The 129,089-nt window shown below is 43.0% G+C and overlaps 7 protein-coding genes and 2 pseudogenes across 13 annotated transcripts; 6 read left to right on the forward strand and 3 right to left on the reverse strand.

Moving 5' to 3' along the window:
- Nucleotides 1-36,339: 36,339 nt before the first annotated feature.
- On the forward strand, nt 36,340-48,007 carry LOC311013975 (uncharacterized protein). 2 transcript variants are annotated; one of them, XM_084010303.1, is made up of 8 exons: nt 36,340-36,851; nt 43,174-43,273; nt 45,158-45,196; nt 45,386-45,559; nt 45,926-45,960; nt 46,081-46,132; nt 46,504-46,628; nt 46,919-48,007. In XM_084010303.1, the coding sequence occupies exons 1-8, from the start codon at nt 36,528-36,530 to the stop codon at nt 47,177-47,179; spliced, it is 1,110 nt and encodes a 369-aa protein (XP_083866429.1). In that variant the 5' UTR covers nt 36,340-36,527; the 3' UTR covers nt 47,180-48,007. The 2 variants fall into 2 exon arrangements, with proteins under 2 accessions (XP_083866429.1, XP_083866428.1); XM_084010302.1 differs by having other exon boundaries at nt 36,348-36,851; nt 46,504-46,634.
- Nucleotides 48,008-48,327: 320 nt separating this feature from the next.
- Nucleotides 48,328-50,322, forward strand: LOC311013280 (tumor necrosis factor ligand superfamily member 13B-like). 2 transcript variants are annotated; one of them, XM_084009325.1, is made up of 6 exons: nt 48,328-48,558; nt 48,684-48,771; nt 48,901-48,957; nt 49,042-49,154; nt 49,246-49,417; nt 50,185-50,322. In XM_084009325.1, the coding sequence occupies exons 1-6, from the start codon at nt 48,373-48,375 to the stop codon at nt 50,298-50,300; spliced, it is 732 nt and encodes a 243-aa protein (XP_083865451.1). In that variant the 5' UTR covers nt 48,328-48,372; the 3' UTR covers nt 50,301-50,322. The 2 variants fall into 2 exon arrangements, with proteins under 2 accessions (XP_083865451.1, XP_083865452.1); XM_084009326.1 differs by having other exon boundaries at nt 49,246-49,387; nt 50,185-50,321.
- An 823-nt stretch (nt 50,323-51,145) lies between these two features.
- LOC311013279 (transforming growth factor beta activator LRRC33-like) lies at nt 51,146-53,883 on the forward strand. The gene is made up of 2 exons (XM_084009324.1): nt 51,146-51,279; nt 51,391-53,883. The coding sequence occupies exons 1-2, from the start codon at nt 51,190-51,192 to the stop codon at nt 53,242-53,244; spliced, it is 1,944 nt and encodes a 647-aa protein (XP_083865450.1). The 5' UTR covers nt 51,146-51,189; the 3' UTR covers nt 53,245-53,883.
- Nucleotides 53,884-55,718: 1,835 nt separating this feature from the next.
- On the forward strand, nt 55,719-61,132 carry LOC311013531 (uncharacterized protein). Of its 3 annotated transcripts, none has more exons than XM_084009630.1 (8): nt 55,719-56,280; nt 56,715-56,853; nt 57,706-58,858; nt 59,163-59,296; nt 59,468-59,631; nt 60,232-60,386; nt 60,565-60,650; nt 60,762-61,132. In XM_084009630.1, the coding sequence occupies exons 1-8, from the start codon at nt 56,140-56,142 to the stop codon at nt 60,866-60,868; spliced, it is 2,079 nt and encodes a 692-aa protein (XP_083865756.1). In that variant the 5' UTR covers nt 55,719-56,139; the 3' UTR covers nt 60,869-61,132. The 3 variants fall into 3 exon arrangements, with proteins under 3 accessions (XP_083865756.1, XP_083865757.1, XP_083865758.1); XM_084009631.1 differs by having other exon boundaries at nt 60,768-61,132; XM_084009632.1 differs by lacking the exons at nt 60,232-60,386; nt 60,762-61,132.
- Nucleotides 61,133-63,146: 2,014 nt separating this feature from the next.
- Nucleotides 63,147-65,690, forward strand: LOC311014044 (gap junction beta-1 protein pseudogene; annotated as a pseudogene). Its single transcript, XR_014599455.1, has 2 exons — nt 63,147-63,425; nt 63,606-65,690. The product of XR_014599455.1 is annotated as a gap junction beta-1 protein pseudogene (transcript).
- Nucleotides 65,691-67,029: 1,339 nt separating this feature from the next.
- LOC311014043 (gap junction alpha-3 protein pseudogene) lies at nt 67,030-70,124 on the forward strand (annotated as a pseudogene). Its single transcript, XR_014599456.1, has 2 exons — nt 67,030-67,322; nt 68,218-70,124. The product of XR_014599456.1 is annotated as a gap junction alpha-3 protein pseudogene (transcript).
- A 6,669-nt stretch (nt 70,125-76,793) lies between these two features.
- vma21 (vacuolar ATPase assembly factor VMA21) lies at nt 76,794-80,643 on the reverse strand. Its single transcript, XM_084010411.1, has 3 exons — nt 80,460-80,643; nt 80,004-80,113; nt 76,794-77,922 (listed from the first exon to the last, which is right to left on the reverse strand). Exons 1-3 carry the CDS (start codon nt 80,513-80,515, stop codon nt 77,783-77,785), a joined length of 306 nt encoding a protein of 101 aa, XP_083866537.1. The 5' UTR covers nt 80,516-80,643; the 3' UTR covers nt 76,794-77,782.
- Nucleotides 80,644-85,873: 5,230 nt separating this feature from the next.
- Nucleotides 85,874-95,982, reverse strand: mtnr1c (melatonin receptor 1C). Its single transcript, XM_084009134.1, has 2 exons — nt 95,724-95,982; nt 85,874-87,228 (listed from the first exon to the last, which is right to left on the reverse strand). Exons 1-2 carry the CDS (start codon nt 95,935-95,937, stop codon nt 86,363-86,365), a joined length of 1,080 nt encoding a protein of 359 aa, XP_083865260.1. The 5' UTR covers nt 95,938-95,982; the 3' UTR covers nt 85,874-86,362.
- A 7,579-nt stretch (nt 95,983-103,561) lies between these two features.
- neurl1b (neuralized E3 ubiquitin protein ligase 1B) lies at nt 103,562-112,523 on the reverse strand. Its single transcript, XM_084009006.1, has 6 exons — nt 112,270-112,523; nt 108,393-108,637; nt 107,975-108,308; nt 106,055-106,795; nt 105,011-105,136; nt 103,562-104,468 (listed from the first exon to the last, which is right to left on the reverse strand). Exons 1-6 carry the CDS (start codon nt 112,298-112,300, stop codon nt 104,221-104,223), a joined length of 1,725 nt encoding a protein of 574 aa, XP_083865132.1. The 5' UTR covers nt 112,301-112,523; the 3' UTR covers nt 103,562-104,220.
- Nucleotides 112,524-129,089: the final 16,566 nt, after the last annotated feature.

Consider the following 129,089-nt stretch of genomic DNA (forward strand, 5'->3'; position numbering starts at 1 on the left):
TCTTCATCCTTCTGCTGCCAGATTTTCACTGGTTACATGTGTTGAAATCATTTCATTAGATCTACTCAGTGCACTGTAAGACACTGGTTATTAGACGATAGCTTTTATACTGCTGTGAGTCACTTATAGTGACCTTGTACTTGTTTGAAAAGACAGATTGATCTTATTCCAGCGAGATGCCATTTAGCCCGAAACGATTACGAGTGTGTTGTTTGTACTCGAGACTCTGGCGCCGCCGCCGCCGCCGTCTTCTGAGCGTTTGATTGGGACTCACGAAGAGGATGAGAAGATGATCTGGTTTGGCTTTTGTGCACTACGGAGCCAGGTCATAATTCGCACTTCCAATACTGCCAAGAGTGTGTTTTGTATGACGAAGAGTGTGTAAAAGCAAAAGTATTCATGCTTGAGTTAAAAAAAAAAACAAGGAGGAAGAAAAGAAGAAAAAATCTGTTTGTGATCTACAGTTTGTAAAATATTAAAGGAGCACTGACTCGCTCAGGTCCGTCGCTCCACACAGTATTTCCCTGCAGTCTCGAGTCATTCAAGTCTCCTGTACATGAAAGTAAAACCAAACAAGAAGGGTAATTCAATTGTAGATTAACTGCAATCCAATTAAAGGATAACAGTAATGGCTTTTCAACTGTAGTATTTTTTGGATTACCTTACCATTTTCTTCAACAATTGCACATTTTACAATGAGCTGTAGTTTGCTATTCATTTGATTTTTTTTCTTTTCATGAGCATTACAGTGTTTGGTGAACTTCACTTAGTAAATGAAAAAACATACGAATACAACGGAAAATAGATTTATACAAGGTTATACCAGGGAGAGCCCTGAAGCTTAGCACATTTCCATGTTGCTGTAATTTCCTTTTCTTTCAAAAAAAAAGAGACTGTGATTCCATAGGATTTAGAAAGATTGTTATCTAATCACCTGAAACTATGGGGCGGATAGTTTTATACATATATGAATGAATATATATATATATATATATATATATATATATATATTCAAAAAAGAAACTAATAATGTGAAGAAAAATAAAGACTGAATTGAGCTGTGTACATTTAGATAAATGAGAATTATTTATATTACATGACGAGAGAACAGTTTCCCTTTTTTTGTTGTTTTTTTTAATCGAAGACGTTGCATGTGACTTCAGTCTGGACTTCAGTGATGCTTGACGAGCTCTGCTACTCACAAACCGACCTTAGGTTAACGTCCGGGCCCTGGTTATTCTTTTGTAATTCAGTTTCACCCTTTGATTTCTTTATTTCTTTTCTATACGTCTCACCTTCGGCAACAAGAAACAAAACAAAAAAAAAACATCGCCAGGCATAGTAGTGGGTACAAAAAGAGCAAGAGATGCATGCATAATTTGCTGAACCTCATTAGTGAGGCGCTGTACAGAGAATTTTAATACATTTTGTAAATAAAAATGTACAGAAAGGATCCGGTGTGTGTGTTGTCCTTTCACGACCCCCGGTTGAACCCTCTGAATAAAAACACCGTGATGCTTTTTGTGGCCTCTAAGGGTTTTACGGGAACGACTCAGGTTAAACACGCAGCAAGGTGGAGTATCGGTGACCCCCCCCCCCTGCAGACAAACACACAAAGTAATGGGCCCCAATATTGAGCCGTTAGTCTGTGGAAGTGTGTGTGCATGTTTTGGATCGATAGTAAGCGCCATCTGCTTCACTCTCGCTCTCCTGCCTTGCATCCACTGATTGAGGGCTCCATTGACAGCTTCATCTGGCATGTGATCTTTCTCTTTCTCCCTCTGTCTCTATAAGATGTGACACAATCAATAATGCATTATTATAACCACCAACTGCTTACAAAACATGCTGCACACCAGAACGCCAGGTCGCTTGTAATTCCGGCGCGAGTTGTAAGCTTTAAAAGCGATATTTTTAGGGAGGAGGTTTTCATTTGGATTTACTTAAGCAAATACAGACGAGAGGACAGTTAATCATTTAAAGCCTGCTTATTCCCGCTCAGTGTAAAGTCTCCCATATAGGCCTGCAGTAAATCTGCACAATGCTCGATAGATTGCCCAGACACTCAGTGTCATTTTACTGGTCTCTGGGTCTGCATTGTGTGGTAAAAATGAATTCCTCCTTCCAGAGATCCAGGCTGCCACAGCTCAAATAACAAATCCAACAAACATGGCAAAAGACCAGTGGTTTTTCTTCTTCTTTTCTTTCATTTTTTTGCGGATGCAGACAGTATGATTCAGGATGTATTCACTGCACCAGTCCTGTGGAACAGACTCGGGCTGTATGAAACGCTACCGTACGATCCAAACAACCCATTTCTGACAATGCATGAAAAGGATATTGCTTTTTTTGTTCTTCCTTTTTTGCTTCACTGCCTTTTCCTTCTGTGTGTGTGTGTGTTTTTTCTTTGTTATGCCTGGACTGATTTAAAAAAAAAAACGAGACAACGTGGGGGAGCGGTGAGCAAGGATGGCACCGCACTGCAGTACACGATGCTCATGAGACTATTGTCTGGAATTAGTTAACTCGGCTTTTTTACAAAAGGGTGACACGCTGGAGGTGTTTGTCCTGGAAGAGAGAGGGAAACGAGGCGGCGGGCAATTAAGGCCTTTCATTCACAAAAGTGAAAGGAGGGAAAAAGGATCTGTTAATGTAATCACAGGAGCAGCAGGAGAGCTCACCTCCTTCCACCGGCCGACGACCCATCATCCTCCTCGTGTGACTGTAGACCGGCTTGTCGTGCTCGCTGCCTCTTCCGGCCTGTGGCTGTGAAAGCTAATCTGATCTAACATGGGCTCCGTCACTAAGGGGACGATGGTTGTGTGTGTGTGTGTGTGTGTGTGTGTGTGTGTGTGTGTGTGTGTGTGTGTGTGTGTGTGTGTGTGTGTGTGTGTGTGTGTGTGTGTGTGTGTGTGTGTGTGTGTGTGTGTGCGCACATGAGAGAAGAAGACAAAGAGTGTGTGCATGGCTCAAAACGCTGAAGGAGGGCATGTCATGGGTAGGATACTGTGATTACACAGAGGAGAAAAAAAGCTTTCTGGTTCACAAGCTCCCTCGGTTTACAGCGTACTGCAGTCTTTCGCCCTCTCTCTGTCTCTCTCTCTCTCTCTCTCTGTCTCTCTCTCTGTCTCTCTCTCTCTGTCTCTCTCCAAGGACACAATGAATAAATCAGATTCCAGCTCACTTGTTTCATTTCCCTCTTCTTCTCCACTTTAGCTCTCCAGCTATCTTCGAGTGCACCTGAAGAGACCTGCACTTGACATTCAACCTCAGCTGGCATTGATCAGCTTCCCAAACATGTACCCGATTTGTGTAAAAGTGTAGTGCAGAGGCATCGAACTATAAAGCAAGGAATCTGTGTGTGTGTGTGTGTGTGTGTGTGAGTGTGTGTGTGAACTTTCCATATCTGAAGAACCATTCATTTTTATCTACTTGGTGCCTTTTTTTGCCACTGGGGATGACGTTGGTGCAATGTGGCCACATGACAACAGACTTTACATGTTGAACCACAAAATCTCAGAATCAAAAATCCAGTACAGATGAATCTCTCTATACCAGCCACGCCCCATTTGTGTCTAGATTTAATTTATACCATTTTGAATTGTGTCCAAATATTGAAGACCAAGCTGGGAAAAGTTTCAGATTTTTGATGTTCCAGTTGGACAGATTTGCCCTCGAAGCGCTTTGGGAAGCTTTGTGCCATGTGGACCTGACAAATTTGGTGCCATTTGGCCAATAGGTGGTGCTGTAATAGCATCATCTACATATAAATCAAGGAATCTGTGTCTGTCTGCCTGTCTGTCTGTCTGGGTGTCGTTCACATATCTCGAGAACGTCCATCCGATCGCCTTCACACTTGTAGAAGTTGGTGCAATTTGCACATGCAACATGTTAAATATTAAACGTTGACTAAACAAGCAACCGGCACTCTGTGCAGCAGCGGCGGTCACGGAGTCGTCTGCAGCGGCGCTTGGACAGGACGTGGCTCATTGGCTGCGGCTCACTTTTGCTGCTGGACGCGAGTGAAAGCCTAATGGCCAAGCAGCTTCAAAATGGGAACTCTAGCTATCGTAGCGCAGAGCCATTAGCATTCTGCACGTATATTCATCATAGCCGTCACGTAGAAGATGTACATTTGCCGTGTTTTGTAGGCATGTCTCCCATTTATGCAAATCCCACAGTTCTTCAGACTGTGACTAATGCAGGTGTGACTCAGAAACGGTGCAGACAGCGAGAGGAGATCCTGTTACGGTTTGACTAAACCTGAACGGGCAGGACTTTATGATTCGCCTTTGAACGCGCCGTGATTGCCGGTGATAGATGTGCCAGATCCAGCATCTGCAGAGACAGCTGTCCTTGTGGGAGCTGTTGGTGCGTCACAGATTCAGGGTCGAGAGCCAATATGGAATTCATGTTGCAAATACACAAAACGCGCCTGCTGCTTGCAACAAGAGAAACCCAAGAGAGGGCGGGTGAGAATGCGAGGTCGCTCACGCTGATATTTCCATCAGATAAGTATCAGCTCAGATCATAAAAACCTGCGTACACTTTAACATCCCTTATGATCAAACGCTCTACGGAGCGTCATCGCTTAGAGCTTGGGAGCGGTCATCACTCCGAGTGAGAAGTTTGAATCCTTCAACGAAAAAGTAGAGAAAGGTCAAAAAAGAGCTTGAGAGCAATGCACCAATCAGAAACAGGCAGAGGCTGAGAGATCAGCTGATCACAATCACCTGCGTGTTTCTGGCTGAGAGTGCTGAGTCATTGTTGGACAGACAAAGAAAAAGACGCCTGCAGGTAAAAACTTTGAGTTGTGTCCCTGAAATCTCTTGACTTTGAGCACCCAGAGACTTTGATGGAGAGGCAGACGTGTCAGTTGTGTGGATTAAGTTAAAAATGACTGACAACATCAGCACCTTTGTGTTTTTGTTCAAGGCCTTCAGAGGTGAAATGACACGACAGCGGATGAGACAGCTGAAGGATCTTTGTGCTGACTGTAAGTGCTTTTCCTTAAATGGACACCGAATCTAAAATAATGCTTTGGTGTCTCAGTTGTGAATGAGAAGTAAAAGTTCTGTTCAAGTCAGAAAGGCAGGAAGGGTTCTATATATAAACTGTGAAACATCTGAATGTAAGTTTAATAATTCACAGACTTGTAACTTGTTTAAATATTGTCTGTAGCTCAAAGTATGTGGAAGGCGTTTGAGTTTTGAAGATTCTCTCCACTGAGTTGCATCGGGGAAAAAAAAGTCAAAAGTTTAATATTTCAAAAAGTCTGAAAGTTAGAGGAAAAGTTTAATGTAAGCATGAAAGTTCTTCGATGAATATTTTCATATTTAAAAGGATTCTGTAGCTGAAAGTTTGCAGAAGTTAAGAGTCCAATAAACGTACGGAAGAAATAGTTCGGATCTCGATACTGAATCAGCATTCATATTAATTACTGCAATAATTCATCATCACACTTCTGAGCCTGGAACCATTAAATGCTTTTGCATAAATACCGACTTAAACGATGATCAAAATAGTTGCCAATTAATTTTCCATCAACTATCTGATTAAATGTTTCAACTGTGTTTTCATTTTTAACATGGAAACAAGCAGTGGATTAAAAAGATGAGACACTCGAGCTCCAGAACATAATGTGAGAGTTGTTTTCACTTTCACCTGCATCAGTTTTACCCCTCAGGTCATCAGTTTCTGCCTTTCTCTCATTTCCATCCTGGGAAAAAAATAAAAGTTGCACTCGGGGAGGCTTTATACGAGATGTGGAAGCCCTCGTTCAAAAACACAAAATATCTTGTGGCTGCATTCCATTATTGATTGTTGAGTCTCTGTGGAGGAGTTGGTGTGTTGTCTTCCTCTGCAGCGATGATTCCTCTCAGGATTCATCTGCTCTTTGATTCAAACAGTTAAAAACCTGGTTGTTTAACATTGCTGTCTGATTAAAGACCAATGGATTATTTTCATTTGCCTCCAAAATAAGAAAACATCCATTTTTCTTTCTGACTAAAGAGTGCGATATGGTGACATCCTCGTTGTCAGATATAAGTGGGATTGTTTTACAAAAATAAGTCCATCATCCGGGGAGCTTTACTAGTGGCCACGTTGGGGATGGCAGCTAAAATCTCTCCATGTGAAAATGTGTCTTTCAAGGTTTTCTCTGCCTTCAGTGGTGGATTGAGGAGGCACATTAAATTTAACTGAAAAATATTTCAGTGTTATATCTTGAGGAGACCTTAACACTCCACCACTCTCCGGTTTAATAGATTTAATTTAAGACGAGAGGTCCTCGCCTTTTGGAGCCCATCGGCCAGCAGTATTTCCATTTACAGTTATTTTATTGCGGCCACTGGTATTTACATATTTCTCTCGTGAAATCTATTACTTATAAGTATTTATCCTTTTGGTTTATGACTATAGAACATAAAATTTTTTTCCCATTTCCTGTTCCTGGGATTAAACCTGAGTGGGTAACACTGATATACTGTATATGAAGTGTACAGAAGCCTCAAGTTCAGGACTTTTAGTCGTCACCATCTTGGCTTTTTGCAACAAATAGACGGGATAATGATGAGTAAAATCGACCACTGAATAAGACATTTTTATGGAACCAAAATTCTTCCGATATAACTTTCCAAGACAAAAACAAGAACGACTCCCAGACGAGCGACGCGATCAATCACGAAGCCACGCCCTAAAAGCAATACCCTACTTTAATCATCTATTTGGCTCTAAATGGGACCATAATTTACTAAATGAACATCATGCTGTATTAACTTGAAACTACAGATTGGGACCATGAATTTGTGTTTGCAATTTTTTACTGATGCAATAAATCAAGTGCTGGCTATTAGAAAGCATGCAAATGTGAAGGTTGCTGCCTGGTTACATTAGCATAAGCTAACCGGCTGCTGACTGTGGCCTCATGTTGAATGGACGGATGTGAGAGCGGCCAGAATATAAAAACATTACAGCAGTCCTAACGCAGTTAAGGTGGATCCTTGGATCCCAGATCTTAACCACGTGGAGCACCTTGTGGATGAAATGTAAGAATCTGCAGCTACTGCAGAATGACAAAACCCTGCGGAGCGCCTCGACTCAAGCATAGCTTCATTCATTAAAATGAAGAAGCACCAGCCTTGTGTCAGTGAGCCAATGAGTGTATTTAACTGAGTCACAGCAGCTTTGATGGTCGGCGTGTCGTTTTTTTTTTTTTGTACTTTCACAAACAGGAGGAGGACAGACGGGAGGGTTTTGCGGTGTTGGATCAGAAAGAAATGAACAAAAAGTAGCGGGGGTTGGAGTCCCGCAGAGCTTCATTAATACGCCCCATTAGAAGTGACAAGCGGCTCAGTGTGACTTCACATCTGGACATTGCACTTCTTCATTATAGCTCCGGGCAGACGGCTTTTATTCAGCCATAGATTTAACACACCTGACTGCAAAATGTCAAACTGGAATAAATCACAGTTCTGAATGCATTAAATGAAGAGAAGTGATGATCGGTTGTTTCTCACATAAGGGAAGCGGCTCTGGTCACTGTCTGTTTGTTTGGCTGGTACTGGTCTGCAGACTAATGTGTAATATAAACATCATAACAGATTTTCTGTGCTGTTATAATTGCTCTCCGCAATAACAAAAGGGAATACGAGTGCGCTGTGGTCCGTCCCCGGAGAGGCCGCCGGTTGGCTTTTGATGAAAGTTCAAGTGCACGTTGTAACTCAACTGCAGCGTTTCTTTCCTGGGGAGGCAAAAATGCAATCATTTTTGTTTACTAAATTGGAGTGATGCACGCTCACGTTGTAAATAAACAGATCAGCCCGTAGAAAAGGTCACTAGGTAATTTGTTGACTCCGTCGTGAGTCACATGAAATGATGGCTGAGACCGATCACGTTTTCCCGAAAGCATCGTGGAGCTAAGACGACTTAGAATCACAGATGATCTTAGCCATGAATGAACGGTTTGACATTTATGGGAGATGCGTGTCTTCGCTTTTCTTGCCGAGAGCCCTTTTTTTTACACAGAACAAGATCTTTAGGGCGAATGAATCAGAATATATATATATATATAAAAAAATGAATTCTCTCCACGATTGATTTTCTCCTGTTTTCCCCTTCAATAAGGCAGGTTCAGCATAACAACACAATACAGTGTTGTTATGCAGCTACATGGGCAGCTCACACACCTGGATAAAGTCTCACACAGAAAATAAGGATCCTACATACATGTACCGTCTACGTATATGGAGACCAGCTTTATGTATCTATAGAAAAGTAGTAAAAACAACAAGCATATTGATCGTGAAGCATGTTTACTATCAGTGTAATGGACAGCGCTGTTTGTTGTGTTTGTGCTTGTTTTTCTGAGCTCTAGGTTGACGTGTATCTGAGATTGATGGACAGACAGACAGTTTCTTGCCTTTCGTGGTTGTAAATAGAACTTTTGGTCCTTTTTATTCCGTTTTCCACATTGTAGAAAACCACAGACAGAAGGGATATGATAGTGAGGCGAAGGGACCGGCGATGGCTGAATTTAGAGAATTGTTCATGAAGCCAACATATAGCACATATGTATGACGTTTATAGGCATATGGGGTCATCATAGGAATACACTGATTTTACCTGTGTGTTTCTAGCGACGTGTTTCGGTGTAATCAGGGCCTAATTCATGACTTCCTTCATGTTGTATCTTATCTGCATCCGGGCTTGTTGGAGGAGCTAACGTGTGTTTTTTTTACTTTAGACAGGGCAAGTCAGCTTTTTTGTGGCCATGCTAAGCTAGCTTCATATTTAGCGTACAGACATGAGAGTGGGATCGCTCGTCTAATCTCAAGTCTTAAAGGTTGCATCGGCGATTCTGGTTGCCCTCACTTCCGTTGCGAGATCCAAAACAAACAGAGCCAGCTAGCCCCTCCCTCCCGTGTTTTGAAAATGATCCCCTTGTCTGTGATTGGTTGGAACACTGTTTATTTTGCTTTTGAGGTGTTGGTAGTACCATTTGTTTTTGTGTGCGATCTCGGAGCCTAGGCTGCCTAGAGAGACGTGTTTTTTTGGCGGCCTGCTTACGGGGCGGGCAGCTAGCGGATCGTGAGGTAAAAACAGATGAATGTGATCATTTATGTTTCGGCCCAGAATCGCTGATACAACCTTTAACAGTAAAGCAAATAAACCCAACTCAACAAAATGTCAAACTTTGCTTTGAAGATGCTCAACTGATAACTGGGTTGATTTAATCATGGCACGTTGTGGGGTTTAATACTGCAGAAGCACATTCAACTTTTCCCAACTTTTCACCAAGATAGGAACAATAGTCTCTTGCTTTCTCATATTTAATGCATTACATTCATTGTATAATTAACAATGCATTCTCAGAGACCTTTTGATCACAACATTACTGCAGGAGAAAGTTAGCTACCAATACGTTATTGAGATGAGTTAGTCAGAACTCCCATTTCCACCCTTCATCGTTACTGTCGGGCAGTCCAGCTCAATGGATCAAAAGCAAAATAGCTTCAGTCAGTCCCCGGTAGTGCATGAAGTCCCTTCTCTGTTTTTAAAACACCTCTTCAACTCTTGCAACAATGTTAAACACGAAGCCGGTCCCGGCACGAATAACAGAGAAGCAATTTCGTTCATTCGCTGAAGCATCAGAAGAGAAAAAAATCTGGAGTGGGACTGTGAGGGGGTGTGAGAGGTAGAAGAAAGGATGTTGGTAACGCTCGATGTTTCTATTCATAATTGACAGTAGTTACAAGATAATAGCAGCGCTTCTTAAATTTGACAAGCCCTTGAGCAAATAAATAAGATGTACCGTCTGAAGGTGAGGATGTAATAAACAAAACCCGCGCGAGGCAAGCGGAGAGAATGTGCCCGGCTCATTACTGCCAGAAAAAGAGAGGGAAAAAAAATAAAAAAGGGGGCTCATGTACGGCAGATGAGCGACACAGTCCGTTTCTTTGAACAGGAAGTGATGTTCCCGTCACAGCCGCTCGGCGAGAACCTAATTAGAGCTCTAAAGGCGGAGCGGCTCTTTCTTGTCCGCCAGGTACGTGGATGCACTTCAACACACCTTTTTTTTTTTGAGCAATCATCAAAAGTTCAATCAAAGCGCCGGTTTAAATTGCTTTCCTACGCTCCCTTTTAATGACACGCGCTAGGTTACAGTCGATGAGATGCAGAGTGCAAAAGCCATCTGCGCTTTGTGTTTGGCATGCAAAACAAGGTGGGAATGAATCTCATTGCAACTCCTGCTACGAGGAATTTCCGACGTGCGTGTGCTTTTAAAAGTCTGTTTAAAATTACTGGCTGTGCAGACGCTGGTAGTCTGTTAATGAGTTATTTCAGCCTCTGCAGCAGTGTTGCTTAATGCCTTCTGGTTTTGAACGGGAAATTAATGACGTGCTGCTTTAATTCTCCCACATTTTTTTTTTTTGCCAAGTGAAAGGTGTTAAGTGGCTTTTTAACCCTCCTCCTAATAGAAGCTTCCATATCTGAAAAGCCCTCCATAAGATCGGCGTTAAGAGAGTTTCGCCAGGAAATGTGCATGACTTGACTTTCTCTCAACCTCGAGATTGATTCAATCTGTACAAATCACGTTGCGGACACACAAAAAAAAAAGAACCGTATGTTGCTCTATAAAATGTTTACATCCAGATGTTTATGTGTTCCTGTGTTGTGCCAAGGACTGCCTGGAAACACACAAAAAAAGAAACACAGAAGAAACTGAAAATGTCATCTCAGACCCGTAGCACGGGCAAATACAATTCACATCATCTCCAAGGTGAAAGCCCTGCCAACAACTTGGGAAAACGTGTGTGTGTGTGTGTGTGTGTGTGTGTGTGTGTGTGTGTGTGTGTGTGTGTGTGTGTGTGTGTGTGTGTGTGTGTGTGTGTGTGTGTGTGTGTGTGTGTGTGTGTGTGTTCGCTCGGGGGGGGGATGGAAACACTGAATTGCTGTTTCAAGTAGAGTCATCAGCATATTTTCAAATTCACTGTCATTTCCTTCATTGAACATAACAGCAAAAACACTTCATCTGCTCCGCCGCTTGATGGGCACTATTCAACGGGGACCGGCTGAATAGAAGCGCCGAGCCTGCAGGAAGGCCTCGTCCAATCACGGTGCGCGGACAGGCGTACCAGCCCGAGGAAAAAAAGGAGGGAGTGAGCCGGAGCAGCGGGGAGAGAGATACTGTTCAGAAATTGCATTACGGGACTGCCGTGTAACAATAGGAAACGGGTCTGGCTGATGTGTTCTCTCTAAATGTCAGAAAGGCATTCTTGGTTCATGCAACGTTTAAAGTTTTAGGGAAATCAGGTGGTACACACCGAACAGCTCCAGCCAACCTCACATACTATATAGTTGCAATCTTTTTTTTCCTTAACTCCAAACATTCTCTGCACTCGGGGAAAAAAAGGTAATCAAAAAATACTTCAAAGAAAGAATCCTCCAGGGGGGAAATGTTTTACAGTGGCAAAATTCCTGGGATTTTTCAATTGCCTGGTGCATAACACCCATGTCTTATGTGGAAGGCTATATTTGAGCCATCTCCCACAGCAATAGCTCAATTTAATAGAACGGTAACGGGATACTAGCCTAGAACACTGTTCAATTTGATTACGCAGTTCATGGGGACTGCGGACTTTGATAACGGATTGATTTATTTTGCAGGGAGCTTGAAATAATAATCCTCCGCTAAACCTTCGTGGCCTCCAGGCTCAAACTTTTAATAACGTTATGAGAGAGATGAGAATAGTGCATCACTCCAGGCCTGGTGCCGCTCTGCTCACCGCCGTCCTGTACAATAGGCTCCTCTCGTAGCTGCCGGGGCCTCCGCATGATGGGTTGTTTGTTTTGTGTTCCAAGCCGTCCAGGAATTTGCCCTTGGGTTTATCTTAAAAGTCATACGTGCACTTGAATAACCTGTGTTATGAATCATAGCGGTGTAGTGTTTACAAAGACAGTTCTTTGTAAAGGATGCTACGCAGTCCCTGTAATAGTCGTGTAGTTTTCTTATTAAAAACCAGAAGGTTAAAGGCTTTGCGGGCTGCAACCAAATGTAAAATTAAGAAAGGCCGGGCTGAGGGCACATAAGGGAGATAGTGATATAAACAGGCTGGAACTGCCTTGAACTGCCACTGGGGGCTCATAAAAACTGAATGGAGACTGCGCTTTGTGTGAATAATTTAAATGTGTAGAGCAAAAGACTATACAGATGCTGCATTCGCAATGAGTACGTGTGGATGTGAACATCACTGCTGACCTGACGAGCAACCCGCATCCACGGAGACGATCAGTAGGAACAGGGTTGCTGGCGGTGTTTAGTTTCTGCAGCTGCTTTATTTGAGTACTTTTTATTTTTTTAGAAGACTAACTGACTAATCAAATTCCCAGCACACAAAAACATTTTTGGGGAAACGCTCTAATTTGCTTTCTTGCTGGGAGTTAGATGAGTAACGCTCTCAAACTGCAGCCAGTCAACGGTTAGTTTCGCTTCGCTTCACATAAAAAGTGAATTGTTCCTGTAAATGTTGGAACAACAATGTAGAACCAAAACAACGAGCCGGGAGACGCTGACGCTTGTCCCCTTCCTCGTTACACCTCGTCATCTGATCCATTATTCAACGCCGCCATATTGATTGCAGCCGCTCTAATGAAATGAACTCACACATGATTTCAAAAGAGAGGGACTGTCACATGAAATCTATATCTCAATTCAGAAAGGCATCAGCGTGCTGACGTTTCCATCGCGCCGAGCTATGAAATAGTGCACGGCCATACTTCCTCCCACACATCATATCATTAGAGATGGATGCCTGGCCGCACTCCCCGCTATCATCAGACCCAAGATGTTATTATTTCACCGGCCGGGGCGCCCGTCTCCCACGACCACAAAAGCTCATTACGATTGATAGCTGATAGCATCGCTTAATCACGACTGGACAAAGGCCACGGCCATCCAAACAAGTCCCCCGATTGAATTAATGGTATTCATTAAGCCCCAATGAGAGCCTTTACAGATGCCTCGACCTTATCCTGCCACTTCATCTTCACGGGGATTGACTAAGGTAAAAAAAAAAGCTCTGGGAGGGAGAGGAGGTGGGATGAAAGAAAGAAAGGGAGATTGAGATTAGGGGGAAGATGAGAGAATGGGCCCCCCGGTGATGGGAGACAGTGAGGAGCGTGAAGTATGAGAGGTGTTCATTTCCCCGCCGCTGGATTGACACATTACCACTGGGGGAATGGTTCCAGTACAGTCCCAGAGCAGATTACCATCAGCATTACAGTGACTTGAGCATGCCTGGACTAATGGCCCTCCGATGCCACATTTCATCAAAAGTCTGGTGAAACATATGTGAACAGCATTACAGACATTCCTCATTAATAGGACTATCCTGAGGCGTAATACCCACTCGGGGACCCCAGACCTTGAGTTAGAGGACATCATTCAGCTGCTGCTTTAAAAAATTCCACACTAGCATGAGCAAGACCGCCTGTGAAACATGAATTATTTACCGCCGCGCGCCCCCCCGATCACGCTGCTGTGCTCTCGGACTCCCCCAAGACCAGCGGCTCAGAAATACACAATGATTTTGACCCCCGAGGTCCGCGCATGGAAGCGATGTCGTGTAGTCAAAGCAGCATTGCAAACCGTCCGTCCCATCGGTGGGGCGTTAGGTCGGGGGGGCGACTGCACTCGTCTTCTGCTGATGGACCCGTTCAGGCTCAGCTGGTCGGGACAGACGACAGCAAGTTCAACGCAGCGATGGCTGCAAGATCACGGAAACAAATAGTGTTTCATTCTTTTTAGTCAATAACGAGCTTCAGAATTTTATGTAATTTGTGCAAACTCATCCCAACATGTATGTGAGACGGTCCCTCAGGGTTTGTATCCCCCCCCCCCCCTCCCCACGCACCAGATGGGTAATCTGCGGATATGAGAGTTGAATGTCAGTTGATTTTATCTTCCTCTGAGAAACACTGTTGACAATATTTGCAAGTATATTGGAAGAACAAGAAAGTGATGACACAAATGGAAACACCAATCTGTCTCTGTGTCTTCTTGTGACCTCTCCTTCTTGTGAATTATGGATAAAAAAGAGTAGCAGAGTGGACACTTTCACCGATGTGCTGGCCAGCAGCAGCAGCAGCGGGGCTGTGAGCCGGCTAACGGTAGCTATGGGCAATGAGCTAACGCTGTTAGCATTCGATTGACAGCCGACACGCTACTTTAAATTAAGCAAAGCTAGGTTACATATAAAGTGCACTTTGTCAGTTGAGTTTTTGCATTATTCAAATGTTAACCGAATGAAAATAAAGTGACTCCTTCTGTAAAGATTGGCGTCGGCATGGTGTGCTGCAGTCGTCAGAACCCCGCCCACTTTTTTAAGAATTCCCCAAAAAGCATTAAACCTTGCAAAAAATTTTTAAGAATAAATGTTTTTTTTAAGAATAAATGTTTTTTTTCACACCAACATGAAATCTTCCAATGAAAACAACGTTATTAGGTTACAAGGAATGTGACGGTGCTGGTCGGATAGTCAGATTTCAGACATTCCATATTTTGAAATACGTGATTTGAGGTATTAAGTTATTGTTGTGGAGATTTCATTTGTTTCCGAGGATTTATATTAATTAAAAAAGGATGATATTCAGACTTAATCTGGGCCTCACTCATAATTAATTCAAACTCACCCTCATAATGTGGCTTTGGCACTGATGCTGCTCCATTAGCGATGAGGTTAGCTAGCTTTCACAGCTGCACCGTTCATCTTTTGGTTGTGACTAAAAACTGAATACGGTTTCCTCAATCCTGCCAACACTTCATTTATCTTCTCTGTTCTTGTCCTGGCAAGTATTTTTCACCATGATGAGTGTGATGGTGACACTGAATATTAGATTCCCTGCACACTGAAAGGTAACACTGGCTTCACCGTTTACGTCTGTGAAGAAATAGAAACTTGTCCAGTTTCCTAGAACAGTCAGAAAATTACACTTTTTTACCGTAATGCAGCTTTTGAAACCAGGAAAAGAGTGATGCCATATTACGATATCCAAAGCCCAAGATGATATCTAGTCATCTATATAATATTGATTTATTGCCCAGCCTCGATCTGTAGTCTGTAGTTTCTATCTTTATCTCATTGACTTGTTTTCAGTGCTGAATCAGTTTGAAATCCTGCATCTTCAGACATATTTTAGAACCAGTTTCTCCCTGAAATTGCTTTCGTTTTTTGCAAAAAAAAGAAAATAGATGGGATTTCTTCAGTGATTGCAGTTAGTGACAGTGTGGGCTCCACTGCAGCTCTGACAGTTTGATGGCAGAGCAGCAGGGGAGGCGGAGGGGGGGCTTTGGCGAAGGGTCAAATTGAGACGGGCATTTGTGCAGGGTGTTAACTAAAAAAGAAGGCTTTGAATCTGACAGGATGAAGCGGATTGCTTTTAAAACATGCATGACACTCTGTAATATACATAGGAAAATGAATGAATTAGTAGCCGTATGTCAGGTGAGCAAAAAAAAACCCCACAAAGCCCTGAACGAAGGCGCTACCATCACCCGCCACTGCAGAGACGCACGTGTCTCACAGCGAGGTGAAATCGAAGACATCTGCATTTGCACTGTTGCACATTACGTGCACGCTGCGACTTTACGCCGGATAAACTGGGTTAATCAAACGAGTGTGAAGCACTTTGCGCCGCACATTTGGAGGAGCCTCTCGCTGCTGTATGGCGCCCTCTGCTAAAACAGTGTCTCCCCCGCTGCTGGCTTTGTTTAAACACTACATTCTTTGAAGTGAATACATTCCTCTTTTTTTTTTTATTATGCACTTTATGTACAGAGCTTCACACATGAAAACAGACAGGGAGCATGTGTGTGTGTGTGATAAACAAGTGTGTGTGTAGGCTGACACTTAAATTCCAGATTTAAAGTTCGGGGACAAATTGCCCAAACTGCTATACACTGTAGTCATTCATCATTGTCAGCAGTCAAGTCTGTGCAGAAAATAATCCCCCCTCCCCTCCCGGAGAAACATATTGTTGACTAATGCATGTGTGGTAAACACACAATTTCTTTCATTTAGTCACAGCTCAGTCTGTAATTACACAGAGGGATAGCTATCAGAGTAGCACTCATTGTGTAAAGCTTTAGTGGGTCATCTGCAGTGAGACAGAAAAGGGGGGGAGAGGGAGGGACAAAGTCCTGCATAAACCTTTCAGGCGATCAGATGTGCAAGTGGCGGCGGGGAGACGAAAAAGTGCGTAAGCCCTGTGAGAGCTGCTAAATGTGTTTGTAATTATCGACTGAGTGGTCAAAATGCTGTCATTAATAAACAAACATGCTCGGAGAAAAAAAAAGCTGCAGTCATCTGTGGGGTGCAATTTTGTGGCATTTTATGGCTTAATCTCTTTTTCGTGCACATCAAAGTTAATGAGTGAACCTAAGTTTTTTTTTAAGACGCTCTGAAGTTCCCGGGTCAAGCTCCTTTATTTTTTTGTCCTCTCTTTTTTCCTTTCTCCTCTCTCTCCTTCACAGTGGCTGGGTGAGGCAGCGGCGAATCATCTGTGAGCCTATTAATTAGTCCAATCACCGACAAACAGGCCTGTGTTATCACTGCAGCACGACAGTCTTTCAGAGCTGAAATTAAACCATGCACACTACTGTTCCAGTGCCAAGGGGAGTAGAGATTTAGCTCCACTGGCACCGCGCACGGATAAATCACCACCGCTAAACAGCCTATAGCACTGTCATGGCAACAAAAAAAAAAAAGAAGACAAAAAGGAGGAGAGGCCAAATAAAATGTGCTGCTGTTTATGACAAAAAGACAATTATGTATGGTGACAAACTCGTGATGAGCACTTGTGTTCAAACAGAAATGGCTCTGCAGCTTCAAAAGTAGGGAATGTCTGTCAGAATAAAAAAGACAAAAGGGGAAGAAAAGACTGAAGAGCGAGTAACTGAGAAGAAGAGAGGAGAGATGCCAAAAAGATCTTTGCAAAAAACAACCCAAGGTCTCCTTTTATTGAAGGAGAACAATGAATAGCATGTCAGAATAAAGTGACGGAGAGAATGAAGGAGAGGGGAATGCGGGGAAAGGCGGTGATTGGAAGTGTGCATCGATGTGTGTGTATAATAGGCATGTTAGCGTATCCGTGTGTATGTGCACGGCTTGCCAAATGTCTCTGGGCCCAGACTTCTCGGTTGTGGGAGTATCGCGAAACCGTGTTTCCCAGCTTAGGCCCCTGTTTACTCCCCTTAAAATGCAGATGTTGGTAATAAATCCTGCGTTCGCTCATTTATTTGGGGGGGACTGCACCTTGCTTTATTAAACCCATCTATCACTCAGGGCTCCTGAATCAATGAGATGCAGGAGGAAAGCAGTGTCAGCACGGAGGCACGCAGGGAGAATACCAGCAGGCTGTAGTCGGAGGAGAGAGGAGCGTTGAAGCAGGAATAGATCAAAGCATCTGTCGCACGTCGGGAATGTGTGGTGACAGAGGTCAGTCTCTTCTGGGCATTAATTAAAACAAAAAAAAAAAAGAAATACTCCAACTGATGCACTAGCATAGAAGTGAAATGTAGTTTAAGTACCACAAACTAAAAAAAAAAAACAGTATCAGGTGCAGTATGTAAATAAAGACCCAAATCCAACCGGGTAATTAATTTCACTCAATATGCATTTAGTATTCAGATATGCGGCGTTATCCCGCGTGGGTCTCGTCGAGGGGAACCAGGGGTGAACTGCTTCAAACCGAGCCCATCTGGAGGCTCCCTCCCTGGGATTCACTCTCCTGTGGTAGAGAGAGGGAGAGAGAGGGCCACATCAACCTTTTTTTTTTTTTTTTTTTTTTTTTTCCACAGCTGCCACATCGAGCGCCCGGCCCTGCCAGGCACTCGTTAAACAAGTCAGTCTCAGCCCGCGGACCTGAGCAAAAGGAATATGGAAGAGATCTCGCTCGGCAGAGGAAGATGAGAGAAAGTTGGGGAGAGCAAAGTGAGAGTGGGAGAAAATGGGGGGGGGTGGAGGGTATGGTCTGTGGTGAGAGAGGCGAGAGAAAGAGTTGCTATGCAAAGGGGACATCAAAGGCTCCAGATTGGTTTGTACTTTTTTTGGGGGGGGTGTTGCTGCTGATCGGCTAGCAGAGCAACATGGCCTCCTCTTCCACCTGAGAGGAAAAACCTCTCCCGCCATCATTCATCCCGGGCCGGGGGCGAGCTCTCAGTCTCTCTCGTCAACGGTCAGTAACGCGTCGGTGATTAATGAGTCTGTCCACCTGAGGAGGCTTGTTTATTCATCCTCAGAGTACAGACGGAAACAAAGAGGCGCTCGCTTTCACCGGATGGAAACCGGAGACGTAGACATCCTAGATATGCATCCATCAATGAGATTTTTTTTCTTGTGTGCTCATTTTGAGGACGCAAACAAGCTGTAAACAGAAAGTTGTCATATTTACACCTTCTAATTCTGATATGATGAACGTGTTTGCAAACAACCGTCATGTTCACCAGCTAATCGCTGACTTTGACTGTCATTTGGTGCCGAGCAGGTAGCGAACGTTCACAGTCACTGCTCAAACCAATAAACCCGTCTCCTCATCATTACGTTTCCAAGGAAATTGCGTCGTGAATTCCTTTTTTTTCATATTTCGGATACACATTTTGTGATGGACTGTGTTTGCTTTTGACGCGTCATAAGATTCATTTGAAATCAGTCAGCATAAGTTGGTGAAGCATTTAAAGAAAACACAGGGCTTTCACCCGAGGGTAATGTAATGTTTGGGATTCTGTTTCTATTTCTTAGTGCATTTTCGGCCAAATGATGTTTGTTTTCTGGCTATTTTTGCAGTTGAGTGAGTTGTTTTGTAGGAGACAGGGTTGCTAGGCTGCAGTGAAGGGCAGGAGTTGACCAAAACACTGATTTTAAAGATGCTAGAAGCTTCACAGAGGGTGGGAACTGGGTGGGAACAGAGTTGAGCTATGGTTTAGATAAAAATATTGATTAGTGCAGCTTTAAGTCACAAACTGCGTCCTTGACTGTTGAGAGACTTCACCTACTTTTGACTTCTCCTCCCAGAGATATAGCCTTATAAGAATGCTATGCACAGCCATATAACTTATTAGGTGTATGGCTTTTGAAAGGACAAGGTCTCAGTAATGTAAAAACACAGCTTTTAAAGGGAATTGTTCAAAAGCCATTTAAATGGCCATCATGACCTGCCATTTGCTCATGAAGTCTTTCTTCAAATATGTGAAGAAAGCCTCCCTCCGTCATCCATCCTCGTCAGCGGTCAGCAATCTGTCCGTGACTTATGAGTCACCCAGTGGTTTGAAATAACCGAGTGAAAAAGGAAAGGAAAGTTTTAGATGCAAAAAAAATGGAGGTACTTTATGTTCAAAGATTGTTATGGATTGAACGACAAAAATGTACAAAGTAAAAATTACCTCCACCATAAAGAGCTAGAACAATCAAATCCTGCATCTTGCAAACGTTTACCTTTTGGTAGTTTAGTCCATTTTATCTGCTCACACACCAGAGTCAGGTGGTTGTTGATAAAAAGGCAGCAACTGTGGAGGAAACTTGGCTGGAGGAGCGAGCAGACCAGCGCATCATCATCTATCAGCGCTAACGGGGAAAACCCCCGGGGCGCTGGTGTGGTCTCGGAGGGTCTTGTCTGTGTTTATCGAGGGGTCAACACCCTCGTGAAATGAGCTCACTGGAAGGTTAGCGCACACATCACTCCTCGAGCTCTCATACAACCATCAATCACGGAGCTAATTCGAGGCTATCGCTGACAAGCCGGGCAATTAAGAGGAGTCTAATTGCAGGTAAAAGCCCAAAGTCAAACAAAGACATGGAGCAAACTGAATGTCATCTGAAAGCAACAGTTTACAGCATGTTTCCTAATAGCTTTGTACAAGCACTTGGTAAATATTCAAACAAACAAGCCGCTCTTATCTTAAACTTCCACGCTAAGCGCTCATTCAGCGGCGTTCCGACGCGTTCGAGAAACGGCCCAGCGAGAGATGCAGTCGAGTGCCTAAAACAAACACAACGCCGACAAAAGCTCTAATTTTCAGAATTTGGAGGGCTTCTATTGGGCGGGGATGGTCTTAAGGTGCCATGACGCTCATGCATAAATCATGCAATCATCATCAATGCATATTCAGAGAGGCTGCATCGCTCGGCGTCTCTATGGGAGATTAGAAGGAGCCCGGACTGTGACAAAACCCAGCTGATTGTAATGAGCTTCTTTTTTTTTTTTTTTGGTGGCTTCCTGCGCCGACAAAACAAGCGTAAATTAATCACGATACCACTCTCCTACTGCGGCGAGGAAGCCTCCAGCTTCCATCGGCGGTCCCCGTCGCAAATTGGACCCTGAGACAGAAAATTTTCTGCGATGCAAAGTGAATTAGGCTCCGAACCGCTTTAATTTAAGTCATTCATTGCAAATCGGCGAAAGAATATGTTTTCAATAATTGGCTAGCTTTTTATGAAACATGACTCAAACGGTTGCAGTTTGTTTGTTGCACCATCTGCAGTGAAAGGAGTTAAGTGAGAGGGATGAGGGAATAAACAGAAGCCGAAATACACACTGAGACCAACAGCTGGCGTCACAGGAAGCAAAGTGTGTGTGTGTGTGAGTGTGAGTTTTTGTTAATTCTAGATTTATGATTTTTGCACACTGACTTTCCATCTCCTGATGACTTCATCCATCCATCTCTTCAGCCTGCGTGTTGGATATCAGCTAATAACCAAAGTCAAGGAAATCTCACTCCTCAGCTCGAACTTATCATCCGTTTGTCACCTTGAATATTCGTTTGTGTCTCGAACAAATTCACTGTTCGTTAGGCCCCATCCTCCTTGGATACGGTTGCTACGCCTGTCAAGCGACATGCGGTTTACCATGATAATGGAGGGTGATTTACTGCTCTGAAATTCTCCGTCATTTTTGAAACAATGGCTCCTTGATTTCAGACGGAGGAAGACAAAAGCAGGGGAGCGTAGATGTTGCCCAGCTAGCTAATTAAGCTAACGTTAGCTCCATGAGCTCTCCTGCTGCCTTTCCAGTGTTTCCTTGAATCCCCAGAGTCCTTTAGGTGCAGAGTATCACTCTCACCACACCGCTCCAACATGTGGAGAATCCAGAGACCAGACAGACCTGCCTTGACTACACATGGTTGCTAAGCTGTGACTGCCATGACGATCGCCGCTTCGGTGGAAGGAGGGGGTTTTAGTGAGCGGTCAATTCACCGTCGGTCTGACTCGACGCCAGTGTTGCCCAGCTGTGCGACAGAAGAATCTCATCCAAAATAAGCACCGACCACCTTTTAGGCTGCCAATAACAGCATTCAAATGCAAACACGACTGCATTCCCTTGACAGTATTTTTAATTGCGCTGTTAAATCACCTACTAATTGTACTGCGGCGCTGAGCACGGACAGTCCAAAAGGAAAAAAGAAAAAAGAAAAGCCAAGCAGCTGCTTTAAATTAGTAAAAGATGTGTTACTTCTGTCGGAGCATCATCAGATAGGTAATGACATTACCTTATCTGGCTGATTCGCCCGGCTGGAGGTGTCCGCCTGGTCAGGGACGATGACCCTGCGGGGGTTCGGATTTTGACAGGAAGCCGGCGACGCATCTCATCATACTTACACTTTAATCACACCGAGAAGAAGCGCCTCACATCCTCTATGTCTAACTGATACTCGCCTCGTGATTCCATTACCTGGAGTGCCAGAGGGCCCCGTGGGACAGAAGCCCATCCACACAGGAAGCCAAGAAGCAAAAGGGGCGAAGATGAAGGCAGGTGCTCAGTGGACGAGTGGAACATGAATATCCCAAAATAAAAAATACTTGAATGTCTCTTTCCCTGGCAAACAGATTGCCTGGGTTGGGTGGATTTCATTCCAGCCATGTGCCTCGAGGATATACTGGGGCTTCTCATTTTAAGGCTCATCTTCCCATTTTTTGCATGTTCAACATTTTGTGATAATAGAGAAACTGGGTCAAACTAGCACTCTCACATTCCAGTCACATAATTTGAATGGAGAGAGAACTTTTTGAACATTTGCATTGTACTCCGGGGGTGATGGGAAGAGGCGAGCAAGTTTTAATTCAGCCAGTGAACTTTGGTGACTGCTGTTTTCCAGCGGGATACGGAAGGATTTAAGTGTATCACCACTTACACAACCGCTATGGGAACAGAATAAAGGGGGGGTAGTTGTAAGGATTACTTCTGCCCCAAGACCCATTGCCTGGAGGACAGGTTATCTAATCCAAAATCTCACAATTGCAGCAAAACATTGTGTAGAGAATGAAATAAGAGAAAACATACTCGTCCTGTGGGTTCGATATGAGAACAGGGATGCTCCAAAGTAATTTACCCAGAATGACCTGTACCGTAGCACATGAATAATGTACATTTAAAAAAAAAACTTTAATGGTTTTACCTCGCCTTTTATATAAACTATCCCGAGTGTGCACACTACAAAAAAAAAAAAAATCATATGGAAGCAGCAGCTACCAAAGCAATATAAGCCATAATAAACCTGCTGACTGCAGTAAATATGATTCCCATCTCAGCATACAGTTTAACTGGTGCTGAAAAGGCATTGAACTGTAGACTATACAGGCTGAAGTGACTTTGTCCAGCAACTCAGTATCCATGGTTATCAATGCAGAATAGTCGTTTAAAGAAGGCTTTAATAAAGATTTCCCGGGCAAGGGAAGCAGGCGAAGGGAAAATGAGTGGATGTGCAAAAAGGGGAGTGGGAGTGAGAATGAAAGGGGAGAGGGGGGGGCAGTCAAAACATGCGCTCGGACTGAGACATTCTAACAGAGGGAAAACTATAGGCAGCTATTTGGACGGCATCCAGACACCTGGAGCCGTTATCAGGTTGCGGTGAGTGGGGCTTTCAGAGGGCTGTGAATGGGAAGCCGGAGCTCAGCACTAACGGGCATTTCAAGGCTCTTTTTCTCTGATGATGGTGGCGTTTTAAAGCGGGTCAAGCTGACGTGGGCAGCAGCGGGGACCCCTGAGCCCCACTCTACTTCAAGGAAATCTGACAGAAGGAGGGGGCGACGGGACCGTCTGAACGCAAGGGCAGATCCCAGAGCCGCACACACACACACACACACACACACACACACACACACACACACACACACACACACATTGGGGAACAGCTTGTTCCAGTCAGTGATACATCTGCAAGCATGCGCATCAAGAATAAACTGCACAGAGATGTAAACACCTGCAGTAAATAGCTGCACAAACAAACAGAGACATTCTTTCCAGGGTTTGACATTAACCAACAAACATCCGTTCCTCAAAACGTTACTGTGGGCAACAAATATGCACATCTTTTTTTTTTTTTTCAACATTCTACGAAAACAACAACAGCACTCGTCGCTGGGTAGCTACCTATATGTTGGGCGACTGAAGTGCGGGTTTACTAAAGCTGCTCAAACTCAATCACGATCCCGAGAGAAGCATAAACACAGAAGGCTGACTGAAATGACAAGAATACGACCCGTCGAAGGACAAGTTTCCTCAACTGGTCAAGAAGCCTAAAATTGACTTTGGCCACCAAATTCGGGGGCCTTGGTGGCTCATGTGGACAATGCTTAAAAATATTAGCATCCATCCCTGATTTCTCTGGTATGTTTTTGTTGGTGTGCAAGTTATAGCATTTATGAGGAACAAATTATATGGAATATACTGTACTTGACTTGCTGTACAGCGGTGTAGTGGTTAGCACCGTCACCTCACTGGAACTCGGGTTTGAATATGGGTTGGAATCCGGGTTGGAATCTGGGTTTGAAGCTGGGTTGGAATCCAGGTTGGAATTGGAATCCGAGTTGGAATCCGGTTTGGAATCCAGGTTGGAATCCGGGTTGGAATCTGAGTTGGAATCCGGTTTGGAATCCAGGTTGGAATCCAGGTTGGAATCCGGTTTGGAATCCAGGTTGGAATCTGGGTTGGAATCTGAGTTGGAATCCGGTTTGGAATCCAGGTTGGAATCCAGGTTGGAATCCGGGTTTGAATCTGGGTTGGAATCCAGGTTGGAATCCGGTTTGGAATCCAGGTTGGAATCCAGGTTGGAATCCGGGTTTGAATCTGGGTTGGAATCCAGGTTGGAGTCCGGGTTTGAATCCAGGTTGGAATCCAGGTTGGAATCCGGTTTGGAATCCAGGTTGGAATCCAGGTTGGAATCCGGTTTGGAATCCGGTTTGGAATCCAGGTTGGAATCCGGTTTGGAATCCAGGTTGGAATCCAGGTTGGAATCCGGGTTTGAATCTGGGTTGGAATCCAGGTTGGAGTCCGGGTTTGAATCCGGGGTTTGGGCGCCCTCATGTGTGCTGTTTGCATGTTCTCCCCGTGTCTGTGTGAGTTCTCTCCGGCTTCCTCCCTCCTTCCAAAGACATGCAGGTGAAGTGAATTGAATTAGTGTGAATGGTTGTCATAGCGATAGAGGGTACACTGCCCTTATCCCAATATCAGCTGGGATCGTCTCCGCCCCCCGTGACCCTTAATAGGACACACGGTTACACATAATGGAATAAAATTACAAAAATACTAACAAGATGTTCTTAAAAAAGCAGTCAGATTCACCCCTTTTCAGGGTTATATGATGATGAATTATAATAACGATAATTAGTCATGACCACGAAGGGCATGTATTTTTTTTTTCCTTACAATATTAATGTGTTTGGACCAACCGTGTTTCCAATGAAAGCCTGACAGTCATTCATCTTTAGCTGATGTTCTGGCTGAGCGCAGCTGGAGGGAAACGCAGACACAGGAAGAGGAGAAGGAGGAGTTTTTTATTTATTTTTTTCACTGAACATTAGTCCTTGGTTCTGTCAGTCAGTGCTGATCCAGCCTTTTTGTTTCCTAGCTCGTTCCTCTACTATTCCCTCTGAAATGCTAATACGGCAACTTAGTGCGCCCGCGTCAGCCTTTCCCAGCCGTCGCCTCACATTTATATCTTCTGGATGAAACCACTCTCTCTCTCTCTCTCTCTCTCTCTCTCTCTCTCTCTCACTCTCTCACTCTCTCACTCTCTCACTCTCTCTCTCCCTCTCTCTCTCTCTCTCTCTCTCTCTCTCTCTCTCTCTCTATCCCTTGTCTCATCTCCTTCACCAAGAAGTTCAGTTCCGGCTTATTTAAAATATCTACAAACTTATGAGAAGGTCAACGGTCATGTAAACGTTGCATCCTCATAGACAAGAGAAGGGGGGGGGGGGGGACAGCCACATCCTGTTAAACACCGCTCCTCGTCACATTTCGCCAATGCAGTGACCTTTCTTTGTACGCTTCTGAAAGGAACCAATTTCAGGGCACCTTCATCCGCTTTGCGTGCGGATGAAAGCTATAATTTCGTCTGTTTCTCAAAAACTCCTTTGACAGTTCTTTCGGCGGGTACCTGAATCCCCCCCCCGACGTGCTCGCCGGAATATGAGAGAGACGAGAGACGTTCACACGTTGAACTCCACCCGGCGCATGAATCCACACGGTTTCTCAAGTCTTCCCCGACATAAACAACATATCATTCACCCATGGAAAATGATGATGAAAAAACAACAACAAAAAATGCAAAAAAAAGAGTCAAAACCAATATGCAGGAGGAGGGGGTGTAATCAAAGATCTGCCGGCGGCGCCGCTGCAGCCTATCTAAACCTCAGATCTGACTGGTCGAGGAACTCTCAAAATTACACTCCACGTTATGATTACACTGTGCCACGTCTGCACTCTATCGGATCTGCTCTTTGGTCGGCTGAGTCCTTTTCCCAGTATCTATTCTAATAAGCGGCAGAGTTAATCGAGAGCGTAGACCAACACACCCCCCCCTCCCCCCCCTGGGAGCACCCAGGCGGTGCTGCTGACTGTGGCGCTGACAGCCAGAGAGCATTAAGCACGGGGGTACTGCCGCCCAGTGCAGGCGCTCACTGAACCATGACGGTGTCATTTCTTTTAATAGGGCTTCTTTCATTCTCTTTCCCCTCTTTCTCTCTCCCATAGTTTCCTCCTTTCTCCTTCGACCCCTGCCACACTTCCCTCCTCTCCCCTTTCCCCGGCCTCCTATACGCTTCCTCGTTCCTAGCCCTCACTTCCTTTTTTTTTTTTTTTCTTTTAATCCCCGGACCTCGTCTTTGCCTGTTTAGGATGCAAGACGTGGGGATGCAGTTGTTGCCGAGAACCCCAACGGCGTGTGGGGAACTCTAATTGGTTTGCTTAACCTTCAGAGCACAATGAGCAGGCTGTAATGAAGGCTCATGATTCATGGCCAGGTAATAAAGCTGAAGAGGGCCGTTTACCCAACACAACACACACACACATACCTCAAGACGCTCTGAGTAACACACAGCTGCATATGGGATTTAACACAACATCAGGAGTGTGTTGTCAGACAGGCGTATGGTCCCTAATAAAGCCCTAAGCTATTCTTCTGAGGGACCATTGAAAAGCATTCCTTCTTGGCAAGTGATTTTCATCAAAAACATGCAACCAACATGGCAACCAGGTGTGGGGTAATTTGAACACTGGATGCCAGAAGGAAAATTATCAGGGTATACGTGACAGTTGATGACATAATTTTAAAAGTTTTTTTTTTGTTTTTTAAAGGGGGTCAGCTCTGCTGGTGACAGACCAAAGCTACACAGGTTGCTCGCAGGTTTGCAGACGGCGCACTCTTTCCACATGTACAGCGAATGTCTGGCTTTGTTCGCGGTGGGAACGCTCAGACAAAGGCCTTTCAACATCCCGATCTTGCACCCCGATAAGACACAATATGCGAGAGCTAGAGGAAACTTGTTAGCACCACGGGGCAAAGCGTCCCAGAAAGCTGAATTAGCTGGTGTGCACGCGCGTGTGTGTCGGTGTGTGTGTGTTTGTGTTGCGCATGTTTGATGAGGTTTTTTAATGAACTGGCGGACTCCTGGTGGATATTGCTGTGTCAGGGTATAGTCTGCCTTTTAAGGGCCTCTGAATAAGTTATGATATTTGAAGAGATAATGAGATGGAGGGAAGGAGATAGAGGGCGCGAAGGAGCTGAGATCATCAGCAGAAAAGTCTCCACGCAAACTGACAGTTGGAGGTTCGAGGCACTTTTTTCAAGGTCAAACTGAGATATCCGGAGAAAAAAAAACACCAAGATTCTATTTTTATGTCAACTCTCACAATTCTAACAGGCTTCAAAAGGCACTGTTAGGGAATTTATTGATGTCTTCTTGTTAACATTTCCTTTTACCCTGACCAGACATAACCTTTGAAAGTAATTTGAGCATTGCAAAGACTCCATGACACCCAAGACCACTTGTATGAGCTCATGACATCACAACTCAGTCTGACTGCCGTGCTTCCACCTGAGCATCAAGGCTACATCTTCAAATTTACGTTCGGAGCGCGTCGCTGCAGACACGCTGCTAAATCAGACGAGGCCCGCGATGCTCTGGTGCGCAGATGGTGCTGTGTGTCATATAGGTGCAGTGAATTATGGTCATTGTAGTGAAACAGGTTTTCGGGGCTCGGTCCCGCATTAAATCTTGATAGTTTGAAAAGCACATCATCGAAAACATCAGGCTTCATGTATCACGGCACCTGTAATAAATCTAAAACAAAGGTTTACGTATTGGATTGTTAATTTAGCTGGTAATACATCCCGCGATGCATACGGCCGTCTATAAATAACCGCTGTCTTTGGTAGGTCAGATTTAATAGACTCCATGATTCCACCAGTCAATGCCAGTAAAGAAGGATGTAGAAAATAGCCTTTCCTACAGAGTATGAGCTGTTTTTTAAAAATAACTTGGAAAATGTACTTGGACAAGTGACGCAAAGGTGAGATTTATGCTCTATTTTATTATTGGGTTTTTACGTGGCTGTTATCTGGTTTTACTAGAGAAAAGACCTCATGAGTGGAGAATAACTGGTTGGTTTGGAGAAGGTTTATTTATGGAAACCAGCGGGACTGTTCCTCATGTAGTGGGTGAGATGGACAGGTCAGCCCTTAACAGTGATGGGTGGCTCCATGCTTGCTATTTTGAGCATCAACTACGAAAGTTAAAGGAAGTTGTATCTGGGCAGCTGTTATATATTGCACGCATACAGTATATATAACACATTGTCAGTCCAATGCTTGGTCATTGGCCCTTAACTTCAGACTATGGCGCTCTACCTTACACGTCTAAGTGACATCGTATCAATGCTACATGCATTGTGTCTTTTCAAAATAAAGTTCCATATTCACAGGAAGATTACATTTAGGCAACAAAACCATCAAATTGTGGTTGACGTTAACATGACTCATGATTCTCGTCATGAGTGACAATAAAAACTTCACGTAACCAATGATTGACGTCACCAAAGGTCAACTTTACTTTAAGTTTCACACTTGACACAAACAGTGGTCTCCTAGATGAAAGTCTTGTGTTTGTTTGAGCCACCCACCATCCCTCCTCTGCCTTTTATGGACTATTTTGCAATCCATACTACATCCGTTGCTCTGCCCAAAATGCCCTTGGAGGGTGGGTTTTGTTTTGAGTGAGAATGGTTCGGTGAAGCCTGATGAACATGAGGGCTGAAAATACAGCCTCGTTTTGACCTCTGCTTCCACAATGATGATATATATTTCATCATTCAGAGAGAGTGCCAGAGAGGACCTTATAATACTAAATCAAAGGTTATTTCAGGAAATGTTTGCACTTTCATGACAACCTAAGTGATGACCGTGAGCCATATAATACCAAGGCCTTGAACTTGCCTCCGTGTGTGGGTTGTTCCTGCGTCAGACGAGGTATTTTATTGATTGGATTCAATGGGATGACTTCACAATGACTAAAACCTGTCTAAAAAAAAAAGTGAATTCCTCATGTCTTCTTCACCTACAGCTTTATTTCAGGGGCCTTTGACCTCGCGCTGGCCCATAATGCCATGTTGTCATACTGATAGCATGCACCTTGCTTCTTCACGCGATTTATTACTGACTGTAAATCCTCCATCCGCTGGCTGTGAACCCCAGACTCCATTCATATCCACCACATTTCTTCCCAGACACTGCTGCAATTATGAGATTCTAAGCCAAGCATTAAACAATAGGGGGGGGGGGGGGGGGGGGTTGTGAGGCCAGTGGTTTTTAATTGTAACCTGGTGCTTCTGTAAAAGTATTTTTCAATTACATGAATGTTCTATTTGTAGCCAAACAGAAATATGTCAAATATTCAATGGATCACCACATCATTTTGGACATTTATGGTCTGCAGAGTAAAATTTTTAATCTATCCACCTCAACATAGCATCAATTCTGAGCAGGCGTTCATTGTTCCCAGATGATGAAACGTCTCAACGACTACTGGATGGATGGCTTTTATCCAATTTTACACACACTGAGACCTTCACGTCACCCAGGACGAGTTGTCAAATACTTTGGCGTACGACCTGCACAGTAGATGACATTCCCATCAGCCCTCAGCTGTACTTTGTGTTTTAGTGCCTTTAATGTAATGCATTTAGCTTAGAGCACCACAGTGCATAGGCGCGGCTTCACAGGGCCACTGGTCTTAAGTGTCACCGGTGTAATTCCAGTAGCACCCAAAATGTCACCTATAAGCCACTCAGTGAATTGTTTAAAATGTGCATTCAGTTGTTAAGTCAAATCTAGTGGAGTCATCCATTTCTCATATTCCTCGATGAAGTGATAACTGATAGCAATAACCTTGAAAACTTAAAAGAAAAAAATATATATATTTATTTGTAACCACTGCTGAATATTAGCATAGTCTGGAAAACAGTGTTATAATATAAACCTGAGACAGAGGAATGTCTAGGACGTATCATTTTACCAGTCAATGGGAACCTATTAATGTATTTTATAGGGAGGCACTCACAAGATATCTTTCCCACCCAAAGCAAGTAACAAAAACCGTGGCGGTTAAACAAGCCAACAGATATTTGACCAGGAAAGGCTGGACTTACCAGTGTTGTCTGTCTCCCCTCCCTCGTCCCTCTGATGCAGCTATAAACCATCACAGGCTCGTAGACCCCGATCGCTGTGTGTAGTTTACATTACATTACATGATGTCTGGGTATCAGAATACAGATTTTTTTTTTTAAAACCTGTCTCCTGCTGCCTATTAAAGTCACTAAGGTGTGAAGCTGCCTGGTGCGGCAGCTTTAATACCGGTCTTTGTGTTGAGAGCGTTTGCCGGAGCGAGAGAGCAAATACCCGAGAATTCACGCTTTAAATGAATCCAGGAGTTCATTCTGGCTGATTGAAGCTCTGCCATATCTGCCTGGGCAATTTGACTTGATATGATGCTCTCATGGCACGCTGCAAACAACTTCTTTTGTACAGTGACTTGTTTTCTTTCACAGCAGCAACAGTGAACACAGCACCAATTACTTTCAGTGGTTGGCCTTTTCACACCTCCCATTCACGTTTCTTTAAGCCTGTCCATTCAGTTTGGAGGGAAGGGGGGGGTTGTATTGTTTAACTACAGCCATTTCCCAGTGAGAGCGCTGGAGTCATTCATCATGTATAGTACAGGTGAATGAACACTGACCCGAGCAGACGGATATTTTTTTCTTCCCAGCAATGACGGTGAAGTTGAAAATAAAAAACGAGATCGAGGTGAGACAGGAGGGGGGGGGGGGGGGGTGCGTGACAAAGTGTGCGGTTGGCAGTATATGAAATGGACTGAGGTCACCGGGTCTTTGGTAGGAAATGGAAAAGCCTGGCATGCGAGAGCGTTAGATTATCACGCCGTGATATCGTTCAGTCGCATCAAGGGAGGTGACACCGCGAAAAATATCCTTCCCATCCCAATCCAGAAAATAATAAGCAGGGAAAACACAAAGGACAGGTTGGAATAAACAAAGAGAGCAGCACCGAGAGGGAGAGGCTGAAGGGTAGATTACCTCTGGGTTCACCTCAGGTGTTCCTCTTGATCATGCTGTTGGTCTGGCTTAGAGGTTTTGATATGGGTAGCAACTGTTTATTGAAGCTGGCACAGGTTGTGCTCTCGGAGGTGGCAGCCTCAGGAAGGAGTAGCGTGGAAAACATCCAGGGAACAAGGAGGCCGTAAACCATCGTCCTGGCACATATAAAGGCTCATATAAGCATGTATCTCACTCATATTTCACCCCTTTATTGGACTCGGCTTCGTACCGTGGCACATCCAAGATATACAAGCGTCTGCAAGAGGATAGTCTAATTTATCTCTCTATCACTGTACCTGCTCTGGGTTCCTGAGCAATTTGATGCCTGAAAAGCCCAAAATGTAAACATCCCTCCGACGGCGGAGCTGGCAGCAAAGCGTGACAAATCTGAGGACGGATAAAGAAAGTTTTTTCTGATTCGTATCTTATGCTTTTCTGGTGTCACACACTGTCGTTTTAATAAACTTAAAAAGAGCCCGAGAAACTCCCTTTGTGTATAATGTTTTATTAAATCTGCCTTTTTATTACTTCACTTGACTCATGTGATGATTAATATTGAAGGTGGCTACAATCAAGACTTTTATATTAACTATGGATGACAAAGGGTCGCTCATAATGATGAACCCACAGATAATTTGCTCCGATTTCCCCCCATCAGCTCTACAAAGTGTTTCAGCCTCATTCAGCACAATGTTTTTTTGTGTTTTCTCTGACTTGTTTTTGGTGCACGCTCACAGCTCACGAGTGTGGCTTTCGGCTGCAGCCTGCAGCAAATAATGATACGATGAATAAATGATAAACAGGTACAAAGTTAGTAACCAGCTGGTGAATACAGTGGAGCATTTAACTTCTAAAGAGCCGGATATTAACCTCAGGCATCGGTGAAGACTAAAAAACAGCTAAAAAACAAACAAACTGAATATTAGCGTTGCATTCATTAGATGACCAGAAACACGACTTTAAATAAATGCTAACGTTGCTCCGCATCCCCTGGATGTTTAAATAGGCAACTGTTTGCTAACAAGTGCTAACTTTTATTATTATAATAATAATATTTATTCTGGTCAATAGGGGGCAGCACACCAAGTTGCAAACACAACACGTTAAGTTGTTGTATGTATGCAAACAAATGCTTGTGTTTAATGCTGATTAATATTTTTGTATTCTTTGGGGGAAGCATGAATAATGCATTAAATAAAAGAAGAAGAAAAGGTAAATGAATGCGTCATCAGTTATGTGTTTGGGTTGTGATCAGTTGTGGTGTTGGTCTGGTTGTATTCCTCTGGGGTTTCCTCAGATCTTCACTCGGTGTCCTCAGCTCTGTATGTCTCCTCTGCTTTTCATTAATAAACACAATTAAAGAACCATGTCTCTGCTGACGGTGCTGCAGTGGAACAGACAAGGTTACTCACAGAGGAGTACCGCTGAGCTTGAGGCAAGGCAACAACAAAAAAAAATACAAAATAACAGTCTGTACAACCAAACATCACTGTTTAATAAACTGCAACAGTGAAAAGTTGGCACAGGAAGAAGAAACAAAAAGACTTCAGGGAACTTTCAAACTTGATAACCATCCATCCATCGTTTCATCCTGTATTCAGGGTCGTGGGGGGGCTGGAGCCGATCCCAGCTATCATTGGGCGAAGGTAGGGTTCACCCTGGACTGGACGCCAGTCCATCGCAGGGCCGACATGTAGAGACAGACAACCATTTACACCTATAGGCAATTTAGAGTCATCAATGAACCTATCCCCATCCTGCATGTCTTTGGACTGTGGGAGGAAGCCGGAGAACCCGGAGAGAACCCACTCTGACACGGGGAGAACATGCAAACTCCACACAGAAGGAACCCGAACCCGACCCGGGAATCAAACCCGGGACCCTCTTGCTGTGCGGCAGTGCTACCCACTACACCACCGTGCAGCCCAACTTGATAACAGTGATTTAGCATCTTTCAGCTCGGTGTTTCGGTTTGGAGGCCAGCGGCTAGTACTGCTTTCAGTCTCACCGCTCTCATCGTCGTCACTTCCAACAGTAGGCAGCTGTTTTCTGTGGAAACGCTCCTAAAAACCTCTGAAAACAGCAGCCAGTCAAAGATGGCGACTAGTTGGTGAGCTGAGAGCAGCATTAAGCTGCTGAACTTCCCCTGGAGTTAGTCAGGGCCAAAACGGAACGGAAACAAAGCAGAACAGAAACTAATTCTTGGATTTTACAGGTGAGCAAATACATGACTCCATAATTATAATGTTGATGGCTCGATACACATTTGCTATATAAACTTAAAAGTAATAATGTATTCTAATGTTGCACTGCCTCGAGTACAATTCTGAGGTACTTTTCTTAAGTATTTCCATTTCATGCTACTCGATACTTGAACTCCTTTTTTTGGTGAAAGATGCACTTTTCACTCCCTTTCTCTCACGCTGTGTTTCCTGCCTGTATATACACGGTTATGATTCAATAAAGGGAATTTTTTTTAAAAAAGCTCCCTGAATATAATATCAAAAGAAAAACAGTCAATGAATAAGTGCTGCTATAAAACGGTATTGTTTTCACATCCTCCTGAGCAGGGTTGCCTTGAGAAAACGCACAAAACAACCCCTTTGCATGCTAAAAAGTCCACTAAACGGCACCAATTCTGTGTGGAATAAGAAAATCAATTAAGTTTACCCACGGTGTCTCGATGCGGAGTTCCAGTCGAGTACAGTCGCATGGAAGCAGGCGGAGCAGACGAGGGTAAGCAGCTAAAAGAAAGGCAGAGAGAGAGAGCTCTCCGATCCTGATAAGGGACACCTACAATGAGAGTGAATTCATCATTGTCTGGGGGGAAATGTGAGACATTGTTCAATTTACAGGAGATTTATAGGTACGGAATCAAATGCCACAGCATATCAATTAGCCGAGGTTACACCTCCACGATCCAACGTGCAGAGACGATGAATCCTGTAAAAGGTAATGCAAGGGGTGGGGAAGTCTAAAACAATTTACTGTAATATGTGACGGTATTATTCTATTAGCCGTGAATCACTTGAGCCCTTGATGGCAATTGGGGAAAAGTCGATTTTAATTTGTGCCTCTTTCAGGAGAAACTTGAAATGTACAGACGTGGCAACCCCTTTAGTTGAGAGCAAGCTGCCGCCATCTTCCAACAGCTTGTCAAAGCCGTGCGCCTCAGCCCACCACTCGACTCTCCGTGGTTAAAATATAAGAGTGCCTATATTCCTCCCGCAAAAAAAAAAAACTCTATCATCTGGCAGGGAAAGCCTTTAAATCTTGTTATGAGCTCAGAGAGGATATAGTGGCACACCGTTTATGAACGCCACATTGAAGCCCGGCGGATGTTATAAAAATTATTCCTGCTTTTTGCTTCTTCTTCTTCTCTTTTTTTTTTGCTGGAAAAACAACCACGACAAACAAAACGTCTTTTAATTGTCAAAGGCTTTAAAGTGGTGTTGTCGGGAAAACAGAGCAGCAGATACAGAGGTGACTCATCCGTTGTTTGACCTTTACCTCAAACGATGCCAATAACCTCCTCTTTCCACAAAAATAACAAATAGTTTCAAGAGAAAATAGCCTATAGCTCACATATATACTAACCTAAAAACATGTTTGTTTCTTTAAATGGGTTGAAATCATAGAGATGCATATGCCTAACTATTCCAGTCCTGAATTATCTGCTTCTCAAAGTCATTGTGGCGCCTGCTTGGATGAAAAGCGTGGCAAACATGCTTAGGCTGATCCCTCAGTCACGGGCCCTATGAGGGTTACTTTGAATGTCTTTCTCTCTGCAATTTCACTATCTTATATTCCAACAATGGAGGAACGACTTCATGGCAGAGAAAGAACGAAGGATGCTTAAAAGTGATCAACAGTCCAGAGAGAAGCTATATAAAGATGTACATATACAAAAGAAAGATGTTTCATTATTCACCCGATATAAAGCTCTTTCAAGTTCAAGTTCGTCAGGTCACTGGTATGCAGTGTTATTGATTTATGGCTTGGCAATGCTGCCCTTCAGTGGCAGCTGACTAGAATCACTTTTTTTTTTTCCTCTGCGGATGAGTAGGAGGTTGAAACATATTGCGCCGAGGAGAAATAGGCTGTTATGCAGCGGTGGTAAGAGCAGGATCCATCCCGGGAAATATAGTCATAAATTCTCACCTGCTTACAGCAATCAACTTCGTGCTGGCAACATTTCACAGTGATGAAATACCCATATTCTGATCCCCAAAAGTCATTCTTCTCCATTATTTCCTTCCACAATATCAAGTGAGGACCAGCGATTAGTCAGTGTCTGGCAGGGTGAGCTCATATCATGAAAGAGTGTACCTTTCTGTAGGTCAAGTGCACTCAAATGTCAGGTTTTGTCCCGAAGAAATAAAGACAGATGTTTTGTGGCACTTGCCTGAAAACGAATCTAAGCTGGTGATCCATCAAGCCCCCTAAAGTTTCAGCCCCGGCTCCGTGCGCTGGTTTCATCATCTCGTGGCTCAAGGACGAACCGGTCCGCCGGCATACCTCTGGTTCTTGCTTGGGAGATCAAAGCGTCTACATCTGAAAAGAACAAAATTAATGTTGGCTCTGGATGTCGAAAAATGGAGGAACCGGAGTGCCACGTTCAATCTTCTTAAAGCATTGTCCTCAGCTGGGGTTTTTTTGGCAAACACGGCTGTCAGGCTATTCCCCGAGTCCAGCTGAGTGACTCGTGTTTAGAGTATTTGATGGTGCTGTACACAGAGTGGTGCTGACCTCACTGTGACATTGACTCTCTTCCAGGCCCGCTGTCATACCGCTCAGCCTGACGGGGTCCAGATGCAAAATGACTATAGATGCATTACGTGTATCGAGAATTTAATTTGCAAACGCTTTTTTCCCACTCTTTGATGGTTCGTGATGAAAATCCTAGACAGCTTGTTCTTTATCAACAACAACACGGGGCAATATTTACCGGGGCTTCTTGGAGAAATTCTTCTCACGGGACCACCGCTCCACCCTTGTGTGCCACCCACATGACAAAAACAAAAAGTGACAAACAAACGCACCCCATGTAAAACAAGCATGTCCAAAGACTAAAACACATGCATAAACAACAATTACATCTGTGACCCCCCCCTCCTCCCATTTACCCTCACGTAACAGAAAATAACTCACTGAAGAGGGAAGTTTTCCTCAAAGTGCTGAGTAATAATCACACAGCCCAAACACATTTAAAAGGGGGGGGGGGGGATTCTCACACCATCTTCCCATCATCTCACAGGCGTTGCAGCTGCACACATTGTCCGTTAGGTGTCGCTCAACTACCGCACCTGGTGCATCCAGACCCCCCCACCACCCACCCCCAAAAAAAAAACTCAAACCCGGATTGTCTAGGCTCGTAATTGTCGTCGACCAATCACAGAGGAGGTGGGCGGGTCTTTCATTGTTACTACAGATACTCGAAGAAGTTTGCGCCGACCTGCTGCGGGCTGCACCTATGAGTCTCCACGTTAATGAATAGCCGCGGCCCGCGCGAGACAAACGCACCGATTATGCCGAGATAAAAAAAAAAAAAAAAAAAAAAAAGCAGCAGCTGACTCGCGCTCCGTCCGACTATGGCATGCGACGGTTCACCCGCGGAGGATTTCCCGGACAAAGTGATGCCCAGAGCGGCTCCGTGCACGTGCAACAAGAAGTGCAGGAGTCGGAGCGGCAGTGTCGTCTTCCTGGGATTATTCCTGCTGTCGCTGTCGCTGCACGCTGTCACCCTCGTCTGCTACCTGGACCTGCGGTCCGAAGTCAAACGGGAGATTATCCACCAGAAGCGGGACTCAATGTTGACACTTGCCGGGAGTGACCTGGCTGACCCGGCGGCGGTGCTCTCGCCCGGACACCCGCGACTGGACTCCGGCAGCAGCCGCGGCGCAGAAGGTCATGAGGTAAAAACTTTTCTTTTCTTTTTTTTTTTTTAAGTGTTAAAAAAAATGAGCTCATTGAATGCAACATTGTTTCCATTCCTCACGCGGAGGCTGTTCGTGTTCATTCACCTCCGCTCGGTCCTCCTGTTCCCGTATCGCGGTGTCAGGTTTGGCGTCCCTGCTCTGTTATGGCATGTTTCTGGGCAACTTCTTTTACAGTAGCCTGTCACGACGTTTTTACCAGCTCGGTTTCCAGAACAAATATGCTTTTGAATGGGCGCTCCCGTGTGGTGTGGTGTGGTGTGATTCAGCTCCCTTCTTTGGACAAAGAAGCTTGTACAAAAGGTGTAAGCTTTAAAGTCTGTCACCTGGCCAAAGTCTCCCGTTCAGGTAAGCACACGCAGGGGGGGAAGGCACGTCGAGGAAGTCGGGGAGGTATGGTGCAAATTGTGCCTCCATAAAAGACCAGCAAAAAAAGCACAGTTGACTCATTAACTCCAAACATGGCTGTATTCTCCTTTTTAATCAAATCACATTTAACCCAATTTGTCTAATTTCCAGAGCTCCCCTCCCCAAACAGACAGAGGTTGAAACTTAGGCAGCCTGCCCAATTGGATTCACAGAGAGGGGTCAGTCAGTGTGCTGGAGCAGGTGGACGGAAAATGAACTGGATCACCAGCAGGTGCAAAGCCCAAGGGGGCTGATGTAAATTCGTCAGGACTTAGATGGGGGGCAGTTGGTACTTGGAGCCGAGCCAGCCTCGTCTCACATGTGTTTTCTTTTCTGGCAGCGGCCTGATTGAATGTTCATTGTGTTGTCTGTGGCTTTGGCAACAGCTGCCCCCCCTCCTCCCTGTCCCATCACCACCACCGCCGCCGCCACCACCACACACTCCCTAATTTCATCAGTACAAAGGGGACCAAGCGCAGCTCTCAACTCTGCATTGCTTGCTCAATTAGTTGTGCAGAGAAAACGAGAGTCTCTGCGGGGCACTGAGCCGGACATTTAGCTGCACAGAGCCGACCGGCCCGGTGGTCTGAAGGAAACGTTTTGTAGGAAAAGATTAGAGATCAACTGTTTCGGTGATTGCCCTGCGACGTCTCTGTCTCACCAGTGGGGAAGCTCTGCCTATTCATTTAGACGTCAGCGTGTCCTTTTTGCGAAACCTATTTTAGTTTGGTTTCCCCCGCTGGTTAGAGCCGAGTGCGATGGGCCTGGTATTCAAGCCAGATGGTGACGCTTCATGAGGTGAAAGACTGTGGCCCAGCTGTAAATATTTAACAGCGCTGTGATGCTGTCCTTGCCAGATGTCTGCATTAAACAACTCTGATTACACATCCCACAGTTTACATAGTTAGAGAAACAGGAGCATGTGGCATTTGGACGCGGCAGCCGCACTTGTTAGCTTTTCAGGCATTTCCCCCTTTGAAGAATCTCTTTTGTAGAGCTAAAAATGTGAACGTTTATTGCATTTCTCACACAAGTCTTCATCAAAGGCACGTCAGCTGCGTGATCGGTGCGACTTGATGTGATGTGCAGGTAGATATGTGACAGAACGCGGAAAAAAGGTCGACCAGGAACCAAACATACGCACCACATTCAGCCGATCATACAGCACCAAAGCGTGTCAACGTCTGACCTCAGATCAGATGGACTCGGCCCGCTTTGTGGTCGGGTTTTATTTTGAAAAAGACAAGTGGTGTGGCTTCATGTAATAACAAGCTTTGCACTCCAACTTAAGTGCGTGTCAGATAGCATTCAACTGGTCGTCCAACATTGGGAGTAATTCTTTTGTTTGGTGGCTGCTTGAGTCAAACAAGCCCCAGAGTTTTAGAGTTTAAGTATCTTCTAAGAGTGCTTACGGAAAGGAGAGAAAGGTGTTTTCTTTGCTTTGGACTCAAGTGTGTTTTAATGCTTAAATTTGATTATGAAAAGAAAACGCAGTCCTGTGTTTATTCTGGCAGCAAATTCAGTTTGAATCTAATAATATCGCTTTTTTTTTTTCTCCCAGCAAGGTTCAAAGCATTTTTATCTGTCATCACATACAGCTCCCACTCCTCAATTGTTTTACAGTCTTTCACCCAATGAGGGCCCTTTCTACTGAAAATGTATGGATCCACAGCTGATCTGAAGGAGGTGATCGTGGCTATATCAGCTGTAAGTGATCAGTTTTCAGAATCTGCCTGTGAACTTTGGAGGAACTTCTTGGTAACGTGGGTCATCCGAAGCACAGAAAGAAAATAACACAGAACATCAAATCCTATCAACCCACATTTATAACAGTATAACACAATGTGAGCCTATCTCTATATGTCAGGATGTCTTTATCTGGTTCCTCAGGTGTAAATAGAATTACATTTTGCTGAAAGGCGTAACAGGTAAAACATCTTTGGTCGGATTTCCGGCATGCACTTAAAAATATGGCACCACGTAACATCTCACACTCTTCCTAATGAGAGCAGATAGTGTGGTCACGTATGATCCGGGCCCTGTGGAGCGAACAGTCTTCCCCTCAACAGTCGCAGTTGGTATGCCCTTGAGCAAGGCAGTAAATCCCAGCTGTCCGGCAGATCTGCAAGTTTTCCCAACAGTAAAAAGCTGCTCCCGGGTGTATGTTTTTCTTTCTTTTTTTTAAATTCTCAAATCTGAGGCCAGAGCTTGATGCTGGGCATTACCGAATAAAAGCAAGTGTCACTCACAGTCAGCCTGACCCGCATTCACCTGACCTCAGCGAGTGACACGTCATAAAAGTCAACCCGTGGAATATTTAATTGTGTTAGCTCAGATAGCGGTTTTTATTCTTCAACCTAACACTTTTCTTATAACCATTATATGAAATAATTTTCTCCTCTGATGTATGCCTTCAAAGTCTCACAGGGAACAGATGCTGAAACATCTGGAGTCTAGTTAACGGCTATTAAAAAAAAAAAAAAAAAAAAAAAAAGTCAGTTTGATGGGACACAAAAAGTCCTCAGCAGCATATAAGCGCTGGGGTGCCGGGGTGGGCTGTCACCCACATCTGCTTTAATTGTGACCAGTGTGTGATTAGTTAAAACAGCAGTACCGTGTGTGTGTGTGTGTGTGTGTGTGTGTGTGTGTGTGTGTGTGTGTGTGTGTGTGTGTGTGTGTGTGTGTGTGTGTGTGTGTGTGTGTGTGTGTGTGTGTGTGTGTGTGTGTGTGTGTGTGTGTGTGTGTGTGTGTGTGTGTGTGTGTGTGTGTGTGTGTGTGCAGATGGAGCGAGCCTCCATATCAGGAATGAATCAGTATGGACACGAGTGTCATAAAAGACAGAGGAGGTGGAAACATGGGCGATGCGAGGCCTCAGACTTTTCCATATGAGACTGAATTGCCTCGACAGACAAACGGCGTAGACGCCCAGTAAAGATTAAGTCCAGAGTCAAAAACATCTACCAAAATAATAAATTCTCAAAGCGTTCACGGCGTTCAGCTGGGAGTCGCTTTGCCAGCAGTGTTGCAACGAGCTGAAATGTGATTGGCTGCTGACAGGCAACATTTCCCTTAGGTTGTGTTTTTTTTTTTTGAGATGACAATCTACGGATGCTGTTATTGAATTATGCAAGTTATGGTTTAAAACACATGGCCTTCCAGAGAGCACTGTGATATTGGCTGAGGTAAGGACACTTTTTTTTTGTAAGATATTTAAGAAGCAAACACGCTGTCAGTCACAATTCTCAGCCGTATGCATGCTATTAACATCAGTGATGCCTGCAGAGCAGCGGTGGGCACCCGGTCTGCATCTGGCACCCATAGGGACGCACCCAGATTTTCACCTCTTCACATGCTTCACCCCACCGTTTAGTAATTTAGTCACCGTTGGTCTGAGATTTGAGAGGCGTTGCTGCAACCAGAGTGTCTGGAAAGGGTATTGTTTAAAAAAAACACTCGGGCTGCAGACTCTTGTTTTCATAAACGGCTCGAGAAGTTATGAACGTCGGGGAATTTCTGTGGTGTGAGTGCAGAAATGGGTCGAGATGTAAGCCATTGTACTAGTAAGTGCTAATAGGGCACGCAAAAAAAAAAAAAAGAAGTCTTGTGATCACTAAATTACACATCCCTGGGGTGACTGAATTTTAGTCATATCCTCACGGAGCAACAGGGAATCGCCGTCGTCTGCGAGCAAGAGCACCCCCCCCACGCTTTGAAGATTTGAAAGCCCTCTAATTAATAGCATTTTCCCCCTTGTGCCGAAAAAAGAATGGTTTACTCAATAGTTGGCACTTGGCATACATACCAACACGTTGTCATCCTGATTTACTGTAACCCTGCGTGCCTTTGAAGGGTATGAAGGCTGTAAATGTTGTAATGAAGTGAAATGAAGCAAACAAGGGCGCAAAATCCCATCTCTCGCAGCCGCATAACGGAATAACTTCTTTGTGAAAACATCACTTTGTTCCCCTCATCTGCAGCAGCAGACGCGCCAGTTTTTGGTAGTAGCCCAGCAGATTGCTTGTTTGTTTTTTTGTCGTTCTGCTGGAGCTTAATCTCAGGCCAGAAATTGGCTGTTGAATCATGTTTGGCTGTCAGAACAGACGAAAGTGTAATGCCATATGCCTCGAACATACACCCAGAATCCTTTGAGAGGTAAAAAAAAGAAAAGAAAAAGAAAAAAGCCCCCCCCCTATATGCCAACAGCTGGAGAGGAGATGTGGAGACACCTGCACACCAAATGAACAGCGAACGTCGCCGCTCGCGGGAACATCTGGAGGTCTGTGTGTGTCGACGAACCGCTCCGACGCATGCTCCGACATCAGGCTGGAGTCCCTGTGTTCATAAGGTCAGACGCGGCTGGCAGCTGGTCAGGGATGTAGACTGTAAACTGCTTTGAGTTCGCCCAACACAAGCAGCTGGGGGTGTTTGACATGATACAGCTCATCCCTCACCACAAGGGACGAGGGAGGAGGGGGGGGTTCCCACATCTGAGACGAGGTATAGAAGAAACTCGAAACACAACTTTTCCTGTCTGTCTTCTTACGGTCTTTCAGTGGCTCTGCTCGAAAAACCACACAAAGAGGCACTGGGAGTTCACGCTGCTTGCTTTTTTTCCTCTCTCCGGAGAAGGAGATTTCTCGCCGTCGGGGTTTTGGAGTAAACATAACAGCTATGTTTACTTGAGCATCACAGCTGGAAACATGGAGTATGTCATCCTGTACCCAACTGGGATAGCCCCCCCCCCCCTAACCTCGTGTGAAGAGAGGGGTCAAAGTGTCTGTCAGTAAGCTTGTCTGATTCATTCGCTGCATTAAGAATAAATTACATTATTTCTTATCTTTTGATCCACGCTAAAGGGGCTGCACGTGTCGCCGCTCCGGAGATGTCACTTATCCGAAACTCCGAGCAGATGGCCGGCACAAACATAAGTTGTCTGGGCCGTCTGTCCCCACTCATACGCCCTCGCACTCTCACAATTATTCATGCTGACAGTCCAAAGTGTGACCGTGAGCGATCTCGTACACTTGCGGGGGCCTCGACGAAAAAAAACCCCCGCTGGGTGGTCTTGTTGCCGACTTTTCTTTGTCTTATTGGATTCTGGGAATCCTCCAAAGATGTGATCACAAACTGGCTGTTCGAGCAGAAAGTGACTTTGAAAAAATCTTTAGCACGAAAACCCCATTTTTGTTGTCAGAGCCGGTCTCGTCTCGGCCGTGCTACAGTCAGGTCAGCGCGTCCTACAGAGTTCATGTGAATGTAGGTCGACCAGAACCAGTCACATAAGAACACAGGCATGCGGTTTGTCCCGCCACTCACTCGCCCATGGGAACACCCCACCACTGTAGCATAGCTTTTCCTCTTTTTAGGGATGAGCTCAGACCAGCTTCATCAGATCCCTTTCTTTGACTCCCCCATTTTTCTTTTAGCTTATTCATGCTCCCTCTGAATAGGGCTGGGGACCAGGTGCCATATGAATGGGTATTGCTCTCAGATTAACCACAATTCATGTCCTCCTTTTGTATTAAAAAGGTGAATTTTAGAGCAGTCGAGGTGACTGTCTCAAACGGCAGAAACACAGACAAAAGTGACTTGGGTTACAGGATGTGTTACAGCCCCAATGGGGCAGACAATGACTTGGCCACGAATGAATGTGCTGGCTGACAGTGTCTCACATCTTTTCAAATGCCCCAAGTTGTCTCCGTGCAAACATTATACCCCAAGAACAGAAAAGGCCACTTGCAACATGGGTTTCGCTATCAAATACTTGTATCACGCATCCCTTTTGTTTGCTCGGCGGAACTAATATACGGTGGTATTCGGTCTCGGCGTGTGAAGGAAGTGGCCCTCTTGGATTTCCGTACTCATTAATATTTCCTCTGGTTTTTCCCACCAGGAGAAGTTACTACACAGAAATGGTGAATTCCAAGCCCCAGAGGACAGCAGGGGCATCACTCAGCGGGCGAAAAGAAGTCCCGGCAAACAGCCAGAAACAGGTTTGTTTGGATTTATCATCACTGATTAAAAACCTTGATACTGTTGTCGCATTCTGGCACTTCATATTTAGTATCTCTCACTTCACCCTTTATTTATCAGGGTCAAACTCCAAATCCAATTCCCTTAATGACCAAAAAAACAGCACAAATTTGGCCCCATCTCTGCACCTGCATCAGTCTATTTATTGGATATGTACTTTGCTGAGGCCGTGCTGTCTGTCTGTTTGTGTAAGTCCGGTGTGTTTTGGAGGGGGTTCAGTGTAAATCACTTTCTGTGGGCTTGAAGCTCTTAAAGTTTCACAGAGGTTTTGTTAATGGTTTGTCACTTTTTGTGGAATTGATTTTTCTTTCATTTTACTGCTTTGTGCTTACTTAACAAAGCGGCTCCACCACATAATGTTGCCGAGTTTATAGAGCAAGAGATGAAACGGCATGGGATTGATTATTACTTGGATAGCAAACAAGGACAACTAGGAGTTTGGGAGGGTTTCACCAATTTGAAACAGACAGCCCGCGTTGACACCCCCCCACCACCACCACCACCACCGTCTTGAGATAATATCAACTCCCAGAAATATCTTTTCTATCCGTCAAATAAGCAGATCTGGACTCCAACTGTGTTATCAGGTCTGAACCGCCAGAAAACAAGACACAAAATCACTTTCATTTTAAGGAAACCCGCGTTCTGAAAGAGGTCATCATCCGAGACCCCGATGGCTGTCATTAATTCCACCGAATCACTTTATCGTAATCAATTGCTCCACAGAAAAAGACCACATGTGTCTGAATTTGCTTTTGTAGTTTTTTGTTCAGAATGTGAGCTATGCAAATAAAAAAAAATAAAAAGCGAAGCCCTTTTGAAGTTTCATGTCTGAGTGCAACAAGTGCAGCATGATCACAAGGCATTCCAATGTCTGTGGCGTGACACTGAATACTTGGGGGAGGAGGGAGGGAGGGGGGGGGGGGGGGAGTTTAGTGATTGTGTTTAAATTAGAAGAAAAAACTCACCTTTGAGACTTTCTACATAAATCAGTAAAGTCCCGAGCCTCTAAACACTAATCATTCCCAGGTCTCTCCTCTGCTCTCAGCGCACAGACAAAGGCTTTTGTAATCTCAGCCTTAGATGTGTGTGTGTGCGTGTGCGTGTGCGTGTGTATATGTATGTGTGTGTTCTGGGCACTCCTAACGGGCACCAGATCCCAGATAGGGCTGCTCGTTAAGAGAAATCTATGCGGATGCATCCAGTCATTTAGCCAGAGGAGAAACACTGGCCATATGTTTGAGGGGGACTCAAACTGTGAGGTTTTAAGGTTAAATGGCCTTTGTAGTTGTAATGACATGGTAAACACAAGAGCAGCGAGACGGCTTTTTGAAAAGGATTCTTCAGCTGCGCGCACACACACACACACACACACACACACACACACACACACAGATGCACAGTAAGTGCGTTTTGTCTTTCAAGACATAGATGCCCCCACCGACATCCACGCACACACACAGGGTTGTAAAAGGGAGACGCACACACACACATGTACACACACTTTCATCTGCATTCTCCATCTGGGCTTAATTCAAAGAAAAGGATTTTGGCAGGATAAAGTATCTCTCTAATGATCTTCTCCAGTTCCACTGCCTGTGAATGCTTAAGGCACTTGTTCATACAGAGGAGGTGAAACCACACTTACAAATTACTACACTAGAAGATACCACAGACTGACATACCTCCAGTCCGGCGCTCAGTGCCGAAACATCTGAATCTGTTATTTTAGCCCATTTAGGATACCTACGCGGAATGAGCGGGATACTTGAGATGTTACCCGAGATGATAATTGTTCGGCAGACCGTTTTCAAGCTTAATCACGCTGTTTTTGTTTCTTACAGAATCGACTGGAAGTCATAGAAGGAAAGAGAAGAAAAAAGGTAATGCATAATTCCGCCTCGGTTTAAAGTGATCATCGATTCGACTGCTTTCTGGAAGGATCTTTGTGATTCAATATTTCATTCTGTCAGGCTTTATTCCCGCCATTATAAAATGTGTCATTTCACTACATAAATAAAATTGACTTGACGGTTAAAAGATTAACCTGTTCCCTTTTTGCTTTCTCTTAGGGGGTAGGAAAAGGCCTGTGCAGGGCCCCCCTGGTCCTCCTGGTCCCCCAGGTCCTCAGGGGCCGCCGGGCATCCCTGGAATCCCCGGCATTCCAGGAAGCAACGCCGTGGGGCCTGCGGGACCCCCTGGACCTCCCGGGCCACAGGGACCTCCGGGCACTCAAGGTCCAGCAGGTATTAAAACTTAAAAATAGCAAAATGAGTCAATAACGCGCTGAGATAGCCAACACTCGAGCCGCGGCCTGGAAAACACCCAGGAGTTTGAGAGATTTGTTCTTAGATTACAGTATTTTCCCGCATGTAGACGCGTTCCCACACTAACAGGGGGCTCAAGTTGTCCAAATCGATGAACTCATTGCCTTCACAGTGCGAGTTTCTGATGCAGGATGTCAAACATGGTGTGGGAGAGCAGTGATCGCTCTTTAAACTATTTCACTGTTTGTTTTGTTTTAATCGTCATCATCTCCTTTTGTTCCCCAGCAGTGTTGAAGGCCAGAAATTTATCATTTCTCTCTTTCTCTCTCTCCCTTATTGTTGCAGGGGTTCCCGATAAGACAAAAACAACAGAATTCCAGGTAGACGATGTCAGTTATTTAACCCCACACACAATCCCTGATGGGACGGCAGTTTGTTGTTTTACTGTGTATCCAGATTAGTAACCAGGGATCCTTTTTTTGTTGTTTGTTGTTTTTCAGCCTGCAGTGGTTCATTTGCAGGGGCAGGAGACAACCATCCAAGTGAGAGAAGGTGGGTCCTCCGTCTCTTTCTGTCTTGTAGTTGCACAGCTGTCTTTGAAAGAAAAAATAAACGTGTCAACGCCCTTTTTCAAAGAGCTGCTCTGCAACTCTTCTTCCGTACACAGACTTCTACCAGAATACATCTAAGATTTGACGGCGTTAGAGAGCTAAATCTTGCTACTAATATTTACTATGCGATTATGTCAGATCATGGTAATCCTATAGGTATTACAGGATTAGTAGGGCAGGCTTATATTATAAATCAGCCCGGGTCAGGAGCCTCGCATGCTGGCAGTTCTCCTGCATCACATCAGTCTGAAAGGAGTGTAAGCATCATCGGTTTGTTGTTGAACGCTGCTGAACGCCTTGTTTGTGTTTCAGATCTGTCTGAAGGCATCCTTCGGAACTGGAAGATGGTGTCCATCCATCACCGCGTCTTCAAAATGCACTCTCGCTCCGGGGAGCTGGAGGTGCTGCTGGACGGTGTCTACTTCATATATAGTCAGGTAGAAGTGAGTACGGTCCTCGACGTAACTCTTATAATTCTGAGTGAAAAAAGACCTGGCAGTTTCCTCTGCAGCTAAGCTTAAAAGCCTTTTTTTGATGCTTTGCTTATCCATAAGTCATATTCTAGACCTTATGTCTCTTCCTTCTCCCTAAGTACGCCTGTAACTCAAACCCCTGTTCGCTACTCTGATCTTCCAGCTGTTCCAGCTTTTAAATAAGATCTCAAATGTCATGTGGATTTGTTTTGACTCCCCCTCTCACTCTCCTGTGCATTTTATGTCTCCCCCAGGTGTACTACCTCAACTTCACCGACATTGCCAGCTATGAGGTGATGGTGGACTCCAACCCTTTCCTCCGCTGCACCTGCAGCATCGAGACGGGCCAGCGCAAGTTCAACACCTGCTACACGGCCGGGGTGAGCCTGCTCCGCGCCGGCCAGAGGATCTCCATACGCATAGTGTACGAGGACACGCTCATCAGCATGACCAACCACACCACCTTCCTGGGGAGTGTCAGACTCGGAGAGGCTCCATCTGCTGGACAGAACTGATAACTACACAACCACCAGCCCACGCCATGAAAATGCCCCCGTCTCCCCCGCCCCCTGTTTTAGAGGAAACCTAAATCTTCTGGGTTATTAACGTTGATGAAGCCCCCGGGTGACTTTTGTTCGCTTTCACAGTTCTGTATTAAAAAGGATAATATAGACCGCCACACATCACCCTCCATTCTGTGCACAGATCAGCCTCGATGAGCCTCACCAAACCAAAACGTCTATTTATAATCACCATTTTGTGTCAACACAGACGGCATCTCTCTTTATAACAAGGAAGAACACTGCGCTGACATATACTTAATATTTACATATTTTTAAGTGCTGTTGAATGAGAATCTTGTACCTCCAAAAAAAAACACCAGCTATTTAAAATGTTTTATTTGCAGTTTGTATACTTGGCCATTTTAATTAATTTAATTGTAGTGACGGTTATAAGTAAGTGGTTTAACAAGCGTTTAAAGCTCCATATGCCCCTGGGTTATATAAAAAAAATAATAATTAAAAGATAATATACATGTTTAAAGCAAGTATAAAGGTATCTATGCAAAGCTGAGACAAAAAATCGATTAAAACTGGAGTTATAAGGTAGTCACAGAGCAACAGCACTATATATTTTGCACACATTTGCACTACAGCATCCCTGCAGAATATCAGTGATATGTTTTGTTACAGTGCTATTGTTTAGGTACCGTATGAATGAATCCATGTGGAAAAATGATAGTTGTTTATACGTCTCTGTACATATTGTATATAAAAAGGGATATACTTTTGTAAATGGAGTTGATTGATGGATTAAACTGTTTCATTTTCTGTCTAAATGCATTTGTCAGTGTCTTGTGTTTTTGGGGAAGCCGGTGGTTTTGATTTAAAAGGTTAAAACTGCTCTTTCATATTCGGGCTCCGCTGGCACGAGTATCGACGAGAACAAATGATGCTCTTTGAGTGAATCCTTTGGCTTTATTAAAAAAAGTGCCTTTTTTTTTGTTTTACTTTGACTGCAAGTTTCACAATACGCTGTAATCTTCATACTATCTAAATGAGTTCCATCTTGAGAGGCAGAGAGGAGATCGTTTCTAAATGAGGAACTAATATTGAAACTGCACATTTAGGTTTTTCCGGGGTTAACTGATGTGTGACCTCACCCATTTGAGTAACTCGAGGACATCCAGCGTGTCTCTAGTCTCACAATGCTGTACAATTCTTTATTATCACTGGTGGCGTTTCTGTTTTGTCTCAGTCTTTTCCTGGTGCACAGAGCCAGTGTTTTAGAAAGTGATTTTCGCAAACTCCAAGGGGACATAATCGTACAATTAAATCAGCCACGTTCTGAGGGAGTCAATGGGAAAGTGGCCAAGATGTCTAAAACAAGGGAGGTATGTCACTGATTACGCAGGATGGAGTCATCTTGGACATTGTACTACTGAGATTTATGCCATTAGTGAGTATTCTGATAACGCTGCAATAATACATTTTCTCCTAATGCTTTGTTTTCTCTTAGGACATGAAGCCGAGCACTTTGCAAAAAGCTCACAGTTCTCTGAAGATATCTTCTGAGAGAGTAAAACGGGAACAGGGCAGCTGCAGAGGTGGGTTGGAGCTGAGAAAACTGAAAATATGTCCATTGGTAACGATCTAATTTGCTAGTGAGACCATAAACAGTCTACACTAAGTTAATAAAAGTAAAGTGTTATGTTTATTTCTCTCCTCTTTGCTAGCTCCAACATCATTCCTGCAGTTAACAGCTAACTCTAACACGCAGCCAGAAATTAGAGGTAAAACTCAATTCCAGTCTTTTGGCTGTAGCGTTGCACCGTATGCCATTATTTTGAATAAGTATATCTCGCCTTCCCCCACAGGAAATATAACAGTGATCCCTTGGACTGTTTCTGCGCAGCAAGGCAATGCGATTTCACGAAAGGAAAACAGAATTGTTGTCCAAGAGGATGGATATTACTTGGTGTTTGGACAAGTATTGTGTCACTATAACTCGAGCATAACTAAATTGATTTTGCATCTGATTTGTTCCAAACTGGTCCACCAATGTTCCGCTTAATTCACAGGTTTTGTTCAAGAGCCCGGGTACAGTCATGGGCCACGTCATACGAAGTTGGGGTTCGACAACGGAGACGACACCAACGGAGTTCCTGCGCTGCCTGCAGGAGATGCCCGATGAGTCTCCTGCCAACACGTGCTACACCGCAGGTCGGTGCTGCTGGTCCGCACCAAGATATGGTTGGAACATTTTGAAAAGTACACTTGTTTGCTTTCTTGCCAAGTTATAGATGAGACGATTCATACCACTCTCATGTCTGTGGTGTAAATATAAAGCTGCACCCAGTAGGTGGTTAGCTTAGCTTAGCTTAGCTTAGCTGACAGACAGTCAAAAGACAAAATTGTATCTATAATGTTTGTTTTCTGAATTTGCACAGAAACCTGAGTGTAAACATGTCGCATTGTGGTTGTAGGTGTGATAAAGTGGCAAGTATTTCCTGTCTGGAAGTAGTGACTTCCTGGAGTCTCACTGTCACCCTGAGGTACTCCAAAAGGCATCTGGCGATTTATGCTTTGGTTTTTATTACAACTGAGATATTACGTGTTGATTTTGTGAGCTTTAGAAGTGCTTGTAATATTGTGTTACCTTCCGACGGAGTCAGGCTAGCAGTTTCCCTCTTTGTGCTAAGCTAAGCTATTCAGCTGCTGGCTGTAGCTTCATATTTATCGCACAAGGGGTATCGATCATCTCATGGAACGCTGGGCAATAACTTGTATCTTTGCATATATCTCAAAATGTGGCACTATTCCTTTAAATCTACCAACTTCTCACCACCCTTTTCTTGATGCCCCAATACGGGAAATATATTTTGCAAGCTTAGCTCCAGACTCTCACGCCTTGAGCGTTGAAGCTGGCCTCACTTGGAGACATTATGTCAGTTTTTCCTTTAATTTGTCACCCGTCTTGTATTTCCTCCGATGCCTCCTTCTGTGTCCTCCACTTGCAGGCGTAGTGCAGCTGCATCAGGGCGATGAGCTAGAACTGGTGATACCATACAGGCCACGAGCCATCATCTCTTTGGATGCAGACTCAACCTTTTTTGGTGTCATACAGCTGAACTGAATCCCGAGCGTAATAAAGATGATGCAGCTTGTTGCTGCAGGATGTAGAAAACTGACACTGAGCCGTGTGAGAGGATGCTGATAAAGGACTGAGTGACAGACGGCAGCAGGAGAACTGTCGGGACTTGTCATTGAGGAAGGAAAATGCTTAATAAACGTATTAAATGAGCTGCCCGTCTCATTTGTCATTTGGTTTTTTGGATAAATACTTTAGCTTTAAACCGTTATGGTGTCTCTTTGAGGTGGTCCACCTGGGCCTGTCCCCGAGCATTGTCTATTTGGCTACCACCTCCTTTCATCAGTCTATTTTAAAATGTCTCTTCATGCTCCACCTCCAAGCTGTCTGTTTATTTGTTCGTCTCATCTATTTTAGAAGGGTTTCCGTTTTCCTAAGTCAGGAACAAACAACGGTATAAATATATATCGCTCTGGGGGAGGAGGGGGGGTTTCCTGGTCGATATGAAACTCCTCAACACTGTAAATACTTTAATATGTCATGATAAAAATAAGACGTTATAAATGTGTTAACATGCCTTCGTAAAAAATAAATTCCTAAATGTTCTTAAGGCCCTGCTCATTTTAAATGTATGCATGTGTTTAATTGGTGACATTAAAACACCAACATATGACCATCTTTATCTAAAAGCCTGTTTTTTTATCCAGTTAAACTTACTTTTTTTTTAAATATAAAGTGATATATTGATCTATCAGTCATCAAACCTTTATTGTCTAAATATAGTGTCCACAGTGCCTATCTGGTGTCCACAGCTGTTTTCTATCTCCCCCTTTTTTTTAAAGCATGGCTATAAGAGGGTGTGTGTGTGTGTATATGAGCTCTGACAGCAGTGGTAGTACAGTTTAACAGCAGCAGAAGCAGCAGCCGAGGGAGGATGGTCAGACATATGTTCTCTAATCTGCTGCTATTCTGGTCAATCAGCAATGACCTTTATAGAACTGGACTGACCCACCGGGAGCCAAAGGTAGGCTCAAGATCTATAATTCAAATGTTGTGTAATATTGTTTCAGGTTTCCTGAGTTTGGTTTCCATGGTTCATGCTTTGATTATGATTAATGTTTCCTTTCATTTCAAGGAGCAGTCCTGGAACAACCAGAATCTCCTTTCTGTCCCTCTGGATTTAGATGTAAGTCTTAGAAGACTAGACCTGTCCAATAACTCCATCAGGCAGCTGCACGCACTTGCTTTGCCATACTTGGAACAGCTGGACCTGAGCTCCAACCAGCTGGATCTCATCTCCGAGGGGGCTTTTGAAAAGCTGGCTGGACTTGAGGAGTTGAATTTGTCCAGAAATGCGCTGAACAACGACGTTGGCAGCAACGGCAAAGCCGTCCGATCCATCAGCGGACTGAGAAGTTTGGACATATCAATGAACGGCCTGAGTGATGATGCCGTGGAGCTGTACCTTCGAAACAAATCGTTTCTCGATCAGCTTAAGATGAGTGGAAATACTCTGACAAGACTTTCCCACGAGTTGTTCAGGGAGAGTAAAGGGTTGAGGGCCATCACTATTGATGACAATCAGATATCGGTGATAGAAAATGGGACATTCGAGCCTTTGAGCCAATTAGAGATGCTCAACTTGGCCAAAAACAACCTGGTTCATATCTGTGATTTTAAATTATATCAAGTAAAATATCTGAATCTGAGTCAAAATTCGCTCGAGTTCTTTGTCACGCGTGAGGATGATCAGCTGTACAGGCTGGAAACTCTCGATCTGAGTTACAACAAACTCATTTATTTCCCAATTGTTCCAAAAATCAACCTATTGAAGTATCTTCATCTACAGAACAACATGGTCGGCGCTTTAAATTCTGAGGCTACCATGGTATCAGAGGCCAATGCTCTTTATAGTGAGATTATAAACGAGAAAATGCCTAGAAAAAATAACCTGCACTCAAACTGGAGGCTGATGCCTCTGACATACCTTGACCTGAGCTACAACCACTTCAGGTCTTTCCCACTGGAGACTTTGAGCCATCTCTCATATTTGGAAACTCTCAATTTCAGTTTCAACTGTTTGCAAAACATCACCTGGAATATAAGAGACCACGATGTATCAGGATCCCGTCGGCAGCTTTTCTTTCCCTCGTTGACGCACCTCGACCTGCGGAGCAATGGCCTCGAATCCATTTCCCCGCTCTTTCTCAATGCGCTCACACACTTGGAGACGTTAAATCTACAAGACAATTCTGTGCAGCCGTGCGCCTCAACGCAGCAGATACATCTCAACACCTCCTGTGTTGTCTTTGGGCAGCTGAGGACACTTAGACACCTCAATCTTCAAGAAAACCACATCGAAATTCTTCCACCAAACACATTTCTGAAAACCTCCCTGGTTTCTCTAAACCTCGGGAGAAACCCGCACATGGTACTGCGAGGGAATGCGTTAGAGGGCGTGCAAAAGACTCTTCAGTCGTTGATGATCGGTGAAGTAAACATGAGCAGCTCTGACCTGATGTCTTTCCCCTGCATGCCAGAGTTAACTCAGCTGAACATATCCAACAACAATCTGGATGTGATGCCCGGCAGCTTGAGCTGCTCTCCTCTGAAAGAACTCGACGTAAGAAATAATCAGTTTGCGTCATTAAACCATTCTCTGATCCTTGCTTTATCCGCGAGCCTTAATCGTATGTATATTAGCGGGAATCATTTTAACTGTTGCGACAGTAAATGGCTGATAATCCTACACAGGTTGAAGATAAATCTGCCCGATGTCAGCGATGCTGTGTGCTTTACAAGCGATAGAAACGTTACGATGATAGGGTATCTGAAAAACCCCTCGGGGTATTGTTCGTCAGATACGAAAGAACAGGAAATTCACGTTGGAGCGATGATCATAGTTGTTTTATTTGTAGCTGTAATGTTAACCGTGTTCATCGTATTCATCAAGGAAGTGTTCTGCACACAGGGATCACTTATAGTGTGATATGTTCAATGTGTCGGCTTGTTTTGGACATTGACCTGTGGATGCACATGGGTTACATAAAGTGAGCAAAACAAATACAGCAATGAGGAACTGGATAGTGCACGAAATTCACTGAAGCATAATTCCTGTGAGTTTCATGTTTGCTTGACTTTTAGTTTATAAGATGCAATAAACATAACAATCTTCCTCATCCAACACAATTCTATTCTCATCTCCGCTCAAGGCTTTTGTTCATGACTCCTTTTGCACATTGTTAGCCCTCGAGAACATCACACTGTGTGACCTGTGCAGCCAAAATTTTGTTTTTAAACATTGACTCCCAAGCTGTTTCGGTTAAAGTGCGATCCAAAATTTCTAATCAGGCTGAGGATTTTTTTTTGCCCTTCTTCATTGTGAAATGTTTGTTTTTTTAATGACGTCTGTGAGGCCTTGCACAACATTCCCAGAATCTGAACTCCTGAACAATTCAATTAAGCGCAAATAAGAGTCCACATTTCTGTATAACCATCGATTCTAAAACAACTGACACTTTTTAGATGCAAGATCTATTTTAATATGTATATAATTTTCTGCATTTGTTTGTTTTGTTTTGAGTGTTGGTGAACAACAGCTGCTGTACATAACAATAAATACGCTGTTAATAACCAGGCTATGTTGCCAGTCTTCATTTTAAAATATGAATTCACTATTTCTATAGCTGCAAAATAGATGAAGTGGTAAGAATTGTGAATTTCTGCTTTTCTGCAAGCAACTTGAATTCCACCAAATCATAAAATATTGACTAGAGGGGCTACTATCATCAAGGATGGTGCAATCTGATCTACTAGAAAGTAAGACCCTTCTATGCAACACATATTCTTCAATGTTGTGTTAAATTATGTTCTTTCTCAAACTTGAGGATGTTAAGTGTTCTTTGGGGGCTTCAAATGATACATTTGCTACAAAGTGGTGACCGTTTATATTATTCTCCCCTGCAGAGGCTTCCTGCGAATGAGGGTCTGTAAATAGTCAGTTTTAATAGCAATTAATAATTGTATTATATGTATTCATTCCTTTATTTCACATTTCTAGCCAATAATACCCCATTTACTTACATTTTCCATTACCTTCATAATTAGTTGTGGTTCTGTAGGAGTTAAATAACAACACTTTCATCCCACACTGTGGACTGATACACAGGCGATGAGGTGCAGGCTGTTTGCCCGATGAAAAATGTGCCTCTTGACATGTCGCTTTGTAAAAATGACTCAGAATTGCAAAGATTGTGTTACAACCTGAGCGAGTAGCTCGGGGTGCACTTGGGCGAAGCTGCTGTTGCAGGAGGACATCCTGTTAGGCAATCCCCTCATTGTCTTCCTATAGACACATCCTTCTCCTTTACAACTGGTGAAACATGCCATTTTTGCAATTCTCACGCTCGTTGCCACGTTGTCCACTCGGTAGAGCGCAGGCTACGATGCCCATACAAGTGCCAAAAGAGCCAGATGCTCATCAATCTGGGCTCTTGAGCAATATAACTGGGAAATATCTTCGTTGCCCCACCCACAAGATTTTGGTGTGAGATCAAGTAGCAGCATGACAAGTTCAAGCAAAGAGCACTGGAAGAAAAGAACACTGTGTGGATAGTATTAGGTGTAAAACCATAGGAATGCAAGTAGCAAATTGCATTCATTCTTGTACTTGGTGGTTAATGGTAGCTGGCATTTAGACATTAACAGCAGCTTGTTTGTTAGCACATATAGAGCAAGTAAACGTGAATCACTGTAAGTATCCCTCTAGGCTGTATTTCCAGTAAACCCCATCCTTAAAAGTAAAGGACTGTCATCCTTGCCCAGTTAAACCCGAGACGGTGGAGGTGTCTTGTAATAACGATAATATTATCTGACATCAAATGTAGTCCAAGTTACTGGCGTTGCCATTAATAACACACTTATCTTGTTTTTAATCAAAGTCAAGTCCGTTCTGCTCTCTGCCTTGTCAGTTTTCCTGTAAACCCATCCCTCGGCACCTTCCTTAATATCTCAGCATCCAGCTGCTCTCATTGTCTGTTATTGTGTTCTTTGAATATATTGTGCTTACCTAGAATGATAGTTTTCTTGATAAATGCATTGCACTCCGCCCAACACACTACACACAGCAATTCACCCAAAAGATAGACCTTTTGATATACTTCTTTTTAATTATCTTCTCTCTTCAGTGGAAACAGGAGATACAAAAAAGATAAGGATAAGTCGATGCTGATTCATATGTCTGTATCGCTTGCCAGAAAGCAGAAGGGTGAACAGGCTCTGACTAGGGTGGGTATTGGCTTTTACTGTCCTTCACAGGCACCTCTTCTCACCAATATCATGAGGCCTTTATTTGGGTCGTCAGAACACATTTGAGGTGGGGAGCCTTAATGTTTTTTTTTATTTGATTGTTCTGATTATTGTTGCCTGCTTCCCCAGGAAGGGGATGGCCTCAACCCATAGATGCTATACTATACCACACGTTTTCTTCAACGTGGATGCGTTAAATACGTGCTGCGATTACTAAACACAGCGCTTAAGTTTCAAGATGGCGGCGGCAGCGGCGGCGGCGGTTGGTGACTCGGCGACTCGGATCGTCTGTTTCACTGAGGACGGCTGGACTTGGAATCATCGAGGACCAATGGAAGATGAACTCCAGAGCCGGGAACCTGTGAACAAAAACGGTGGTCAACGTTGGTAATAGCTGACGGTTTTATTTATATTTTTGAGTCTCGCTAACGTTAGTTACATAGTTAGTTAGTTAGCTAGGTTATCTAACGCTAGCCAACTAGTTTAGCTAACATTAGCCGGCTAGTTTAGCTAACGCTAGCTAACTAGAGTGCGGTCAGAGCCCGGCGGCGCCTCTCGTCCGTCCCAGACGACCACCATGACTCCTCAGCAACAGGCCGTCCTCCGCCGGCCGCACCCCTCCACAGTGAACCAGAAAGTGGAGTTAACCTTCAAGCTCTTCGTGCTGGAGAATGCCCGGAATACACTCGAGCAAGAACTCCGTAACGTCATCAACAAGGTAACGTTAACAGCAGTTTATCACATCTACATGTCAGGATTTATCTGTAATTTAATTTAGCTAATTTAAAATGAGATCTGCGAGCTAGCTAACATTACCGTAAAGGATGCATTATAAACTGGCTAGCCAAGCAACTTGGTTGACTGAGATTGCAGCAATTGCATGTAACGTACATTTTTGCCAGAGTTACAATCACTGCACATTTTCAGTATTAATTCTTCTCCAAAAAAAATTGTATTAGCTTCATTATGTACGTTAGTCTGTGATGTCAGATAGTAAGGTCAATGAGTCATGGCAGATTCTCAGAGCCAACGATTTCTGGTCAATTATTAAAAATAATGAAAAATGTTTTGTTTTTTAATAAGCACAGCACTAATTGTCTTAAAATGAACAAATTAGTTTGCCTGCTTTCAACATCACTTGTTTTCCCTCAGGCCTATGAAGAGGTTCAAGGTTTCTTGAATTCATCTTTTCAAGCCGACGTTGGTGTATTCAGTGAACTCACAAAGGCTTTGGATACAAAATGTGAAACCATTGGCAAGCTGTCAGCTTTATTAAAAGATCTTGCAGTTGGTAAGTCGAGAATTAATCATATAACTTTAGGTGATAATGTGACATCCAGCACAAGCCATTATTTATTCAGGTTATTCCCATCAAGATGGATATGTCATTTATAAGAGAGACCTGAGTACATATAAGTAGTAATAAAACAATTTAAAATGTACTTTATCAATTACTTTTGATTTAATGAAATGAATCAAATGCAATAATCATACTCAAAAAAATACTCATTTTAAATAAGAATTGACCCATTAGAACCAGAATGTTGAGCTTAAAATACAATTTATGGTATGGTGCAAAGAATCTAAAATAAGTATTTCCCAGATCAGTGTTACTTCCAGGAAACTGCAGCACTAGCTAGTCCTGTGAGCAGGTGTCATGTGTCCCAACTCCACAGACAATAAGTGACATCAAATATAAGGGGAATTTTGGAGAAGCCCTTTATAAATAAAAAAACAAATGCTGGTCTCTTCTAATGGAAAGAGATGACCAACCCACTTTCTGATAAATAATACAGTGGTGATCGCCATAGATGTCTCCAATTATAAATTGAAGGATAGACAGCATTTTGCAAGAGTGGATGTTGATGTGTGTCTGTAAATTACCTCACCATGATCTGGCATTGATAAAAAGATTGCTTTCACGATCTTCTGTCAACAAGACAAAGGGAAAGAAGTGAATCAGCATGTGGTTTGAAGGTGAATTTGTCCTAATGCTATCCACGTGTAAGACAAATGTCCCAAATAACTTGATATACTAGAAACGCCTTATCGACCACCAGCATTACTCAAGAATTCAGTGTGTGAAATTTTAAGTGAAGTGTCATCTGCAAAACGCTGTTTTCTCAAATGTTTTCATCTTTAGAGCCACACGTTTGTGTCCAGCCTGGTGTCAAAAATGGAGTGAGCACAAATCTACTTCAACCACACAGTCGCAAAGGGATCCTAATGGCGGACGTTCTCAAGTTTGGGCCCATGTTGCAGAACTCACTCATGGCGAGCTCCATTGCTAAAGCACTCCAGGTGCTTGGAGCCTCCCTGTCCCACCAACAGCTGACACATTTCCCTATCTCCCAGCATGCTGTGGGCCAGCAGGATGTTATGTTATGCAGCATCTCGTCCAGCTACAACAGCACCGTTGCGACAACGAGCTCATCCATTCACTTAAAGATGGAAGATAAAGAACACGTTGTTTTTGAGGAGAAACTCTCATCAGATGCTGCCATTCTTCCTCCTGCAATTATTAAGAAAGCTGACATAAACCCAGAGAGGCCACCACTACTACCTCCCATACAAGCTATACTCCCAGAGATCAGTAACCCTAAACCAATGACAATAATACCGCTAATGAGCTGGGGATGTGAGGAAGATCTCCAGGTGCAACACCAGAAACAAACATCCTCTCAGCTGCTTCACTTCCTCAGAGCAAAAGCTAAAACCACAGGTGCACTGGAGGTCACTGTCATGGAGTGGTGTAAGAGTATGTGCACTTTGCCACAGTGGCCTAGCATCAAAACACAAAGCTGCCAACCCAGAGATGGTGTGCCTGATGATCTGATCAGTGCTTTAGCTCAGAAAACGTTACATGCGGATATTGAAAACCAAGCCCCAGTCTTCAGGGTAAAAAGAGTGGAATCAAGTGGCTCTCTGACCTATACTTGTGTGATTGCAACAAAGACTGAATTGTGGGACATTGGAGACATTTTTATACAGGTGGGACTTGGTGACTCTGAAGCTAGCCCATTGGAAAATAAAGACTGCCCAAATATGACCGCTCCGGAAGAGAACTCTCGTCTTAGCATCCAGTGTAAAAGCCAAACTCTCAAGTGCACAGAACCTGAAATTATGAGCCATTTTGCTGGTGCAAAAATGCCAGCGATTACCAGCAAAACCATTCCAGAGTTCCAGACCCGAAAGTTTGAAGAGACTGAAGTTGCGGTGTCTCATATTGTCAGCCCCGGCAACTTCTACATCCAACACGCAGACTCCCTGACGAAGCTGCAGGGCCTTGTCACAGAGTAAGTCGTTCAGTATGGATTCTAATCTCTTGTCTGCTTTTTACATTTACATTTACATTTAGGTCATTTAGCAGACGCTTTTGTCCAAAGCGACTTACAATAAGTACATTTGTCAAAAGAAGGAAACAAAGAAACCACGACGTTTTTCTCAGCTATTCTTAACCCTCATTGATTCCCTGATCACGATAACAGAACTTATAGAGCCACTTATCCTTTTTTTTGTTCATTACTACTTTCTTTGTAGATTTCTTTTTTTAATAATCCACATGTTTCTGGTTGTCATTATTTTTTTTCTTATTTGCAGCAGCTGGAAAGCCAGTAGTTCATATGCCGAGCAGAACTGCATTCCAGACATTGGAACCAAAGTAATGGGTTGGTTCTCTAAGCAAGAACAATGGTGCAGGGCTCAGGTGACCAAGATATGTGGAGTAAGTGGAGGTGGGTCCAGTTTTTTTTGTTTTTGAATTTGAATGGTTTTGCAAATGCATACCCCTAGATGGTAGCAGTGTCACTTTGCTCGCCTGTTGCTACTTGGGAATTCATTCCTGGATTTATTTTTGGAAAAAATGTAGCTTACCCATGCCATGCTCTCTGTCGTTTGGATGTCAGATAATAATGCCACTCATGGCGCTGGCAGTGAGACATCCATCCAGGTGGAGGTGAAGAGGCTGGACCACGGTGACACAGCCTGCCTGTCACTGTTGAACATAAAAGAGCTGACCCCAGAAATGGCCATCCTGCCACTACAGGCTGTACAGGTCTCACTGGCAAATGTGAGTGGCATTTCTAATTTGACTCCATCATTATCACCCAAAATGGATTTTTTTTTGTTGTTGTTGCATGTCAAGTTGGCATTCATTTGCCGATATTGCAGGCCTTGTGTGTGACTATTGCACATGTGCACATTGCAAAGTTGATGCTGAAACAATATATCGTTCAGTCCTAATTCCAATACAATTACTAATTGCCTGTTTAAAAATGTAGTCGGTAGTCTATTCCAAATATCACAATATTAAAGTAACATGCAATTCTGTTAGTTTTCATCACAGCACCTGAAAGTGTTCTTTTTGAGCTGTGAAAATGTTGAATAATTTGGCACCCTTTTTACCAGATTTTAACTTGGAAGCAGCAGCAGTACCCATATAAATGAAATTAACCAACATGCAAAATTCCCGGGACAGGGTTACAGATTATCCCTCTCAAGATTTGCATACATGAGGGTTAATATGCTGTGCTCTGCTGTGAGAGTATAAACTCAGTTACAGTATCTGCTGTTGCCAACATGATTAGTCACAGCCTTATCTATTTGGCACTGATAAAGGAAATGAATTATCTCAATTCATTGTATTTATTGTTTGTCGCCCCCACCCCAGGTGACTCCTGTGAATGGGAGTCAGTGGTCTGAGGAGGCTGTGGGCTGGTTCAAAGCCATGGTACACAACAGAACTCTCTATGCCAGACTTTACCCACATGGGCCCAAAGTTACAGTCGAGCTATTCTTGGAAAAGGGAAAGCTCGGAACTATGAGGTACTAAAGTATGAAACAGTCAGTTAATTGTGAATTGTAACTTTTTTTTGCCTCTCAACAGTCAGTATGGCCCTTTTATTTTATTTTATCTGCTACCATTGAAGAATTAATATATTTCAGTGGCCAATGACTGCAGACATTCTTAACCATACAATGTGATGTTATCTTATCATTTCAGGAGAGGTGCATCACTGTCTTTGAGGCTGGCCCAGAATGGACATGCAAAACATGACAAGCTGAAGAATGCCAGTCTCACCAACAAAAGTAAGTGGAGTTCATTTGGAAATTGTGCATCTACTGTAGGTGGCAGTATAGTCTGTTTGTGACCAGAGCGGCACTAGTTTTCACTCACAATCTCGTGTTTTGCTTTTTTAGGCACAGTTCGGCATAAAATGAGCAAACAGGACTCCGAGTGGGAGAAATACCTCATCTCATGCTATACTGGAAGTAAGAGTTATTCGGAAAGTAGGGAATGTGTGTAGTTGGTCATGTTGTTGGCTTGTCTGACAGCCGACAATGTCAAATGTAAAATACAATCGTCAGCCTGGCCATGAAGCACACTGAGACATTTAATGATTCTTAAATGAGAGTTGACTCGTTGTTCCGGTTGACCAGCTGTGTAAATGTAAACATACAGTGGACTTTCATGTTGCACATTGACAAACTGCTGTGATTGGCACTTTGCAGTACAAGGATAAATCAAGGTATATTTAAATAAAATGTAATATAATCAATATTTTGAATTATACTCATCTGTTTAATTAAGTACCTTGTGTTAGCTCTCTTGTGTATATTTCTTGTCTAGTTAATGTGAGTGTAAATCTAATGTTCTCTATAATACCGTAAATCTTGCAAATCTTCTGGGGTTTTTTTTTTCTTTTAACAGATTGTTATCAAAGCCTTTGAAGCATTGATAGAAAAGTGTGACACAAAGGTATATTTTTGTCTTACTTTTTTTAATGTCTGTATAATGTTTGGGGGACATGGAAACCTGATTGTGGTGCATGTTGTTTTATTTAGAACATTTCCCCTTGTACTTGGTAATTTAATTTATACCGGCATTTCCTTAACCACGAGGAAGTGTGTCCTGGTTATTCCTGCCACTAGAAAGTTCCAGCTGAGTTAGATTACCTGCCTCCTATTAAGTGATACTTGATTTGTATGTGTGCCACACACAGCAGGTCCATGTTATTTCAGTTTCCTTTTCAAAATAATTGTTAGAGCCATATTGCCTTAGTTAATGTTGAGATCTTGTACAAAGGCAGATCTATTTTTTGAAATGTACATTCTACATGTATATCTCTGCTTTCATAATAAATCTGATCTACAATTGTATGCTTTATGTCTGTGTATTGTGGATTACTCTACCCTCTATAGAAGGAATATAAATGAGGTTTAGTTCATTCAAAGAATTACCAGGCCACCCAAACCCTCCCACTACATTTGTCATGAGTGACGCAGAAATGCTCATGGCACAGTGAACTGCTGTAGTTCATCTGATAGTACATGACAAATGACCACATTGTGTTCTTCACTAGCATTCACGTTACTGTAAATTATTGTTTCTACTGTTACACGGAGGAGTTTGACCGGAACACAGTGTGCAATCTCAATTGATAATAGTAAAATCTATGAGAAATGGCAGAGGCATAACTTTAAAGTAAGTTTTAATGAGTGGATATTTCTTCCAAAGGCCCACAAAAGGATATTATTTAAATGATTTGAAGCAAATTTGATACAAAACAAATTATTGGTCTAACATAAGTTTGAGCCCAGATTTAGTCCCCCTGCAAAAATCTCAGTAAGAACAGCACAAAACCATGGTTGATTTAATTTCATGATCATAACTGCACTATATATGCTTAATTCACAGTATTGCTGCATTTACATTTGTGACATGGTTACGTTAGTTTGAACACTGGTGTGATTTATGCATGTGTCTAAAAATGTTAGTTTCCTCAAGACTGGCTTTCATTTTCTCCCACATTAGTTTTCAGTATCGGTTAAACAGCTTGTGTGTTTTCTGGATGAATCTGCAAACGTGCTAGTGACTGTGCTCTCAATGACAGCGCCTCAGGTCAAAAGCTTCCTTCACTTCCCTGCCCTGCCAAGCACAATAAATAATGTGGCAGGCTGAGGCCTTTTGTGTCCACACAGATTCTTTCTTTTGCCCGGGGTAGGCGGAAATCGAGGCGTTTGATCTGAATTCTAAAGAGTCTTGTTGCAGCCCGATAAAGGCCGCCATTGTATGTAAATAGTTTATATAAGAGCATATGACTGCTACGGTGCAGGGCACTGGCTAGTGGCGGAGGAATGATTAGCATTTTCCAAACGCATGGTGTTCTCAATCCAGCCCTCTGGCTTTTGCTAAAACACACAATATTTTATTTCATCGTTGTGCACATTTTTGTGTACCACCACAGCAGAAGGTAAACTGTTCTCTCATTTGATTGTTTGATACTAACATTCAGTGTAAAACAAGGACAGATTGTGTGCGAGTAATGAAGTGGCACATTGCCTCGACTCAAATATGTTGTTTAAGTGTATCGTTGCCCTTTTTATAGTGATATTATTTGAATGAACCAGCATTTAAAGTGATAATTTCACGTTTTATTGGACAATTCTGGTGAATACTTCAGCATTTCTTCCAAACAATGGAGGTCTCTCAGCCGTCTTAAAAAAAAAAAAGGAATCTCATAATGGGATGGATGTCTTGCTTGTTCCTTGGAGAAATTTGCTGGCAGTCTGTCAGTCCGTCAGTCCGTCTGCGTGGTAGGTCAGTTTGGGAGTACAGTATTAATACCGGGCGAGCGAATCACGTGGCTCGGCGAAACATTTCGCGATTGGCTTCGTCCCGTTACGTCTTGTGACGGCGCACGCCGGTAGGCCATCACCCCTGCTCTTATACGGCCAACTTGCTTCTCGGCAATTCTTTTCTGTTGTTCCTCACTCCGCCAGCTTGATGCTCAGGCCACACCTCAAGATGGTCATCTTTGGACCTGGCGCTGCGTACGCCGCTTGCACCGCTGGCTGAGCCTGGTAAACCTCTAAAAACTACTGTTACACCAGTTAGACTTTTTATTAAGTTACAAATGACAACAACCAAGTTATTTAAACTGATAATCCGTTGCTACAACTTTTCAATACAAAGGCCTTAATGGTTTTTGAAGATATTAGCTTAGCCTTCATCCATGTAACCTTTTATTTTCTTTTTTGCAGTCCTGGAGTCGAAAATGAACTGGGGGAGCTTTTACGCCGTGATCAGCGGCGTAAACAGACACTCTACTGGCATCGGACGCGTTTGGCTCTCCGTCATCTTCATCTTCCGTATCCTGGTCCTGGTGGTCGCCGCCGAGAGCGTCTGGGGCGATGAGAAGTCCGGCTTCGTCTGCAACACCCAACAGCCCGGCTGCAACAGCGTCTGTTACGACCAGTTCTTCCCCATCTCACACATCCGCCTGTGGGCGCTCCAGCTCATCCTGGTCTCCACCCCCGCCCTGCTGGTGGCCATGCATGTGGCCCACCGGCGCCACATCGACAAGAAGATCCTGAAGAGGACGGGCCGCGGCAGCCCCAAGGAGCTGGAGCACATCAAGAACCAGAAGTTCCAGATCACCGGAGCTCTGTGGTGGACGTACATGATCAGCATCATCTTCAGGATCGCCTTTGAGGTGGCTTTTCTCTACATCTTCTATCTGCTCTATCCTGGCTTCAAAATGGTGCGATTGGTGAAGTGTGACTCGTACCCGTGCCCCAACACGGTGGACTGTTTTGTGTCCAGGCCGACAGAAAAGACCATATTCACTGTGTTCATGCTGGCAGTGTCTGGAGTGTGTGTGCTGCTTAACCTGGCTGAGGTGGCGTACCTCATAGGCAGGGCCTGTAAACGGTGCCTGCGAGGCCCTGATGAAGAGTCCAAAGGAGCTTGGATAAGTCAGAGATTGGCTTCGTACAGGCAAAATGAAATCAATCAGCTGATAGCAGACCATTCTCTCAAGTCTAAGTTCACTGTGACCAAGAAGAGCCCTACTGAAAAGAGTGAAAGGTGTTCTGCTTTCTGAGACTCACCTGTTCCCTTCAAACTAATCTGCAGTAATCGTACGTCAGTGGAGCATGTTGCACTGCATTAATGTTACATATTCTCTATATTTGATCATTGTCAGCATACAGAGCATACACCATTTATTTCTGAACCTTTCAGCCAGTCGCTTAGTTATTGGTTTTACTGACCTGTGGTGTCGTTTGTTGTCGTTTGTTGTTTGCTGGTAGTGAAATCTAAAGAACCATACTAGTGTTTTTGCATGTTTTGGACCACGTTGATGTTGGTGTCAACAAAGCTCATTTTCCTGGTTTTCTTTTGAATACAGTTTGAGAAGCAGCTTACTAACTTCTTCAACTTGAGCTGAAGAGATCGTGCCTGTGTGTTTTTTTTTTTGCAAAATGGTGTCATTGTGCTCGTTAATATGGTTCAAACAGCTGCCTGCCACACAGTCGTAGTTACAAGCAAGGATGTATGGAAATCAAGGAAATATTGATTTTTAAAAAAGATAACAAGAATATTAACTTTTTGGCATCATAAAGGTTTCTGCATAGGGAAAGTATTAGTAAAAACAAAGAGTGATTTCTGATAATTCGACCAAATTGTGCAAAAACATCGGTGTGATCCTTTTTAAAGGCGTGAAGATTACAGTAGTGATTACAATGCTGGATAGAAATGATTTGCATTTAACCTTAATATTTACTATATTTGATTTCAGTCTTTGTCAAAGCCAGTAATGGAAAAGGGCAGTTATGTGAATAAATGCCGTTAAATGTCAGTAGCAGCCCTTTAAGCCAACAGCGATACCTTTTAGATTTTATTAGACAGATTAAGTTATTTGACTTTGCTCAATTTTATAGCTGCAGAGTAACGATACAAGAAAGTTTTTTTTTTTTTTTTTTTTTTACACAATAGCAGACAGCTTGTCTACTGGTTTTTATTCAGAAATGGCAACATGTCGACATGCTCTTGACCGGGAGACCTCCGGCGGAGAAAACCACTCAGATGGAAGTAGAGATGGCGGCTCGCTAGCGTTGCCAGCCTCAGGAAGCGCGTCGGATTAAAGTTTCCTTTGGGAAAAAAAAATAGTGCCGGTCCTGGAAGGTTCAATGTCCTTGTTCAGTTGGGGGGACTTTCATTCAAAATTGTCTTATCGTTGAACTTAAAAATAATGAGGCAGGCGACCTAAAGGATGATGTCATCACGAATATTCAACATAGTTGGCTCGTGATGCAAACTTTCCCAATTTGCAAACTTTAGATCAGTGGAAAGTTAAAAAAACAATGTGTGATGATATAATCATTTCCAAAATTCTCAAAATGTTTTTATCTAACGAAATATTCTACTTCAGTCCATATTTGGTGTTTAGCTTCTTTTTTTTAAACACCAGTCGTACATCGCAAAAAATATAGGATCACAGTTAATGCTTCATCCAAAACCATTACAGTGCTATGAAACTGAGAAAATGATAAGTAAAACAACAACTTCCCCTAAACTAAAACCAGACAAAAGAATAAAATGTGAAATTAAAACCAACTACAATTTTTCAATAAAACTAAAAAAGAAAAATGTAAAAATGTTGTCAGCTGTAACTATTATCTAACTTAGCATACTGCTATGGAAATATTCTAACAGTTGGTGCTAGAAAACCAAAGAACGTTTTAAAATACAGTCATCGGATATTATCGTTCCACAAGTGATTAAAAAAACGGAATTCACTTTAAAACCACAAACGCATCTTAACTGCTAATCTATTAATAGTGTGTTATCTCAACAGAGCAGTCAGATGGTGCACAAAGCAGAAGTTTATTTTAGGATAAACCGTGTAAAATCCCAGTACTGTACATATGTCTTTGTATATATCTGTATTCAAGTGTAAATACTACCTACTTACTCGTGTGATGTATTTTTTTTTTCTTGAGAAAAATGCTTGACGTTTTAACACAGACAGTTGCACTTGCTTTCCTCAATATTACCCTGTATAATATTATTTATGATCTCTCTGGGCCTGAAAATGTAATGTCCCATACGCTGGTTCATACTTCTATTGTACAGTTATACACACAAAAACCCTGATGTCCACGTTTATGCCTAAATGCACATATATGTATATATTTACACCCAGGTAATCATTCCAAATAATATGTAATATGGGTTAAAACTATATGTGTATTCCACCTGATGTAATGCAATAAACTGCCTGATAATTTGACATTATTTTTGAAGTTCTTTAGCAAACATACATTTGGGCTTCTTTTAAAACTGAAAATGACGTGAGTAATTATATAAATGTTTTCCATTTGAACATTTTTAGAGCCTCGGCTCATCTCGTTTGTTGAAGCAGAACTTTCCCCCCTCCCTGTCACTTCCTTGTAACTTGAGGATGCAAATGGCAACTCATCTCCAAATCATGCCCCCCATGATAGGAGAGACCCTCGGGTCTATATTTAGACCACTTGTGGCCAGACGGACTTAGCGGACACCATCATTGGCCAGCTGCCCCGTCACTCACTGTAAGAAGCGAGTAGAGGGGCTTTAATAGTTTACATTAGAGAGTGTACCCTGTGCCAAATTTAACCACAGAGGGGAGGGGGGGAGGTTTGAGTGAGGGCAGGCCGGACATGGTTGAAAGTGTGTCCAGCAGGTTTACGGCTGTGTTGTGGTCAGCGGGAAGACCCCGAGACCTGGATCCCGGTTCCCGTCTCGGGCCACATTTGACAACAAGAAGGCTTGAGTTGGTGTGGAACGGAGGTTGCTGCCACTTTTCCTGTCCATTCAAGGGCATTGCCGGGGGCCCGGGGACCAGCTTTGCACTGAGGCCTGTCACCGAGGCGGCCGGGTCATGGACCCTCGAAGACGTGTCGGGCTTTACAGCAGGGGATGCATAAGCTGACAAGGTGGGTTTATCCTTTGAATGTGACTCGTCTGTGACTACTTGTGAAGATGATCCTTTGTGGACTGAAACAGTCTCAGGAGTTAAACGTTCAGGCCCAGGGTGCATGTTATGGCCGAAGGCTGCTGTTTGTTTGTAGGCTTGTGTGGAAGCACAATGTTAGGTGTTGTCCCTTCTTACATAATTAAATTCCTAATTCTTTAATTTTTTTTTTCTTCTTTTAAATGTTACTATCTTGTCATGGGGGATAAAATAGTCTGAGGGGATTAAGTATTGAAAGCAAACGTTTGTTTAAAAATTTCAGCCCACAAGCTACTTTTTATCTGTTAGTGGCTGCTCCCAGAACCTCCTTTAACCCCTCAGCGGTGGGGTACCGTGGATCTGCCGTCCCGCTACCGTGCAACACTAATAATCAGAAGTGAGAATACGAGTTATAACATAACGTGTTACAGGATGCCAACATTACTCAACTGTTTCTAATTCGCTCCTTCACCACATCTGCCTGGTGTTTGATTGCACCTCATGTGTGGATCATGTGCCTTAGAGTCGCCAAGGCCGGGAGTCGAATCATGACTTGAAAGTGCCCCCCCTCCTCCCCTGTCTGCACTTGCCAAATATATACCCTCCTAAAGTAAATCTAAGCCTGCCCATATCCACGTGGAGAAGGCCACTACCTGCTCGGCAGCAGACTTCCCCCCCCCGTTGTACACTCAGTGAGCAGCTTGGCTCCCTCGCGACTCGTTTGCCCTGAGCTCTGCTGAACTTGGTCATACGTTTTTTAAGAGAATTTGTAGTCCTCTGGAACACTGGAGCTTACTTTAACCACTGGATTTGTGTGATTACGTGAGTCACAAGTCAAGCTGAAAAACTGTTCTTTAACCGTTTTTTCCTACCTCCAGTCCCAGATCTGAGCTCACGCAGTCATGGGGGACTGGAACCTGCTGGGAAAGCTTCTGGAAAAAGCCCAGGAGCACTCCACCGTGGTGGGGAAGGTGTGGCTCACCGTCCTGTTCATCTTCCGCATCCTGATCCTGAGCGCCGCGACGGAGAAGGTGTGGGGCGACGAGCAGTCGGGCTTCACCTGCGACACCAAGCAGCCCGGTTGCGAGAACGTGTGCTACGACGTCACGTTCCCCATCTCCCACGTGCGCTTCTGGGTGCTGCAGATCATCTTCGTGTCCACGCCCACGCTCATCTACCTGGGACACATCGTCCACCTGGTGCGGATGGAGGACAAGCATAAAGAGAGGGAGGAGAGGGAACAGGCGCACCACCCGGACAAGCACGCCCTCATTGTGGGCGGCAAGCACAAGAAGGCTCTGGTGAGGGACAACAAGGGCCGGGTGCGCCTGCAGGGGGAGCTCTTGCGCACGTATGTCTTTAACGTGATCTTTAAAACCCTGTTCGAGGTGGGCTTCATCGTGGCCCAGTACCTCCTGTACGGCTTCGAGCTGAAGCCCATGTACACGTGTGGCAGGCCGCCCTGCCCCAACGTGGTGAACTGCTACATATCCCGTCCCACCGAGAAAACCATCTTCATCATCTTCATGCTGGGGGTGGCCAGCGTGTCTCTGCTCCTCAACCTCGTGGAGATCTACCACCTGGGCTTCACCAAGTGTCGCCAGGGCATCACCTTCAGGAGACGCCACCGGGCCGCGGCGGCTCTCCCCAGTGAGCCCAACGAGGCCGCCGTGCCGTACGCGCCGAGCTACGACGACTACTTCCACCAGGTCCAGCCGGCTTACCCGCCCGTCCCCGGCTACGACCTCTCCCCTCTGTCCGAGGGCACGGACTCATCCTTCCACCCCTACCACAGCAAGGCGGCCTACAAACAGAATAAGGACAACTTTGCGGTGGAGCGGAGCGGCAGCAAGCCGGAGGAATGTGACCTGAAAGGAAAGAAGGGAGCGGGATCGACCCCCGGGTCACCTACGCAGACCAGGCCAGGCCGCAGCGCCAAACCCAGCAACAACAAGACTAGAATAGACGATCTGCAGATATGAGGAGGTTTATGTTTCTCTGAGGGGCGTCTTAAATTGCTGTGAGGGGATCATATGTTGTTTGGAAGCATTCATACACGTTGAACCGACTCCCCTCTTTAAGATGGACGCGGGTTTGACTCATTCCAACTTGGAAGGGAGTGACTTTCACAGGGAACAAGGTGAAGCTGCGGTTGCACCGTGTAAAGACTGACTTTTTTATCATTAATCACATTTTCTAATTAACTTCTTCAGGGAAGTTCTGCTCCACTGAGTAGTATCCCATAGCTGGCTTTTATTTTGAAAAAATTCCACCTTTGACTGTAGCATTAATGCCACACACCGTTTGTGACAGCACAACGTATTTCAGTCTGTGTCTCCGCTATTCACTATCACTAAAGTATCTGTCTGCTCAGGTTTTTACATGAATGTGGAAGAACCTGCACCTGCGTATAAAGTTGTCCAAACCTCGGGAACAGAATCCAGGTCAGAAACTTGTTTAGCGCTGGCGAGGAAATCAGATATGGCGAAAAGTTAAATTTAAGTTCCTGTTCCTGTGTTTTGAGGTCACCATGTAGCATAGCTCACTTGCTCAGACGAAGCGTTGTGCAATACCTGACAACACATCAGACACTGGAAATGCTAACTCCAGGACGTGCCTCAAAAGAAATTACACTGGTCTCAGGAGTTCCCACATTTGGTTATTCGACAGCCAGCAAGCACATAATTATAAGCACATTGTTTTGTTTATCCTCGTTTCTAACCGTGTTTGTACCATTTTTCTCTCTTCTTCTTCTGTAAAGCACTTGGTGACAACCATATTTGTAATTGCTTGAAATAAATCTGTCTTAAATTTGCAAATTTAGCAGTTTGTTTATGTTCTCAAATCTGTATCTGTATCTTCATTATATTATTTCACTGGAACACGTGTTGCAACTGTTTACCAAACAAATAAATCAAGACAATCTCAGAGCAGAAGAGATAATACTGGCAATATTTTGTTCAGTAGCTCAAACATACATATATAGTATCTCTGGAATTAGAATCTACCAGCTGTAGGTTGAGTCATCAGTATCCACCCATGAAAATTCAACCTACTCTAAACTGAGGAGCTTGAGCGGGAATAAGCGCGTCATGTTTAAAGTCTTTTCTGGCAGCGTTTCCACACACATGCACATCTCACACTCGTATGCCAGGAAAACACACATCACGTAGGCAGCCCCGGTATGGAAACCTTGAAATAAATCACACGGCATGTTCTTGACGAGGAAGCCGACTCGTACCTTTAGGACGAGTGCGTTCATCACGTTTCCATCAGCGCTTAATGTGTCAAGGGGATAACAAACGTAATATTTTGACTCAACTTGTATTCTAAAGATACAAAGTGCGACGCCTGATGAAATAAATCACTTCTTCAGCTGCGGTTTAATGACGTGTTGAGATAGTCTGGGCATACTATTGTGTTATTTAGTGTGTTGTGGTGCCAGAAACACTGTGTTTCAGATCTCCAGTCAAACAGTCAGGATGTGTTATTTGTAATGCATTGCTCCATAAATCAGGAAGTGAACCAGAAGAATCTCTGATTCTAAAAAAAAAAAAAAAATGTTATTTTAAAACATAGATCATCTTAAGATGTAATAAAGTGATCGTCTTAATGAATTGTGTTGACAGATGAAAGGATGTGAGTTATGAGTGCGTATAGATGGATATCCAGCTCTTTGAAGAGAAATCCTTTTAGCGAAAGGCCAGCGTTTGAACGTGTAGTTGCATCAGAGTATTGTGATTTAAAGTTTCATACTACAATGGAATCGCATGATAAAATCTGTGATTTGTTAACATCAGATGACAGGGAGTAGTTGTTTTTGTATAAAACTGCCTTGATATTGATCAATGGTGGAGTATGTAGTTTGTAGCCTTGCAAATGAAATTAATAGCAGCAGCATCACCTTTGACCCTTTTGAATATACAAGACTGGTGATCTCAGCCATGATTTGTTAGTTATTTGGGGGCTTTTAAAGTTCTGCTTTTTATTAAGAAGAGAATATTGTAAAGGTGGGAGCTGCTGTAGGATATTTAGACAACTTCGGGGGAGGGGGGAGGGCAACAACAGATTCATAAATCTCCCTGTTATTGGCAAATTACTTGCATAGAGTCCCTAAAAACTCAGGAAGGTGAAATTGCTTCAATGCAATGCAAACTAATTCAGCTTACATTACTTATTAGAGATGAGGGCCAACTAAGAAAGCCCATTCAGTTAAATTAAATACTCTAATTGTGTGGCATAATCTTCATAATCTTATTTAAAAACAACACACTCTTCATTAAAAAATGTAAAACAAAAACACAAACAAAACACAATTTGAACTCTAAATGTCAGCAATGCTTTTATGGAGCTAAACATAAGATACATATAAATGTGTGTAAGTGTAACCCAGTAGTAAGTGTAGCTGTTTTTCTTTTTAGTGCTGAAGCCTCCAATTTTCTTCTCAAAAAGCTTCTGAGCAGAGTTTCATGGGAAATAACAGCACAGACTACAACACAGTAAAGCGCCGCCTCGGTTATGTGTAATGGTGGATATAATTGTATGTGTCCAGATGAGTTATTCTATCACTTTATTCTGTCGTGCTCCCTGTGGAGCGATGCCTCATGTGATCCTCCACCAGCTTCAGCACGGTACTCTACTGCCCTCTCCCTTTCCTTTCACAGAAACACCGACATGCTGGGTCTGCTGGACGCGCCACCTGCTGGGCAAAGGACGTTGAAGAAAGATATTTAGTAGATGTACAGGTACTACAAACTCTGAAATGTACTCAAAGTATAAAGTATAAAATTATGGACAAAATGTTCTCAAAGTATAAAGTAAAAAGTATCCCTATGAAGGACATTTCTACTGTTTTTTCCCCCAGGCTAAGTGAATCTTGCATCATATTAATGAGTAAAAGTAAAAAGTGTAAATAAAATGTATAGTCAAGGAAAGTACAGATTCCTGAAAATGATATAATATTAAGTCCAGCACTCCCCCGCTGCATACGGCTACATAAAACAGTGAGCATTAATGTGTCCATAAATCTCTGTGTTATTTGTCCAATTAGGACATATGGAGCTTTTACTGAATGGGGGATGCATTTAAGAACAAGCTGGCCACCCAGAATAAAATCATCAAGTAAGTGTTCAGTCTGCTTTCATCACACTCACACTCACACTATTCACTCAACCTGCTAATGTGTGATAAATGACAAAGAGCCAGCAGCAAAGTCTGCCCTTGCACCAACTTTGTGTTGCTGCGAGCGTTTAAAGCTTTAGATACGAGCCAAAAGGCAAACACGGCTTCTGATGTTTGCTGACTGAATCGGTCCGATTGCTTGCAGGCCTGTCACCTCATCACCAACACCAGCCTTGTTAAACGCAGACTGCACAGCTCTGACACAAATTCTGCAGAATACAGTGTGTGATCTACACTAGAGTGCCGTTTGAAAGAGGCTCACGGGGGAACAGAGGGGGGGAAAGCTTCTGAAACGGTTTTCTGAGGCAGAAAAAGTAATTATGGTTTGGCGGCATCTGTCATCTCTTCATATTCACGCTGTGTTTTCTGCTATCGTGTTACAGCTGAAACTCTGCAGAAGTCGGGAGAGGAGAACTTTCGCCTCAGCAGACTTGAGTGAAATTTTGGGATTGATTCTCAATAAACTGTGTCTGTTTGTTGTGGGAAAATAAGTGCTCATTTAAAAAAAATGAGAATTCTGAGGATGAATCGGTTTAATAATTTTTATGACAGTCATGTTGCTGTGGGGGGGTCAGTGGAACTTCTGTCAGAAACACAATAATAAACCTTAATATCTATGACAAAGAGAGCCACAGGAAGACTGTGTACTTGCATGAAAAGACTGTTTGTTGTTAATGGAGGCTCAGATTTTGACCTTGTATACACATAAAGCTGACATTCTTCAGAAAAAGTCTCTCACAATTATTCAGTCTTACACAACAGATGACAAGGGAGGTCATGGCCTCTTGTGTTATCGCACACAGACTTCATTTATATCTATATATATATATAGACCTATATATATTGTTTATAGTAGGCTATATATATATTTATATAGTTTTCCCATTTTTTTGGTAAACAAAAGCCCTATTTTTCTAACAAAACTCCTGTTCTCCTCATGGCCTCACTGCTTTGTCCCTAGAAGACTACTCGGGGCAGAATTGTGTATTTTAAAGAGGGAACACAGTTATTGCACAAATCCTCTAAAGGGCTTTTATTTTTAATTTTATTTGAACTAATATGAGTATCTACATATGTTTTATAAAACCTAGTGTGTTTCTTATGTAATACTGGGACTACAAACTGAATTTTGTTGTACAAGCCTGTACTATGAACTTTGAACTTTGAACCTTGAACCTAAACCGAGTTAAACAAAAACATGGCGGACAATGTGCCGACAGTGTTGTGTTGGCGCAGCTCTCGTGTCTAAATGTAAGTAAACGTTTGTCTAATATGTAGTATGGCAACCTACGTGTCTTGCTATCCTGCTACTTGTGTTGTCGCCTAGTTAAAACGACCCCATAACGACCGTTAATTAAGCGTTGGTCATGCTAACAGGAGCTAACAAGACTCCATTGACTTCTATGGTAAGGAGCTAACTAGCTAGCTAACTAGCTGCCTAGCCAGCTGGCTACCGTTATTCGACATCTGGAAACGTGACGTTACATAGTACGAACCGTGACGCTGATTCAGAAGAGCACTGCCTGGATGTTGACTTTCTTTAGGTTGTCTTTGAAAACTGATCTCTCTCTGTGTCTAGAATCTTTTTTTTTTTTTTTGTCTAGAATCTTGCTTGCTTGCAAATTCAACCTATGATGTAAACAATAATAGTATGTCATAAAAAAAAAAACAGGAAGCAATAAAATGTCAGCGCTAATGTCATGAAAAGGGTAAAGTTTTGTATGTCACAAAAAGGCAAAAAGAAAATTCAAAGTACATGAGAATAGTCATAACATGCATGCATTGACTTTTTTTTTTTTTTTTTTTAAATAAAATAAAAATGTTTATTTATTTTTTACTTCTCTTAACTTTTTTGACATGCGATACTATTATTTTTTTCTACATGCTATACAATAGAGTTGCTGTTGGCACAAATGTATTTGAATGTGATGCAAATTCTTATGTCGTCCTCTTTTTTCTTTTTCTTCCCAGAGTGCAGTTTTCTTTTCCGGACCAAAACAACTTCTTCTTCTTCTTCTTCTTCTTCTTCTTCTTCTTCTTCTTCTTCTTCTTCTTCTTCTATATGAATGTGTTCAAATGTGTGATGTCAATAAAGGTCTAGGTTCAAATTTGTGGTTTTCTGTTCCCTATTCCTCTCTCTCTCTCTCTCTCTCTCTCTCTCTGAATCACTGGGAGATGCATGTCTCATACTCCCATGTCCACCTTCAGTCTCTTTCAAAGGGGAAACATGCTACGAAACAACAGACATTTTTTATATGTCATACTATACAATGGCATATTTATGTCTTTTAAAGTATATACTATTACATTACATTCATCTGGGTTTTTATCCAATAAGTGCATTCAACCATGTGGATGCAACCAAGAATCATGCAAGCACGTCACCTTCAGCAAATGTGCTGAACTGCTACAACATTAAGAGACAGAGAAATAACTTTATTATACATTAGTTCTGACTTTTTTCATCATACTTCATATTATAAATTTAAAAAAAGAATTCAACATACTAAACGATGACTTTCGACTTGCTACACTGACATTTTTTTATTACTTATCAACATGCTACACTGACTTTTTTTTTACTTTTTTCAACATACTGACTTTTTTTTCAAGTTTTTCGACATGCTTTCATAAGACTTATTTTTCAACATACTATAACTTTTTTGACATGCTATAATAAGACTTTTTTTCGAGATGCTATAATATAACTTTTTCTCAACTTTCTTCTCGAGATGCTTTTTCCAATTTCTTTCAACTTTACTATGACTTCAACTTTTTTGGACATGCTAAAATATGACTTTTTCAACTTTTTTCGAAATGCTATAGTATTAATTTGTTATTTTTCTACATGCTGTATTATGACTTCTTTCACATACTATACTATGACTTTTTTATGACTTTTGGACATGCTATACTATGTTTTTTCACAACTTTTTATGACATACTATGTGTTTTAAATGACCCATAATACTTTACTGCAATACTTCATTGCGTAATTAGCTCAGGTTGTAGAGCAGGTTGATCTGTGACCAAATGGTTAGTGGTTTGAAACCCTTCTTCCCACCTTCTTTCTCTCACCAGAAAGTATTTAATGTTAGATGTCAGACAGAAGCCAACTTCATCCACAATTAAAACTTCAACAGGTAGTACTGCAGGAGTTATTTTCCAATTTAAGAATTGATTGATTAGGTTACAATTTGACAATATTGGATGTGTGAGTAAATGTATCTGTAAAAACTTTTTTTTTGTTTTTGCTTTCCTTAATGATGAACTACATTTATTTGATAAGTTCCCACATTAAAAAGGGTGGGCCTTATAATAGCTTTCTTAAACAGTGAAATACTTAATACTCTATGACTACTTTTTTAGTTTAGTTTTTCTTTTGTAGCAAACAAATACATTTAGCTGTCTCATCTGCAGTGAGACACAGAACATGCACCATTCTGTGCTCCTCAAAAGTTATTATTGTGTTGTTATACATCTTCTAGTATCTTTTAATTATCAGCCAGTCATTGCAAACTCATTTTTGCATCGGAGCAAAGAGACCATCTGGCAGCTGAACACGAGCCTGCTGGATGTCTGGTCAGGATACTGTGTCATTGCTATGACATGGCATTCAGTGAAACATTTAAGGCATCATAACGTTTATTATTTTTATGGCAATGACATCTTTTAAGATATTTTATGAAATACTGTATTATTTTATGGCATACTAGATTTGGAAATGATTTATGGCCTACTATACTATGACTTTCATAACATTTAGTCATAATGCTTTGTTTACAAGTATGATATGTATTTGAATAAACTAGTTGCTAACTTCCTAGAGAGGAGCTCTACCACTTTAGTGAGTCTAACACCGTTTCTACTGCACATTATCAGCACAATCCAGTATTTCTGGAGAATCTGAAGCACTGATGCCAGAAAGGCTCAACTTTGAAATTGTTTAGTAACCCTCAAGCCCTGTGGATCAAAACCTTGTTTGTGGTAGTTGTCATTTATTTCATCTGGCAATAACAGAAGGAAAGGTACAACAAAAGCAAAATAAAACACCATGTTGCTTCTCACATTAGCCTTTTGATATTTTGCCTTGGATCATTCGTGTGAATTTGACCGCTGGGTCGTTGTTTGTTTGCCCCAAATAGCCAGAGGTTAGCATTTTTGATTAGCTGTGAGCTAGCCAGCAAGGACATAGCGATCATGTGTTTGTCTTTATTTGTGACTGACCTCACAATTCACAAGAAACACCATGCAGCCTCTCCTTTTAAATCTATTCCTTTGTACGTCTTTATTACACAGGTTCATGGGGCAGTTGTTCCTGCTGAGTTACAGACACAATTATTAATGAATTATTTGTAATATATATCATTATTTCATCAATAAAATAAATAAATCTGCAAGAATCCACAAAAATAGCACAAAGGCTTTAAGAATGTATGTGACAATAATTTTAAAAATATGTTTTTCCAAGTTTATTTGAGTGAACACTCATCTGCATCACACTGACTTCACTGACAACACCCTCAAATCAACACATCCTCATGACATTCCGTTAAATATGAACTGATCTTGCAACAATTTCCTAATTCAAAGTTGCAAAATATCACTCAGCTACATCACACACACATTGCTTATTTCAAGGACAAGACATCATGGAATTTTTGATCCAAAACACAGCATGAAAGTTAAGCACATTATGGGTTTATCAAAGTTAAGAGTCAAATTTGAGGACAGAAAATCAATCAATTCAGCAGCAAAAAAATCTCCCAGGACAGACGTGTAGAGCGTTTTAGAATTAAATCCTTTATACATACACATTACAAGCAGACAGTATGTGTGTGTGTGTGTGTGTGTGTGTCCAAAACCCAAGATGTTTTCCCAAAAACTAAATCTTGACCGTGATGGGACCGCACTTAGCCAAATGGCAGCTTATCACAAAGCCTCTTAAAAATATGGGTCGTCCTCTGTCAACAAAAGTAACATATTCGGAGAACAATAAGTCAAAAAGAAGTCAGGACTGCTGAGGCTGGTGACAAAAACTCACCCAACATCCCCCACTCCCTCATGCAAGGGAACAATACAGTAGTTTCATGCTTTAACCTTGTGTTAAAGCCTAAGCGCAACCAGATCCCCTAACTGTCTGGTTGGTAGGTGATGCTGCGTTTCGTCGTGGAGCCCATGGTGGTGGAGGCGGGGGGAGCTGCTGATCCACGCCTGTGTCCGTCCGTCCCCTCCGGTCTTACGAGCCGATAACGACATGCCTTAATCGTGTTTGCCCTTCCCTTTAGGCGTGCCTTCGTTCCAGGCCACATAAACAAACAAAGCCAGGACGACATGCACAGCGAGCACAGCAACAATGGCTGCATAGAAGTAGCTGTCAGAGCTGGACATCTTCATGGAACCTGGGAAAAGGAGGCGGAGAACAGTCAACTGTGATGACAAGCTGCTGCATTACAGTGCCAAATGTGTCACCTGTCATGTGAAACTAAAGCAGGACGCCTACAACGTTCATTTGATGGGAAATTTGTTCTAATGGCCATTAGGAAAATAAGAGTAGGCGTGGGCGATGTGATTGTCTTGAGATTAGGCCTGGGACCAAACGAAGATGTCACGTCATGATTATCCTGGTCAAAATTATTAAGATTCAGGATTATCATCTTGAAAATTATCAAAATATGCTTGAAACTCTTAAAAATTGCACTAAATCATACTGGAATCACTTTGCCTTACATATTTGAATCAATAAATATTTTTACTTCATCACAGATAGGACATCTTTTTTTGTGAACATTACTTTTAGTGAAAACAAATGTTCTTAAATAAAAGGTAATAATAAATCATAAGGTCTCCCTGCATAAACAAATGGTAACGAATACATTTTTATAAAATGGCAAACTTGTAAGAAGTCTGTTTTTTATTAACATGATACTTCCTGTATTAAAATATATATCAGACTCTATTTTTAACTTCTCTAACATCGTAGCAGTGAGGAGCTTCTCATTTCTTAAACAACCATGTTGAAACACACACAATGTGAAGAGAACTCAAGAGATAAACAGCTGTGCAGCCTTAAGAAAACCACTTATCAGTGAGGCTAATCGGAGGGAAAACAAGGCTTCAATTTGCTCAGGAGCCTAAAGATTGGACTCTGTTCCGGAGTGATGGGCGCAGCAGGGAAGGATGAGGGGCCGATGAAGTGACGCACCCATCAGGCCTATTGCCTGCTGTACAAGACTGTAGGGGCAGTGTTATGATCTGGGGATGCTTCAGTTGGTTAGGTCTCGGTTCAGCAACGTTATGTGCCCAAAAAAGGAGGTCAGCTGACTACCTGAATATACTGAATGACCAGATGGCACGGACATATTCCAGGATGACAATGCCAGGATTCATCAAATCGTGAAAGAGCGGTTCAGGGAGCATGATTCATTTTCACAAGTGGATTGGCCACCACAGAGTCCAGACCTGAACCCCATTGAGAATCTTTACGCAGCGGTCCGACTCTTCCATCATCAATACAAGATCATGATGAAAAATGTATGCAACTGGACAGAAATAAATTTGGCATTGCATAAGTTCATCAAACGATGTCACGGTTAATGTGTGTCGTAATCAAAGCTAAAGGCAGTCCAACGGAATAGTGTGAGACTTTTTTGGGGGGGCCAGGCTGTGTAATTCTGCATATAAATATGTTGATTTCTTTATGTTCTGAAGAGAGTATGCAAGTTAGAGAGATTATTTATATGCACATTGTGTAGGTGCTATCAGTTCAGCATCATTAGAGGAAAACTAATGCCTGCACACTACTCCATGCCACAATGTATTGATTGCCGAGGTTTTGATACTGCTTGGATCTTCATTAGGTCAAAATGTTGCAACGAAGGGAAAACACAGCGCTTCTTAAACATAATGCACAGCAATCAGCAAACAAGTTTTTTTTTGTCAGGCGTGGTTCATCAAACTTTCACAGACCTTCAACACTTAGAAATGCCGGTTAGAAATGTGTGTTGTAGTGACCAGCAGACACCACCAGAGGTCAAAAAATGGGTGAAAATATTCTCCATGTGGAGCAAAAGCTGAAGCTTGTATGCTGATTGGTGTCAATCAATAACGTGTGGCATGCAGTAGTGTGCATCATGCTGTTTCTATTGGATGTTGGCTGTATAATTGGCGGATAATAGTATTTTTGGGGGAGGGGTGGTTTATGCCTCCATTATAGTAAACAAAAGAGGAGAGGGAGAATCTTTGTTGCCTTAATAGAAGTTTGCTCAAACTATTATCAGCCAAACTATCGTAAAAGGATCTGTGTTGACCTAAAACAAAAATGTAATCAGTCAAACTGTGGTTAAGCTCTGGAACAAAGCAAAGGACTGAGGCAAGGTGAAGAGGGCAGTTTGTGGTTGCATCCTCTCTTTCATCTACGTCAGTGAGACAAAATACACACTTAAGGGCATACACACACACACACACACACACACACGCGTACCCTCAAAGAGATACGCCTTGGTGGCGAAGTAGAGTCCAATGGGCAACGTCACCATCAGGAAGGTGAAGAACAGCAGTGTCTTGAGGGCTGACACCAGCGAGCTCTCATTGCTGCAGAAGAAGAGAACAAGAACAACAGATCAGCCGAGATCAAACGAGACAGTGGCAGTACTGTTCATGAGCAACCGGACTCTGACACGCAGACTACTGATGTGGGGATTTCCCTCGGCGGAGACTAATCTTGTATTCCAGGGTTACACCACATGAAAGAAAACGTCTTTAACAGACGTTCGGCACATGTTCAACATCGAGCAGCACAGGGAGGAGAGAGGAGAGAGAAGGGGGCGGTTTGATTAGCGAACAGACATCGCTGTTCGGTGACCGTTAGGCTAAGCTAGCTAGCTACGGTTTAGCTAGCTAGCTTGTTTTAACGTTGCTAAGGGATTGCTGTTCTCACCCTCGGTAATAAGTCGGCGCTCCGGCGTCCGGAGCTGCTCTGACGGATCCGTCCATGGTTCGGCTGATCACAGATCAGACAAAGATTAAAACAAACGGAAAATAACAATCAGTTAATGTCGGCGTTTTCAACCCTCGTTCTTGTTGTGTTGTCAACGACGGCTCAAATCCCTACTTCCGGCTACGGTCATGGGACCCTCACGTGACCTCACGTGACCAAGTGAGTTCTCGCGCGGCCAGACTTCTGTTTAGACAGTAGAGTAGCGATGAATGTCCTGCGGAATTAAATTATGGGCATTTTTTACGTTGTTTTTAAGCCTCTTGTAGATTGTATATCCAATTTAACTTAACGGAGCAACATTTAGCATCCTTTTTGGATACATGATTTATTTATTTTTTATGTTCTGTTACTTATTTTAAGATCTTCCCCTTTTTTTTCCTTTTTTTTTATCATATTTTGCCAATACAGAAGCAACGTTCTTCATTTATTTTGTATTTTTTATTTTTTTTGTAATACAGCATGTGCCTATTTAACGATGTCAGTTCACATGGTCACACAGTCATAGGAGGAGATCTAATTTGTAAAAATAAATGAACGCGCATTCTTTTCACTTGAAGCTTGTCCTGTTCAGAAATTTCAATCAATTTTGATCCATGATATGTAGCGTGCACTTTCCCATCTTCTCTATCAGAAGCTTACCAATGTAGCAGCATTTATTTTTCTGTCGTTTAAAGGAAATGATAAGAAATATATGGTTTTAAGAAATGGAATCAGCAGCTGTTTGTTTATAAGTCAAACACATCATAGTTAGAGTTTTTAATAGTTAAAAAACATTTTTCCTCATATGAAATAAAAATCTTTTTACAATTGTCCATTCATATCCTGACATCAACATCCTTTTTTCCCCTCACAAGGCTCCAGAAATAAAAGCTTAACTTGTAAGTTCGTCATCCAAGGATCATTTATGGTGGTCTTGTGTCACGTCATGTGCTTGTGCATCCTCAATAATTCAACACTTTAGACTGTTTCTTGTTTAATTGGAGATGTAACAGAGAGCCATTTAGTCCATTTCGTGCTGCACGATGAGTGTCGTGCGCTGGCTGTGTTTCTGGTTGACGTCTCGCTGCCTGAGTGTCAGGGAGTGGCCCTTTCTGCTCCAGTTGGCTTCGTTCTCACCGGTCCAACCCTCAGCAGGTTCCCCACAACACACTTCATTTGATCAGACAAGAAAAAGGGTTCCAGCCAGATTATTTTTATGGTATTAATAAACTGAAACATAACTGTACTTAAGAAAACACACAATATAATCAGATCAGGGCATCGTAACTCAATGCATTTGTTGATTATAGCAGCCCATTTTTATGTAACATTTATGTAACTTCATATTTTAAGTGTATTTATTGATAGATCAATCACATAAAAACATGAAAACGTACAAAATGTGCGTCACATGATTTTAAACAAGATATTGATTAAATAAACAAAGTCTTGCTGTAGAGTATATTTTCTAATTGTACAGAAATATATCCTAATTATGTATCAGTGAACTTGAGAGCTCACAATTATTCTAAAAATAAACAGTGACCTCTTCTCATAAACGGGTCATGAGTAATTATTCCACATGAAAGTTACATCCTCCCAAGACATTGCATTTTTATTTTCTCTGGAAACACATCCAAAACAACAAAAAAATAAATGAAATGTTATATTGCGGTGAGCTTTGGGAATAGACTGTAAACCATGAGAAGGCATGTTCACCCCTCTATGGTGGGATTATGACATTTAATAAAACAACTGCATCTAAAATTAAAGCTTGACAAACGTGGCGTTCTCAATGGAATAGCCGCGTTTGGATCTGGTCGAGGGGTTTTCTGTTGCAAGTTCAATACAGTATTAATTGTCCTTTCTCAAGGATTGTGACCTCTGACCTTCTAGAAGTATTTCCCATGGCTCTCTCTCTCTGGACTTCCCTACGCTTGGTCTATTCCATGTTGTCACCGGTGCTCATGTGTCAAACACGAGGCAACCCACACCTGTTGTTTTGACCAAGCGATGGTGTCAAAGCCTTGTAACTATAACTGGGAATTATTTTCCATTACAGATAATAAGTAAGAACTTTACAAATAGTTTCATGCTATCCATAGCTTTGTCATTTGCTGCATTAATTAGCTAAATTTCAGAGGAACTATTGTTCAATTTATCCATTTATCCTTTGCATTTATTTAACAAGAGTTACTGCTTTTTTTTCAGGTAAAGATTTTACATTTAAATATGCTGTGAAAGCAAGTTAGACATTTTGAGAAACTTGTTTATTCACTTTTAATATATATATGGTGAATCTTAGAGGTCGCTTTAAAGGTCGTGGATATTGAACACGCTTTTTTCACTAAATGCGTATCTTTTCCGTTATATTTTTTGTGTGTTTTGGAGCCTTTCTGGCTTTTGACTCTGCAGCTTTTAACGTCTATCTAAGCAGTCCAACTTTTCAAATGGTTTGATTTAAATGACTATATTTTCAGCAAAAATAGTTACAATAGTTCACAAACAAAGTATATAAAAACAATGTAATACAAATGTAGCAGAACTTAGTTTATAGTTTGTTTCTACTTTGCTGTGCTGTTAATCTTCTCACAGCCTCCCACATTAATCTTATGAGCCTTTGGAGGCTTCAGACCAACAGCTGAACTGTGTTTTAAGTAGTTAAAAGTAGCTCCACCATGACCAGCTAACAGCAAAAATAGACTTACTGTACACATCATTTATGTAATTATTTAAAAAAACAAATAAATAATAAATCATATAAATTGAAAAATAATGGTTATAATAATATGATAATATACGTATATATTATTTTGCCAAGTAGAAATAATTAAACATTAACAAACTCATCTATAATACCCTGTGCTGCATACCGTTCAGGGTAGAAAATAAAGTCAAGAAATGTGACGTAAATAATCACCATCATCATCCACATTTCCTGCTGTCATTGGCTTCCTTGAACCCACGCCACCTAAAACCTCCTGGTAGTATTGTGACCCACAGCCCATCGGGACATGTAGGAACACATCATATGCATGAGAGCACAGGCAGTGCTAAACCCGATGCACAAATCCATTAGGAGACTTGCTATTGGGGCGGCAGACACACTGTGAGACCCTACCGCTGGAAAAATGCAACAATGTGCAAGAGCTGTAGAAATTCCTGTGTGCAAAGAGGGGAGTTATGTCTGACTTCACCCAGAGGGGTGAAAAAAAAGCGTGGGGCCACATAACGCCCTCACTCTTCAGCCATTGTGTGCTGTGGAAATCATGTTTATCTCGTGTACCGCCGAGAAGGAGAGGAGAAATAAGCACGCTGCTGCAGAGGGAGTAGAGCATCATGTGCTCCGACAAATTCAAGTTTACGCCTTGCTCCCCTTGTGCTTGGTCCAGTTCAGGCAATACAATCTCACTGCTGTCACGTGGATGCTGCAAAGAGCGCTGCAGATGTCTGTTTTACAAAATGTAAGGCAAGGATATACCTTGCTTGTATCTGAGGTATGAAAACAGAGACATATCCCTATTAGGACATGAGGTTTATGGTGTGTCTTGAAAACAGCTAAGGTCAACAGAGCTGATGTTACAGATAAATCAGGGCGTCACATACGTGTGTAATTGGCAGAATGAAGTTATGATCTTATATCGCCAAGCGGCAAGGAGAGAAGATGCCGTCCTTGAACACACTGAAAGCAAATTGTCTCCACAAGCTATTGCCCTTCATATCGAATCACAGGCAAAAAAAATGACAGACAGTGTGGGAGGATAGACCACTCCTTACAGCTGTTCATCCAGGACTCATGTTTATATATTTGATTTATCCATGCGAGTTCATGTTAGTGTAGAATTGACTATTACTGTTACAAAATGACTATATATCTTGGGAATCCAGAGTCACAAGCTCTCAGACATTAGTGGATTTTTTTATGACATCAAATATAAAAAAAAAAAAAAAAAAAAAAAACTGAATTACAGAAAACATTTTGTTATCGTGGCAATGGATATTTTGAGTAGTAGCATGAACATTTTTGGCACTCCAAAATTAATTCCAGATACAAAAGCCGATGTGTAAAAACGACAAGGGATTTATGAGGGGTGGCAGATTATATTTTCCGGTTTTATTACAACTTTTTGAACAGATAAAAGAAACAAGAGATAGCGTGTTAATTACAGAGTGCTAGCGGGGCAGAACCATGCTAGCTCCTTTCCTCCGCTTCTGGTCTTCACGCTAAGTTTAGCAGACTGTCTCCTGGCTATAGCTTCTGACTGAATGGACAAATACTGGTATTCATCCTATTTTACCAAAACATCAAACTATTCCTTAGGGATCAATAAATACAGGTTAGAAAAATAGCAGGGAAAGTAGTGAATGAAGGGGGGAAGATGAGAGGAGGAGGAAGATGACCCATTAGTTTGTGGTTGGTGTGGTAAAGCCGAGTCTCTTTCCCCTCGAGCCCCTTTAACCATTCATCTGTCGCCGACCTTGCACTGGCATGTGGGCCGCTCTTCTCTTCTGTATCCGAGTTGCCGCCTCGGAAGATCCCGGAGCGGAGACTGAGTGGTTTTGTGCCACATTGCTGCTCTGCAACTTGATAGCATCCTTATCCGAGATCCGTCTGGGATTTCATTAAGTCGGACGTCACGCAGCCCCGTCCTAGCTTAGCTGCAGGAGAACACAACAGAATGCAGAGCATTTAGTAACCCGATATGGACGTAAATGCTATGCTGAGCATATTTATGAATGTGTAACCGCCCACTGACGGTGCATCATATCAAGAATGTGTCACATCGACCTCTCAGAGCCGTCCTGTGAGGTGAGGCGCTCACACTTTGCTCTCCGGGTCGAAGTTTTTGCCGGGAGGCTGTCAGAGCTCGTCTCGGCGAGGCTGACGTTAACGCGTAATTACATTTTTGGCTCCTGATGCGTACCGTGTCCCTCTGGCATTTAATAAAGGAAGCTAGCTCTATTCATCAATCTTCTTTCTCCTTTTAAAACATTTCTACAATTCCTAATTTATTCCGGGTCTGAAAGGGGACGCCGCAGGCCGTGATCGCTTTAGTCCGATAAGTGTATCCGTGAGGTGGTTCAAAGGCAGTTTTTGTTTCTCCAGACAAAATTCACTGTGAGAGAATTACATTTCTCAAACAGCGAGGCACATGTTGTTCCTTCAACACACAAAGTCCGTTCACAAAGCCAGCGTGAGGGCATCATCGCTCAGAAGACCAGCCTGAGGGGGAACCAGCATCACGGTGTATTAACGTTTCCATCCAGACATACTCAGGATGAAATATGGATGAACTAAAGTGCGTTTCCAGATGTACACCTGTCCCAATTTTGATATTCTCAGGCGTTAAATTGATAATCAATGATAGCGTTAAATCCTTGAGCAGAGCGTTTAATGAAAAGGCTTCAGTTTTTAATCAGATTAAAGATATCACTGAAGGGAAACAGCCAACATTCAGACATTAACGCTGCATATAAGAAGCGCAGAGATACAGTGGGATTAAAAAATAAATTTATTCTCTTTCCACAACGTCGTTGACATATTCATAAACGTCACCCATCCAAATAATAAACTGTACGATATGTTTTTTTTAAGAATATTGACTTTTTCTTTCTTGCTTGTTATCCAGGTGGTCCGTCTTTAAATAGACCGCAGGATCACTAAGGAGGGCAATGTACCATTTGGAGACGACTGATTGTTTTCCTCTCAACATGAGGGAACGGTGTGTCTGACCTGGCCGAAAAAGAAATTACATCATTTGCGACAGGAAAATAATGACACGCATGTCGAGAAAAAGGCACTGAGTGAAAATGAAAAAAAGTTCACAGTAAATGAATCCGAGTTTCCCAGAAAAACATTGAGTCTATACATTAATCTCTGCTACGTTATTGTTCGTTACGGCCGGCGAAGGCTTAGTCTTCAGTCCCTCCGTGGCACATCTGGAGGTCTCCATGAGGAGCAGACGTGGGATGCAAAGAGCCAGAACAATTGTCTTGTATTCTTTCCGGAAGTTTTGGTTTAGTAGTCCGTATATGATGGCGTTGAGGCAGCTGTTGAAGTACGCCATGAAGTAGCTCGTGACGAAGAGCCACTCGGGTATGTTGGGCGCCACTTTCACCGGGTTTATAGCCACGGCCAGGCCTATGAGGTTCAGCGGAGCCCAGCACACCGCAAACAGCACAAACACCATGAACATAGTCAAGAAGTTCCTCACGTCGCTGGGTGTCAGTTTGGTCCTCTGCTCCGGTTTGACCCGGTGTTTCACCTGAATCACCAGCACCCATATCCTCATGTAGCAGTAGGACACCACCAGCAGCGGGATCAGGAAGTGGATCACCACCACCGAGATGGTGTAGTAGGAGCTGACCGTCTGGGCGAAGGTGCAGGAGTAGATGCGGGGGTCGTACTGCAGCGAGCCCACGAAGAAGTTGGGCACGGTGGCGAGCGCGGTGAGCAGCCAGGTGAGGCCCAGGTAGCAGCAGGTGTTCCTCAGGCTGTACAGCCGGTCGTAGTGGAGGCTGTGGCAGATGTAGCAGTAGCGGTTGATGGCGATGGCCGTGATGTTGAAGATGGAGCCGATGACGCTCAGGCCCATGATGAAGCCGCTGGCCTGGCAGTGCAGGTCCCCCATGGTCCAGTCGTCGTTGAAGATGGCCGTCAGGACCAGAGGGTAGGGGTACAGCGCCACCACCAGGTCGGCGACGGACAAGCTCACCACGAAGATGTTGCCTGGAGAGAAAACGGAAGAGGTTTTAGACGACGGAACAAAAACATGACCCTTTTAACTTTCTGCTCTGGGTTAAAATAAAGTGGGTCATCCGGGGACTGTGGTTTGCCATCCTGAAAGAGCAGCTTCTTTGTGCCCTCTGTGGCTCATTTTGATCCTTTTACCAAACAGCTACTCTCCACTGCACCGGTGTGGATCCAGGCAGAGGCTTTATTTGAATTTCCTCAAAATAACTGTTTTATTTTGAGGAAATGTTTTAATTAAAAAATGTTTTAATTAAAAAAATAACTATTTTATTTCTATGCCGGCAATGGTGATCCGTCGGTCGGTCAAATTTGCACTCCAAATTTGAAATAGATCCATAACTAATTGGTGGATTGCCATGAAATTTGGTACGGATATGTGTGGGGATTTGTGGGAATTCAGATCCTGCGTTCCCATTGGATGTGGTCCAAGAACTCAGACTGTTCCTGTATCACGCCCACAATCTCACAGAGGATATAAACTAGAGAGCAACACTCTGATCCTCACCTGTCCGCCGCCACACCAGCGCCTACAGGAAGTAACAAAACCTAACCGCATGCTTGCTTTTTTTATTTATATTTATTTGGATCCACTGGGATCGCAACTTGTGATCCGTCTCAACCTGGCCTCCTTATTGTTTAAGCCTGAGGAAACTAGAAAACCACTCAATCACTACGGGACCTCAAATTAGCACAAACTGGTCACTAATGGTGTGTTGGAAGTCCTGAATCCTGTTGAGTCATTGAGCTCACTGCTTGTTGTTGGTGTAGTTCAACGCCGTGGGTCTTCCTGCCACTGTATTTGTATTTTATCAGTAAAAGGACCAGTGCCATGACCGATGAACCTCATCCTCAGAGTCAGCTCGCCTGGTTTCAATTATTAATAATTCTACAAATGTCCATAATTCTATTAATACAAGTTATTATCTCTAGGGATTGATAATAAGCTAATCTGCTTCTACTAGATCCCCACTTTAATAAAATCGTCCAATCGAGCCGCTCTTGTTTTAAAGCTTCTTTGCCCTCGGGGAACAGACAGTTGAGCACATTAAAAACCAGAGGAGATGGATGATTTTAGGGTCCGATTACATCCAAACAATTTCCCCTTCCTCCTGAGGTCCAAGCTGACGGTTGTGTGTCACTGGATGTCCTCAGAAGACATGAATCATAGAACATGACGTCTGATATTGTTACAGTGCAGCTGCTCTGGGTGGGGGAGAATAAAACAATAAATCAAATTGTAATGTGTCAGATAAGACGATAGATAACAAGAACATGCGGCACGGCGGAGCCGTAAGGCAACTTAATTGGTATTTCGCAAAAGACGCATTAGCTTGTCACAGGTTTTGAGGCAATAAAGGGTCTGTTGACTTTGACATTTTGGGAGATTTGTGATGGAGATTTTTACCCAAATAAACTGTTTTCACCAACTTTTTAGAGATAGGACTCTTTCATTGGCAAGTGAGTAGCTGATAAAAATAAATAAAAAAGCCTCTTGTCATAACCAGTCAGCTTCTCCTGCATCTTTGCATCACTGGCTCGAATGTAAGCATCTATGCTTTCTGTAAACACCCTGTAAAGGATTATATATAACGTGCCTCGTTTAATCAACACTTGGTGTCAGGCGTTGGGGGAGGGGGGGGGGGGGATTCCAGGCTGGATATAACATCAACTACCTTCTGAGGTTGAAATGTGAAGGCGCAAGGCTCTCACTCATTCACTCACACACACACACACACACACACACACACACACGCAGCTGAAACAACAGCGTTGATTGGCAGATATGATGCGAGTGGATTTAAAACACATGTTGGCTATCAATCCTCCGCGTCCAGAGCTCGTTACAATCCCTGCACCCCCGGGACAACACGGCTAGAGTATGTCCAATTTCAATTTACTCGCCTGAACTTCATCGAATGTGGTAATAAAGTGACTAACAAAGAACATGCAGCATTTTTTTACTCCAACCTTGACGTTTCTGATACATTTTGTTTTACGCCGACCTGAAAAGCTATTCAAAGATAGTCAACATTCAAATTAGTAAAATAAACAGCAGGAGCCATCTCTCAGGCCTGAACCGAGATAAAAATAAAAGAATTTGCAGCTCGTCCTCGAGTCAACTCAGTGCGGACGAATCTGTCAGATTGCATTTGCGATGTTCACAGTGCTCTCTGTGTGCATTTGTCATTGTGCAGAGGTTTGATTCCTCGCTGACATCATGCGGCTCAGTGTTATCATGTGCTCCGGCTGGACAGGGGCATGCTACAGCCTTATAGCTCTCTGGCTGAACCGTCTCTCCCCCTTATCATCAAGAGGATGAGGTAAGTGCTAAAAAACCGGGGAGAGGGTCGCTGCGAAGCAGGCCAGATGACTTGTTTTGTTTTGTTGGTATCCATTGTTAAAACACTGGACGAACCTTTACCTTTTTCGCCGTTTGATTTAAAAGCGTTGCTGCCCGTCACGCCCAAACTCAAACAGCCAACAATTGTATTTACACGCCTGGATACCAGAATTCTCGCCTGCTTTGGGAGTTATTATAATCAAACGAGTTGAATGGATCTCAACCTGAATGCTGATTGGTTTACAGGCCGTCGGGGGAAAGCTTCTTCTTCTTAACTTCTGTGACACCATGGACTCTGTAATTATCTGATCCTTCCAAAAACCAGGTGAAATGTTGCACTGAGTCTGTCTCCCTGGTTGGACGACCAACCCATGAATCCCCCCCCAGGGTATCTCCCTCTCTTTGCCTGTCACGTTGGACAGTTTTTTTGCAGTGAACGAAAACATAAATCAAAAACCGTACAGCGGGGGAACTATTCAGGGATTTGTCACCAGCAGCATCCAGCACACAGAGCATTTCTCCAAAACATGAAACAGAAATATTCCACCCAGCATATAAAAGCTGCATGTGTATTAAAATAGACTCGGTATACAACATATTTATGGCACATTGCTTCATTCCTGTTCTGAATATTAATAGAAGTGACAGTTAGGGTAGGAAATCAAAAAAAAAATGGGGGTGAGAATAGGATGTAAGAGCAAGAGATGCACAAAAGAAAAGTCAATTTGCATGGCTGCGCGGGCGCAGGAATCTCGAAGGCTTAGTCTGTGTTCTCATGTCAGAGCCACCCACCTGCATCCCATCACTCTCCTCTCACACAGGAAACGTGATATACTACGCTTTGATTCACACAGCTATATTTATACACCTTTGAAAGACAGATCATTTCATGAAAACATGTGGGGGGGGGGAGGGGTTGGCATCGCAACGTGAGGCCTACTACGAGTGCATATCCAAAATTAGATTACAATCGACTCAGTGAGTCACGTTATCATAAATAAGCAACAATAACCTTTTGGCAAGGGCATTAGCACTGACGAATTAGTAGTGACTACTTCATGAACTCGTGTTCAAGGAGCCAGGGAATTTTCTTTTTTTTTTTTTCTCCAAAAAGAAGTTAAACATTAAACTGACACAAGCTGCCTTTTGGTGATGCAGCCCGCTACGAGCCCCGGCCAAAAACATCATCGTCATCATCAAAGGCCGTTCCACCAATCAGATCCCCCGTGTCCGAGAAAATAAGACTCAAAGGGCCGGAGAGAAAGCAGACCATCGGGGACACAAGCAGCGTCTGGTCAGACGGTGCGATCCTGGAAACACGGAAGGATGATAGTGAATTATGCAGATTTTTGAAACAGAACAGCCCTCCGGCATTAGAGGGAGGAAATTGAATGTGGTGGTCATCGAAGGCGTGGTTTACGTCCCACCCCTCCCCAGCGCTGACCACGTTAGTGAACTGTCATGTACTATTTTGTTGTCGGGAATGGAAGGCATGTTCAATGTAGTGTGCTAAGTGATATCCCCCGTGGATCTGTGCTTTCAATTTAAATTGGCTTCTGGTTTGACTCACTAAATCCACTGACTCAATTAACCCCCCTCCGGACACGCGTTTTTATTTTTTTTTTTTTTTTATTCATGACTGTGGAGTGACTGAGGGGATGCGGCGCATGATTTAACAAAATTTAATCTCACCAACCGCACAACCCACAGCTCCTGACGTGGAGGTGCAAGCGGCACACACACACACACACACACACACACACACACACACACACACACACACACACACACACACACACACACACACACACACACGCACACAGAGTCAAGTTCATTCTTTCGTTATTACCTCCATCTGCTCCCCATCACATTTTTCTTTCTGTCCCCCTCTCCCTCTCTTCCTCTCTCTCTCTCCCTCTCTTCCTCTCTCTCTCTCTCTCTCTCTCTCTCTCATGAGTGTATTTTTAGTATGGTTAACCCCAGTGGGGAAACTCTCGTGTTAACACCCCATTGGCAGTCTTATGCCACTCTCTACCCTTTGAAGATTCACTGGATAGATCCTATTACATTTGCACACTTGAGAGAACCTGCAAACCTTTGAAAGAGAAACATATGGTACCAGTTCTCCCCAAACACGCGAAGATATCGGGGACAAATACATCAGAAGATGTACCGACAGCTACCAAAAAACGTGTGCACACATGCATGTGTTGGCTTTTCTGTTGTTGTTGTCGTTTTGGAGGGGTTGAGTGGGTGGATAGCGGAGGGATTCACGGATGCAAGGCGCGTGTGTTGAAGCGAAGCAGAGCAGAAAGGTCCTGCTGGAGTGTGTGAAGGAGCGAACCAGCAGTCTGAACAGTGTGTAATGGAGAGAGGAGATGTTTTCAACAGTCTGCCAGACACACGGGACTCCACAACAAAAAACGCCGTCTTTACCAGCCTGTAAATCATGAGTTACACCTCGCCATATAGCGAATGTGTCAGGTTTGTGGGCCCCCGAATGTGTTCTATTATACTGCACCCATCATCTCTCCACAGATCAGCCATCCATCACAGATTTTTGTTTATGGCAGACAGATCGTCTTCAGCCGTGTCCATGCTTTCCCTCTCTGTACAATCAGACATTCAGTAAAAAGTGATGCACAGCTATAAATAGCTTAAGAACAGAGAGGAGATTGATGAAAGGCCAAGAGCAGAAGCAAATTCCATCCAATTCTGCCGAAGCACTGAGCAATTGGACGTTGAAAATGAGTTTAATCGATGTGTATTATATGTGACACTGTCTGCAGACGTTGAGTTTGTATTAAGGGTATTCGAGGTGGAAATGTGAAAGTTAAGTAGACGTCTAGTCTCTGCTTTTTCAATGATTTATCAGACGATCAATAAAACTTCCATTAAATGAATTTATAAAGCTACTTAACTTAACTTTTTCAACTTATTTTCACCAGCTTATCCCGCATCTTTTACACACTGAACACAGCCAGCCAATTATAGTGAAACCTTTTATTTTGAAATGTAAGTAGGCAATATAAAGTCAATTAAATACACAATTATTTAAAGCATATATTAAAGACACAGTACATTATATTTACAAATATGTCAGACTGAAAACACACAAAAAACATTGGATAACAGAGGGAAATAAACAAAACATAAAGACATAAAACTTTTGATGGAGAACCTTGGTTTTTATGTGAACAATAACATCGTCATCCTTTGTCCCCGTTTCTTGAACCTTTGGTTGAAGTCGTCGTCGTCATCATGACTCAGCTGCCATAAAAAACAATAAACCCAATGTTGAATGACCAAAAACACAAGTGCATTTCACCAATTAACAAGCCACAATTTCAAAATTACTGGTTCGTCCTGACCAAAGTAATTGCAATATTACCCCGAAAATCATCAAAACAGGCTTCAAACCCTTTAGAATGGCATTAAGACATACTGGAATCACTCAACCATATAAAGACATAAACACACGTTAGGAACTCAGGATGCTGTTTGATTAGCCGGTGTATCTGGGACTTCCACAACATTAGCACACGCCAACTTTCACAACAAGCAACAGAGGTTACTGTTAGCTCACTAGCTAGCTCACTAGCTAGCTAGTGAGCTAGCTAGTGAGCTAACAGTAACTAGCTAGCTATCTGGAACATCCCAAACACCCAAAAGAGCACGATTAGAATATAAACTTTAGAATTATCAATTTGATTTTATTGTAATTAGCATACAATACAAACGTATAGACTTACCTATTAAAACGCTCCTGTCAGAGTCAAGCCAACGCCGTCTCGGTCACTCGTCGAGTCTCCACTGGATATTTTACACATTCACAATAATTTCCTTTGAATTGATGTCAAGACAATTCACAGTTCATTTTGAAAATATACTCATAATTGACCTAACGTAATATAATCATACATAGTGCATTAAAAATGCACTTTGTTTACTTGTTGACAAATGAGCAACAACTGCCTTTTGTTGTGTGTAAATGCAATATGCATTCAATGCAAATCAACGTAACATTGCATTGTGGGATATGAGTAAACAGGTTCAGAATCAGTAAACAGAATCTGTGTATGTGAGAAAAAATAAAGTTTTAAAACCCTGCTAGATATGTAATACACATCATGTTTTTAAAATATGGTCTAAAGCCGAGCCACTAAATGACAGTTGAAGCACAGAGGCAACGTTGAAATGACGTCTGTTGCTCATATTTTCAGACTTTCTTCAGGTTTCTCTTCACGCATGCAAACTTCAAACGGCAACACTGGCGAGGACTCACGCGTGACTGGACCGTTCAGTCGGTCCAATTAGAGAAGGAGAGCGGTGACACGAGGTCAGTAATCACGGCAGTGTCTGTAGTCCACCGGCGTGGAGAAGACTTTTTGAACAGGCCGTTTACTCCTGCCCTCTTGTTTGAGATCAGTCAACTGTGGCACTTTTTCCCCCCCAAACCAGATAATCAAATTATTCTTCAGGGCTCCCAAACTCCTCACCGAACAGCTTGTGCACAGGAACACGTTGGAGGCGTTATGTAATGCATTTGAAATTAAAAGCTCATTCTTCCAAACACCGAACCCCGCCGCCTGATTGGCATGTACTCATTACCATCGTGTTGTGATCCCTGAGTTTTCCCCTCAAAAGGCGGCTTTCCCCCCCGACTGGTGTAACGGGACACGGTGATCTCCCGTACCTTTAAGTTCAAAGCAGCACATCAAATATAAAGTGTCTTTGAATTCTTTTGTTCACTTTTTCAGCCTCTGGAAGGCACATGTCGGTGTTCGGCTCGGCTACTTTTTGGAAAACAAAATCATGAGGTTTGATGGAATGATACATATGGGCTTTATTACACTTGTGACTGGAGAATATAATATTCACATGTGTTTTACGACTCCCTTCTTATGTCATGAACCCTGTGGCTCGTAAGTTTACTGCTGAAACTGTCCTGTGACTGTTTCTTTGATAATTTTCCTCGCCACTGCTTTTCTGTGCCAGAGAACAAACGTCTCCAAGTATCGAGATATTATCTTCTTTTTTTCAAAATTATTGTTATTGTTATGAAAGAAATTAAAGCCAACACACACAATTGAATTGCATTTTAATTTCCAACTTAAGATATGAGCGATAAATGCATTTGTTTAATGATTTGGCAAATATAACAGGGGTGGGAGGAAACCCTGATAAACAACAGATTTGCCCTTCGCTGTTTTCCGATGTTTGTGTAACTGCGTCAGGGAACGCTGGAATAATATATTAATCTGGGGTTCAAAAAAAGCAAAAAAATAATTAAATAATTAAAGACCCTCCTTTCCTTTTGCATAATAATTCCAGTACAGTCCCCGAGTTCATCCGCACAGACCGCAAGTACCAATTTACAGATTAATTTCCAAATTAGAGCAAAACACTGGAGACGACCGACTCTGACCATTCCAGACAACAGAAGGATACAAAGTAAGGGCGGTAATTGAATTATGACGGCATATTTAGCAACAAAATCAACAACAAAAATGGCATTCAAGCAGCCATAATAAATATCTCCACCTTCACACTGCTGTGTGAACTGGCTATAACATGTAAACACCATACGAGGTTGTGTACCTGCTGTAAAAAGGCTATTAAAGTCATTAAGAGTCTCTCACCTTGGCTGCTCATGGGACGCTACACCTCCTGATATAAAGGGGGGGGGGGGGGGGGGGTATATTTATCTGGGATGGTGGATAAAATCAGATGGAGGTAAGAGGCCATCAAGTATGAAGAAATATGGAGAAGCACACAGGCTAAACTGTGGAAACTACCACTCCGAGACCAGAAGCTCACTCCTTAGAGCAGTCTGATTTTGCACGGAGCAGAGGTCACAAGCTACACGTTAAATATTACATAATTAGAGTTATGAATGAAGAGAGGAAGGCAAAACATCCCACGCAATGTGGATGGAGACAGAGATGTTTTTCCCTTTGGATTCCGTCAGATTAAAGAGACTCAAACAGATTGTTTCTGTTGTTTTTTCTGAAATAATGATAATTATTTCACATGCATTTTTGATGAAAACACATTTGGACACGCGTCACGTGCCCTGACCTTTAAAGCTGCCATGCACATCACTTAATCCTTCCTCCGCGCGTCTCACCTGCATTCCTCAGCTTCTTGTTCCTGCACACGGACAGGATGACGAGGACGTTGCCCAGGATGTCTACCACGATGGTGAAGATCAGCACGCTGGCCAGCGCTGTAGACACTCCGGCGGAGGAGGACGCGCTCGCTCCGCCGTCGCTCTCGTTCCGGGACAAACAGCTCGACGCGTTCACATCCATCACCTCCCCAAAATCCACATCCAAGTCCATCTCCCCTCAGGGCGCAGCGGCCATGGCGGCGGGGGGGGGGGGGGGGGGGGAGCGCACCGACGCACAACTGGGAACAAAAATATATTTATATCTACAAAACGAGAAATTCAAAAGGACTTCTTAACCGGAGGGAGTCTTGAACTTTTTGATACTCGCGCTCCGCCCGCGAAATCATAGGAGGAAGACCACGACATGATCATAACAATATTAATAGATTGCACGCACGCACGGGAACCTAAGAAGTTCATGTTTAAAAGGCGAGGACGACGCCGGGAGCTCGTGTTTCTCCGCCGTCCTCGGTGTGGTCATCTGGAGTCACCGAGGCTCTTCCTGCGCGCCGCTCCATTCCGCCGGGAGGGCTCGTCCGGGAGGCATGTGCGCGTAATGGCACAGCTCGGGGTGCGAGGCTTGCGTGTATATACACAGGGCGCTGGGGGAGTTGGCTTTTTTTTTTTTTTAAGGGTGTTGAGACAATATTTGTGTTCAATTCTGCCCGCGCGCAGCTTTGACGCACTTAAAAAAGCAGCCAGTCAGCTAAGATTGTTTCCAAACTATAAATAGTCTGGAGTATTTGCGTCCTGACATCCGCCTCCGTGCCAGTCCCACCAAACAACAACACACGGATCAGAGTACACGTGGAGACTCGTAGCGATACTGTTGCTTATTTTAATTGTTGGATTTACAACAAAAAGCCATGACAACTTGTCTGGCTTTTAAAACACAGAGCCTACATCCTTCCATGTGCATGGAAATGGCGCCTTCAAGTGTCCAATAGAGCAAACAAAACACAAAACATCCCAGTGAGCAGTTTGACGTCAAAAAAAGAAATGTAATAAGTGACTTGCCTGTTTGTTGTTGTTCTGGGTTGAAACATGAGAGTTTAGTAGATTTCTAGTCTCTGCCTGGACGTTGTTTTCAAAGCGTTTTTAATTATGTTTTCAAAATATGGTCTAAATCCATGAGCAGCCTAATAACTCTTGGTTTATACGAGAGACATTGAAAAGACGTGTGCACATATTGTATCATTTAGATTTAGTTAATGAATTGAATCATTGGAGTTATGAAAAGCTCATATTGAACTTCTTAGATAATAAACCAAAGTGGGAAACTGACCCCCGGGGCCCAAACCCACAGTTTCTCGTATAATCTCATAATTTGCTCATTTGTGAAGGAATTAAAGTATTATTGACTGAGTTTTGCATTAATACTCTTGAGGCCTTTTGTAAAGCTTCATGTTCATGACATGGAGAAGTTACCTCGTGTGTCTTCTTTGACTGAGCTGCTCCTCTGTTATGTCACATAAAAGCAGCCCATAATAGACTGATCTCACTGTAACAAATTGCTGTAAGAAAACAGCCAAATTGTGATTGCATACTGGGCAATATTTGTAGGTAGCTTGCTGTTTCCCATAAAATACTGTAATATACCGTAAATAGCATTGCATTCTGGGAGTGATGTTAGAATCAACAGCAGAGAGGCCGCGCAAATACGGAACACCTTATTTCTAGAGGAGACACGCTACAACACCTGGGAACACGTTGGAGTCATTAAGCCAACTCTGGTCTTTCCTTTCTTGGAACATCCATTTTAATCCTGCATTTCATGAGCAAATCACAGGGTAAGTTGAACTATATTTTATTTGTTTGATGATGTTTGCTTGCTATTATATTATTATTTTATTTTAGTTAAACTGTGATTAATCAGTATATGGTCATCTTAACTTGCCATGCGGTGACTGGACAGCCTTTCTCAGACTCATGAAACTGTTCTCACTACGATTATATTGTCTGTGCCCTGCAGTTGTCTGCCACAGTTGATGACGTCGAGAAGACCCTCACCTTACCACCGACTCCTCGTCTAATCCTCCTCTGTATGTATTCAGTTAATGGACATACTGTATATTTCATATCAGATGAGCTTTAAGTTGATAAGTGAGTTCTCTGTATCGCAACAAAGCATGAATGTTCTTCCAAGTAGAGATATTTATCCAGGATTTTCAATCAATACTGATATCACTTGTATTTCACGTTTCAGGTGGGACAGAGCGTGTGAATACTGGACGCTGGATGATCAGCCTTGAAGGTCATGTCCTGTGTGAGGGCATCCAGCCCACCTTTGTGACAGGGCCTGCTGTTTTCCCTGTACTATATCTTCAACCTGCAGGACCAAGAGGAGGCTTCCTGCACTCTTAAGTTCATTCAAAGGTAAGGCTTGTGTTACCTAACAGACCTTTTTCAAAGCAATCATTCTGACATGAAATTGTGACTGAACCCTCTTTTAGGGTTGTCTTTGGTCAAAGGTATTTTGATTTGATTATGTCCATATCACCCAGTCCTCTTTATATAGTAGCAGACATTATTGCTATCCCTCTAATCTCAGACTACTCTGTTTTCAGGCGCTTCATCGGGATCAACCCGGACAGAGGGTCCAAGGCCAGCCGGGGAAAGATTATCTCCAAGACAACAGGAAAAGTTGTCCAGAAGAAGTCGGTCACAGTCAATCCCCATATGTCCACACTTCTGAAGAATCTAATGGACTTTCAGTGGAATTTTGTATAGGTCGGTGAGTGAGTCATCGTCACAGTCACTGTTTTGGCCCATTTCTTTTTTACAGTTATGTACGTGTTCTCGTTCCATTGACTAAATATGTTATATTGCACTTAAAAAACTTGGATATTTATATTGTTGAACGCTGCAGAAAAACGTGTGTGCAGCTACAGTAAACAAGCAGGGATTATACTGTATGTTCACTTGTCCCAGGACATGCTGTCGTATAATATACATGTTCTGTTTTGCCTTTTGATGCCATTGTCTATAGAACAGTCAGAAAAATCTTGGTTATTCTTAGAGATCTTGGATCAAGTCTCTTCTTGTACACATTTTTAATGGCTGTATTTTAATTAACTAACTTATTCAGTATACAGTATATTAAAATTGCTGAACAAGGTTACAGTGAAGACAACGTTTAATTCATAGTAATTGGCTTTCAGACAGTAATATGCTCTATTTACAAAAATGACTGCATTGTATTATATATGGGATTATGGTGAAATGCAATTAATGGAAAAAAAAAAACAATATTGTAACTACCTAGCACTGTTATACTGTGAATTCATACAGCACTATACTGTTTTAGTCTACTGTAAAAATCAAGGAAATAAAGGATTGTACTGTAATTCAGTATGTGGTTTTATCACAGTGACATACTGTGAAGTAGATAACAGTAAGGGAACTGTAAAATTAACAGTAGAATGCTGGCAACCCTGCTGCCAGTATTTTACTGTTAATTTACAAGACAATCGTTTACAGTATACCATTCAAAAGTATTGCATGGATTTCTGACTTTTGGACAGCTTCTCTGTGTTTGCTGTAAATTAAGGAAAGCACAATATTTACTTAATTTGGTTGTTCTTTGAGGAGTTTATTCAGGTGTGAAGACTTCTCGCATTGAAGGAAAGAAAACACGCATCTGCAGATGGCACAAAGCTCAGTGGAGACAGATGGCAGACGTGGCGGGGAGGTGCCTTTTCAAATTAACCCACTTAACAATATTTAAATTGTTGATTAAATGACCATATGTTACAGGTGCATGCTGATGGGGGGGAGGAAGAAGGTGGATTCCACCGTTTTCCTGTCATATTGGTGCTTCAGTGGATGGATGATATTCTGCCGTCTCGCAGCATGTCCACTTTGCTCGACAACACGCCCACTTCTGGGGTTCCCGTACTTATTTTAACCCAAACCATGATGTTTTCCTAAACTTAACCATGTTTATTTCTTCCCACGCTTCAAACGGTGTCTTCCCACGCTTTTTAACTTTTACTACATTCATGCAAATCCACGGTGCGTCTACTTCCTGTTGTCCATGCTGAGAAACTCCCGCCAAAGCATCTGAGTATGTCTAAATGTATATATATGTAATATATATATATACGTAATATATGTATATATACAGAACAAAATATAGTATATAATATAGTAGTACATATAATTTTATGCAAACATAACTAACTAAATAGAAATGCATATTCTATTTATAATGTTTTAAATAGAAATGCATATATACAGAAATACATGATTAAGTATTTTTCCTATATTTTGTTTATTATATTTCCACATTTTTATTTACTTATTTCTTTTATCTATATCTCTAAATATTTCCAATTTTTTATATTAACATGTGTATTCTATCACTTATTCCTCCTTTGCATTTATTTCTTGCTCTTTTACAGATTTATTCTATATTATGACACTCCTATGACTCCATGTATCTTAAGTCTGCTTTATCATCATCAACATTTTTACAGTAAAAACGAAGCTCAATGTTTTCTTGACTTACAAGTTGACTGCAGGTCAAGTCTGATTTGCTGTTTTTACATAAGAAACACTAAAAACCCACTGAACTCTAATTGGCCAGCACCAAAATAGCTTATAGAAGAAAGAGCTCCACCTACTGGTAACTGAGAGCGCTGTCATCAAATCCACAGTTGTTCACCTTATATTACTTTCTTGTTAAAAGCCTATCAAGAGACATACAAAACCACAGAAAACGATAATGTGATATCTCTACAGAAGATGTCTACTCATAACGACTTTAACATTTAGTTGCACTAATACTCTGTAGACTCGGTCTGCATTTAAATGTCATTCCAGTACAAAGGGGCTAAATCCAGATCATTGTTCATTTGTTATCCCTGTGTTTCCTATGTGTCATACAAGCCACTGAATGCACACATTTCCCTTGTGATAAATAAAGTATCACACATTCATTTGTGGTCTGCTTCAGTATCAAATGGCTCCATATATTGTGATTCATGTCTGCAGAACAGGAACTTGATCAAGAACAAAGGTCCCTGCTGACGGAAGAGCTAGTCAAGAGACTAGCCTTTACTAATCCTGGTGTCTCCTTCTTGAGATCATGTGTGTCTACAGGCAGAACATAATAAACTTAGTCTATTATTGTATTTTTAGATGCTTTTGTTATTTGCCCTATCCTCGTTTGTCCTCACTGTGGGACTAAAGGATTATCTATCTATCTATCTATCTATCTATCTATCTATCTATCTATCTATCTATCTATCTATCTATCTATCTATCTATCTATCTATCTATCTATCTTCCTTCTCAATGGGATAAATGTGATGCTTTTGTGATGGAGAAACCTTGTGTTTGGATATGGATTTTATTCTGATTCGGAGTACGTGCTGCATACAGCATCCATTAAATAGGGAAATGCTCCTTGGTCCAACTCTGTCTCAGACAAAATGATGTTCCCATTCAACTAACCTGCACTCTCAATCATGTTTCCAGGGAAACTTATTTTTTTCTGGACAGACGCAGACGCAGTTTTAGGCACAAAAATAGTAAAGAAAACATAATTTTGCTATTATTTCTTAGAATGTCAATGAAATTGAAACAAAACAATAGAAAAAAAATAAAAATAATAATAATATATATATATATATATATGGCCCTGCGATAGACTGGCGTCCGGTCCAGGGTGTACCCTGCCTTCGCCCAATGACAGCTGGGATCGGCTCCAGCCCCCCCGCGACCCTGAATACTGGATAAGCGGTAGAAAATGGATGGATGGATATATATATATATATATATATATAATTTTATTTTATTTTATTTATATATATTTGTTTTTCTATTGTTTTATTATATATATATATATATAAACAAATTAGTTTAAACATTTGACATGATGTGTATTAGGCCATGCTAAATCTTTTTCTGGCACACTAAACAGTATGATGGTATGGGGAAGTGGAACACAGGGAAGGTAACAAGGAAACAAAACTTACAGCAACTGGAAAATAAAGTAAATAAACAGCGTATAATAATGGACAATTGGGGGCAGTTGAGTAATTGAGGGCAGGTGTGGATAATCCATACACGTGGGCAGGAACTGCAAGGACAGGATATGTTGGTATTTCAAAATAAAACAGGAAACGATGACAGAATGACATGAAATGAAAAACATGACCTAAGGGCAGTCCGTTCTGGTTTCTTGGAAACAGTGCTTGTGTCATTTCCAGAAACTGTTCCATCAAACTGTGGCACGACATTAAGACTATCTGCAAGTTCACAATGCAGTCACTTCCTCAAACTATACAAATTCAAATTACACTCTTGACACAGCACACAGTCATCGCTTTCATTATAAAATAAATGTGCATGCCTGTCAGTCGATATGAAATCTAATTATCTGCAGCGCTTCAGTTCACACAAGCACCATAACTGTGTGATACAGTAAACAAGTCAAAAAGCAACAACTTTATGAGAGCCCTCCGGGGTTTAATTTCACAATAACTCAAAAGAAAAGTGACAGGTCTTTGGGAAATGTAGACATAAACACGCCCTTCATTAGAACAGAGGCGCCTAAACTAGTCAAAACCATGGGGCCATGTTTGTAGTTCTCTTTCTGAAAAGCTGGGCACACTTGAAGCAAGATGATCTCATCCCAGGCTGAAGAACATTTCTTGATTTATTATGTTTTCAGCTTCGTGTTGCCAACTGCTTAATATTTTGGGAGGATGCTTAACTCGCACCCAGATGACAGTCTGAAATACACATCAAGTATTTTCCCTATATGTGCCACTAGATGTGATGGAGGAACAATTGCCTTAATTGAAGTAAGCTTCACTACCAACACAATAGTGTCTGCTTATAAAAGACAAAAAAAGGGGTCCACATCACTGGGCTGTCTTTCATAAATTTGCTATATTTATTATTTAAAAGTACTAAAAATATGCTAACAATTAACCATATATGGCCCTATGAAGTGTAGCTAACAACCATACACAGCAAACATGTAACTCTGGTTCATCAGACAACATCTGGTTCTTTATATAAGTGTGCAGAAATAGATCCTCAACCTTACCTAGCAGCTTAGATTAATATGTTGGCAAAAATAAATAAAAAAATACTTACACACCATCTCCAGAGAAACGTTAGCGTCCATTGCATCCACGTGATAAGGTCATATATAAGTGGACGTAGTCATGGTGACAGCCCCCATTGGTTTGTGGAAAACTGTTTTGGAGCCTCGAGTTCAGCAATTTGGCCGTCGCCATGTTGGATTTTGTCCATCACTTTCGCCGACATGCGGCCTGTCAATTAGAAGGTAGCCCCGCCCTCAAGTGTACCCTGCTTTATTATCTATTTGACTCTAAATGGGATCATAACTTAATAAATTAACATCGTGCTGTGTTGAAGAAGATTTGAAACTAGATTGAGACCAGAAATTAATGTTTACAATGTTTACTGAGATAATAAATCAAGTGAGAAGTAGGCTCATTTTCTCATAGATATCCATGCAATCTGACATATTGCAACCAAGAGGAGTCGCCCCCTGCTGGCCAGCAGAGATGCAATCACCTTATAAATGGTTTTAATTTCCAAGTGAACCTCCTTCATCAGCAGATGGAATGTGCCCATGCTGTCATGGAATTAAATTAAAATTAATGGAAAATTAAAAGTGAGCGGAGGGATATTTAGTGGGTGCAGTCTGCAACCTCACCACTAGATGCCACTAAATCCCACATTATGGTTCTCTACATTTTAAATGCAAAAGGTGAAGTGTTATAATTGAAACTACACACATTTAAATCACACTTAGTCCACGTTTATTAATCTCTCAAAAGTGCAAAACCAGATACTTTATTTTTTACTTTCCAAACATACTTCTCTTAAAGCCACTGAACACATTCGCCATACAGTTACATCTTTCCACTTACTATTACACCTTTTATTGCATAATGTCTTTATTTGTATCTTTATTCCTTCTCACCACAAGCTTCCGTTACTGTACATCGAAAATATGGCTAGGATTGGTAGCATAATTACTTGGACACTAAATGTGACAAATAAATCTAAGGCACTAGAAGTCATAGACTACGGTCCACATATTCTGCCGAAGCACACGTAAATCTAGGACGATGGATTTAAGGACAAAATATCGACAGCAGGATTTTCTGCTCAGTAAATACACGTAAGAGACATGAAAATACAAAACCCGAGTCATCTATTTTTTTTCTCAGTCAAAGCAAAAGGCGCTCATGTAGCAGTCCAGGTATCAACATGAGCTCCATCACAGTTCTGCGTATGAAGAGCATCTCCGGAAATGATCCACCCACATAAAATGGAAATATAGGCACAATTATGTTCTGGTGTGGCTTATCTCCAATTGGGTCCAACCGAGCCTGAGAAAGGGTGACGCGGGTGTCATCCACCAAAGGGGGGAAGTCACATCACCTGTTTAAAACATCTGAGGCCGTCATGGCCGATACGTTTTGATCACATCTTTGATGGGCCTTCTGCATATCGGACAGCATGCGTTGATCTGTCTCTTCAGCTTCAGCCCGCAGTCGTTGCACAGACACATGTGTCCGCAGGTGTAGATGACGGTGTCCACGTCCTGGTCGAAGCAGACGGTGCATTCTCCGTTTTTGCCGGCAGGGGGCAGCTCTGGGGCGGTGAGAGTGGGTGAGACTGGAGGACTGAGAGGGGAGCTGGGAGCGGTGACTAGATGAGAAGAAAGCAAAAAACATGAGAGTCTGTTGTCGTTGTTGTTTCAGATACAGATCTTCAATACGGCCAGGACAAATAGAATCTAGTCTTTGCTGAATTATTTTAAAAATGTAATAAGCAGGACGTTATGTGGATTGATCAGCTGGTTTTGTTCTAATCTAGATAACATCATAAGACAGATAAATGCTCATCATAATTGCCTAGAGCCAAATGTGATGTCATCAAACGCCTTGTTTTGTCCAACACACAGCCCAAAAATATTAAACTCACTATAATGTTAAGATAGAGGAAAGCATATGTTCACAAACAAGATCATGTTTGGATGTTTCATTTAAAAAAAAAAAAAATTCTGGTTGGTTTTCTCGCTCGAATGCACCAAATCATGGATGTTAAAGAAGGGAGATCCATTGCTGCCGCCTTAAACGTGAAACAACACACCTTTCACCTCGCCTAGTGTGACGTATAAACGCTTCCTGTCGTGACCTCGTGGGTTTCTGCATACACAGTAGGGATGCTGTCAACGTGTGGGAACCTACCCAGAGAGGATTCAGAGGCAGAGGAGGATCTGTTGACACTGAACGCCAGGTCTGAGTCACTGTCGTCTGGACTGCTGCTCTGAGAAGTGCTGGAAGATGTGGAGGGAGGACTGGACTGCAACGTTCCTGTGTCACAAACAGAAAAAATAAACACGCTTGAACAAAAAAAAATAAAAAATCACGCAAAGCATTTAAAGGTATGCAGCTGTAGTTCGTATCACTTCTATACAGAATCCATGTCAGGCTTAAAAGACCGATATTCATATTCATATCACTCAAAGTTGAGTGATTTACTTGTAGTTTCCGTTTGAGGATAATATTGTTGGATCTGAGCTGATGGGAGTTTATGTGGGAGTAGTGGGTCTAGGTCAGACCAAACAGGCACATGTTACTCCACTGCATTCCTTTAGTCTGGGAAAAAATAAATTCTAGGAGCTGCCAAGACTCAAGAACAGACGGATGATAATTGAAGAATATCTCCTTTTTGGGCATTTATCGTTTTAGCATGTAAGGATATACACTTATTTGCTTTCTTGCAGAGAGTCCATTCCAAAGTTTGCTTCCACTCTCGTTTCTGTCTATTAAGGTGAGTCAAAACATTTCATGTACTGGTCAATTTGAGATTTTGCTTAAAAAATACAACATAAAAAATACATATCTAGTTGTTTCTTTCACACACTTTTAGTATTTTTGTCAGATTTCTCCTTAATTCACCAAAAGTTGGCATTAGAATATGTTTCATTTGCATATAAAACATTTCAGAAAACGTATTATAAATGGAACAATATCCAATCCAATGTACAGATTTCTGTTCTGTATGCTAATTAGCTCATATTTAATAAGACATTGCTTCATTTGATCATTTAAACAATACATTTAATACAAAATAAATAAGAAATGAATGCTCTCATTTCCTTAAATGTCAAATAATTGCTGCAAGTAATCTATTTGGTAGTTTAAGATGGCAAAAACAGTGTCATAATAAGACCTCAGGAATATTTGGGGGTTTGGTTGATGACCTCTCTGTAAATACACTGAGCTTACCTAGTATCCTGAGTCTGTTGACAGCCCCATGCAGGGTGAAAAAGGCCCACAGGACCTGAGAGGAGTCCACACAGAGCAGCCGGCCACGTCCCACTCCGTTCACCCCGTGGTGCACCTCCCCGCTGGGCAGCAGACTGAAGCTGAGCACGTCTCCAGAGCAAGGCATTGGGAAGCCCCGGTGCACCACCCAGTACTCCTTACGATCCAGGAGGACCTCGGGGTCTGCCGGTAAGTCCCCGGCGTGTAGAGTAGCCGGGTCGCAGGACGTTAAACCAAACAACAGCGCCCCAAAGTAGGGCAGGCCCAGGTGGCCGACCTCCACGTACAAAGTCTCACCCACGTGCAGCGGCCGGTCACTGAACACTAGAGTCCGACTGCTGTCCAGAAAGTGGATGCAGGCGGCCGAGCGGTCCGCGGAGAGAATCACGTCGGAGCCGCGGACGGGGTGAAAGTGCAAGTCATTGTCCAGCGGGGAAGGAAGGCCCCGGGCCACCCTCGGGGTGCTGAATCCGGTCGAGGCCGATGAGGATGGGGTGTAGGAGGAGGAGGTGGAGGAGCAGCAGGGGATGAGCTGTGAGTAGTTATTGAGCTGGAGGTTGGCCATCTTGGCAGCAGCCGCCTGGTTGTTCTCCAGCTGATTGTTGCTGTAATTGGCTGAGTCGTGGCTACTCTGGGGCAGATAGGCACTCAGCCGGGCCGCACTCAGGCAGCTGGATCCCACGCTCTCAGCAAAGGCGCTTTCTGTGGTGGAGAATATGAACAAACAAGTTTGTGACTTGGACATAGTCACAAGAAAGCTCGGGACACTTCCTCCTCTTTTTTTTTTGTTCCTTTTTGCCCTTTTTTCCCCCTCAAAACTTTTTAATATGCGATGCCCGAGGAAAAGCCGGGTGCCGAGATAGTATCTGCACGTGTTACCGCAGCCCTTTTGATGTCTGCTTTCCCTCTATGAGCGTTTTGTTCGTATGAGCACATCATAGGACTGCAACGAATTAATCATTTAATGATGCTTATTCTCTCGTTTGATAAATTATCTCTAAAACACGACTATAAAACAGGAGAAAACTGTGGCGGCTGTCGTGCGGAGCTAAATAAACATAGTTTTAAGTCAGCTGTGTCGGCCAGCCGTTAATTTGCCAGTCGCCAGGATAAATGTGGCTCCCCCTCCTCCTTTTCGTCCTTCACATGAGCTCTTAAACAGGTAGCTTCATGCACAGAGCTCACAGTACAGATTCCTCTATGTAGGATATAAAGAAGGCTCTAGTCGTCCCCCGTTCACTTATGGTACATTCCTTTATTACTACTCTAGTGATGCTGGAGCAGTTGAGTGCACTGGCCCCTCCAAAGCTCCTGGGATCTGCCGCCTTGACCAAACATGGCCATAGCTCTTTGTCAGGCTGAAGATAAACACACCTAGTGAGGAGGAGAGGGGAACCACTGGGGAGGAGGGGGTGGGGTGAAGGAAGAGGGAGAAAGTGGCAAAGCAATGGGAGAGTGATAGTAAGAGTGTGGGGACGTTCAGGCATGGACTGAGATCCACATCCTGTTTATCTTTGGTATGTTATGGTTCTGGTAGTGGGTCACTGAGCCACCCGGGCCCTACTGTCTCCTCCTACTATACAGGCCTCCACGGCACAGCTGCTTTCTTTCTCTCTCTGGAAGCTGCTTAAATTAACTGTGAATGTGTTGACGCTATAAAAATAAGTCCCTGAGGTTTTTCGGTAGTCGTCAAAGCCATGGTTCCAAAATACATCGCCCCTCTAGGCGACTCAAAAAATACCCATTACTCAAATATTAGATGTATATGAAGTGTAATGATGGATTACAGAGTCATGGCGAGGCAGTTCCTCTCACTCATCACGACAAAATAAGACGTCTTTGATAGGAGTCATTTCACAGACAAGCAAACAAAGTGCTTACCGAGCAGCGTGACCTCCTGAGTGATGCCATAGATGTCTATGATGGCCCAGAGTGGGCAGCCGATGCTGAGCCCACAGTGGAAGAGGATGGGCTCTCCATCGTTGATGCTGTAGAAAACTCTCCCGTGGCGATCGGCCCAGAACGACAACACGTTGTCCCTCAGGGCGAGCCTCTCCGGCAGAGCTTTGGCCCAGTAGCCGGGCCGCGTCACCAGGTCCGGGCAGGCGTACTTGGGGATGTCTGTAGCCAGCAATTCGCTGGGATCCAAACTGGTGAAGCCGAAACGTAGAGCTCCGCTCCAGCCGGTGTGCACGCCGCTCAGGCGAAGTCGCACCTGAATAAAATGGCATGAATCAAAAATGTGACTTTTATGCTTTTACATCCTGCTGTTCAACACAGATGCAGATTGAAAACGCACCTTCTCGTAGAGGTGGACGGGCCTGTGGCTGAAGGTGATGCCGTTACAGAAGCTGTTCTTGCGTGTCGCGCGGCGAAGCTGCCCGTCCAGCCTGATGTTCTTGCCTTTGGCGTGGGGGTGAAAGCGGGGCGACTCCACGCTGATGGAGACCGGCGCGGCAGACGTTCTTCTCTCCACACCTGGGCCGTTGTTCGGCAGGGTGTAGTACTGCCTGCTGGCCACCGGACGGGGTTGCAGAGTCGCATCTGTGGGCAGCAAAAGGGGTACAGTGTGAAAACCTAAAAGCACTGACCTAAGATCAGCCAAACTGTGTGAACAGCAGGTCTGCTTTTGTGTGCGACTCGGACAAGGTCAAAGGCAGGAATGTTAGCGACCACCAGCTGTTGGAAAAAAAAGAAGAAGAGGCGAACGCATCAGCACACAATAACTCGTTTGCTAGTGGTCCTTAGCAGTTGGTTTAGGGGGCAGAGGACAGTTATGTAAAGGAGCCCACAGTCTGTCTCGCTTCCTTTCCCCACACTGACACTGTAAAGCGTCTGTGCTCCTCTCAACAAGTACATTAAACAGCCTCTTTCAGCATGTAACCCACATTTACAGTATAAAAAGGCAAACTGTCCCAAATCTCCTCACCACATCCACATGGGACATTTATATTACAGGACATAAAACAAGGTAAATTTAGAGTGGGATAAAAAAAAAGTCCATTTAACACTGGAGGAAACATCAAAAGGGACTTGGGCTTATATAATAACAAATCAACATATCTTTGAGAAGATCTAATATCCATCCCAGGAGAGAGAAAACATAACAAAAATAAAATCATAAAAAATCAACAGAAAGTCGACAACAGACGCGATAAGCCTTCGTCTCAGGGTTACACACACCCTTGGCCTACAGCATAAACAAACCCTGAATAGCCCCTTTCATTCCTCTACTGTTATCTTCAGAAGTGGAATGAATCACACATTGCCTAGTCAGTGAAGAAATACCAAAATGAAAGGCTTAATCTTCACAGGAGTCTTACTTGGAACTACTTAGAATTTGCGAAGCGTCACAAAACAAATTAACAAGGATGAGGTAACAAATGTGACAAACTAGCTTCAATGAGACTGTTTTTTGGGGGTTTTACATGAAGCCGAATGAAGGCTGTAGAGGGGCGTTTATGGTATAGACGGGCTGAAATCCAAAAATGTAAAAGCGAGGCGTGTGTTTTGTGCACGGCTCCGGGGCCCACAGTGATTACATTTCTGTTTAAAATTCACTGTGATCTGGTGTAAAGACAATAACTCAGTGAAATGTTCCACAGTACATTTCCTAAATTAGACATTATCGCTGATTATATTCTAAACTACGCAGCAGCAGCAGGAACATCTGTTACATCTCAAATGATGTGCGGGTGCCCCCTTTTCCTTTCTACGCCTAAAATACACTTTGGGTAAAGATTATGGAGAGAAACACGGCGAGGGATCGGCCTCGCTGACAGAGGGACTCTGCAGCTAAACAACCTACAGTGAAGACGGTTATAGACACTTGTTTGCCATTATTAGATGAAAGGCACGGCCCACCAGGTCAGGCACCGGGCCCAAGTTCGTATTAACGTTTCATTTGAGTCACGAGCCAACTTTGGAAAAACCCAGCAGGTCGTCTATCAACTACCTCCGTTCTGAAAGCATTTCCAAAATCCTTGAAAACTTTTACAACCACCTGGAAGGCAAGAAATTCCTCCCTCAGCATGAAAAAAATAATATTTTATCGGAAAATTACGTCTTTGCTTGTTTACTCTGCAGTTTTTGACCTCTAGGGGCGCTGTTGAACAGCTCTTTTTTTTAAATAAGAAGGTCCCTATTTTGTTCGCCTCGTGCACGCACACGAGCACGCACGCGTACGTGTGCAATACACAGTCCTGCCTGTGGTTTCACACCACGGTGGCGGTAATGCACTTGGGACTGCAGCAATGTGCCAACAAAGGCAGCGCAGAAGAAGAAGAAGAAGACAGCCGGCGCGTAAACACGGATAATTGGATAACAAACTTGGCTTCGCAAATATTTTACGAGGAAAGAAACGCATTCAGTGTGTTTGTTAGACTTCAAGGTGGTTTGACGCCGAATGCAAACATAGTTGGAATCTGTTTACAAGAAAAGTACGCGGGAGACTTTCACCATGACTCATATTTGTCTATATCGATTATTTTTGATTTCCAAGCAAAACTCTGCTGTAGCACAAAAACAGGGTCATTTGCAGATTATTGGATAGAAAATATAGTTGAAGCTTGAGAAACAGATTAATACTATTTTTTTATTGTTCAGCTGATGAAATACCAGATGTCTGAAAGAGGATTTGATGATTCTGGATATAAAGCTTAACTTTCTGGGTTTTTCAAAGATCACTCAGCTGGTAATATGCCGGCGATGCACTCAGACCTTCTGCTAACAGCGGTGTAGGTGATGTTTGCATGATGGACATGTTCTCAAATGCAGCATATTCCTCCTACCATCTGAGGTCCTAGTAGTGCATTATGGGAATGTTGTCTCCTGATGAAGGAAACGGCATAAATAAATGCAATCATATGACCGCTGCCAGGCCGAGCAAGGCTTTGTGAAATGTAAAAGTGATCATGTGCGTCCGTCAGAATTATCTGTGATGATCAGTTATGCTTTCGTATCTCTAGGCTCTATGTATAAAGTCATTCACTTAGCACCACAGAGACCTCTATGGATCTGTAGGGTCGGATTTGTAATCTTCTAGATGTTGTAAAGCATGAATTTCTTGTTTTAAAAAAGAAAAAACCTCAATGACATCATTTGATACGCTTTTCGCAGCTGGTTTTATGACATCAGGCGCAGGCCTGCAAAATGACTCTATACCGACTGAGGCCAACCTATAAAAGCCTACCGTCTGACATACTGTGCACATCTCCAATACAGACCCAGTAAACACAGATTATTATTTTTTTTACATCAATTCCATGTTAATCAAAACCATACAGTGCAAGCAAGGACCCACGCTGCTCCTGCTCCCTCTGTGACTAACTGTTCTCAGTCCAAACCCTACGTCAGCTGGCTCTGGTGGCGGTAACCACATCATTTATCCACCGAGTGGGTCTGGTGGGGGGCGTGGGACTGTGACAGATTTTAAGTCAGAGTGATATGGGGAACTGATCGTCAAGGCGCTGTAGGTGTCATGATAATGTCATTCTCATAACGGCAGCTTCATGCAAAAAAAAAAAAAAAAGTGGAGCTGACAGTCAGTTCACAAGCAGGATTCATTCCCTTGAGATTGGTCCTATTATGTATGTAGTCATTTCTAGTTAAGATTATGCTTCCCCCCCCTTATTGACCTCATACTTATGTGTTTCTCTCTATGTTTGCATGTGTGACTTGGCTGCTGAAATGCTGCAATTTCCCATTGGGATAAATTAAGTAGTCTCCTCAAAAACAACAACAAAACAGGCAACAAAATACAGAATCCTGACTGAAATAACAGATTTAAACAGGAAACAATCTGATTGTGCAAAAAAAAAAAAAGCAGAAATGCAAAGGCAGCAGTCATTTAAAGTCATTTGGAAATACAGAGAATAAAACAACACTAATAAACCAAATTAATATGATTGATATTTGACTATTAGTTACAAATATTAATGCCTTTTGTTGATGTGCCCTTCATTTGCCTACTATTTCTTCTCTTTTTTCTGCATTTAAGGGCTGCATCACTGTAATTCTCTAAATGAAGAGTGTAAAAAAGTGCATTTCCAGGGAGCGCTTGTCTTGGACTCGCTCCCTGGGAATCACGCTCAGCGCCCCCGTGATGAGAAGCGCGCTCTCGGAACCGACCATGTGCATCCGCGCCTAAAGGAGCGACACAGAAGAACATCTCTCACCTATCAAAGGTTTGGGTGTCGTATTCCCCATTATATCCAGAAATTCCAAGCCAAGTTAATTCCGATTGCACCGCTTCTCTGTCCATCCATGTATCCTCGGGGTTTTTCTCTTTCTTCTTCTTCTTTTTTTATGATGAGTATCGGTTCAACGGTGTGAGTTATCGGTGCCTTCAACGGACGCGCTCTTCTTAATGTCAACCCCGAGCCGCTGCGACAGGCAGACACCTCCGACTGGCGCACAGCAGCCCCCTCCTTTTCTCCGGCGGAGCTCCCCTCTCTGCACGACTTTAAAGACACAGTGAGCACAGATACCCCCCCCCCCCCCCCCCCCACAGCATCACACGGCCTCTGAATAATTCATTTAATTATTCACTCGGAGCCTGTGATGAAGCGCAGTGAGTGTGTAGCCTATAGGACACACGCCATGCTGGAAGGCGATGCGTCATGCGTCAGGAAGTCGCCACATTTGCATATAGAGAGTCGCGCGCTCATCCTGGTGCAAACTTTGATGACAAAAAAAAAAACGAGAGAGATTACAAAGTCTTTGATCACCTTTTTGCTTTTCCACCCTGAAGGAGTTAAACTGATCTGAATACAGAGTACAGACTTTAACAGCATCATTTGATCCTTTTCAATCACAGATCCCAGAGATCATCATGGAGGGGGGGGGGGGGGGGGGGGGGACATTGATTAAGCTTGTATTCAAATGGACTGCACACTTTTAATAATAATAATCCCAGTACCATATGAGGAAATCCCCTTATTTCCCACCCTGTCCTCTGCCCTCCCACAGCCTTGACTGTTGGGCTCCTCTCAAGCTGTTTCCTGTCTTCTGGACTCCAGCGCTCTCTGAGGAGCCGTGGCCTGCGGGGTTTATAGGACCATCAGTGAAGGGAGTGCTATGGAGCAGAGAGAGGCCCGGGGCGCCACAGCAGCAGCTGTGTGTCAAATATCCCCAACAAAGGATAGGAAATGATAGGCGTGAGGATGGAGATGCAAAAAAACGACTTATCGGAGGACGTATCTGCTCGGCGTACGCAGGTCGACTTATACACACACATGATCCATGTTACACACGGAGGAACACTGCTTCTGGGCTTCAGCGGCTGCCAACATGTCGGCGTTTGGGGTGAAGGCAGGCAGGAACTAAATATAACTCAAAGACAAAAGCATTTGTTTCTACCACCTCAATGCTGTTTGTTTTAGCAGGATATGGTTGCTCTTTATATGAGCCTTGGGTGAATGGTGTTTAGGGTGAAGCAAAGCAGAAGTAAAATCCCCCCCCTCCCCTCCCCTCCACCACCCACGCCCTCGCCGTTGCCTCAGAAAGAAAGATCTGCTATGGCAAAAGGGAATTAACGCAGGAAGTGAATACGAGGCTGAGATTGGAGTCTGCAATCAGGCTTTCCCTGTAAACACAGCAGAGCTGCAGTAACAAGTGCTGCTTTCGGCCTAATGCTTGCTTTACTGCATGAGTGCAGACCGCGGGGTGTTAATGAACGCATAATGATCGCTCGGGCTGATTCCAATCCAAAAAAGGGAAGGAACTCCACTCTCAGGATCATTTGGCGCAATCATTTAAGACACTGATGAGCGTCTGCAGAAATATTAAATTCCATTCAATCAGCTCGTTTGTTTTTCCAGTTTAAAAAGGTGCAGCATGCGTGTTGGCGTCAACCGACAGAAACTTCTCCTGTGTGCACGAAAAGGTGAATACCGCTATCTGGAGCCAGGGTTTGGTTTGGGCAGTTCTGGGTTACTGTAGCAACATGCAAACAAAAACACAAAACTTCTTATTTTCAAGAGATTAAAAACTTAAGAAAAACACTTTCTAATCCATTTCTAAATGCTTCAAACCATTCCTTTTCACGTATGCAAAGGGCAGATCATTTAGGGCTTCAGCAATCAAATCCAAATTATACAACAATGCTTAAAGATGAGCCATGAAATAGCCTGCACCCTCTACACACTGTGTATATATATATATATATATACCACTCTGACATGCAGTCAGAACTCTACATTCAGTGGAATGTCAAACTAAACATTAGCGTAGCGAGCATGTCATGGTCTCCTTCATCCTTGACCTTGACCCTCGGACACTATTAATGTCAGTCCGATTGCGTGGCAGCATGACGGAAGCAACGACGCCTCTGGACGTTGGCGGGGAACTGAGGAAGAACCCACACTGTTGGTTTGACGGCTATGCAAGCAGCATTAACAGCATAACATCCCGCTGCAGTAGAGAGAGAGAAAAGCTTACATTCTGACCCCGGTGAAGGACGCACTGTGCAACACAATTGTTCGAAAGCTGCGTCTATTTTTATTCCGCTGGATGCAAACAGGAATGCTCTCCTCTGAACCATAATGCCCCCCCCCCCCCCCTTTTTGGGTACCGAGCATATGCGATGCAGCGATCTCACGAGGGCCCCTACAACGAATGAAGTTATTTCCAGAGAAGCCGGGGCAGACATGACTCGCTCGCTCAAGGAAAGTTGGCCCGCAGCAGTGTGACTGCTGCCATGGCGAGCGGCGCTGCGACTGCTCCTTGGACAGCAAAGTGTTACATTTGCAGTATTTTAATTCTCTTTAAAAGATTCAAAAGCAACGTCGAAATGCTGAGCAGATGGCCGTTTGGGAGAGTTTGTGCGTGGTGGTCTCAGTATCAGGGGAGGGCTGCTGTCCAAACCCCAGCCACTGATCTAATGGATGAAGTGAGTCATACCCACCTTCAATGCGAACACCAAAACCGTCTCCATCAAATACACATGGGCCGGCACAATGAGCCACATTCATACAACAATGTTTTTCTGGTCATCGCTTTTTTTGTTGTTGTTGCAGCGCTGATGTGCTCACATTTGTTTTCAATACACGCTCCCGTCTTTTCATTAGGACCATCGGAGTCAAGCACCTGCTTTCCAAAAAAACACAGTTGAGTTCTCAAGCTATTGGCAAATACATCGTATCAGTAAAAAAAAAAAGTCCCTTATGTGGATGATGAAACATATGGAGTTAAAAAAGGCTTGTTTCAAAGCATCAGTGCAGCGTTTGTCTTTTAATTGGAGCCATTTTTAGGGGAGTTCTTGCCATGTGTTCGGTGCCCTTCACAGATTGTTCTCATTTCCAAAATCCTCAGATCATGAGACTGGATGCTGTGGTAGTCTCGAGCTGACAAAATGCATGCATGCTCGGTTTCACTTCTGCAATTTCAGATTTCAGTAAATTAAAAACACCACCGTGAGGGTGAATCACCAGCAAGTGGAGTAAACGAAGCAACTTATAGGAGCGCTGCTAGTGTGGAACTCACTTCAGAATTCATTTTTTTAATTATTAAATGTTTTCAGTGCAGAGGAAAAAATGTAAATACTACTAATATCACAGATTACGAACCACAATATATATACTTGCAAACATACTGTATGATGATATTTCACAACATCATCGGGCTTTAATCCATAAATAAGACAGAAGACAAGGTCCACTTTGGTGCTACTTCTTAAGCTTCAACCACATCTCATGGTCTTCCTCAGTGGCTCAATCTGCATGAAAAAGTAGATCCGTAAAAACTTGCCTGTGATGTTTTAAATGTGGTTCACGGAGAAAAACATTTCTGCTCCAGTTATCATACAAACACCTGTAAAGAACAAGTGGAAACAGCCAATGTTTTTGTCTGATCATCCTTCAAGAATTAGTTCTGTTTCCTCAACTTATTAAACTTTGCTTTATGGGCTCTCTCTTCATCTGAGACCGATGCACCTCTTCCTGTCGGTAGGCAGGTTGTTAATAATAGTAATGATAATGGACTGCTATATGAGGAATTTCCTGGTTCATTTTTGCATTGAAGAAGCGTAAATCATGACCTTACGTAACACGCGTCGGCTCCTTGCATTAGGCGACCCCTGCAACGCTAACGCAACGGAAAAAGTCCGGGGGACGCCGTTGAAAACATTTATTTATCCAAATGTCTTTTCAGTATTTTAAAAAGTATACTAAAATGTCAGTAAATCAATGTGTCACTTTACCATAAAGGACTAGGTTTGAACATGAAATAGTGGCACGGCTCCACCAAAATGTTGTTTTAGGCCTCCCTGTCAGTGGGAGACGTGCTAAAAATGGCCTTTCAATGCGTTTAACCAGATGCACGGACAGTGTTCTTCCTCCATCTGTTCTATTGTCTCAGTGTTCTCTGGGATGAAGGGCGGATGCACCACCGAAGGAGATGCAGGAAATGCTTTTTGGCCCAGAACAACACGGACATCTTAACTTCTAGCCCTTTTTTTTGTTTGTTTTGTTTTTGTAAGTGCGGCTTACGACTGTGGCGAATAATCAATGACGCCTTCTGTCGTTTTATGAGACGCAGTAACCGATCTTCGTAATGGTGATCCGAAAGGGCAAACCGCAGCAGAATTCAATCCTCATTTTGTTCCTTTTTTTCCCTTCCAAGCACTGACTAGACAGTAGCATGCCTGATGCGGTGGAAAATCCACAGAGTTATACAGTCAAGAGGGTTAATCACAGCTCTGAGCGGTGGACGGTCTCAAGCCCAAGAGGAACAGGAAGGTGTTTCGGGTGTCAATGTCAAGGTCTTTGTCATTTTTAACACGACTCCGCACAAACAGCAGCGGCCCTCGCTCGAGACGGCCTGTCAGGCGCACGCCAGAAATAGACGCTCTGGTCGAGTATTAAAAGTTACAAGGTAAAGCTGCGTATTTTTAATCGTTCCTTCAGAAACGCATAAAAAGATAAAAAGGAAGCCTTGTAAAGAGGAGAGGTCTATAACGCTAAATAAAGAAAGGTGTGTTTAAATATGGAAGGAGTGTGTGTTTAGCTATATTAATGCTTGTTTTGTGGGATAATATTTTAAATAGGGATGGATGTTGTTGACCCAGAGAGTTTCACTGCCGCACCGCAGTTAAAAAAAAAAACCCTCGAGCCGTATTCACATTCATCCTGTCAGGCATACGGGAAAGCAGTGAATTCTTGTGGTGTATATTAAACAGCAAACCTATAGTTAGGAGGATCAAAATTAAACATCGTTAGAATTTATGACACAGTTCAAAAGGAAATCGCTTCCCAGGCAATTTAGGGCTTGTCAGAATTTGCCTCCAGGGTCCCAAATTCTAACCTCTAAATTGTTTCACTCTTAAATAATCGGAAGAAAGGAATCCAAAATCTCATTAGCGAAACGGGAGTGGTTTGGGTGGGGGGGGGGGGGGGGGGGGGACTGCTGAGCAGCTCTATTCAAGGGTTTTCGGCTACAATTATTTTAACATTTTAATGAGTTTCTTTTCATATGTTGTATCGTGTAATATCATTTCTCGGTGGAGCTAAGGCGGGCAGTTTAGCGAGGATAATTTTCCTGAAAAGTGGAACCGAGTTTTTTTTTTTACTTTCCTGCGAGCTTTCCTGCGAGCTGTGTTATAGTGTGAGGGTGAAAAGTGTTTTTAAAAATCCCCACACCGCTAGACACACAGAAGCAATTAAGAAGCAGTAAACACTCCAACATACACTATCAAGTATTTCCTCTGTAAACCTCAAATTACATCATGGAATAACTATTGCAAACAAAAAAAAATATGAACAAGATGCAAAGCCCAATTTGGGCACTTTCCCCAAAAAAATCTAATAATAACAGATTTGAGTGTATCCAACATGTTGCTAGCGGTAACGTAATGTTTCAAACCAACCCCCGTGGTGATGCAGACCTTGACCGCAAAGCGTTCGGCGACCCACAGAAGGCCCTTTGGGGGGGGGGGGGGGGGACACAAAAATACCTCTGCTATTATTACCCGCCGCCGTCACTCAGCACGCCTTAAAAAAAAGACATCTAAGCTCACTTTCAACAACAAGCTTGGACAAACTCTCGGTTCAAAAGGTTCCAACGTTTCCACAAAGCGAGAAGTTCAACACGCCGGCAGCTGTCACATTATATACCGACCATTTGCATGTGCCTCGTTTTTTTGTTGTTGTCTCACAGTCCCAATGGAAAGGGCATATAGGGATAACACAGAGCTCCAGGTACCGCGTTACATAATAGCATATTTGCTTCCAACCCTCTTTCCACTCCTCTGCTGTTGGTAGCCAGAGACAGTGAGACAGACCCGAGCTGTATGGCGGTAACCTTCTGCTGTACTTCAGCTTTCTCTTTCCATGTTTTTCTACCAGTTGCCCCTTCTCTGCCCCTCTCTGGAGATTATAAAGCAGTCCAGCTCCACATTTTCCCATAGAAATCCGACTGGACAAAACCCCGTAATGGTCCGAACATGTCAAAAGGTCACGGAAGTTACTTTGTTAGCTCATGCAGAATTCATTGGCATCCGAGCGTTCTGAGTTATCAAAACAGTGTTACTCCCTTTGGTTTTCACCTTGTGAATGATGATGGATGCTTTTTTTTAAAATTATTTCACGGTATCATGATATCTGCACTCCAACCCTGGCTGGCCTCCCAAAAAAACGATCCCTCAGATCAAAAACAAATGAACACCAGGCTATAACAAAAAGCCTGCTGGACTGTGCATCGCTATGAAGGACATATAGTTGACACTCTCCCACGAGTCCAGCCTCTCCTTCCAGAGCTCCATGAACTAGTCATGTCAACTGTCATAAAAAGGCATTGGAGCCACCAGCAGCACTGCACCAGCAGGTCCGGCTGTTCTTTTGGTGTCAAGGGCGATTTAAAGGCCTTCAACTCCCCCTTTGCATATAAAAGGCTTTAATGACGGCAGACAGCGTGGCCTCACTTCATGCAGCATGCCAGCAATCATGTCTGTTGACCTGAACAGGGAAGCCATGCTGGGGTTTAATTATCTGACATAATAGAATATGACACCCTGAGATCTATCATACGAGGGAGGGGACACAGTCTTTCCACCACCTGTCCTCAGCAAAAGAGTTATTTTAGCTATTTATATTTTTTAAATTTACCTGTCAGCTTTGCTTTAGAGTCATGGCAGCGTTGTACCCCAAGTTCCTGTGTTGTCCTGTCCATGCTTCATGTCCTCAGCTGCTGTCCGTTTACCTTTCTGCTACTTAAGAGGAAAGTAGCTTCATGAAGGCAAAGAGTTCAGTTTTCAGCATTAAGGGTCTCGAGCTCCCAGTCTGACTCTGGTGGGAGTAGGTAATTAGAGTGTAGGTCATGTTAGTCCCAGGTCTCCAGGGAAACAGCTGCTATCCATCCTCTGCTACCACAGAGACACACTCTCCTTTCCTGCTACCTGAGGGATCCTTCAGGATCACTGATCACCGCCACAAAATATCAGTCATTTGCAAATGAAACAAGATCATGTGTATTTCTTCTCTCTATCTCAAAGATTCACGTCAAATACAAATGCTCTGTAAAAACCCTCCCCTCCCTTCTTTTTGATCTCATCATTATTTCTGCCATTTATCCACAGATTGATGATTTTCACAAAATGATGGGACGTGGGGGAAAAAAATTGCCATGTTCCCATCCTATTATTAGATTTTTTTAGACAATGAAAAATCATAAATCCAAATTAAAATAAAAAATACATGAGTGAAACAGCTCTCCTCCATGATGGATTTGCAGCCCTGCAGCGGCTGCAGCCGAACCAGGGAGCAGAAAGCAGGCAAACGACCAGACTCCCTCTGTTTGTGAGACGGATTATCGGTTGACGGACACAACGCTGGTCTGTTTCAGTCAAAGTAAACTTTTCAGAGAAACACATGAAATCTTTAAGGTGGAATGTGCGAGATGCAGAGCATTTATAAAGATTTATCATCTATCGCAGAAACGTAGCACTCACCCTCCCCACGGGTACTTTTAGCTCCGTCAGTGCTTTTGCATGAGCTTACGCGATTAGCACTGTTAGCACCTTAAACCTGCAAGCCGCCGGCTTAGCCGTTGAGAGCTGTTGAAAGCCAACAAAAATGCTCTCAATCTTGTATGAAGCACTTTTAGCACATCTAACACAATAACCAAACACAACTTTTACCTGAATGGCTTCCATCACTATGTCATGGATGTTTGTGTGCAATGTCTTCATGATTTTTTAAAACTTAGTAAGATATCCAATGTTATTTGTCTGGAATAATAAGTGCCAATACGGTTTCACCACTAGGGGTGAGAATTGGCAAGAACCTCACGGTACGATACGTATCACGATACTTTGGTCACGATACGTATCACGATATCACGATATTGCGATATAACTAAAGATAAAAACACAAGTACCTGTATATGTACATCAGATTTGATTAATTCCTGTGAAATTCACTGGAATAAATATTGAAAATAAAATGAAAGAGGATAAAGTACTGCATTCACAACGCATCTAAACATTAATCTTTTTTTTTTAATGGATCTTTGGAGTTGAAAAATCGATATTGTATTGGGTGGCAAAGTATCGCGATACATTGCCGTATCGATATTTTTACCCACCCCTATTCACCACACAAAAAAATGTCAATAACCTCGTTCAAATATTTTAAATTCATCTACAGTTCAATTGTGCAGTACATTTTACATGTTTGTGTAACTTTCATCCTGGACCAGGATCCTTCCAGTGTCCGACTATTCACCGTGAAGGTCAAACATCAACAATAATCAAGACATATTTTTTTTCTCCACTATATCTAACGCCTCATACGAGTGGGGGGTTTTTGCCAGTAAGTGACATCAAATGTAGCTGATAATTCCCGCGCTATCAGAAGCTAGCAGTGTGTCGGATTGAACGGCGCTCGCTATCTGGAGGCTCCCTCCTTAGACAGACCCGCATACCAGACATCAAAGACAACTGTCACGGAATGGCATGAGCCAAACGGAGAACGCTGTAAGTCGATCTCCTGTCCGGGACACTTTGAGATGTCACAATGTACAGTATGCGGCGAATATGTTCAAACAGGTAAACAAGTGGGGGGACCGGCGGCAGGTAGGGATTACATCTCCGAATTCCCTCATCGATGAGATGAAAGGGGGAGCCGCCTGGGCCGTAAACGCCACGTTACATAACGCTTGATTCCATGGGAGTGTGGGGGGGGAAACACGGAGGTCAGTTTCACAGACACTCGCTTCACCTTTAGCACTTCTACTCTGCTGAGTGCTTCCGCCCATCTGTGCCCCTTTTCCTGTCCTCCACGTCCCGCCGCTGCCATGAAGCCGACCACCATCCGCGCCCTTTGCTCTGACCCCCTCCGTCTCCTTCTGGCATTCTTTTTATTTATCTTACTCATTATTTTTCTTCGCCTCTCCGTCAGGCTAATCTCGCCTCCTTCCCATTCCCCCGGCCCCCTTCCTCTCTCTCTCTCAGCCTCTTGTCGTGACATTGGCCTGTGACACGTGTGGGAAACTTCTGGGAGGCCCCCCTGGCTTCGGGTGGGACACTGATATACTGAGAGTGCTGGGTGACGGGGGCTATTTTTGGGGACTTGTAAATATGAGAACTTCCTTTGCTAAAGTATATCTAATATCCCAGAGGATTAACAACAAGAAGCAAAACAGGGGCAAAAAAAATGGTGCATCCATTCTGTTTGTGTTGGATGGTGGTGGATGAGGAGACTTCCAGTTTACAATTTCAGAAACACACATGAACACGAGACAACATGGCTCTCATTTACAAACTGCCTTTGTCAGCAATTGTTCTTTTCTCTCTATAATCGCATTTTCAGGTGCTTCCACACACGGGGGCCAATTTTTGTTTTTTAATTTATCTATTCAGGGCGCATCCGGCTCACAGTTTTCGGGAGGTCAAAAAACCCTTTCTCCTGCTTGGAAGGACGGAGACAAGACAAGGAGAAAAGAACAGGGGGGGGAGGAAGCATTACTGAAGTGGAACTTCAGAGGAGGAAGCCGAGATTGCGATCTGGCGTTCTGCTGTCGGCCTTTAAACTGCAAACACATGAGATTGGATCTGAGCTGATATTCCCCACATAATGGAAGATGCACTGAAAGGCTGCATGCTGAATCTATAGGTCCACTAATAATACTACTAATAATGCAGATGACAAAAGGATGAAACTGCCATGACCTGGTGATGAAATTTAATTAAATTAAACATGTATTGCAACTGCTTTGTCGGTTACAGCCTCCCCATCAGCAAAGACAATTAAAAGGTGACATATATGTGAGGATTGAGTATTGAAATGACTCATCTTCTTTCTCTTTTGTCTCTCTCTTTCACACACACATGCACACACACTCACGTGGCACGGCGGTCTTGAATAATTAAGGTGGTGCTGAATGTTTAACCGCCTCCCCTTATGCCACCCGAGGGTTTCATCACATGGAAGAGAGATGGTCGAGGTCACGCTCTTGCAAGAAGAGGGGGGGGGCGTCCTTATTTTACTTTCCAGCTATTACAGATGTGCAATATAGATACGCGGCGTGTAACGCGAGACAAACTAAACATAGATGTGATCTGAAAACACACAAAGACGCCGTGATGATGGATCCTTGCCTCGAGCCGATAAAGGCCCGACCTGAAACCCTACACTTCTTCCTCCACTCATCATCCTCGTACCAAACACTCGCCCCGTCTGATGGTATCACGGTTGAAGGGGTGAGTGCTCACATACGCAATAGGCACTATACCCGTCACAGACAGGCCCTGCTTATGGCTTCGGATGTAGGAACAGATCTGAGAGGACACAACCTGCTGAACCACAGAGGAAACGTATAACAAACTGTTGCATCATATAGAGTTTACATTTGGACAATGGATCCATGTTTACTGTTTTATGCAGGGCTCTAATACAGAAGGGGGGGCGGTGACACACGTAGTGTAGCTTGGCTGCAATAATCCAATGAACTCATCCCTTTTCCTGCCAAAGACAGATCATGAAGTGCTGTGCTCTCAGCCAGTGGCCCTCCCCCCTCTCTGCGTACTCACTGTAATATGGTGGCGCCACCTAGATGTGCATAGTGGTATGTAAGAAAAGGGGATGACCTCCAACACATACATTAAAAACATTTAGAGAGTGAATTTGTGTTGCTGAAGTGCCCTTGAGCAAACCCTAAGAATTGATTTTCATCATACTGTATCCCATTAAATGTGTTTTTATGTTTGGTGTCTAATAATAAACACATTTTGTTATCATAGGTGGTTTGCAGAAAGAACACGACTCTCTGAAAGCAGGTATTTTGTACCGTACCTCTATATTCATTTCTAAAATGATGCTTTATGTCAGAAAAAGAATAATAAAATGTATTAGTGGACATAGACAGCCATGTGGATGGAAAGACTATAAAGGGAGGAAACAGACAGGGGACCATCCAGAGGTTTGAAAACATAATTAAATCAAATTGTTTGCTTTCCTTTCTTCTGGATTACACTGGGTTTTGTCCAGTGACTTCCTCTTCTATTCTCACATTCATTTGTCTTCTTTTTTTTTTCTTCCCATCACTCAGCAGGGGTCTGGGAACGCTATGACATCACCGGAGGCCTCTGTGAAACCTCTCTCGGGCCAAACAGAGCGCAATATGGCAGTGACTGAGCAACAGGCATTTCCTGTCTGTCTAAAACAACAACGTTTAATTAATGGGATGTGGCAAGACGGCTCAGACTCTGGTTCAGGATCAGATGTTTGAGCTATAAAACAACTACCAATTGTGTAATGTGATGGTCATAGCGATAAGATGTGAAACAAGTCTTTGTACTGCCTTCTCCCCCACAAACACATGGAAGTATTAAACAGCCTACAGCCTGTCATTTATTATATTTAACTGAGGGTTATTGTATATAGATGAATAAGAGGCTCATATTATGCGTCTCATTTCATGCATTAAAGGTTTTGCTGTGATTTTACAAGCATCTCTCAGATAACGACAACAACCACTTAATGCATTCTGGACCAGCCTCACTATTTTTCCATTATTATTATTATTAAAATATAAAATATTTGCAAGAGATGTGAAGTAAGTGAAGTGTGGCTTACCTTCTGTGTTGCAGTGACGTTCCTGTTCTTTGGAAACAGGTAACTGGCACAACTCAAAAGGAACGCGCGAGTTGGACGACGGGTAATTCCCCATGTTGTTTTTCCTACAACACCTTTTATTTCAAAGAATAAAGTGACTAAAAATAAGGCTCCCCTCCTTGTAGTCCGGTCTCTTCTCGGTGGTATTCTCGGTTCAGAGTGAACCCGGAAGCTGTGTTGTATGAGAAACGGCACCCACATCCCGCCTGAAATTTTGAAGGTGTGTAAACACGAGCACGTGGCTATTGTTATCTCTTTGTTTTGGACCAATAAAAAGCCATCCTGAGAGGGGAAGGGCGTTGGCACGTGGGGCAGTTGTGTGGTGTCGCGCGCAGCAGACGAAACACACCGCGCGCGGACCGTTAAATATACACATGACATTAGAAGGGGACATCGGTGACTTTAGTTTCAGCCCACAACGCAGTTTCTCAAAGAAAGGTCACGTGGGCGTGCGTTGTAATTATTCCTGTCCTCGAGCGCGAGACGTTGCACTGTTATGTGCAGTGGATGGTTGGTTTTATTTGCTCATAATAATATAAAAATAGCCTATATAACATTTAGTTTTTTTGAATTAAATAGTTTAATTAAAATATTTTCCATTAACAGCTCAAGTATATTCCTAGAAGCTACTCCTTTATTTGTTCTTTTGTTCAATTTACAATGATTTATATCCCAACAGCATTTTTACAGTTTACATTTTTATTTATCACAATCAAAATGACTTATTGAATCTTATTTATTTGTAATAAGCAGCATTTCAGTGCTGCTCAAGGTGGAGCTGATTTTAACTCATTCGTGGTGGTTTAATGCATCCTTTAATGAAGTGATCACATGATTTGTTATGTTAAAGTAACTGTAATTCTATTTTTATAGAAATGTCAAAATGTGTCAAAAATGTCATCAGTGAAAAGAATCTGTTGTTCATTAAACTACAACTTAATCCAATTGTTGATACAAACCATAATCTGGTTCTATCTAGCATTTAAAACTGAACTGTTCATGTAAAATCTCTTATTTTGGATCGACGTCGCAGCTAAAATGAGGTTAATGATCAGTGAGTATAGATCACCCATGTGGTGGGGACATTTCCCTTTAAACTAGCCTTTAGAGCAGCAATGTTACTTATTAACAATACTGGTTGGAAGTCAACACTTGGAATCAGAATCACTGGAGTCTGACCAATAGCAGCCCGGTGTGCCTTTGGACCTAGATTGCTCGCCTCAGCAGTTTTCCTCCGGTGTTTTTGTTGGATTTTAGTTTAAATATGAATAGCTGAAGTAAAAACACAAAGAGGGAGCACATGGTCCGGTTAATCTCACATCCTCTGTTCATGAAAACTCACTTTATGTGTGTTTGCCTGCAGCCTGTTGATTTTTCCACACACCCACATTTCAACAACCTCTTCACTGTCAACAGAGACTTTGACAATCTGGTCTTTACTTCAACTCTCCGGTCACATGGGGGGTGATACAGTCCAGATCATGAAGGGAATAGTTTTGTCTGCAGGCTGTGCAGTCTATTCACTCCCACCACAGATAGCTTTTTTAATTATCGGTAACTCCCAATATCTTCCATTAGATGGCGCTCACACTCAATGAACTTGAGAAGGCCACTGTTTCAAGGAGGGATGCTAAACGTGTGTTCAACAGTCATCTGGGATTCTGAATTCAATTACATAGAATTACATAAATCACATATTTATAAGAGATGTTTTGGTCACTACAGCACACTAGGTAAACAATTAACCAAAATACATTAAAACTTCAATATTCTATATTTTGTATCTGCTATTGAAGTTATTTGCACTCTCCTCCTTTGCTATTTCCCCACTGTGGGACTAATTAAGGATTATCTTATCAAATCTTAATATAAATATAAAAACTGTATATCAACAGACATTTTAAATTTAGAAAATGTACTTTTTTGCACAATAACTGTAGAAGTAGAAGCATATGATCAAGTTTGATTGCATAACACATAACTATCATGATTTAACCCCGGAGCTCAGTCGTCACATCTCACAGCATATGCTAAAAATAAAAACATGTAATTAATAATGAGCTTGTGGCTATGTAAGAGCGCGAGTACCAGCAGTGAGACCTTATGAGCGGTGATCATATCTCAGTCATGTGGGATGTCCCCAGGAGGTCCCCATGCTCTCCGTTTATCAGGGCCCTCAAATCTCTGAAGCAAGACTTTCGCTATGTAACCCTATCCTCGACTTGTTTCTCCGTTCCTCGGGTTTGGCCAAAGCAAAGTGTGGAATTCTTGTTTTTTTTTGCAGTTGCTTCAGGTCACAGTTCTCAGATAAGAGCCAGAAAAACTAGTCTCGCTCGTTGAGCCCCAGCTGTGGTTTATTTTATGGATCTGAAGAAACGTCCCATAACTGTAATCATAGCCACTCTGTCCATTCGAGACATTTTGCTAAAATTATGACCGCAAATTTGATTTGTTCCAGCTACCGATCACATCTGCGACTTCCTAATGTGATTTACATCCCCTCCTATGTATACATGTTCTTTGGGCGTGACATCATCCAACCCGGAGAGCAGTAAGTGCAGAAGACAGGATGCCAGACATTCCTCGAATACTCCACACAGGATCTCACTGCGGCTTGTGAACGCAGCCCCTATACCTCAGCTGAGTGGAAAAATACAGACTGGGTTCACATTCACTGTGGTGGACGAGGCTCTGGGTGGTGGTCTTACTTCACCATTCAACTATCGGATGTGGGTTTTATGATTATGAGCCATAAAAAGTTGTTTATGTGTGTGTTGTTTTTACTTTACAGGATAGAACTGATGAGCCCTTTTAGACTTTAGGGCAGGTGAAACAAACACAATGGGAGATTAACATTATACAGCTTCTGGGGCTAATAAAGCAGTGCAGCACCTTCAGAGCCAACTTATAGTTTCTCCTCCGCCGTTGCCAGACATTCCTGTTAGAGGAAGGAGAGCCCTGCAGGCCAGGAAGAGCCACTTCACCGTGGCCATACGTAATGTCCTGACATTCCTTGAGTTATTCAAGTCTTCGGCTATCGCGCGAGCGATCTGGCCTTATCTGGGTTCCTGTCACGCAAAACAAGCAGCGAGTCTGGCCTCTTTTGCAGGATTTGATACAGAAGGGGGTTTGGGAGACGTGTGGGGGTTTTGTTTTATCAGCAGTCGCAGTTTGAAAATACTTTTATTCTCTTTTGAACACGGTATCTGCAACACGCTGCGTTGTTTTTGAGGCAGTTTTTGAGGCAGGTTTTGACCTCTTTAACAGAACAGGCTGCTTGCCATAAAACCCCATGATTTGGCGTGTGTGCACTCAACGTTGGTGTGATGGTTTTTTCAAAGCCAGTACAAACGCTCCAGTCAGCAGCCGTTCCAGCGGCCTCCCAGTCCCCAGTCGTAATCCTCTTACAGATTTACTCCAGGTGAGCATCCTGCCGTGACATCAACGCGTGGACTAAATCTTCTCACGCAGGACGTTGTGTGTGTTTGTGAGAACGGATGTGTGAGCGTGTGAGACCTAATCCAGGTTTCAAGGTACGGCGAAGTGTGAGCGGCGTAATTACCCGGCATCCTCCGGGCAATCAGACTGGCAATCACATTCACACTTAAGCCAGTGACACAGGAAGTCGGGTTGGATTTAGCGAGTAGAAAGGCCTGTCGACTTTGTTGTTAAGTCTTGTCTGGGCGTCCTCGTGTGTCATCTTTCCTGCGTGACAATAAAACATGCTCAACTTTTGCCTTGAGATGTCAGCTGCCATCACGCATTCCTAAACTATGGAATCGATGATAAAAACATATGTTTTTGCTTGCATGATTTATGTTCCCAACTTGTGTGTTTTTACTTTTGTTGATTACACATGTATTTGCTTACAATGCTCACTTAGGTGAGAATCCGTCTATGAGGGGTTCTCTTTATTCTCACCTGCTTCTTTTCAATGGTGGTTGTGTTTCTGCTGCTTAATTTATTGTGCAAATAAATAGATCAAATTTCCATACAAAGACCTTTTCATTGCTAATTGAATGCAGAAGGTCTCTACAGGGCAGAAACTTCATTCTGCACGATTAAGCTCCTCATCAAGGTGTTTATGTGGCTTTTTTACTACGCTAGCGTGTCCTTCCATGGCGGATATCACCTTCTCAACACTCCAATTACATGTCAGGGATGCTTAAATGGGGGCTGCACGGTGGTGTAGTGGGTAGCACTCTCGCCTCACAGCAAGAGGGTCCCGGGTTCGATCCCCGGGTCGGCCCGGGTTCCTTCTGTGTGGAGTTTGCATGTTCTCCCCGTGTAAGCGTGGGTTCTCTCCGGGTTCTCCGGCTTCCTCCCACAGTCCAAAGACATGCAGGATGGGGATAGGTTCATTGGTGACTCTAAATTGCCCGTAGGTGTGAATGTGAGCGTGAATGGTTGTTTGTCTCTACATGTCTCCCTGTGATAGACTGGCGTCCTGTCCAGGGTGTACCCTGCCTTCGCCCAATGACAGCTGGGATTGGCTCCAGCCCCCCCGTGACCCTAAATACAGGATAAGCGGTAGAAAATGGATGGATGGATGGATGGATGGATGCTTAAATGATAATAGATCTGATATGTGTGTTGAAAAAGACCAAAACGAACCAAAGTGAGATTATCTTGTGTTTGTTTTCCACATTTTTTGGGGGGGGTGATGTTAAAACAATATGGAGCAGGGTGAAGAAAGGGGAATTTTGTTTTAATCCTCAGTATGCCGTATACAGCCATCTGTGGTGTAGCCACAATTATAACCATCTATTACAAAGTTAATTAAAACGCAATAACAAATCATTTGTTTGGAAATGAAATGCACGACATGTCCTTATACTGCACATATGGACAGTTATATAACATAACAGTGATTATAACATAATGTTGTG

The sequence above is a fragment of the Eutrigla gurnardus genome (genome assembly GCF_963514095.1).
Source record: "Eutrigla gurnardus genome assembly, chromosome: 5".
Classification (NCBI taxonomy): Eukaryota; Metazoa; Chordata; class Actinopteri; order Perciformes; family Triglidae; genus Eutrigla; species Eutrigla gurnardus.

What these genes read in the sequence shown, in the direction of transcription:
- LOC311013531 (XM_084009630.1), top strand. Translation starts at nt 56,140, where the DNA reads ATGACTCCTCAGCAACAGGCCGTCCTCCGCCGGCCGCACCCCTCCACA. An exon ending in CTGCAGGGCCTTGTCACAGA is followed by an intron (nt 58,859 to 59,162) that starts GTAAGTCGTTCA and finishes TCTTATTTGCAG; the next exon opens with CAGCTGGAAAGCCAGTAGTT. An exon ending in GGAAAGCTCGGAACTATGAG is followed by an intron (nt 60,387 to 60,564) that starts GTACTAAAGTAT and finishes TTATCATTTCAG; the next exon opens with GAGAGGTGCATCACTGTCTT.
- mtnr1c (XM_084009134.1), bottom strand. Translation starts at nt 95,937, where the DNA reads ATGGACTTGGATGTGGATTTTGGGGAGGTGATGGATGTGAACGCGTCG. An exon ending in CAAGAAGCTGAGGAATGCAG is followed by an intron (nt 87,229 to 95,723) that starts GTGAGACGCGCG and finishes TTTTCTCTCCAG; the next exon opens with GCAACATCTTCGTGGTGAGC.
- neurl1b (XM_084009006.1), bottom strand. Translation starts at nt 112,300, where the DNA reads ATGGGGAATACGACACCCAAACCTTTGATAG. An exon ending in CCGTCCACCTCTACGAGAAG is followed by an intron (nt 108,309 to 108,392) that starts GTGCGTTTTCAA and finishes CATTTTATTCAG; the next exon opens with GTGCGACTTCGCCTGAGCGG. An exon ending in TGCCTCTGAATCCTCTCTGG is followed by an intron (nt 104,469 to 105,010) that starts GTAGGTTCCCAC and finishes CTTCTCATCTAG; the next exon opens with TCACCGCTCCCAGCTCCCCT.
- LOC311013280 (XM_084009325.1), top strand. Translation starts at nt 48,373, where the DNA reads ATGCTGTACAATTCTTTATTATCACTGGTGGCGTTTCTGTTTTGTCTC. An exon ending in CACGCAGCCAGAAATTAGAG is followed by an intron (nt 48,958 to 49,041) that starts GTAAAACTCAAT and finishes CTTCCCCCACAG; the next exon opens with GAAATATAACAGTGATCCCT. An exon ending in ATTACTTGGTGTTTGGACAA is followed by an intron (nt 49,155 to 49,245) that starts GTATTGTGTCAC and finishes CTTAATTCACAG; the next exon opens with GTTTTGTTCAAGAGCCCGGG.
- vma21 (XM_084010411.1), bottom strand. Translation starts at nt 80,515, where the DNA reads ATGGACGGATCCGTCAGAGCAGCTCCGGACGCCGGAGCGCCGACTTAT. An exon ending in GCGCCGACTTATTACCGAGG is followed by an intron (nt 80,114 to 80,459) that starts GTGAGAACAGCA and finishes CTTCTTCTGCAG; the next exon opens with CAATGAGAGCTCGCTGGTGT. An exon ending in CAAGGCGTATCTCTTTGAGG is followed by an intron (nt 77,923 to 80,003) that starts GTACGCGTGTGT and finishes TCCTTTTCCCAG; the next exon opens with GTTCCATGAAGATGTCCAGC.
- LOC311013279 (XM_084009324.1), top strand. Translation starts at nt 51,190, where the DNA reads ATGGTCAGACATATGTTCTCTAATCTGCTGCTATTCTGGTCAATCAGC. An exon ending in TGACCCACCGGGAGCCAAAG is followed by an intron (nt 51,280 to 51,390) that starts GTAGGCTCAAGA and finishes TTTCATTTCAAG; the next exon opens with GAGCAGTCCTGGAACAACCA.
- LOC311013975 (XM_084010302.1), top strand. Translation starts at nt 36,528, where the DNA reads ATGGCATGCGACGGTTCACCCGCGGAGGATTTCCCGGACAAAGTGATG. An exon ending in CGGCAAACAGCCAGAAACAG is followed by an intron (nt 43,274 to 45,157) that starts GTTTGTTTGGAT and finishes TGTTTCTTACAG; the next exon opens with AATCGACTGGAAGTCATAGA. An exon ending in AAGGAAAGAGAAGAAAAAAG is followed by an intron (nt 45,197 to 45,385) that starts GTAATGCATAAT and finishes GCTTTCTCTTAG; the next exon opens with GGGGTAGGAAAAGGCCTGTG.